Below are 125,741 nucleotides of genomic sequence, written 5' to 3'. Positions count from 1 at the left end.
TCCTGTACTCAATACTTTGATTTATAAAGGCCAATGTGCTAAAAGCTTCTTTACAACCCCATGTACCTGTGATACCACCTTCAATGAATTATGGACTTGTATTCCCATATTCCTTTGCTCTATTGTACTCCCTTGTGTTCTACCATCCACTGTCTAAGACCTACCCTAGCTAGTCCTACCGAAATGCAACACCTCACAATTGTCTGCATTAAATTCCCTCTGCCATTTTTGATCCTGTTTTTCCGTCTGGTCCAGATCCCACTGCAATCTCTGATCTTCCTATCTGTCCACTACACCCTCAATCTTGGTGTCATCCCAAATTTGTTGATCCAGTTAGCCACTTTATCATCCAAATCATCGATATAGATGACAAACAACAACAGAACCAACACCGATCCCTGCGGCACTTCACTAGTCACAGGCCTCCAGTCTCTGGTTTCTCCCACAAAGTCGGTGTTTAATTCAATTTACTTCCGCATCTTGAATGCCAAGTGGATAAACCTTCTTGACTAACCTCCCATGCGGGACCTTGTCAAATGCCTTGCCAAAGACCATGTAGACAACATTCACTGCCTTGCCTTCATCAACTTTCCTGGTAACTTCCTCGAAAAACTGTAAGATTGGTTAGACACAACTTACCATGCACAAAGCCATGCTGACTAACCCTAATCAGACCAGGTCTATCTTATATACCCTTAGAATACCTTCCAATAACATTCCCATTACTGATGTCAGGCTTACTGGTCTATAATTTTGTAGTTTATTTTTAGAGCCTTTCTTATACAGTGGAACAAAATTAGCTACCTCCAGTACCTCACCTGTCACAAAGGAACATTATGATATCTCTGCTAGGGCTTCCTGTAATTTCTTCAATTGCCTCCCACAGGGTCTGAAGGAACTCCTCATCAGGCCCTGAGGATTTATCCACCTTAATTTGCCTCAAGGCAGCAAATACCTCCTCCTCTGTAGTCTGTACAGGGCCCATGAAGTTGATGCTGCTTTGCCTCACTTCTGTATTCTGTGTCCATCTTTTGAGTAAATACAGATGCAAACAATTCATTTATGGTATCTCCCATCTCTTTCAGCTCCATGTATGGATTGCCATTCTGATCTTCCAGTGGACCAATTTTGTATTGCATTCCTTTTGCTTTTAACTTATCTGTAGCCTTGTCTGCTAGGGCAACCTCATGCCTTATCTTAGCCCTCCTGATTTCTCTCTTAAATGTTCTCCTGAATTTCTAATGCTCTATACCTGCTGTGCACCACCTTTTTGTTCTTAACCAGGACCTCAATATCTGTTGAAAACCAAGGTTCCCCAAACCTTTTATTCTGACAGGCACACAAAAGCTTTGTACTCTCAAAATTTCACTTTTGAAGGCCTCCCACTTACCAAGTTACCTTTGCCAGAGAACAGCCTGTCACGACTCACACTTGCCAAATCTCTTCAGGTACCATCAAAATTGGCCTTTCTCCTATTTAGGTCTAGTCTGCGGGTTCTGATTCTATATTCTTCCATCTTTATTTTGCAACTAATGGCTTTGTGGTCACTAGGTGCAAAGTGACACAAACTTCTGTCACCTGGCCTATCTCATTCCCTAGTAGCAGATCAACTATCACAAACTCTCTCATTAGGATTTCTACGTACTGATTAAGGAAACTTCTGAACTCATTTGACAAACACTGTCCCTTCTAGTCCTTTTACAGTGCGGTAGTCACAGTCAGTATATGTAAAGTTAAAATCACCTACTATAACAACTTTACATTTCTTGAAACAGACTGCGATTTCTCTACAGTTCCTCTAAATCCTACAGACTGTTGGGTGGTCTATATTATAGTCTCATTAACATGGTCATCCCTTTTATAATCCTCAATTCCACCCTTAACGGCTCATTGGACAAGTTCTCCAGTCTGTCTTGACAAGACTTCTCTGACTCGTAATGCCACCCCTCCTCCTTTAATCCCTCCCACTCTGTCATGCCTAAAACAATGGAACCCTGGAGTACTGAGCTGCCAGTCCTATCCTTCTTGCAACCAAGTCTGACTAATGGCTACAATGGCCCAATTCCACAGCTCATCTGCCTTCCCAACAATACTTCTTGCATTGCAATATATGGAGCTCAGGATATTAGTTGAAACTCGCTGAACCTTTTGATTCCTGACTCTTTCTAGGTCTCAACAACATCTGTCTCCACAACCTCTCCACTCTTAACAGTCCTTTCAAGATGCAAACATACCCCTTACCAGGGCAGCTGTTGCTCAACTTATGGAAAGAAAACATCCTGAAAAAAAATCATGAAGAAAAATTTCATAAATCAAAAATACATTTTGGGCATCAATGTGGAGTGTAGTGTGCTATGTGTTATAATGAAAAGTGAATCTGAATTTGCCTTAAGGATCCAATGGATTACAACAAAAAATTGCTAAAATGAACTTTGTAAATTGAGGAATTTCTGTATTTGATCTTGAGCCTGGAGTACAACAGAATTGAGTGACAATATGAAGCAACAAACAAGATGCTGGTAGAACTCAGCAGGTCAGGCAGCATCTGTAGAAAGAAAAGGAAAGTCAATGTTTCAGGTTGAGGCCTTTCATCTAGACACAAAGATAGAAGAGAGATGGTCAGTAGAGGGAAAGAGGTGGAGCAAGAGCTGGCAAGCCTGGTGAGGAAAGCTGATAGGAGAGTAGAGTGGAAATGGCAACATCAGCCAGATGGAAGCAACAAGGGGCAATGGATAATGGAATCTGACCGGAGAGGAAGGCAGATCATGGAACCAAGGAGGGAGGTGGGGTTGCCAGATGGGATCAGTATGGGAAGGGGCCCAGTGGAAGGAGTGTGTGTATGATGTGGGGGGGGGGGAATGGAAGGAGAATAGTTAGAAGGTGATAGGTGAAGCCAGGTGGATAGGGAAGCTAAAGGACTGATAGGAGAGTAAGAAGAAATTGAAGGAGGACATAAGCAGGTGAGGATAGATAAGAGGACAGGGTGGGGAATAGAAGAAGAAGGGGAGAGAATTATTTTTACCAGAAGGAGAAATCAATATTCATGCCAGCAGGTTGGAGGCTACCCAGGCAGCATTGAAGGTGTTGCTCCTCCACCCTGGGGTGTCCTCATTGTGGGACAAGAGGAGGCCATGGTCCACATGTCAGAATGAGAATGTGAATCAGACCTAAAGTGTTTGGCCGCTGGGAAGTTCCACTTCTGGCAGATGGAGTATAGGTGTTGAAAGAAATGGCTTCCCAATTTACGATGGGAATCACCGGGAGCACCAGACGTGATAGGTGACCCCAGCAGACCCAGAGGTGAACTGCTGCCTGACCTGGGGCCCTGAATGGACGTGAAGGAGGAGGTGAATGGGCAGGTGTAGCACTTTGACCGCTTGCAGGGGTAAGTGCCAGGAGGGAGAAATGGACAAAGGAATCATGAAGGCAGTTATCCTTATGGAAAGGGGAAAGGGGGGCAGAGGCAAAGTATGTTTGGTGGTAGGATCCCTTTACAGGTGGCAAAAGTTGCAGAGAATGATGTTTGGATGCGGAGACTCATGGATGGTAGGCAAGGACATGAGGAACTCTACCACTGTTAAGACAGTTGGTGAGGCAGTATCAATGGTGGAGGAAGGGAACCCCTTTTCTTTGAAGAAGGAGGACACCTTTAATGTCCTTGAAAGGAAATCTACATCCAGGGAAATAGATGTGGCAGAAATGAAAGAACTGAGTAAAGGGTGGGAAGAGGTTTAGTCAAGATAACCATGGGAACTGGTAGGTTTACAAAAGATGATGGGTGACAGTTTGTCTCCAGAGTTGGAGACAGAGAGATCAAGGAAGGTGTGGAAGGTGTCAGAAAGGGACCAAGCGCATTTAAGGGCATGGTGGAATTTGGAGGCAAGGTTGATGAAATTGACAAGCTCAGCAATGGTGCTTGAAGCAACAGCAACGCAGTCATCAATGTAGCGGAGGAAGAGTTGGAAAGTGTTGCAAGGAAGGATTGGAACGTGGACTGTTCTATGTAGCCAACAAAAAGACAAGTATAGCTAGGGCCCACACAGTTGCTCTTGACTTCTTCTCAAGACTGGAGAAAAGGGGGGGGGGGAAGCTGAAGGAGAAATTGAGGGTGATGCCCAGTCCTGCCACACAGAGGATGGTGGTGGGGGGGGGGGGGGGTCGCGAACCGGCTGGTTCTTTTATTGAGAAAAAAGCAGAGAGCTTTAAGGCCTTCTTGATGGGGGTAGAAATGTATAGGGAATTGACATCCATTGTGAAAACAAAGCAGTCAGGGTCAGGAATTGGAAGTTAGTGAGGAGATCGAGAGGATGTAAGTGGGAAGAGACTGATCAAAGAGTGATAGAATGGAGTTGAGAAATTAGGGCACTAGTTCAGTGGGGCAGGAGCAGGTAGAGACAATAGACCTACCTGAAGAGTCCGGTTCATGGTTCTTGGGTAGGAGATAGAAGCGAGCAGTGTGAGGTAAGGGAACTATGAGCTTGATGGCAGTGGAAGGGAGTTCTCCAGAGTTAATGGGGTCAGTGATGGTGCCACAGGCAGTTTTCTGATGTTCTGGATTAGTGTTCTTTTTAAGGGGTTGTTAAGAGATGCACACAATCGTGCCAGCTTCTAGGGTTTAGAGACTCTAACTCTCCGGAGTATGGAGAGCTGGCGCAGCCCCTTTCAGAGTTCAGGACCGTCCCGCTAATTGGCAAACATGTTTTGAGGGCCAAGAATTGAACATTTAAAGTGAACTGGAATGGAGCTTCAGCACTCAATCACAAGTCCAACCAAAGATATCATCTAGCACCTAGTTTTGTGTTCAGTTCTCGACCCAGTTTTATTCCATGTCACAATCCTAGCCTCAGATACTCCAGCATTTGCATCCAAACCGTCCTTGCCAAGGACTCTGGTCACAGTACGATTGAGCCAGTATGGGGTATCAGAGGCTTTCATCCGCCTTGGCCAGCCACAGCGAAAGGATTTCCAGACAGAGCCTGGAGATACATGACCTCCAGGTAGTCATTTGTCAACTTTCACAAGGAGGCAGCCAGAGTCGGTTGGGAGAGCCAATTAGTCACTCTGCAGAGCCATACATATTCCAACCCCAGAGAGATTCGCTGGTGACCCAGCTCTTGCCACTGCTTCCTCATTCAATGCTCATTGCTGTTCGAACTCGAGCCATCCCAGCTCCATTTGGAGTGTGGACAGGTGTCTCATTATCTCTGTTCTGACTAGAATTGCCCTGGCCCGGGCCAGCACGCATTGGGAATGAAGGTTGGTGGTTTGCTTGGATCGGGAAAATTCATGGCTGTCCTGAGGAAGGTGTTTTATCACCCTGCCAGAGCCAGCCAAGCCTTGGACTGTCTGATGCAGCTTCAATGGGGGTTGGGGCAGGGTGGTACGGTCAGCAGCCGACTATCCTATTGAGTTTTGGACCTTGGATCAAGAGAGTGGCTGCAATGGGGAGGCCTTAGCCACTCTATATTACCATGCACTCCAAGGTGAACTGAAGGATACCCTCATCTTGAGAGAACTAGCAGAGGACTAAGAGGTTCTGATTGGTTCTGGTCCTGATAATTACCTGGCAGAGCACAAGTGGGACTACATCAAGAGGTCAAAGAGGGCTAGCCTGAGCCTGGCCTCCATGTCCACACCACACCCCACCCCAATCTCAGACCATGACCTGCTCGTCCCCTGACCAGGACTCAGTTGAGCCATGCAGACCAGCTCCACTAGTTTTCCTGACATAGAGAGGTCCCAGTGTCGGAGTCAAGGTTGCTGCTATTACTATGGGCAAAGACATCACCTGTGGGTTGAATGCCCAAGGCTGCAGCCATTGGGAGAACAGCTGTGACTATCCAGGACTGTGATGGTAGCAGCCACTACTCCCAATCACATGGATTCTGGTTTCATGCTGAAGGTAGAATTCATCTGGGGTAAAAACTTGAGGCAGGTGAGGGCTTTTTTGGATTCTGGGGCAGCAGGTAATTTTTTGTTGGCTTGACATACCGCTGCGAGAATTGAGCCAGTCCATGCCCGCATCTGTCTTGGACGGCTGCCTGGTAGGTTCCGAGCAGATTCAGTAACAGACTGGTTTCACAGATGAGGATATGGGATCACGTGGAAGACATTAATTTCTACATTATTGACCAGCACTCATAACCATGATCCTCAGGTACCCCTGTCTGTCCCAGTATACCCAGTCATGGACTGGAGGGAGGGGAGAATCATTGCTCAATCCAATCTGAGTAAGAGGATAATGTTTGCAGCGTGATGTTCCAACTCCCAGACTCTCCCCAGCCCAACTATGAACGAGAAGGCAGCCTTCAGTGTGAGGTAACCTGAGGCCTTCTGGAGACCTAGTCCTGCCTTCAAGAACAGAGAAACTGGTTCGGGCCAATGTGACGGTGCAATCCCAACACTGTCCAGTCAAAGCCACACTGGACTAGAGAGAGAATATCTAGTTCAGGAGATGCCCAAGCAGTCTGGAACTCTTGCAGCTAAACCTAAGGAATCCAGTTGTCAGGTCTTGAGAAAAGGAAAGACTGCTATACGCCAATCCTTGAAGAAAGGTCTGGCAGAGATTGCAACACTCAAACTGGCTGAAATCCCTTCCATCTATAAGGACTTGGAAGAGTCCTTGTACAGGATTTGCCCTCTGTGGAGTCAATTGTAAGTGCTCTCAGGCCCAGAGAGAAGCACCAATGAGGAGTATATAAAGGAAGCTCTTGCTACGGGTTACATTCAGCCTTCCACCTCACTAACCGGCGCAGGCTGCTTCTTTGAACACATTGAAGGGTGGGAGCATGCGGCCATCTATAGGTTATAGTGGTAATCATTACCCCCTTCCACTCATGAATACCAGCCTTCAAGATGCTCCAAGGGGCAAGAGTGTTCACAAAGCTGGACCTGGGGAGTGCATACATTCTTGTCCGTATAATGGAGGGCGATGAGTGAAAGCCAGCATTCCGTACACCGATGAGTCACCATGAGTGCCTGATTATGCCCTTCGGCCTTGCAAATGCTCCAGCCATTTTTGAGGCCTTTATATAAGATGTGCTCTGGGATACTCTTCGTATGTATGCTTTCATCTATGTGGATGATATCCTAATCTTCACAAAGTCCATGGAGCAGCAAGTCAGGGACATTTTAAAGAGGCTTTGAGACCATGGATTTTTGTCAAGTTGGAGAAGGCTGACATGACTACGCCAATATCTCCAATGGCAATCTCTAGGTGGATCCTACCAAGACCCAAGCAGTCAGAGACTGGCCACCACCATCTAGTGTCAAACTAGTCCAACAATTCCTGGGGTTTGCAAACTTCTACTGGAAGTTCATCAGGAACTTCAGCTCAGTGGAAGCTCCACTGATTGTACTAACTGAGAAATCCATGGGCCCTTTTGTCAGAATTATTGAAACAGAGCTTGAACAATGGTTTGCAGCAGCTCCCATCCTGTTTTTTCCTAAACAGGACCTTCCCTTCATCATGGAGGTGGAAACCTCAGACATCAGAATGAGTGCAGTATTGTCTCAAAGGTTCTATTCAGATGGTAGTTTTGGGACCCATATCTCTGAAAGGATGTGTTGTTATTGGAGAGATTCTAGAGGAAATTCACGAGGATGATTCTGGGAATGAAGGGGTTTACATATGAGGAGCTTACATTTAGCAGTTTTAGGCCTGTACTCTGGAATTTATAAGAATGCGGGGGGGTGGGAATCGAATGTTGAATGGACTAGATAGGGTGGATGTGGAGTGGGTGTTGGGCTATCCAGAACTAGAGAGCAGAGACTCAAAATTGAAGGTCATCCTTTTAGAACAGAGGTAAGTAGGAAATTTTTTAGCCAGAGAGTAGTGAATCTGTGGAATGTTCCACCACAAACTGTAGTGGAGGCCAATTCTGTGGATATACTTAAAGCAGTAGTTGATTGTTTCCTGATCAGTCAGGGTATCAGAGCATATGGTGAGAAGTCAGGTGCATGAGATTGAGTGGGATCCAAGATCAGCCATGATAGAATGGCAGAGCAGACTTGATGGGCTGAATGGCCTAATTCTGCTCGTATATCTTATGGTAAATTGCACCCGTGGGTATTCTTCCTCAGGCAGTTATCCCCAGCAGAGAGAAACTATGACATCAGGAATTGGGGGCTTCTTGTGGTTAAGTTAGCTTTGGAGGAATGACATCACTGGCTAGAGGAGACATGGAACCCTTTTATCGTTTGGACAGACCACAAGGATCTGGTTTATGAGACCAGACCATAAGACATAGGAATAGAATAAGGCCATTTGGTCCATCGAGTTTGCTCCACCATTCAATTATGGCTGAGCCTTTCTCCCGCTCCTCAGCCCCACTCCCCAGCCTTCTCCCCTTAACCTTCAATGTTGTGTCCATTCAAGAAACTATCAATCACTGCCTTAAATACACTCAATAACCTGGACTCCACAGTTGCCTCAGGTAATAAATAGCACAATGCACCACTCAAGAAATTTCTCCACATCTGTTTTAAATGGACACCTCTCTTTCCTGAGGTTGTGCCCCCTTGTCCTGGACTCCCCCACCATGGGAAACATCCTTTCAACATCTACTTTGTCTTGGCCTTTCAACAGTCAGAAGATTTCAATGAGATCCCCCCTCATCCTTCTAAATTCCAGCAAGTACAGACCCAGAGCTATTAAACGTTTCCTCGTATGATAGCCCTTTCATTCCAGAATCATCCTTGTGAACCACCTCTAAACCCTTGCCAATGCCAACGCAGCTTTTCTTAGACGAGGAGCACAAAAATGTTCACAATACTCAAAGTGGGACCTCACCAGTTCCTTATAAAGCTTCAGCAAAACATCCCTGCTCTTGTATTCTAGACCTCTTGAAGTGAATGCAACATTGCATTTGCCTTCCTCACCACTGACTCAACCTGCAAGTTAACCTTTAGAGAATCCTGCACAAGGACTTCCCAGACCCTCTTCATCTCAGATTTTTGGATTTTCTCCCCATTTAGAAAATTGTCTGCTCATTTATTTCTAATACCAAAGTGCATGACCACGCATTTTCAAATATTCTATTTCACTTGCCACTTTCTTGCCCATACTCCTAAGTCCCTCTGCAGCCTATCTGTTCCTCAACACTACCTGCCCCTCCAACAATCTTAATTTCATCTTCAAACTTGGCAACAAAGCCATCTATTCAATCATCTAAATCATTGATATACAGCATAAAAAGAAGCGGTTCCAACACCGGTCTTTGCAGAACACCACTAGTCACTGGCAGCGAATCAGAAAAAGATCCTTTTATTCCCATGCACTGCCTCCTACTAATCAGCCAATGCTCTAACCACGTCAGTAACTTCCCTGTATTACCATGGGCTTTTAACTTGGATAAGGTGCCACACGTGAGGCTGCTTATCATGTCCTTCTGAAAGTCCAAACGTACAACATCCACTGCACCCCTTTATCTAACCTATGTGCAATCTCCTCAAAGGATTCCGGCAGGTTTGTCAGGCAAGATTTTCCCTTAAGGAAACCATGCCAATTTTGTCCTATTTTGTCCTGTGTCACAAAGTTCTCAGTAGCCTCATCCTTAACAACCAACTCAAAAATCTTCCCAACCACTGAGGTCAGGCTCACTCGTCTATAATTTCCTTTCTGCTGCCATCCTCCTTCTTTAAAGAGTGACATTTCCAATTTTCCAGTCCTATGGCACCATGCCAGAGTCCAATGATTTTTGGAAGATCATTACTAATGCCTCCACAATCCATTACTGCTACCTCTTTGAGAATCCAAGGGCGCAGTTAATCTGGTCTGGATGACTTATGTACCCTTAGGTCTTTCAGCTTTTTGAGCACCTTCTCCCTTGTAATAGTAACTGCACTCAGTTCTCCACCCTCACACCCTTCAACATCTGACATGCAGTTAGTGCCTTCCACAGTGAAGACTGCTGCAAAGTACTCATTTAGATCTTTTGCCATCTCCTTGTCCGCCATTATTATTTCTCCAGTATCATTTTCTAGCTGTCTTATATCCACTCATCTTTTATTTTTTACATACTTTGATATCCACTTTGATATCATTTACTAGCTTGCCTTCATATTTCTTCTTTACCCTCCTAATAATTCTTTCAGTTCGTCTCTGTAGGTTTTTTAAAGTTTCCCAGTCCTCTATCTTCTCGCTAATTTTTGCTTTGTAGTATACCCTCTCTTCTGCTCTTACATTAGCTTTGATTTCTTGTCAGCCACAGTTGTACTATTTTGCCATTTGAGTATTTCTTTGTTTTTGAAATACATCTGTCCGTACCTTCATTTTTTCCCCAGAAACTCAAGCCATTGCTGCTCTGCTGTCATTCCTGCCAGCATCTTCTTCCAATTTACTTTAGCCGACTCTTCTCTCATACCACTGAAATATTGCTGTATTTCACTTCACTTTCTCCCTATCAAATTGCAATCACTGCCTCTTCAGGGTTCTTTTACCTTAATCGGGTGTTCATTTCATAACACCTGATCCAGTATAGCTGTTTCTGCCTAGTAGGCTCAATACAAACTGCTCATAGGCATTCAACAAACTCACTCTCTTGAGATTTATTACCAACCTGATTTTCCAAATTGGCCTGTATGTTGAAATCTCCCATGACCATCATAACATTGCCCTTTTGACACACCTTTTCTATTCCTCTTTGTAATCTGTGGTCCACGTGCCAGCTACTGTTGGGAGGTCTTCCAGACAGTCTGACTGCATGCTATCTTTTCTTTTGTGCCATCTGTCCTTTCCAGAGTCCCTTCACTCTGGTTCCCACACCCCTGCCAAATTAGTTTAAACCCTTCCTAACAGCTATAACAAACCTGCCCACGAGAATATTGGTTTGGGTTCAAGCGCAACCTGTCACTTTTGTACAGACAAACATGAGGAAAGCTGCAGATGCTGGAAATTCTAGCAACACACACAAAATGCTGGTGGAACGCAGCAGGCCAGGCAGCATCTATAGGAAGAAGTGCTGTCGACGTTTCAGACCAAGACCCTTCGTCAGGACTAACTGAAAGGAAAGATAGTAAGAGATTTGAAAGTAGGAGGGAGAGGAGAAAATGCAAAATGATAGAAGACCAGAGGAGGTGGGGTGAAGCTGAGAGCCAGACAGGTGATTGGCAAAAGGGATACAGAGCTGGAGAAGGGAAAGGATCATGGGACGGGAGGCCTAGGGAGAAAGAAAGGGGGGGGGGGAGCACCAGAGGGAGATGGAGAACAGGCAGAGTGATGGGCAGAGAAAAAAAAAACTCAATATATCAGGGATGAGGTAAGAAGGGGAGGGGCATTAACAGAAGTTAGAGAAGTCAATGTTCATGCCATCAGGTTGGAGGCTACCCAGCTGGTATATAAGGTGTTGTTCCTCCAACCTTGACAGTACAGGAGGCCATGGATAGACATATCAGAATGGGAATGGGACGTGGAATTAAAATGTGTGGCCACTGGGAGATCCTGCTTTCTCTGGCAGACCGAGCGTATGTGTTCAGCGAAATGGTCTCCCAGTCTGCATCGGGTCTCACCAATATATAAAAGGCCACACCGGGAGCACTGGATGCAGTATACCACACCAGCCGACTCACAGGTGAAGTGTCGCCTCACCTGGAAGGACTGTCCTGGGCCCTAAATGGTGGTGAGGGAGGAAGTGTAAGGGCAGGTGTAGCACTTGTTCCATTTACAAGGATAAGTGCCAGGAGGGAGATCAGTGGGAAGGGATGGGGGGGCCAAGTGGACAAGGGAGTCGCGTAGGGAGCGATCCCTGCGGAAAGCAGAAAGGGGGGGGAGGGAAAGATGTGCTTGGTAGTGGGATCCCGTTAGAGGTGGCGGAAGTTATGGAGAATTATACGTTGGACCTGAAGGCTGGTGGGGTGGTAGGTCAGGACAAGGGGAACCCTATCCCGAATGAGGTGGCGGGCGGATGAGGTGAGGGCAGATGTGCAGGAAATAGGAGAGACGCGTTTGAGAGCAGAGTTAATGGTGGAAGAAGGGAAGCCCCTTTGTTTAAAAAAGGAAGACATCTCCTTCCTGGAATGAAAAGCCTCATCCTGAGAGCAGATGTGGCGGAGACGGAGGAATTGTGAGAAAGGGATAGCATTTTTGCAAGAGACAGGGTGGGAAGAGGAATAGTCCATGTAGCTGTGAGAGTCTGTAGGCTTATAGTAGATATCAGTAGATAAGCCGTCTCCAGAGATGGAGACAGAAAGATCAAGAAAGGGGAGGGTGGTGTCAGAAATGGACCAGGTAAATTTGAGGGCAGGGTGAAAGTTGGAGGCAAAGTTAATGAAGTCGACGAGCTCAGCATGCGTGCAGGAGGCAATCCCAATGAAGTTGTCGATGTAGCGAAGGAAAAGAGGGGGACGGATACCCGCATAGACTTGGAACATGGACTGTTCCACAAAGCCAACAAAAAGGCAGGCATAACTGGGACCCATACGGGTGCCCATGGCTACACCCTTGGTTTGGAGGAAGTGGGAGGAGCCAAAGGAGAAATTATTGAGAGTAAGAACTAATTTCGCTAGATGGAGGAGAGTGGTTGTGGAGGGAGATTGGTTAGGTCTGGAATCCAAAAAGAAGCAAAGAGCTTCGAGACCATCTCGGTGAGGGATGGAGGTATATAGGGACTGGACGTCCATGGTGAAAATAAGGTGGTGGGGGCCAAGGAACTTAAAATCATTGAGAAAATTCCAAGCATGAGAAGTGTCACGAACATAGGTGGGAAGAGATTGAACAAGGGGGGATAAGACAGTGTCAAGGTATGCAGAAATGAGTTCAGTGGGGCAGGAGCAAGCTGAGACAATCGGTCTACCTGGACAGGCAGGTTTGTGGATCTTGGGTAGGAGGTAGAAACGGGAAGTGTGGGGTGTGGGAACTATGAGGTTGGTGGAAGTGGATGGGAGATCCCCAGAGCTGATAAGGTTGGTGATGGTACAGGAGACAATGGCCTGGTGCTGGTCATGATCAAGGGGTAAATAAGAGGAGGTATCAGAGAGTTGTCGCTGTGCCTTGGCCAGGTAGAGGTCAGTACGCCAGACAACAACAGCTCCCCTCTTATCAGCAGGTTTTATAGTGAGGTTGGGATTGGTGCGGAGGGAGCGGGGAGCAGAGTGTTCGGAAGGAGTGAGGTTGGAATTGGAACAGGGTGTGGTGAAGTCAAGATGGTTGATGTCCCATTGGCAATTAGCAATAAAGAGATCCAGAGCAGACAGAAGACCAGAGCGGGGTGTCCATGAAGAGGAGGAGGGTTGAAGATGGGAGAAGGGGTCATCGGTGGGGGTAGGAGAGTCCTGGTCAAAGAAGTAAGCTCGGAGACGGAGCCGGTGGAAGAAGAGTTCAGCGTCATGGTGTACACGGAACTCGCTGAGATGTGGGCAAAGGGGGATAAAACTGAGGCCCTTACTGAGGACAGAGCGCTCTGCCTCAGAGAGTTGAAGGTCGGAGGGAATTGTAAAGACCCGGCACGGATGAGAGATGGGATCAGAGGGGGGGAGGGAGGGTGGTAGTGTCAATGGAGAGGGGAGGGTTGGGGTGAGAGGAAGATGGAGCCTCTGAGGGCCCAGGAGCTGACGATGGGATCTGAGGGAGACAGGGTTGCAGAGTGGTGGTGGGGGAAGGGGAGACGGGAATCACAATCGCAGCATGTGAAGACCCAGCCTGGAGTTCAAGGCTGGAGTCGCAGTCAGTGGCTGTGCAATTGCTTTGAAGCTGTCCATGGTGGTTGGAACCCGTGTTGATGATGCTGGAGTTCGAGTTTTCAATATGCCCTGGGTTGCTGGGGCAGCCAAGATTGACAGCCGAGGCCAATCCTTGTTTCAATATTTCCTGGGTTGCTGGGGCAGCCGAGATCGACGAGATCAACTATAGGCCAGTTATCTTAACAACTGTAGTCAGGAAAATGCTTGAAGCTGTCACTAAGGAAGAAATAGTGAAACATTTAGAAAGGAGGGATTCCATTGGACAGATGCAGCATGAATACAGAAAGGGCAGGTTTGACAAACGTACTGGAGTTCTTTGAGGACATAATGAGTGCAGTGGATAGAGGGGAACAGGTGGATGTCGTATACTTGGATTTCCAGAAGACGTTCGATAAGGTGCCGCACAAGAGACTTATAAATAAGACACAGCTGCATGGAGTTGGAGGAAGTGTATTGGCATGGGTAGTGAACTGGTTAACCAATAGAAGGCAGAGAGTTGGTATAAGTGGGTGTTTCTCCAGTTGGCAGTCAGTGGTGAGTGGGATGCTGCAGGGCCTGCATCTGTTTACATTGATGATTTGGAAGGGGGGGATTGAGTGTAGTATAGCAAAATTTGCTGTTGACACCAAACTGAGTGGAAAAGCAAATTGTACAGAGGATGTGGAGAGTCTGCAGAGGGATATAGATAGGTTAAGTGAGTGGGCCAAGGTCTGGCAGAGGGAATACAATGTTGGTAAATGCGAGATCATCCACTTCAGAAGGAATAATAAAAGAGCAGGTTATTATATAAATGGTGAAAGATTGTAGCATGCTGTTATGCAGAGGGACTTGCAGGAGTGCTTGTGCATGAATTGCAAAAAGTAAGTTGGCTTTGTCTGTGTGTGTAAGTAAAACTGTCAGGGCGCTGTCATGGCAAGCTTTTTGCACTGATCTTTTTTGGTGATTGCTCATCATATGGCTTGTCTTGGGCATCTGAAACCTGATGGAGCTCATCCCTCTCCAGGTTTTTTGGAACCAGCTGGATTCGAACTCAGGAACCTTCGCTCTGTAGTCTGGCACTGATGCCACTATGCCACCAGCCAGCCTGGCTTGCAGGTACAACAGGTTATTTAGTAGGCAAATGGAAAGTTGGCCTTCATTGCTAGTGGGATTGAATTCAAGAGCAGGGAGGTCATGCTGCAATTATACAGGGTACTGGTGAGGCTGCACCTGGAGTACTGTGTGCAGTTCTGGTCTCCATACTTGAGGAAGGATATATTGGCAGAGGCAGTGCAGAGGAGGTTTACCAGGTTGATTCCAGGTATGAAGGGGTTAACCTACGAGGACAGATTGAGTTGCCTGGGTCTATACTCTCTGGAATTCAGAAGAATGAGAGGGGATCTTATAGAAACATACAAAATTTTGAAAGGGATAGATAAGATAGAAGAAAGAAAGTTGTTTCCATTGGTTGGTGAGACTAGAACTAGGGGACATTGCCTCAAGATTCAGGGGAGAAGATTTAGGATGGAGATGAGGAGAAACTGTTTTTCCCAGAGAGTGGTGAATCTGGAATTCTCTGCGCAGGGAAGCAGTTGAGGCTTCTTCACTAAATATATTTAAGAAGCAGTTAGATAGGTTTTTACATAGTAAGGGAATTAAGGGTTATGGGGAAAAGGTAGGTAGGTAGAGCTGAATTTATGGACAGGTCAGCCATGATCTTATTGAATGGCGGGGCAGGCTCGATGGGACGGATGGCCCACTCCTGCTCCTATCTCTTATGTTCTAACTTAGGGGTGCCTACCCCCAAGTTGCTCTCACCTTTCTCCTGTATAAGCTGAAGATCATTCAGCTGCAGCTCCAGTTCCATAACATGATTTGTAAAGAACTGCAGCTGGATGTATTTCATGCCAGTGTAGTTATCAGGGAGACTGGAGGTCTGCCAGAGTTCCCACACCACTGATCCTGCACCCATTCTCACTGTCCTAGCTATGCACAACTGCCAAGAAAGAAACTTAACAGAAAATTACCTAGAGCCGTCACCTCTTTGAGCCTGTCTCTTGAGTTAAAACTTGAAACTAACCCCTCTAACACTGGCCCTGTTGTTTATTTAATATTTCAGTAAAGTTTGAGTAATCTATTAAATTTCCTGCTGATTAAGCATTCTTGTTTATTTAAATAATTCACTACAGGGTATATGTAAAAAATGCATGAATTGCATATGTCATGATGTTATCATGTGATATATGGCAGACCTCACTTAATGTAAACATGAAATCAGACTTGAATTTAGGACTCCTGTGTCTTCCTTTAAATGAGTTTAATGTTTTAAAGTTACAAAACATAGTAGTAGCAATTAAGTATTTTTAAAATTAACCCATGATGGCTACCGACCTGTTGAAGTGCAGCAAGAAATGGTGGGATATTAAATAAACACCGCAGCACGTACTTCAGAAGGAAGATAAGACTGAGTTTTAAAAAAAAGTCAGGGAATGGAAGAACTCACAGGTTCATAGGCAGAGAGTACCAGATGATAGTAAACATTTAAAAAATCTGGAATTGTTGGTTACATTGACAAGATGGATATGTTTGATTGCTCAACAGTTAACTGACTCATGTATACTGGGCTAATTGAACAGTATTTTGAAGCAAATGAAATAGCCAATGAGAAACAAGTACCAAATTTGCTGAGAGTATAAGGTTTAAAACTTTGCTTTGAAGTTCAATTGTTCCAACCAAATCAGCAGAAATAAGCTTTGCTGCTAATGTGAAATTAATACAGGAACATCTAGAACCATAATCATTGTTGCTTGCAGAATGGCTAAGTGGAATCAAAAGGAATGGGAGTCCATCTCAGCGTAAGTGGCTGAATTGAAAAGATTGATCATTGTTATTTCAACAATTGGCTTAATGGTGCACTAAAATATTGTTTAGTTTGTGGAATCTTATAAAAAAGCATTCAAAAATGGCATCAAACAGAAGCACAATTTTAAAAGAGCAGTTGAGATAGTTGTATCAATGGAAACAGCAGCCACAGATGTAATTTGAGTTGCAGTCAGGAGTAAAAGTGAGAGTGAACAAAATTGTAACATCTGAACAGAAACCGCCCTGGCTAAACAAACTGTTACCATTGTAGCAGGGGCTCATACACCAAACCAATGAAGGTTTGAAAGTGAAACTTACAGGAAATGCAACAAAGTAGGTCACATACAAAGAGCATGCCAGGCAAACAACATAAAAGTGGACTGCACATAGAAGATAAAAAGTCAAGTTGCTGTTTCAAAAAGAGCATTAATCTGCATGCTGTTATTGAAAAACCTGATAATAGAAACATAGAAAACCTACAGCACAATACAGGCTCTTTGGCCCATAAAGCTGTGTCGAGCATGTCCCTACCTTAGAACTACTTAGGCTTTACCCATAACCCTCTATATTTCTAAGCTCCATGTAGCCATCCAGGAGTCTCTTTAAAAGATCCCATTGTTTCCACCTCCACCTCTGCCGCCTGCAGCCCGGTCCATGCACTCACCACTCTGCGTCAACAGCAACAACTTACTCCTGACATCTCCTCTTCCTACTTCCAAGCACCTTAAAGCTAGGCACTCTTGAGCTAACCATTTCAGTCCTGGGGAAAACCCTCTGACCATCCACACGATCAGTGCCTCTCATTATCTTATAATGATGAGATTGAAGCAGAATTGTGTTGCCATCAGATTTTCAGATAACCCCTGTGGGTATGACATTTGTAACAGTGAAATACAACAACAAACGAGCCATATTGACTTTTATCTGGTTATAAACAGGAGGACCAGTATTGTTGGGGTGTGAGTGTCTAAGACAAATGCTTTTTGATTGGAGATCCATCCACAGTTTGTATGGTACATCCCCTGCAATAAAGTGAACTGAAAACAAATTAGGAAAGGTACTGGATGATTCCACAACTGTCTCCATATTATACATCATGAGCTGTTCCCAGAGGGCAGACAGATGTTGGTGCATCTGGTTAGAAAGCACATTAAACCAAGGAAGGACCACACTGCTCAGAGAAATCATGAAAGTGACAAAAGCACTGGTCCAACTACACCAGTTTTAGGAGACAATATATCTGAGAAATCTTCTGATATGTTAATCAGACAGTTACTTGTGAAATGTTGCTTGGCTTTAAGCTGGAAGAGAATTCAGGGAGCTTCACAGAAGTTGCAAGCATTTGACTTTTGTGAATATAAAGAACCAGAATCTACTCTGTGTGCGCTAAGATTATTGAATGAACTTCAAATCAGAAAAAAATCTGCTTGTAAAAGTGGATGCAAAGACCAAAGCCCATCTGTATGAATGGAAGGCCAAAAAACAGGAGTCAATGGAGATATGAAACAGGATTGATCAGATGACACACAAAATGCTGGAGGAACTCAGCAGGCCAGGCAACATCCATGGAAAAGAGTAAACAGTCAACATTTTGGGCCGAGATCCTTCTTTCTGAAATGTTGATTGTACTCTTTACCACAGGTGCTGCCTGGCTTGATAAGTTCCTCCAGCATTTTGTGTGTTGCTCAGATTTCCAGCATCTGTAGATTTTCTCTTGTTTCTGATTCCTCAGATGTGGATGCAGAAACCATAAGGAGAGATCAGATGATAAAGGGAGCAATAGAAAGATAAATGAGAATATTCCAGTGACTTGAATGCACCTTCCTAAGATCAATATGCACAAACCAGAAGAAGAAAAAGGAAGGAGAAGAAAGGTGTCAAGAGTTATCAGAGCCATGCTTTACTACAATCTCAGGGTCAACTCTTACAACTACCATAGAAGAGGCCCCAGAACCTGAGATTGTTTTCACAGCCACAAATATCACCTGTGATCCTCCGTGTCAGGAAGGACATCATCCTATAAAAGAGTAAGAAATCCTCCCCAGTGATTAAATCTTTAAGCCTGAATGGGACAATTTAAAATAGACAAAGCTGCGGATCTCTGAATACAGTAGCTGTGTTATATAGTAAACCGTGTAAATAGTTAAGATGAATTCTCAATTGAGTTGGAATTTATAGTTAAACAGGGAGGAGAGTTTTGTATTTAATATTTCAGCATTTTTTGAGTAATCTTGTAAATATGATTAATCAATCTTGTCCTCGGCTCTGTCCTGAAGAAGGGTTTCGGCCCGAAACATCACTGTTCATTCATTTCCATAGTTGCTGCCTGACTTTCTGAGTTTTTTAAGCATTTTGTGCATGTTCCTTTGGATTTCCAGCATCTGCAGGCTTCCTCTTCTCTACTGTCCACAGCCTCCTGTCTGCGTAGCCTCCATCCTGATGGCATGAACATCAATTTCTCGAACTTCCAGTAATGCACCTTCCCCTTCACCTTTCCCCATCCCCTTTCCCTTTCTCACCTTATCTCTTTCCCTCCCTATTGTCTCCATCTGGTGCTGCTCCCCCCTTTTTCTTTCTTCTCCAATTAGATTCCCCCCTCTCCAGCCCTGTATCTCTTTCATCAGTGAACTTCCCAGCTCTTTACTTCATCTCTCCCCTTCCGGTTTCACCAAACACCTTATGTTTCTCTCTCCCCTTCCACCACCTTTTAAATCTATTCATTATTTTTTCTCCAGTCCTGTCAAAGGGTCTCAAGCCAAAACATTGACTGTACTTCTTCCCATAGTTGCTGTCTGGCCTGCTGAGTTCTGCCAGCATTTTGTGTGTGTTATACAAAAAGAAAGAAATAATAAAAAATAAATAAACAATAAATATCGAACGGGAGATGAAGAGTCCTTGAAAGAGTATTTATGGAATGTATCTATCTTGTGCCTTTGAAATGACTCCCAGAAACTCCAGCCATCATCCCTGCTTATGTCCCTTTCCAACAAACTTAAGACAGCTCCTCTCCCATAGGTTTCTTATTCTCTTTACTCCACTGTATACTAATATATCTGATTTTAGCTACTCCCTCTCAAATGGCAGGGTGAATTCTATCATATTATGTTCACTGCCTCCTAAGGGTTCCTTTACCTTAAGCTCCCTAATCACAACACCCAATCCAGAATAGCTGATTCACTAGTGGGCTCAACCACAAACTGCTCTAAAAAGCCATCTCATAGGCATTCTACAAATTCTTTCTCTTGGGATCTAGCACCGACCTGATTTTCCCAATCAACCTGCATACTGAAATCTCATAAGTATTGTAACATTGCTCTTTTTACATGCCTTTTCTCTCACTTTGTAAATTATATCCTACATCTTGGCTACTCTTTGGAGGTCTGTGTATATTTCCCATCAGGGTCTTTTTTGCCTTGCAGTTTCTTAACTCCACCCACAAGGATTCTATGTCACTTTCTAAGGATTTGATTTCATTTTTAACCAATTGGGCCATGACACCATCTCTGCCTACCTGCTGGTCCTTTCAATACAATGTGTATCCCTGGATGTCAAGCTTCCAACTATGATACTCATTCAGTGATAACTCAGTAATATCCACAATGTCATACCTGCCAACCTCTAATTGTGTTGCAAGATTATCTATCTTATTCTGTATACTGTGTGAATTCCAATATAGCAAATTCTGACCTGTATTTGTCACCCCTTTCAATTCTGTCCCACTTTTACACTGCAATCATCCCACTGACTGCAATTTTGCCCTATCATAGTCATAGCATCATAGAAAAGTACAGCACAGAAACAGACCCTTTGGCCCATCTGGTCCATGCCAAGCCATTTAAGCTGACTACTTCCATCACCCAGCACTGGGGCCATAGCTCTCCATAACCCTACCATCCATGCACCTATGCAAACTTCGCTTAAATGTTGAAATTGATCTTGCGTTAGGGTTACACAAGATACGATAGTACAAAGTCAGCATGGTTTCCTTCAGGGAAAATCCTGCCTGACGAACCTGTTGGAATTCTTTGGGGAGATTACAAGTAGGCTAGATAAAGGGGATGCAGTGGAGGTTATATAGGCCTTTGACAAGGTGCCACACGTGAGGCTGCTTACCAGGGTAAGAGCCCATGGTATTACAGGAAAGTTACTAAGATGGTTAGAGCATTGGCTGATTGGTAGGAGGCAGTGAGTGGGAATAAAAGGATCCTTTCTTGGTTGGCTGCCAGTGAATAGTGGTGTTCCGCAGGGGTCGGTGTTGGGACCATTTTTTATGCTGTATATAAATGATTGAGATGGAATAGTAGACTTTGTTGCCAAATTTGCAGATGATATGAAGAGTGGTGGAGGGGCAGGTAGTGTTGAGGTAGGATACAGAAGGACTTAGATTAGGAGAATGGGCAAGAAAGTGCAAATGAAATACAACGTTGGAAAATCCATGGTCATGCACTTTGGTACTAGAAATAAATGTGCAGACTATTTTCTAAACAGGAAGAAAATCCAGCAATCTGAGATGCAGAGGGACTTGGGAGTTCTTGTGCAGAACACCTTGAAGGTTAGCTTGCAGGTTGAGTCAGTAGTGGGGAAGGCATTCATTTCAAGAGGTCTAGAAGACAAGAGCGAGGATGTGATGATGAGGCTTTATAAGGCACTCACTGGTGAGGCCTAATGTTGAGAATTGTGAACAGTTTTGGGGCCCCTCATCTTAGAAAAGATGTGCTGGTGTTGGAGAGGGTCCAGAGGTGGTTTACAAGGATGATTCCAGGAGTAAAGGGTTATCATTCGAGGAATGTTTGATGGCTCTGGGTCTGTACTTGCTGGAATTCAGAAGTTTGAAAGGGGGTCTCATTGAAACCTTTCAAATATTGAAAGGCCTAGACAGAGTAGATGTGGAAAGCATGTTTCCCGTGGTGGGAGAGTCTAGGACAAGAGGGCACAGCCTCAGGATAGAGGGGCGCCCTTTCAAAACAGATGCGGAGAAATTTCTTTAGCCAAAGGGTGGTGAATTTGTGGAATTTGTTGCCACATGCAGTTGTGGAGGCCAGGTCATTGGGTGTATTTAAGGCAAAGATTGATTGGTCATGGCATTAAAGATTACGGGGAGAAGGCTGGGAGCTGGGGTTGAGGAGGGGTTAGAAAAATAGGATGAGCTATAATTGAATGGCAGAGCAGACTCAATAGGCCAGATGGCTTAATTCTGCTCCTATGTCTTATAGTCCGCCGTCTTGCCATAACTATAGAGAAGGTTCTTTGGAAATTGAAAGGTCTGAAAGTAGATAAGTCACTTGGACCGGATGGTGTACATCCCAGAGTTTTGAAAGAGACGAAGAGATCATGGAGGCATTAGTAGTGATCTTTTAAGAGTCACAAGATTCTGGAATGATTCTGGCAGACCTGAAAATTGCAAATGTTAGTCCACTTTTCAAGAAGGGAGAGAGGCAGAAGAAAGGAAACTATAGGCTAGTTGGTTTGACCTCAGTGGTTGGGAAGATGTTGGAGTTGATTATTAAGGATGAGATCTCAGGCTGCTTGGAAGCACATAATAAAATAGGCCATAGTCAGCATGGTTTCCTCAAATGAAAATTTTGCCTGATAAATCGGTTGGAATTTTTTGAAGAAATAAAATCTATTACATGGTGAAAGATCTTGGTACAGTGAACGTGGAGAGAATGTTTCCTATGGTGGGAGAGTCTAAGACCAGAGGAGACAGCCTCAGAATGGAGTGTAATGTTTTTAGAATGGAGATGAGGAGAAATTTCTTTAGCCAAAGAGTGGTGAATCTGTGGAATTCCTTGCCACAGGCAGCTGTGGAGACCAAGTGTTTATGTATACTTAAGCAAAGGTTGACAGATTCTTAATGGTCAGGGGATGAAAGGACATGAGGAGAAAGCAAGAGATTGATGCTGCAAGGAAAATTGGATCAGCTGAAATGGTGGAGCAGATTCAATGGGCAAAATAGCCTAATTCTGCTCCTATATCTTGTGGTCTGTGGTCTATTCAGTCTTTCCATATATTGTAACCCAGTTCCTCCAGACGTGGTAACATCCCTGTAAATTTTCTCTGTATTCTTTCAACCTTATTTACATCTTTCCTGTAAGCTGGTGACCAAAACTGCAGAGAACTCTCAAATTAGGCACCAGTGTATTATAGAACTTCAATCTAACATCCCATCTCCTGTACTCAATACATTGATTTATGAATGCCAATGTGCCAAAAGCTTTCTTTTTGACCCCTTCTATCTATGAGGCCTCTTTCAGTGAATTATGGTCCTGTATCCCCAGATCCCTCTGTCCTACCACACTGTGTAGAGTAGTAAGACCTACTCCGGCTGTTCTTACCGAAGTGCAACACCTCACACTTATCTGCTTTAAATTCCATCTGCCATTTTTCCAGCTGGTCCAGATCCCACTGCAAGGCATTGATAGTCTTCCTTGCTTTCTAATACATTCCAATTTTGGTGTCATCTGTAAATTTGCTGATCCAATTAACCACATTACCACCCAGACCATTGATATAGATGACAGACAACAACAGACCCAGCATTGATCCACTAGTCACAAGCCTCCAGTCAGACAGGCAACTCCCTACTACTACTCCCTGGCTTCTCCTGTGAAGCCAATGACTGATCCAATTTACTACCTCTTGAATGCTGAACAACTGAATCATCGTGACCAACCTCCCACGTGGGACCTTGTCCAGTCCCTTGCTAAAGTCCATGTAGACAACATCCACTGTCTTTCCTTCATCAACTTTCCAGGTAACTTCCTAAAAAAAACTCCATTACATTGGTTGGACATGACTTACCAGCATGAAGCCTTGCTGATTATCCCTGATCTGTCCACGTCTGTTAAAATACTCATATCAGGTCCCTTAGAATATCTTACGATAACCTTCTCACTCATTTATGATTTCATAGTTTACTTTTAGAACCTTCCTTATACGGTGGGACAACATTGGCTACCCTCCAGTCCTCTGGAACCTCATCTGTCACTAAGCATAATTTAAATATTTTTGCTAGGGGCCTGGGAGCTTCTGCATTTGCCTCCTGCAGGGTCCAAGGGACACCTTGTCAGGCCCTGGGGATTTAAGATAAGATGGGAAAAGATAAGGTAAGATAAAACTTTATTTATACTGAAGGAAATTACTGTTGCAAGGCTGCCCAGTTGGAAATGTGTGCTTTAAAACACAAAACGTAAGCATTGAGATAAGAAAAAGAATACAAAATGTACATTAAAAAGTAATACAGCAAAATACAGATGTGCAATGCAACCATACACTTGTATACTTGAGGAGGAGTTGTAGAGTCCTATAGCCACAGGGAGAAAGGATCTCCTGTGACGTTCACTGGTACACTTCAGTGGAATCAGTCTGTTACTTAAGGTACTCCTCTTTGTCCAATATATCATGGAGGGGGTGAGAGGGATTGTCTACATTGCTCCGTAGCTTCTGCAGCATCCTTCTCAGACGCAATCACCAGGGAATCCAGTTCCACCCCCAGAACAGAACCAGCTTCCCTGACAGTTTATCGACCTTCTTGGTGTCAGCTGCTCTCACCCTGCTGCCCTGGCAGACTACAGCGTAGAGCAGAATGCTGGCCACCACTGAGTCATGGAACATTTGCAGTGGAGTACTGCAGATGTTGACTTACTGGAGTCTCCCCAGGAAGTACATTTGGCTCTGTCCCTTAGAGCCCATAATTTATCCACCCTAATTTGCCTCGAGGCAGCAAACACCTCCTCCTCTTATCGGTATAGAATTCATGAAGTTGATGCCACTTTGCCTCACTTCTATAGTCTCTGTGTCCATCTCCTGAGTGAATACAGATGCAAAAAATTCATTTAAGATCTGCCCCTTCCCCCATCTCCTTTGGCTCCACAAATTGTCATGGGGGATTTCAACATGCAGGTAGACTGGGAGAATCAGAATGGTACTGGACCCCAAGAAAGGGAGTTTGTGGAGTGCCTCCGAGATGGATTCTTCGAACAGCTTGTACTGGAGCCTACCAGTGAGAAGGCAATTCTAGATTTAGTGTTGTGCAATGAACCGGATTTGATCAGGGACCTCGAGGTAAAGGAGCCATTAGGAGGTAGTGACCGTAATATGATATGTTTTAACCTACAATTTGAGAAGGAGAAGGGAAAATCGGATGTGTCAGTATTACAGTTGAACAAAGGGAACTATGGAGTTAAGAGGGAGGAGCTGGCCAAAGTTCAATGGAACAATACCCTAGCAGGGAAGACAGTGGAACAACAATGGCAGGTATTTCTGGGAATCATGCAGAAGGTGCAGGATCGGTTCATTCCAAAGAGGAAGAAAGATCCTAAGGGGAGTAAGGGGCAGCCGCGGCTGATGAGGGAAGTAAAGGGCAGTATAAAAATAAAAGAGAAGAAGTATAACATAGCAAAGATGAGCGGGAAGCCGAAGGACTGGGAAGCTTTTAAAGAGCAACAAAAGATAACAAAAAAGGCAACACACAGAGAAAAAAATGAGGTACGAAGGTAAACTAGCCAAGAATATAAAGGAGGATAGTAAAAGCTTCTTTAGGTATGTGAAAAGCAAAAAAATAATTAAGACCAAAATTGGGCCATTGAAGACAGAAACGGGTGAATTTATTATGGGGAACAAGGAAATGGCAGATGAGTTGAACAGGTACTTTGGATCTGTCTTCACTAGGGAAGACACAAATAATCTCCCAGATGTAATAGTGGCCAAAGGAACTAGGGTAAAGGATGAACCAAAGGAAAGTTATATTAGGCAAGAAACAGTGTTGGATAGACTGTTGGGTCTGAAGGCTGATAAGTCCCCGGGACCTGATGGTTTGCATCCAGGGGTACTTAAGGAGGTGGCTCTAGAAATCGTGGATGCATTGGTAATCACTTTCCAATGTTCTATAGATTCAGGATCAGTTCCTGCGGATTGGAGGGTGGCTAGTGTTGTCCCACTTTTCAAGAAAAGAGGGAGAGAGAAAACAGGGAATTATAGACCGGTTAGCCTGAGGTCAGTAGTGGAAAAGATGCTGGAGTCAATTATAAAAGAGGAAATTACAACACATTTGGATAGCTGTAGAAGGATCAGTCCGAGTCAGCATGGATTTATGAAGGGAAAATCATGCTTGACTAATCTTCTGGAGTTTTTTGAGGATGTAACTATGAAAATGGACAAGGGAGAGCCAATGGATGTAGTGTACCTGGACTTTCAGAAAGCTTTTGATAAAGTCCCACATAGGAGATTAGTGGACAAAATTAGGGCACATGATATTGGGGGCAGAGTACTGACATGGATTGAAAATCGGCTGACTGACAGGAAACAAAGAGTAGCAATTAACGGGTCCCTTTTGGAATGGCAGGCTGTGACCAGTGGGGTACCACAAGGTTCGGTGCTGGGACCACAGCTATTTATAATATACATTAATGATTTAGATGAAGGGATTAAAAGTAACATTAGCAAATTCGCTGATGACACAAAGCTGGGTGGCAGTGTGAAATGTCAGGAGGATGTTATGAGAATGCATGGTGACTTGGACAGGCTAGGTGAGTAGGCAAATGTATGGCAGATGTAGTTTAATGTGGATAAATGTGAGGTTATCCACTTTGGTGGCAAGAACAGGAAGGCAGATTTCTATCTAAATGGAGTCAAGTTAGGAAAAGGGGAAGTACAATGAGACCTAGGTGTTCTTGTACATCAGTCAATGAAAGCAAGCATGCAGGTACAGCAGGCAGTGAAGAAAGCTAATGGCATGCTGGCCTTTATAACAAGAGGAATTGAGTATAGGAGTAAAGAGGTCCTTCTGCAGCTGTACAGGGCCCTGGTGAGACCACACCTGGAGTATTGTGTGCAGTTTTGGTCTCCAAATTTGAGAAAGGACATTCTTGCTATTGAGGGAGTGCAGCGTAGGTTCACAAGGTTAATTCCCGGAATGGCGGGACTGTCATATGTTGAAAGATTTAAGCGACTGGGCTTGTATACACTGGAATTTAGAAGGATGAGAGGGATCTGATTGAAACATATAAGATTATTAAGGGATTGGACACACTGGAGGCAGGAAGCATGTTCCCGCTGATGGGTGAGTCCAGAACTAGAGGCTACAGTTTAAGAATAAGGGGTAGGCCATTTAGAACAGAGATGCGGAAAAACTTTTTCACCCAGAGAGTGGTGGATATGTGGAATGCTCTGCCCCAGAAGGCAGTGGAGGCCAAGTCTCTGGATGCATTCAAGAAAGAGTTAGATAGAGCTCTTATAGATAGCAGGGTCAAGGGATATGGGGAGAGGGCAGGAACAGGGTACTGATTGTGTCTGATCAGCCATGATCACAGTGAATGGCGGTGCTGGCTAGAAGGGCCGATTGGCCTACTCCTGCACCTACTGTCTATTGTCTATTGATTGCCATTCTGATCTTCCAGAGGACCAATTTTGTCCCTTCTGATCCTTTTGCTCTTAACATATCTGTATAATACTTTGGAATTCTCCTTCACCTTGTCTGCTAAGGCAACCTGATGCCTTTTAGCCCTCCTGATTTCTTTCTTAAGAGTTTTCTTGCATTTCTTATACTCATAAAAACCTCATTTGTTCCTGCCTGCCTGTACCTGCAATGTGCCTCCTTTATTTTAATTAACCAGGCCCTCAACATATCTTGAAAACCAAGGTTCCTACAATTGTTTACTTTTTATTCTGACAGGCACATACAAGCTTTATACTCTCAGAATTTCACTGTTGACGGCCTCCCCCTTAACAAGTACACTTTTGCTGGAAAATAGCCTGTCCCAATCCACACTTGTCAGACCAGACCTATCTTTTTGTATATTTACTTTGAAACTAATGGTATTATGATCACGAGATGCAAAGTGTTGGCCTACATAAGCTTCTGTCACCTGTCCTGTCTCATTCCCTAATAGCAGATCAAGTATTGCACTCTTTCATTGGGACTTCTATGTACTGATTAAGAAAGCTTTCCTGAACACTTTGACAAATGCCATCCCATTGTGGTGAACTATGTGCCTGTCTGGACACGCCCCCTGCTGACTGCTCCTGTGGCTCCTCTCACAGGCCCCTGTATAAAGGCGATCTGAGGCCTGACGCTCGGCCTCAGTCTCCAGGACATAGTATGATGGACACTCACTCCTGGTTCCTTCTTCCAGTCAATAAAAGCCGATATCTCGCCTTACGTCTCAGTGTGAGTTATTGATGGTGCATCACCCATCTAGTCCTTTTACAGTATGGGAGTTCCAGTCAATATATGGAAAATTAAGATCACCTACTCTAATACCCCTATGTTTCTTACAATAGTATGCAATCTCTCTACAAATTTGTTCCTCTGTATCCCTTGGACTGTTGGGTGGTCTGTAAATTAGCTCCATTAACGTGGCCATGCCTTTCTTATTAATTGGTTCCACCCATAATGTTTCATTGGACGAGTTCTCCAGTCTGTCTGACTGACCACTGCTGTGACATTTTCCTTGAATAATAACACAACAGCTGCTCCTTTAATCCCTCCACTCTATTACGTCTAAAGCAACGGAACCCTGGAATTCTGAGCTGGGGGAGGGGAAGTGGGAGAGTCAGTGCATCAAGCAGCTGGTGATGTGGTTATCTGGGAGGGTGGAGGTCTCCTGGAATTGTCATATCTCACACAACAAAACAAAGCCCCTGGAGCCACCCACACTGCTCTAACTACCAGATGAAGGAGAAACTCATCAGATACTTACCTTGCCCTGTTCTCAAAGTCTTCCCACTCTAACTCTGATCTTCTCACACAAAGGCTGCTCCAAAAATATTGCCACGCTGCTTGTCCCTGCATTATTTTTATTTGCCTTTGCCAATGAATTATGACTGCGCTTCTGAAAAAAGCTGAAATCTTGCAAATGCTCCTTTTTTAAAATCTCTCATTCCCTGAACTGCTTGAGACCTCCCTCACCGATTCGAATGCGACCAATTAAAGCCGGGACCTGAATGAATCAAATTATCGTCAGATCCTTTCACCTTGTCTCTTGAGGAGGTCCCTATCAGATCTGAGTGTATCACTCCTATCCCTTGGTTATCGATGATCCAACAGCATTCCCATCATAGACAGTCGATTGATTATTTTCAACCTTATAAGTCTTGGCTGCTCAACCTATTTTCACATCTTTCATATGTATTTGTTGTCCACATCCATTACCCATACATGAATTAGATGGAGTCTCCTCCTCTTAGGACAAAGGATGATTTGCTTCCATGTGGATTCTGATGTGAATGATGAGGTCAGTGTAGGAATCACAGATTCTTCGACAGATGGAGACACAAAAGTTTTGGTAGATGCATCGGTGAGAGTCGACACCAATTGGGGGACCACTTTGTTGGACATCTTTGCTCTGCCTGGTGTAACAGACAATATCTCCCATCGGCAACCCATTTCAATTCCACTTCCCATTCCCACACCAGCCTGTCTGTCCATGGCCTCCTCTATCATAGTGAGGACAGATGCAGGCTCAAAGAGCAAAACCTCATTCCATCTTGGTAGTCTCAAACAGCATGGTATCAACATTGATTTCTCTAATGTCTGGTTTCCACTCTCCTTAGTTTCCCTCATTCATATGACTTTCTCACCCCCTCTCTCCCTTTCCCTTCCCCTGCTCTCATAACCTGCCCATCTCCTCCATCCAGTTCCCCACTTCCTTCCCATTATTCCATGGTTCACTACCCTCTCCTATCATATTCTTTCTTTTTCCACCAATGTATGCCCTCCCAGCTTCTCACCACCTCTTTCCCAACTCACCCACCTTCTCCCTCACCTGGTCTCACCTATCACCTGCCAGCTTGCACTCCTCCCCTTTCCCCAGCCTTCTTATTCTGGCTTTTGCCCCCTTTATTTCCAGTCCCGATGAAGGATTTCAGTTTGAAATATCTACTGTTTATTTGCCTGGCCCAGCATTTGTGTGTGCTGCTCTTCTACTGACAGGGGAGGAGGTGTCTAATGTGATGAATGGGGAGGGAGGAGGGAGGAATAAATTAGTTTGTGGGTTGGGGCACTCTTACTCCTGTTTACCCTGTTGTATTCCAATGTATGGACTCGTTGCTCACAAAACCAATGCTGAATGTTCTTTCTTCCCTTTGAATTGTCCCTAGAGATTGCCAGGATTCCGTGGGAATTGTGCACTTGTTCAAGAAGGTTTTGGGCTCATCCTTGAGCCTTTTTCTCTGTCTGCCTCAGCATCTCTTTCAGTGACAGAACTTGGACAAAAGTGTATGTTTTGAAGGTCTAGTGTCAGCATCCAAGTAAAGTGCCCAGTCCAATGAACGCAACTGAGTGTACAGAAGATATTGGCCTGAAAGAGGACATAGGTGTTGGTTTTCTTATCTTTCAAGTGAATTTGCCAAAGTGTATGCCACTAGCATTGGCATTTTCCCGATACTTTGAGATCCCTGTGGTAGGCAGTTGGGCTCCCAGGTATGCATAGGAAGGCAGGGATCATGCTGCTTGGTAAAGTTTGAGCTTTATGCCAAGTTTTTTAATAAAGCACCAAGAAGGTGCTTTATTTTTTCCTTAGTTCTTCAGAGGCTGTGTTGGTGCACTGAAACAAAACTAATCTCAGCCAGAGTTCATCCTCCCATCACAATCCAACAAACTTGGATCTGATATTCCCACTGTCACTCAGATCAGTCATGTACACAGCCAGAAGTGGTGAGGACCAAACACATAGACAGGCAGAAACAGACCAAGAGAAAGTAAAAGGCACAAAACTGCAGCAGGGACTTTAACAAGTCTCATCAAAAATTAATGAAACTCAGTTTTCAGAATGAATGACTTCAATATAAATACATAACCCTATCCTGTTCAAATGGAATTGTGAAACTCAGACTAAGAGCCACACAGCAGAGGCTTATCAATTTCATGGAATCCAATTAAAATACACAAAAGACCCAAAATAAATACTTGTATCTCATCATGTCACGCTTAATGTTATTTCTTAGTTTATCTGTAAAGCAGTGAAAGCAGCAGAAATGGTTGCCAGGGAACAGTAAATAATCGACAGTTTCCTCCTACAACCTCAAGACCAGCAGGTTATTTGGCCTCAGTAAGTGATTGTGAGTGTGTAGGTGAGCAGTCGAATCTGATGGGGGCATGGGGGTGATGAGAATAGGTTACTGGGAAAATTAGTGGAGACTGGAATTGCGCTGTGAGCTGGCATTGATGAAATGGTCTCCTATATTGTAAGGGAATATGGAAATGCTATCAGACACATAGTTGCTCGTCATATTTCAATTCATTTGGAGCAATCAGATATGTTGAACACAATTTTGTTTGTTAGCAAGTATTTAATATGCTTGCTTTTATTCTGTTGTTAATACAAGTATCCCAGGAAGATTTCGGAAGAATTTGTTCTGGATGGCTCAATGTACTCTCGGAGGTTTCTCTCTTATCTCACACTGAGCTACTCTTTCACTAGGGACATAGTAGGTTCATGTTAGTTGTCTTCCTCTGTCTACAGGGTAATCCTCCCCCATGCCCCATGCTTCCAAATCTTCCTGCACTGTTATATCTATATCCTTGAAGAACATTAGCTGAAATACTTGCCTTCTTTGGAATGTCTAGCAGAGTTCTTTTAATTGGGCAACAAACGATCGACTGGAGGAGGTCAGTGGTCGAGCAGATAGTTTGTTGATTCCGATTCCAACACCTTCGGTCCTTTGTGTCTATTTTGTAATTGGGCAGCTACTCTCCTGCTCATCGCTGGGTCAGGTCTGGCCTGTGAATCCCTGGCTGTCTGTCCCACACCTGAATAATTACTCCGCTATATTAAGTCCTTTTTCCACAGATTGCAGTCTGACCTAGTGAATATTTCCATCTTTCTGTCTTCTGTGCTTGTGTTGTTTTGAATATATGTTTTAGTCTTGTAAATAAATGTAATTATGATGCTGCAAATCTGGGAAATTGTGCCTAAGCAATATTTCTATGCACAACTAAAACAAAACATGTAACTATCTACAAAACAGTATCTGAGGAACTTAACATATCACTGTCCTCTTAATCATCGAAGTCATTCAAAAGCAAACAGATCACAACCTTTGCTGTCGCATTCAAAACACTGGAGGAACTCGGTGGGGAAATGGACAGTTGACTTCCTGGGTCACAAGACTTCATCTGGAGATGGGTAATTCCAGATGAAGGAACCTGACCTGAAACGTTCATTGTCCATTTCTCTCCATGAATGTTCCCTGACCTGCGCAGTCCTCCAGCATCTACAGTCTCCTGTGTCTCAAAAGTAGTTAATATTCCTGCTTTCATGTTGTTACTAAGTATCCCAAAAAAATGTGGTGAGAATTCATTCTCAATGTGTTGACTGACAGCAAGCCCCTGGAAGCTCTCTTTATGGCCTGCAGATTACAAGATATCCCCAGGGAGTTCACAATTTTCATGCTAGTTCAGAAATATGCAGATTGGCCTTGAACAGGTTAAGAAGACACCAGTCTGTAGGATTCAAGCAGTCACCTCTACCCTCTCTTACACATGCACACACACACACCCCTACACAAAAACACAAACACATATGTGTGTGAATTGTTTTCCTTTATCCAAATGGTTCCATGAATCAAGTACTGTACAGGTTATGAATTGTTTTGAATAAATATGCCATTGAAACAGTGATAGTCTGTGCCTAGGGTGAGCATAGTAATATATACAGTACAGTGTATGGGTGCCAATTATCTGTAGACAGTCAGTCTCTTTCCAGCCACCCATTGACTTTTATTCATTGAGGCAGTTGTCATTCGCCATTGAGTTGAAGCCCAAAGTGATAACCACCATTGAGCAATGAAAGAAGGACAGATGGCGGGTCGTAAGTAATGTTGGGGGAGCTGGGGTTGTCCATATGGGATGGCTTCAGATTGTGATGGAGGCCAGGGAATGCAAAGGGTGGGCAGGATGATCCCAGTAGGTTTGTTAGTAAATGGGTAAGTGTAATGGCTTGGGAGGAGGGTTTGTGTGTGGGTGACTGTATGTGGTGAGGGTGGAGGAGTGGGTGGGATGCTGGCAGAGGGGGATGTGGGGTTGAGACGGATGGCCCAGACTGAGGTGGAGGACTGGGGAGTCAGGGGAGAGGAGTAAGGCCCACATTAGGGGAAAGCAAGGTGGAAAGTAGGTCAGATGGGAGGAAGGAAGGGTATGGATGGGTAGGGCATGCAATGGCTGGCAGCTGGGGAGAGGAGATGGTGGGGAAAAGGAAAAGCTGAGACAGGATATGTTCATATTATCTGACTGATGCAGAAACTATTTGGCACATCTAATAACAGATAAGGCCTGTGTTTCCCACAACATGGGATACAGCCTCTACAGCTTGCAGTTGGATGAAATTGTCCCTTCATGTTCCAACAGTACTGGACGTATAGGACACGGCACTCAAACATATGGTGTTTGAGGCTGGCAGAGTTCTTCAACTCCTCTACACAGATGGATCTTCATCGTTTTCTGGAACTTGGGGTACATTTTGTGTTCTTCTGGATCAGCTGAGGGAACTGGGCACTCAACTAGTTAAATGAACAAATGACTGATGGGTTATGAGAATGGGAAAGAACCAGCTGTGGGAATGACTTACCTTGTGGATCAGCAGCACATTGTGACACTCCAATGAATAATTCAAGGAATGAAACTTTGCAAATCATTTTATGAGAAAGGGATGCTTTGATTAGTTCAGGGAATAAGTTCTTTACCGTCAAGTTGGACTGTGAAAATGGGACCTCTTAATAATCAGCTGTGGGAATAGGGAGTTTGCATTTTATGAATGTGACTCCCTGCTGGCCTGGTGTCTCGACACCTGAACACATCCAGACAGGTGTGTCACTGGGATACCATGCTGATGTGATCAAAGAGCACCTTCAAATTGATGTGAGAGTGGAATAACATCACTATTAAATGCAAACCACCCCCACTGTGGGAACATGCGCATAAATTGGCAGCTTGCTTTCCTGTTGTACATTGGAAACATCTTTAAAATAATGAGACATCATCATCTATAAAGTGATTTGGGATGTTGTACAAGGAATGTGCTGTTTAAATGTAAACTATACTTTTCACATTATTGATTGGTTGTGTGACTTGAAATACCCTAAATCCATTTTGGCGCTGGATCACGTCACTGCTTGGTTCTATGACAGATCATTTGACTGATAAGATTCAGAATTTGGACAAGTTACCATCAGGTTGCAGGAATTAGACATTTTACCAATTGGCAGTGAGAAATGAGCAACTTGTCCATTAATTACCGAATGTGACAATCCCTAAACTGAGAATGGTTAGTGATAGCTGTGGAATTGATCAACTTCTGATTGATTTCAGGAATGCCAAATGCTCCTTTGATTGCAGGAATGGGTGAGCAGGTTCTCTTTATCAGACAGGGAGCATCATCTATAAAATCTATACTGGTCAAGCAATGCCCTCAGTTCTGAGCTATTGTCTCTGCTAAACAATATCCTGTAAGGCTTTCTTCAGAGCTACATTCCTTGTTCTACATAGTTCCTGCCGCTTTCACAGAATTAATTATCAGATTGCTAATTTGCTCCCATTAGGTTCCCATGAATTAACAGCTGAAATTGGATGAAGAGTTCCTGGGTTTATAAATCTGGACCTTTGCAGAGAACATAGGTTCAGTCCCAGAGGGGGATAGTTAACATTGCATTGTTATGGAACCTTCCCAAGTCCAGTTATTCTGCTTTAACCCTTCCTGGTAACGGACTCACTGGAATGAGGTCAAACTTCAGTTCATGAATGCAAAAGTACTGTGTGCACAAGGGACTAGCCCTGAGTCCAATATTGCATGTGTTGAGTCCCAAGTAGAGCTACATTTTAATTCTTAATTTACTTTCTGACTGGGCAAGGTAGCTGGGCTGACTGCACCCTCCCCTGCATTCCCTCACCCCTGCACAAGAGCCCTAGTCTCTCCCAGTACACAGGATTCTCAACCTGCCATCTAAAGGAGGGGGAAAGAGCTGAATGTAGACCCAATGATTTCCATTCCTCCTTTATCGTTGTACATCATAACAAGGGTGTATTCATCTCCTTGTCCCTCAAGAGCAACCACCATTGTTTAGGTGGAAATCCAGAGGGGAGAAGATAATTGGGGTAGGAAGGCTAAAGTTCTTCACAATGATACATTACATGCACACAATAGCATGAGGGTCTGACACCAAAGTGAACTAGCCCTGCACAAGAGCAATGCAATCCAATGGAAGGGCATCACTATCAAACACAAGAGTAGCATTGTCTGATGTCACAAGGGCTTGACCCGACTGGACAGCAGTTTTGTCCGACACTGGAGTGAAATGGTTCTAAACAAGAGCAGTGTAGTTTGGAGAAGGGCCAAATGGTTCAACACAAGGGTGGGAACAATAGAGTTCAATGAAACAGGGCATCAGTCTGACAGGAAAACCAAAGTCTCTCTCCTTAGGACGGTCTGATAGTGCTTCAAGCAAACCATGAATATTGGCACTAGGTGGCATTTCACAGGGCTGATCAAAAGGCTGTTGGGCAGATTTAGTATGCTTGCACCAAGTCAGTTACACTTAGAGTGTGTGGGGACGAGAGGAATGGTTCCCAATATCATCTCCTTTCCTGCCTAACTCCAGTTCACTTGATCCTGTGCTGTTGTTGTCACCTCTATATTGGGCAGTTCTCCAGATTCATCCCTTCTCATTAGCTTGGCGGCCTCTGTAGATTCAGGAATGATATCCAAGTTATTTTTATCAATCAGCTGGATCCATTCGTCAGATTCCTTTGCCTCAGCTTTCAGTTCACCTTGTCTAGCCGCACCTTCCCCTCTTCCATTGCTGGCTCCTTTCTCCATGGCTGTGATACCATCCTCTCCTGGTTTGGTTATTGTGAGACTTTTCTTCCTTCCGCACAACCTGACAAAAGTTACAGACATGTTACTTTAAAATTACAGCATTGTTCCAGTAATGGAAATGCTGTTCAGTGTCAAAGATCACTGCTGGAATTGCAGCCAAGGTAATAACAAGGATGAACAACGCACACAAAATGCTGGTAGAACACGGCAGGCTAGGCAGCATCTATAGGGAGAAGTGCTGTCGACCCTTCGTCAGGACTCGGCCCGAAACGTCGACAACGCTTCTCCCTATAGATGCTGCCTGGCCTGCTGTGTTCTACCAGCATTTTGTGTGTGTTGTTGTTTGAATTTCCAGCATCTGCAGATTTCCTCGTGTTTGCTGAATAACAAGGATGAATTAGCTTTTCAGAGAGACTGGACAGAGTAACTGGTCACCAAAGGACACTGAAACATCAGAAAATAAAGAAGATAGGTAGAATGCAAGAATACAGAGAAGCTAGGTGACACAATGAATCCAAGGAACAGATAACTTAGGGAATGCAGAGAGTCCAGGGAATACAGTGGGATCAGAGAAAATGGGAAATAGAGAAGGACCTCAGAAAATACAGAGACCCTAGATAATACGAAGAGCCAGGTAGCACAGACAGCCCCGACAATACAAACTACACAGAAGGTTCAGACTAATCCAGCAAAAAGAGAAAACCCTGGAAAAGTGTCAAGCTCGCATATGCAGAGATCAAGCGCTGTAGTATAGAAAGTCTCTCCGCATGAAGAGTCTGCAAATACCAGGAAACCCCTGTAGCAGGAAGATACAGGGAACACAGGGATTAGAGAGAGTTCAAGGAACAGCACATAGGAAGGCTGTTCAACCTATTGTATCCATGCTGGCCACGAGCAAAGCAATCCAATCAGTGCCTTTCCCTCTCCCCTTATTATCTTGTAATTTATTTTTCACACAAGCCCATCAACTTTCCTGGGGTATGTTCAGGGAAGCGGCCACCTACGACCACCAAGTTAACATAATATGCGATATCTGTGACCAGCTACAGAGAAAAGTGTATTGAGAACATTATCGTCATTAAACACATCTATGTACGTGAGGGGAAGTCAGAAGCCGCGGCTGACAGCGTAGGTCCAGGCACAACTGAGAGATCAGGATCCTGCTGTCATATTAGGGGATGAGGCAGTTCCAGATCAGCTTGAGCTGTGCTTTCCCATGCCATCAACAAGACAGAACTAGATTATTCACAAAGATTACACAGCCATTTCTGTGCCACGAGAGGCACAAGGGGGCTTTCAGACCATAGTGCATCAATGTCAGTGACATTTCCCTTCCTGATAGGCTGAACGTTGTTTACACTCAGTTTGATGCACGAAATAATATGCCGGTGAGGAAGCCCCCCGCTCCTCATTTTCGCCCCAAGGAACAGGCACTCTGTCTGGCTGCAGCTGATGTGAGAAAGACCTTAGCCAGAGTCAACCCACGTAAAACTGCGGGGCCTGATAATGTCGGATGCTGAGGGACTGTACAGCCAAGTTAACAGAGGTTTTAACAAACATCTTCAACATCTCTCTGGAGCAGACCACTTCCCCCTCAGACTTCAAGGTGACCACATCATCCCAGTGGCCAAGAGGGTGACAGTAAGCTGCCCCAATGACTACTATCCAGTGGCTCTGACCTCAGCAATGATGAACTGCTTTGAGCAACTGGCTATGGATCACATTAAATTCCATCTTCCAGCTACATTGGACCCATTCCAGGTGCCTCATATGCTAGGATGCCGTTTATCGGCTTCATCTCGGCATTTAATAGGATAATCCCTCAGAAACTGGTGGGGTAAACTGTCCTCATTGGGTCACGACACCTCTCTTTGTAACTGGATACTGGGCTTTTTGACAGAAAGGCTGAAGGGTGTCTGTGTTAACAGAAACATCTGTAGCTCCATCACTCTCAGCACTGACGGCCCCCAGGGCTGCATGCTCAGCCAACTGCTGAGTTCAAAACGAATCATCAAGTGTGCTGATGACACAACAGTTGTTGGCTGGCCTTATGACTGATGACGAGGGGCATATAGAGAGGACATAGGCACTAGTAGAATGGTGCAGACACCACAACTTGAGTCTCAACATCAACAAGATCAAGGTGATGATTTTAGGCTTTGGGAAGGTGCAGGCTAATCCAGTCATCACTGCACGTACACCACTCCTCCATGGAGACAGAAGCACGGAGTTTCTGGAAGTTCACGTAACAGAAGATCTCACCTAGTCTCTCAATACCACTTCTTTGGTCAAGAAAGCACAGCAGCGACTCCTCTTCCTGAGGAGACTGAAGTGAGTGAGGCTTTCCCCACCTCAACTAGGAATGCCATCATGAGTGCCCTGACTAGCTGCATCATCGGCTGGTATGGGAAATGCAAGGCATCTGACTGCAAGTCCCTACAAACATTTGTGAGGACTGTTGGCTATTCTCTTCCACCCATTCAATATATTTATCAGGAGTGTTGGTATAGTGATGGAAACACAAGCAGTGTCTCCTGGCCTAACTCAGTATTGTGGACACTGCCTGGGGCTCTGGCTGCTTCAAGCCCCAGACTGAAGTGCCTGCTTGCATCCTCACTGGCCCTGTGTTGGCTGTTGGACTGACAGTTCCTGGATGTCCACCCAACATTCCTCCTGGTCCTCTTCCCTAGTTCCACTCGGCAGGAACTTGTTGACCCTAGAACACATTGTGGAGCCAGGCACAACCATCAGGAACACCATTCCCATCACTGTCTTCACTTCTGCTACATCTGGATTCAGCCTGAATCTAAAAGCAGCTGATCCGTGAAGAACTGTGGTGAACTACCTGTGCCTGTTTGGACATGCCCTTGCTGACTGCTCCTGTGGCTCCTCCCACAGACCCCTGTATAAAGGCTATCTGAAGCCTGTGCTCTCTCTCTGTCTCCAGGACGTAGTATGATGGTCACTCACTCCTGGTTCCTTCTTCCAGTCAATAAAAGCCGATATCTCGCCTTACGTCTCAGTGTGAGTTATTGATGGTGCATCAATTTTATTGACTGGAAGTTTTAAAACATGGAAACCGTTTTGCGTCCGGAAAGGTTGGATTTGGACCCTCAAGACCTTGAAGCAGCTCTTGCTTTTGAACACTGGCTTGCATGCTTCCAATCGTACTTGGAGGAGTTTCGTGCAACTGACCCCGCCGTTATGCACCGAATTCTCCTCTCGAGGGTCACCCCAAAAGTTTGCTCCATTGTCCGGGACCTGCCGACCTACGATGGGACACTGGATGCCCTCAAAAGACAGTACCTGCGGCCGGTAAACACCGTCTACACAAGACATCATTTAGCTACCCGGCGACAGCGGCCTGGCGAATCGTGCGCTAAGTTTCTCCGAGCACTACAGACACTAGTCCGAGCTTGTGACTGCAAGACGCTCATGGCAGAACAACATGTGGAGCTGCTGGTGCGAGACGCTTTTGTGACAGGACTGAGGTCAGTGTACATGCGCCAGCGGCTGCTGGAAAATGCCGACCTTACCTTACGCTCGGCGATCGAGACGGCCAACGCTCTGGAAGCTGCTCTGCATAATGCTGATGCTGTCCAGTCGCGCGATTCCCCGCCAGTTCCGTGGACACCTCAGACCCCACCGCCGGCTCCCGGGAGCGAATTCGCCAACGCCGCTGCCAGTCGCGATTCCACAAGCTCCCCGAACCTGACCATGGCTGCGGCCCGTCAGAAGCGCGTGCTTTGTTATTTTTGTGGCCACAAAAAGCACTCTCGACAACGCTGTCCAGCGCGAGAAGCGACCTGCTCCAGCTGCGGAAAGTGGGGCCATTTCGCCAAGGTCTGTAAGTCTCAACTACGAGCAGTGCAGCGCTACGGGTGAAACGTGGGGGCCGCCATCTTGCATGCCCGGATGTGGGCAGCCATCTTTGTCGGCGTCAGCATGCCCCGCCCCCGACCCTCCGATGCTTACCGGGCACCAAGACGGCGATTCAACTCTGGTGACCCTCGACCAAAGCGCCCCACACCCGCTCGCAAGGTCCATGATGGACGTCCTGGTGGAGGGGCACTGGACTAGATGCCTGTTTGACACGGGCAGCACTGAGAGTTTTATTCACCCGGACACAGTATAATGCCGCGGACTCGCAACGCGGCCGGTAAGTTGGAGGATCCATTTGGCTTCTGGGTCGCATTCCACAGACATCCGGGTGGGTTGTGTAGCGACATTGGTGGTGCAAGGCACAGAATATCAGAACTTTGCGCTACTGGTCATGCCTCAACTGTGCGCACCTGTGCTATTGGGGCTGGACTTCCAGAGCCATCTCGAAAGTGTGACTATGGCATATGATGGGCCCCTCCCACCACTCACTGTCAGGAATCCTCAGTTTTGTGGGACTTCTTCACATACCCTGCTACTGACCACACACACACACGGGCACACACATCCCATCCAGAACCAGGCCGACAGCTGCGCTACTGACACCACTTGCAACCTCTCCACCCTCAAGGTCCCTCCCCCACCGCTGTTCGCCAACCTGACCCCCGACTGTAAACCTGTGGCAACTAAAAGCAGGAGGTACAGCGCAGGGGACAGGGCCTTCATTCAGTCAGAGGTGCAGCGGCTGCTCAGGGAGGGGATCATTGAGCCAAGCACAAGCCCTTGGAGGGCCCAGGTGGTTGTTGTTCGGACCGGGCAGAAAAATAGGATGGTGGTGGATTATAGTCAAACCATCAATAGGTTCACGCAGCTTGACGCGTACCCCCTACCCCGCATCGCGGATATGGTCAACCAGATTGCTCAGTACAAGGTGTACTCGACAATAGATCTGAAATCCGCTTATCACCAGCTCCCCATCTGCCCAGAGGACCGCCCCTACACCGCCTTCGAGGCAGGCGGCAGGCTCTATCACTTCCTGCGCGTCCCTTTCGGTGTCATGAATGGTGTCTCTGTCTTCCAGAGGGAAATGGACCGGATGGTGGACCAGTGCCAACTGAAGGCCACATTTCCCTATCTGGATAATATCACCATCTGTGGTCACGACTGGCCGGATCACAACGCCAACCTCCAACGATTTCTCCAAGTGGCCACAGCTCTGAACCTTACTTATAACAGGGACAAGTGTGTGTTTGGAACCACCCGCCTTGCTATACTTGGGTATGTCGTGGAAAACGGGGTTATTGGCCCTGATCCCGACCGTATGCGCCCCCTGTTAGAACTCCCTCTTCCCACCACTCTCAAAGCCCTCAGACGGTGCCTGGATTTTTTTTCCTATTACGCCCAATGGGTCCCCCATTACGCAGACAAGGCCCGCCCCTGGTCAAGTCTACCACATTTCCCCTCTGCCGAGACCCACGCGGCCTTCAGCTGCATTAAAGGGGACATTGCCAAAGCTACGATGCATGCGGTGGACGAGACCATTCCCTTCCAAGTAGAGAGTGACACCTCTGATTTCACGCTGGCTGCTACCCTCAATCAGGCAGGCAGACCAGTAGCATTCTTTTCTCATACCCTTCAAGGCCCTGAAATTCAGCACTCCGCGGTGGAGAAAGAAGCCCAGGCCATAATGGAAGCTATTAGGCACTGGAGGCACTATCTCACCAGCAAAAGGTTCACCTTGCTGACTGACCAGCGCTCGGTTGTGTTCCTGTTCAGCAACCAACAGCAGGGCAAAATCAAAAATGATAAAATTTTGCGGTGGAGGATAGAACTCTCCACCTACACCTATGATATCCTGTACCGGCCTGGCAGACTCAATGAGCCCCCTGATGCCCTATCCCGGGGAACATGTGCTAGCACACAGCTTGACCAGCTGAATGCCCTTCATGCACAACTTTGCCATCCGGGGGTCACCCGATTTTACCATTTTGTGAAAGCTCGGAACCTGCCGTACTCCCTGGAGGACATCAGGACGATGACCAGGGACTGCCAAATTTGCGCTGAGTGTAAACCGCACTTCTACCGTCCTGACACGGCGCAACTTGTCAAGGCCACCCGCCCTTTTGAGCGACTGAGTGTTGACTTTAAGGGCCCCCTTCCCTCCACTGACCGCAATGTCTATTTTCTCAGTGTTATCGACGAGTACTCTCGGTTCCCCTTTTCCATCCCCTGCCCCGACACCACTGCCACGTCTGTCATAAAAGCCCTGCGCCAGCTCTTCACTCTGTTCGGGTATCCCTGCTATATCCACAGCGATAGAGGGTCCTCCTTTATGAGTGACGAGCTGCACCAGTACCTGCTAGCTAGGGGCATTGCTACTAGTCGGACCACGAGTTATAATCCCCGGGGAAATGGACAGGTGGAGCGGGAGAATGCCACAGTGTGGAAGGCCACACTTTTAGACCTTAAGTCAAAAGGGTTGCCGGTCTCTCGATGGCAGGAGGTCCTCCCTGAGGCACTGCACTCTATCCGCTCTCTGTTATGTACTTCCACCAATGCCACTCCTCACGAACGCTTATTCTCTTTTCCCAGGAAGTCTGTTACTGGGACCACCCTACCAGTTTGGCTAACGTCCCCGGGGCCAGTGCTGCTCCGGAAACATGTGAGGAGCAATAAATACTCCCCGCTGGTCGAGAGGGTTCACCTTCTACATGCGAACCCCCAGTATGCTTACGTGGTCTTACCTGATGGGCGGGAGGACACGGTCTCCATCCGTGACCTGGCACCCGCAGGTGCAGCAGACCACTACCCTGAAGGCTCTCCGGTAACTGTGAACCCTGCACCAGAGGTGACACCGTGCTCACCAGGCCCTACACAGACTCCTCACGACACTTGTATACCGGGCGTTTCGTACGCATTTATACCAGGCGCCTCGCACATGTGTGAGGGATCACCGGCGCCTAGAGGGCTGGAACAAGCGCAACCTCCGTCCCCTGTGCAATCACCAATGTCGCCGGCATCCATGCGATCACAGCCGGTGCTACGTAGATCGCAGCGACAGATTCGACCACCTGATAGACTTGACTTGTAAGAAAATTCGCCACATGGGGACTCTTTTAAACAAAGGGGGGTGAATGTGGTGAACTACGTGCCTGTCTGGACACGCCCCCTGCTGACTGCTCCTGTGGCTCCTCCCACAGGCCCCTGTATAAAGGCGATCTGAGGCCTATGCTCTCTCTCTGTCTCCAGGACGTAGTATGATGGTCACTCACTCCTGGTTCCTTCTTCCAGTCAATAAAAGCCAATATCTCGCCTTCCGTCTCAGTATGAGTTATTAATGGTGCATCAAGAACGCCATCTGTTTGAAGTTCAGTCTCTAGATGCTGCACTTTAACTGTTCTCTCTCCGCTCTATCCTAATGTCCACCATCTCTCCCATGGATAGTCTTTGCCTCTGAGGTACTCTGTCCTTCTCTAGAGACATAACCATTTCTCACCAGGACCCTTTTGACCTCTGATCCACTTTCACTGGAACTGCTCAGGAGAAGTACAGATCACTGAGTCATCTACTGACAATGAAATCTCCTAGAGAACCACTGAAGGTCATTAGAAACAAACTCTCAGCTCCGAGCACAATATATAAAGTCCACTCGTGGCATTGAGGCACCTCAAATCTGACAGGATATCTTCATTATTCCTCGTTGGGTGATGTTTCCTCTCAGGACCTTATTCGGAGGCTGTGGATCAAGACAGATGCTGAGCTTGTCTGGCTCAGCCCCTCCCCCCACACACACACCAAGCTTGATACCCAGTGGGTGAAGAACCATCATCTCTACCTCTGCCAAGATCTGCTTTCTGAATCTACATACCCCATCCAGCTGCCACCTGTTGTTGGGTATAGACTTCACATCTGTAGTTGGCCGCACACTCAGTAGGTCCTTGACTGTACTGTTTACATTTCTATATGCCCAGCGTGGACTGGCTGGCACAGAACCAACTTGGGTGTTCTACCAGTGTGCAAAAGACAACTAACTGTGAAAAAACAAAAATAAATAATTAATACTTAATAAATAAATAGGCAATAAATACCAAAGACCTGAGATGAAGAGTCCTTCAAATTGAGTTCATAGGATGTGGGACATTTCAATGATCCATTTTGGTTCAACAGTCTGGTGGTTGAGGGATAATAACTGAACCTGGTAGTGTGAGTCCTGAGTCGCCTGTATCTTCTTCCTAATGTAGGAGTAGGAAGAGAGCAGGTCCTGGGTGCGGGGGGCCCTCCATGCTGGATGCTGCTTTCCTGCGACTGCTCCCCCCACTGTTGAGCACATCCACATGAAAAACTTAAACCTAAATTACACACAACTTTTTACAAGAAAGAACGCAAGTAGAATAGAAAGAAAAGTCCTTTTTAGTGCAAGGTGATCAAAGTTGGTGCGGTCTTTCATTGATTTTATTATGGTTACTATTCTATCATGGATTTATTGAGTATGCATATAAGAAAATGAATCTTGGGGTTGTATATGGTGACGTATACATACTTTGATTATAAATTTACTTTGAACAGAGATAATATTCAAGTTCTCTCGCTGAATGTCTTTACTCTTGTTAAAAAAAAATACGTCTTACAACAGAGATGCTTACATACTGTGATCTTGCCCACAGTACAGTGATGGTGCAACACGTAATTTAATTCCCAAGAAATCGGCAAGGAATCTTGGAAAGGATGAGGCAATGGCAGAGCCATCTGAATGAATGGATTGTCTAAGGCTACTGCAGGATGTAGATCAGATGGAAAGATGGACCATTGACCGGTGGAATTTAATCCTGACAAGGGCAAGGTGATGCATTTTGGGAAGTAAGTTGGACTCTAAGTAAGGTTGATGAGCAGAAAAATCGAGGAGTTTAAGTCTATATTTCCCTTAAAGCAGCAACACAGACCAGGTAAAAAAGGCATATGGCAGCCTTGCCTTCGTAGGTTGGGGCACAAAATGTAAGAATTATGTTATGTTGCAACCATATTGCATCCCCTGTGTGGTTCTGCTTGCCATGCAAAAGGAAAGGTGTAACTGCACTGAAGTGAGTGCGAGGTGATTTACCAGGATGCCTCTTGGATTGGGGGACTCTGGTTAAGGGAAGCGATTAGAGCCTCATGGAGTTAGTGTAGATGGACATAAAGGCTGAAGGGCCTGTGTCTGTGCTGTTCAACTCTATTATTCTATGACTTTACAATCACTGGTCAAAAAGCAAGCTGACAAATGAAAAATCCGAACAATGGGAAGAAGTAGAATCATTGGACTTGAAGTTGGTTCTGTGCCAGCCAGTCCACGCTGGGCATATAGAAATGTAAACAGTACAGTCAGGGACCTACTGAGTGTGCGGCCAACTACAGATGTGAAGTCTATACCCAACAACAGGTGGCAGCTGGATGGGGTATGTAGATTCAGAAAGCAGATCTTGGCAGAGGTAGAGACTTTGATTCTTCACCCACTGGGTATCAAGCTTGGTGGGTGGGTGTGTTGGGGGGGGCGGTTCTGAGCCAAACATCCTGAGCATCTGTCTGGATACACAGCCTCTGAATAAGGTCCTGGCTCTGGGCTGCATTAGGGAGGTTGCCCTGACTCCATGCCCCAGGAGAGACTTTGTCCACCTTTCCTCCTGCCCACAAGAGTTGTGGAGCTCTGCAAACTGGGGACCACATCCCCAAGACAGGGCTACCCCTGACTTCTGCCTATTTTGCCCCAGCTCACCTTTTGCTGTAGATGATCATCACTCCCCCAAGCAGGATGATCAGTAGAGACACCACTATCGCCGCTACGATCAGCCAGTCTGGAAAAGACAGAAGAAGGTCAGCAGCTGCAGCCCAGAACACTACACTTGTCAGACAGCAATGCGAGCAGAACTTTGATCATCTGCCACCCTTGGGATTCTGGTGCTGCTGGATTACTGGATGTTATTCCCACACTGTTATTTTGCTTTCTTTACTCGATAATTGGTAAATTTGTTTATTCTTGTCACATCCTAAGGTACAGTGAAAAACTTTGTTTTGCATACTATCCATACAGATCATTTCAACACATTAGTACATTGTAGTAGTACGAGGGGACACAATAACAGAATGCAGAATAAAGTGTTACAGTTACACGGAAAGTGAGGTGTAGGCGGATAGTAATGTGCAAGGGTAAGGTGGTAGACTGTGAGGTCAGGAGGCCATCTCATTACATCAGGAGACTGTTCAATTGTCTTCTAACAGTGGGATCGAAGCAGGCTTGAGCCTGGTGTATGTGCTTCTGTATCTTTTGCCCGATGGGATGGGGAGGGTAAGTGGGAGAAGAGAGAATGTTTGTGGTGGGTTGGGATTTTGATTCTCTTGTTGCTTTACTGAGTCAGTGAGAAGTGAAGACAGGAAACATAGAAGGTGTTCCTAACGCATTGAATGTGTGTTGTAGGCACCTGTACTTCCTCCTTGATAGTAGTAATGAGAAGGGGGCATGTTCTGGGTGATGGGAGTCCTCAGCAATAGATGCCAACCTTTTGAGCATCACCTTTTGAAGATGCCCTCAATGCTGGGCAGTTATTGCCTATGATGGAGCTAGCTGAGTTTACATCTATCTGCAGCCTTTTCTCGATCCTGTGCAGTGGCCCCTCCATACCAGATGGTAATGCAGTCAGTTAGAATACTCCCCATGGTACATCTGCAGAAATTTGTGAGAGTCTTTGGAGACAGACCAAATCTCAAACTCCTAAAATAAAAAATAAGACCAATGTCTGCCTTTATATTTGCATCAGGATAGATCTTTAGAGATGGTGACACGCTGAAACTTGAAAGGCTCACCCTTTCCACTGCTGATCCCTCAATGTGGACTGCCATGTGTTCCTTTGATCTCCCCTTCCTGAAGTCCACCATCAATTCCCTGGTCTTACTGATGTTGAGTACAAAGTTATTGTTGTAACACCACTCAAACAGCTGATCTAACTCATTCCTGCACACCTACTTGTCACCATCTGAAATTCTGCCAACAATAGTTGTGTCATCGGCAAATTTGTAGATGGTGTTTGAGCTGTGCCTAGCCATGCAGTCCTGGGCATAGAGAGAGTAAAGCAGTGGACTAAACACACACCCCTGAGGTGCGCCAGGGTTGACTGTCAGCGAGGAAGAGATGTTATTCTGTAATTACAGAAGCTCATTCTGTAAAAGAGCTGGATGGTTTAGAGTTTGTGAAACGTGTGCAGGATAGTTTTTTGCAACAATACATAGAAGTACCGACTAGAGATGGGGCAGTGTTGGATCTCCTGTTAGGGAATGCGATAGGTCAGCTGACAGAGGTATGTGTTGGGGAGCACTTTGGGTCCAGTGATCACAATAGCATTAGCTTCAATATAATTATGGAGAAGGACAGGACTGGACCTAGAGTTGAGATTTTTGATTGGAGAAAGGCTAACTTTGAGGAGATGCGAAGGGATTTAGAGAGAGTGGATTGGGTCAAGTTGTTTTATGGGAAGGATGTAATAGAGAAATGGAGGTCATTTAAGGGTGAAATTATGAGGGTACAGAATCGTTATGTTCCTGTTAGGTTGAAAGGAAAGGTTAAAGGTTTGAAAGCACCATGGTTTTCAAGGGATATTAGAAACTTGGTTCGGAAAAAGAGGGATGTCTATAATAGATATAGGCAGCATGGAGTAAAGGAATTGCTCGAGGAGTATAAAGAATGTAAAAGGAATCTTAAGAAAGAGAATACAAGAAAATAAATACAATAAATAATTACAATAAATACAATAAAGAATACAATAAAAAAAGAAGATACAAGGTTGGTTTAGCAAATAAGGTGAAAGTAAATCTGAAAGGTTTCTACAGTTATATTAAAAGCAAGAGGATAGTGAGGGATAAAATTGGTCCCTTAGAGAATCAGGGTGGTCAGCTATGTGTGGAGCCCAGGGAGATGGAAGAGATTTTGAATGATTTCTTCTCTTCAGTATTCACTAAGGAGAAGGATATTAAATTGTGTAAGGTGTGGGAAACAAGTAAGGAAGTTATGGAACCTATGACAATTAAAGAGGTGGAAGTACTGGCGCTTTTAAGAAATTTAAAAGTGGATAAATCTCCAAGTCCTGACAGGATATTCTCCAGGACCTTGAGGGAAGTTTGTGTAGAAATAGTAGGAGCTCTGATGGAGATCTTTAAGATGTCATTAGAAACAGGGATTGTGCCGGAGGATTGGCGTATTGCTCATGTGGTTCCATTGTTTAAAAAGGGTTCTAGAAGGAAGCCTAGCAATTATAGACCTGTCAGTTTGGCATCAGTGGTGGGTAAATTAATGGAAAGTATTCTTAGAGATAGTATTTATAATTATCTGGATAGACAGGATCTGATTAGGAGTAGCCAGCATGGATTTGTGTGTGGAAGGTCATGTTTGACAAACCTTATTGAATTTTTTGAAGAAGTTACGAGGAATGTTGATGAGGGTAAGGCAGTGGATGTAGTCTATATGGACTTCAGTAAGGCCTTTGACAAAGTTCCACATGGAAGGTTAGTTAAGAAGGTTCAGTCATTAGGTATTAATGCTGGAGTAATAAAATGGATTCAACAGTGGCTGGATGGGAGATGCCAGAGAGTAGTGGTGGATAATTGTTTATCGGGATGGAGGCCGGTGACTAGCGGGGTGCCTCAGGGATCTGTTTTGGGCCCATTGTTGTTTGTAATATACATAAATGATCTGGATGATGGGGTGGTAAATTGGATTAGTAAGTATGCAGATGATACTAAGGTAGAAGGTGTTGTGGATAATGAGGTGGGTTTTCAAAGCTTGCAGGGAGATTTATGCCAGTTAGAAGAATGGGCTGAATGTTGGCAGATGGAGTTTAATGCTGAGAAGTGTGAGGTTCTACATTTTGGCAGGAATAATCCAAATAGAACATACAGGGTAAATGGTAGGGCATTGAGGAATGCAGAGGAACAGAGAGATCTAGGAATAACAGTGCATAGTTCCCTGAAGGTGGAGTCTCATGTAGATAGGGTGGTGAAGAAGACTTTTGGAATGCTGGCCTTTATAAATCAGAGCATTGAGTACAGAAGTTGGGATGTAATGTTAAAATTGTACAAGGCATTGGTAAGGCCAAATTTGGAATATTGTGTACAGTTCTGGTCACCGAATTATAGGAAAGATATCAATAAATTAGAGAGAGTGCAGAGACGATTTACTAGGATATTACCTGGGTTTCAGCACTTAAGTTACAGAGAAAGGTTGAACAAGTTAGGTCTCTATTCATTGGAGCGTAGAAGGTTGAGGGGGGATTTGATCGAGGTATTTAGAATTTTGAGAGGGATAGATAGAGTTGACATGAATAGGCTGTTTCCATTGAGAGTAGGGGAGATTCAAACAAGAGGACATGATTTGAGAGTTAAGGGGCAGAAGTTTAAGGGAAACACGAGGGGTATTTCTTTACTCAGAGAGTGATAGCTGTGTGGAATGAGCTTCCTGTAGAAGTAGTAGAGGCCAGTTCAGTTGTGTTATTTAAGGTAAAATTGGATAGGTATATGGACAGGAAAGGAGTGGAGGGTTATGGGCTGAGTGCGGGTAGGTGGGACTGGGTGAGATTAAAAGTTCGGCACGGACTAGGAGGGCCGAGATGGCCTGTTTCCATGCTGTGATTGTTATATGGTTATATGGTTATTTCTGATCTGCACTAACTGTGATTTCCCAGTGAGGAAGTCAAGGATCTAGTTGCAGAGGGAGGTACTGAGGATATGACTGTGATGTAGTCAATATCAACAGCCTGACACAGGTAACGTAGGTATTGCTGTTGTCCAGGTAATCCAAGGCTGAGTGGAGAGCCAGTGAGATTGCATCCACTCTAGACCTTTTGAGATGATAGGTAAATTGCTGCAGGTTCAGGTCCTTGTTTAGGCAGGAGTTGATTCTGACCATGGCCAAATGGCCATGACCAATCAAACAATCTCATCACAGTAGATGTGAGTTCAACTGGGTGATAGTCATTAAGACAGCTCACCCTGCTCTTCTTGGGTAATGATATGATTGTTGTCCTTTTGAAGCAGGCGGGAGCCTCTGACTACAGCAGTGAGAGACTGAAGATGTCTTTGAACACTCTTGTCAGTTGGTTGGCACAGGTTTTTAATGCCATTACAGGTGTATCATCAGGGCCTGACGCCTTGCGAGTGTTCACCCTCAGGATGTATATTCTGTCAGCAGCCTCTGAGACAGAGATTACAGGGTCACCAGATGCTGCAGGGATTCTTACAGGTGTAGTTTTGATATCTACAAACGATTTGTATGTTGTATTGTAGGTTCGTGACCAGAACAACACACAATACTCCAAATTTAATCTCTCAAACATTTTAGACAACTTTAATATAAAACTCCAACTTTTGTATTTAATACTTTGATCTATGAAGGCCAATATGCGTAGAGATCTCTTTATGACCCTATTTACTTATGAAGCCACTTTCAAAGAATAATGGATCTGTATTCCCAGATCCCGCTGTCCTACCACACTTCCCATTCACTGTTAGTCCTAACCTGGTTTGTTCCCTCAAAGTGCAACACCTCACACTCGTCTGCATTAAATTCCATCTGCCATTTTTCAGCCTACTTTTCAAGCTGGTCTAGACCCCATTGCAAGCTCTGATAGTCTTCCTTGCTGTCCACTATACCCCCAATCTTGGTGTCATCCACATATATTTCAGATCCTGTTAACCACATTATCATCCAGATCATTGATATAGATGACAAACAACAATGGACCCAGCATCAATCCCTGCAGAACTCCACTAGTCATAGGCCTCCAGTCAGAAAGGCAACCCTCTACTACCACTCTCTGGCTTCTCCCACAAAGCCAATGCAGAATCCAATTTACTACCACATCCTGAATGCCAAGCAACTGTACCTTCTTGATAAGGCTCTTGTGTGGAACCTTGTCAAGGATTTTCTTAAAGTCCATGTTGACAACATTCACTGCATTGCCTTCATCAACTTTTCTGTAGCAACATCCTCAATAAACTATTCGATTGGTTAGATGTGACCCACCATGCACAAAGCCACATAGTCTCTCCCTATCCAGGCTCTGGCTATCAAATACTTACATATTGTGTCCCTTAGGAAACCTTCCATTAATTTACCCACTACTGATATCAGGCTTATCTGCCTACAATGTCCTTACTTATTCATAGAGCCTATCTTGAACAATATTAGTTATCCTCCAGTCCTCTAGCAACTCACCTATGACGAATGACATTTTAAATACCTCTGCTAGGGCCCCTGCAATTGCTGGACTAGTCTCCCACATGGTCCGAAGGAACACTTTGTCAGACCTTGGGGATTTCCCCACACTAATTTGCCTCAAGATAGTATGTGTCTATTCCACTATAATCTGTACACAGTCTATAGCCTCATTGCTGTTTTGCCTTAGTTCTATGAACTCTATGTCCGTCTCCATCATCCACTGCTGCCGACACCTTACCTGAGCTTGGGTGTGAGGAAGAACGTGGATAACTGGTGATGGGCTTCACAGCAGGAACTGTTCAGTGGATTTCCCGACAGGAAATTAGTCAATGTCTGGTGGGGTTTCCCACTAGGAACTTGTATTCGGTCAATGAGGCTTTCAGCAGACACCAGTCAGTGAATGATAGGGCTTCCCAGCAGGAACCAGTCAGTGGGTCATCGGGTTTCCTGCAGGAATGGGGCAGTGGGCTATAGGGATTCCAAGCAAAAACTAGTCAGTGGGCAGTGGGCCTCTGTGAGAGATGGAGTTTCCCAAGAGGAGTGGCATGGACTCCACACAAGAGTATGGGGGAGGTTGGCTGGGGTCTTTGCACAGCAGAGTGGGAATTCAACAAATCAAAGTTATGCAAATTTCTTCAACTGGAAACATTAGCTCTGCTTCTCAGATGTGTCCGGTTCGTTTGAGCATTTCCAATGCTTTCACAAGATGACCCTGAGTGTAAAGGCATTGCAGAGGGGTAATGAGCTTCACAACGAACCTCAAGGACACAACCTGCTGGCTAGTGCTTTCAGCGCAGGGTTCAAGCTCTCTCCTGGCTAACTGAGTTATGTGTCCCCTCAGTTCAGTGAGGATGGACTTGTTGGAAAAGTTTGACCGGAAGGAGTGGGGAACTGTGGAGAGGTTTAATGTGAGTGGGTTTCTTACCCAGCTGTGCTTCAGCAGACTTCTTTCCCATAGCTGTTGGTTCTGGCTGCTTCTCTGGCAGTAGATTGTTATCTGAACCCTTAGTGATGTTAGGCTGAGCTTGAGACAAGAGGGATTTTAAAAAAACAATGAATTCCAGGTTAAAGGGGCAGGATTTTGCAAATAACTCATATCAACAGAAAAATACGAACCCAAATGCAAATTAAGTTGCATCTCCTGAGACTCCAGGACATGGATTTGTGAGATCCAGATTGCAATGCTCCCTCATAGTTCCAGTGATGTGAAAATCCTCATGCACATGCATTTCAACAGCACATGTTTCCTCAGATGTTACTGTTTTGTTTCCAAAATCCACTTGGCTTATTGCTCTCTCTAATTCTGCATCTCTCTGTCTCTCTCTGTTGTCTATCTTGATCTGTTTCTCTCCCTCTTTGTTCTCTCTCATCCACCAATTCTCTCACCCTCTCCTTCTTCACTCTGTTTCTCTTTCCCTGCCTCTCTGTTTCTCTCTCCTCTTCCCTCTCCATTTGTTTCCCCTCTTTTCCCCCCACCCCTCTCTCCCTCTCTCTTCTCTCTTTCGCTATCTCTCTCTATCTATCTATCTATCTCTGTCTCAGTAGTCCTTATGAAAGAACAAGGACATCCTATTTTTTTAAGCTAAAATGAGCTTGAGTCAGCTCACTCACTGGTGCCATCTGTGCAGAGATTGCACATTCACCCTGTGATAGCGTGGTTCCCCCCGTGAGCAGTTTCACCTTTCATCCCAAAGACGAGTGAGATGGGAGGTTAACTGGCCACTGTAAGTTGCTCCTGGTAAGGTAGGCGAGTGAATTCTGGTGGCAGGAGCAAGTCACAGTGACAAGGTTTCTCACAGGTTGGCAGCACTTGTTTAAAAGTACAGAAGGGACAAGCATGAAAATCCTCATGTTTCATTGTTGGGAGGAGGCCAGTGGTGAGAGTAGGACTGTCAGGCTTTGGCTCAAAAGAGGATTCAACTCGAAAGAGGCATTGGCTCTGGATAAGTTTCTGTTAAGTTTCCCTTTGTTTCTCTTGCCATACCTAGTGTTCTTCATGCCAGATGTTGGAGTCCTGGGAGACCCAGAGTTTCCTGGGGAATTACATCTGCATGAAGTGCATCTGGCTGCAGTTCCTTGAAGACCGTGTTAGGGATCTGGAGCAGCAGATGGATGACCTTCATCTTGTACCAGAGAGTGAGGAGAAAATTGATCAGAGTTACAGGGAAGTAGTCATCCCTAAATTGCAGGAGATGAGCAGCCAAGTGACTGTCAGGGGAAATGGAAATGTGAATAGCAGTTAGTGCAGAGCACCCCTGTGGCCATTCCCCTCAATAATAAGTATACCGTTGTGGATACTGTTGTGGGAGATGACCTCCTGGGAGATTGCCATGGAGACAGGGTTACAGGCACTGAGCATGGGTCCGTGGTGCAAAAGGGAAAGAGGGAGAAGAGAGGAGCAGTAGTGATGGGGGACTCAATAGTCAGGGGAACAGACTGGAGGCTCTGTAGACATGAACGGGACACTTGAATGGTATGTTGCCTCCCAGTTGTCAGGGTCAGGGATGTCTTAGTTCACGTCCTCAGCCTTTTGGAGGGGGAGAGAGGGCAGCCAGATGTCTTGGTATGTATTGGTACCAATGACCTAAGAAGGAAAAGCAAAGAGGTCCTGAAAAGAGAATTTAGAGAGCTAGGCAGAGAGCTGAGTAACAGGACCTCCAGAGTAGTAATTTCTGGTCTACTTGGCCTCTGCAACTATCTGCAGCAATGAATTCCACAGATTCATCAACCTCTGGCTAAAGAAATTCTTCCTCATCTCTGTTCTAAAGGGATGTTTTTCTGTTCTGAGGCTGTACTCTCTGGTCCAAGACTCTCCCACCATTGGAAGCATCCTCTCTAGATCCACTCTATTTGGTAAAATTTCAATGAGCTAGCCCTCATTCTTGTAGATTCCAGTGAGTACAGACCCAAAACATTCATAGGCTCCTTGTGCATTAACATTTTCCTTTCTGAAAATATTCTCGTAAACTTCCTCCAGTCCCTGTCCAATGCTAGCACATCCTTTCGTAGAGATGGAGCCCCAAACTGCTCACAATACTCCATACTCCAGTGTGAACAGGTCCAGAGCCATCAAATGGTTGGGTTTATCAAACAGAGAGGGGAAGCCGCATGAAAGTGTGTGAGCTCTCTGGACAGATTCATAAACTGTAACACTAGTTGTCATTGAGAAACTTTGCTCTTCACCACAGAGAGACAGGCTGTGTCACAGCTGGTTAGTTTATTATAAGACCATAAGACATAGGAGCAGAATTAGGCCACTCAGCTCATCTATTTTGCCATTTGATCATGGCTGATGCATTTCTCTCTCAACCCCATTCCCTTTCTTTCTCCCAGAACCTTTCACACATTGACTTACCAAGAATCTATTAGCCTCCCCATTAAATATAGTCAAAGTCCTGGCCTCCACAGCCATCTGTGGAAAAAATTTCTGCAGATCCACTACCATTTGGCGAAAGAACATCATCCTCATCTCTGTTCCAAATGGATGTCCCTCTTTTCTGAGGTTGTGCCCTCTGGTTCTAGATTCCCCCACTACAGGAAACATACTCTATCTTGGCCTTTCAAAATTCGATAGGTTTCAATGATATCCCACCCACGCCATTCTTTTAAATCACAGCAAAAACAGGCCTAGAGCCATAAAACGCTCCTTTGAACCCTCTCCAAAGTCAGCACATTTCTTCTTAGATAAGGAGTCCAAACCTGCTCACAATGCTCCGTGAGGCCTCACCAGTGCTTTAACAAGTCGTAACATTACATCCTTGTTTTTAAATTCTAGTCCCCTTGAAATGAATACTAACATTGCATTTGCCTCCCTCGCCACAGACTCAACCTGTAAGTTCACTTTTAGGAAACCCTGTATGTAAGCTCCCAAGTTCCACTGGACATCAATTTTTTTGATTTTCTCCTCATTTAAAAAATAATCTACACTTTTATTCCTTTTACCAAACTGTGTGACCATACACTTCCTGATACTGTATTTCATCTGCAACTTCTTTGCCCATTCTCCTAATCTGACTGGATCCTCTGCAGCCTTCCTGCCTGCCATCTATCTTCACATCATCCACAAAACCATTGGTTCCATCATCCAAATCATTGACATACAACATGAAAAGAAGTGGTCCCAACACTGTCCCCTGCAGAACACCACTAGTCACTGGCAGCCAATCAGAAAAGGCTCCCTTTATTCGTTCTGCCTCCTGTCAATCACCCAATGATCTATCCATGCTAGTATCCTTCCTGTAATACCTTGGGCTCTTAAGCACCTTGTCAAAGGCCTTCTGAAAATCCAAGTACACAACATCTACCAATTCTCATTTATTAATCCTACTTGTAATTTCTTCAAAGAATGCCCTCTAATTTGTCAGGCAAGGTTTTTCCTTAAAGAAACCATGCCGACTACAGCCTATTTTATCATGTGCCCCCAAGTATCCTGAGACCTCATCCTTAATAATCAACTCAACATCTTCCCGACCACTGAGGTCAGAATAAATCACCTATAATTTTCTTCCTTCTGCTTCTCCTCCTTCTTGAAGAGTGGAGTGACAATTACAATTTTCCAGTCCTCTGGAAGCATGTCTGGATTTGGTGATTATTGAAAGATCAGTAAAAATGCTTCCACAATCTCTTCAGCTTTCTCTTTCAGAATCGTGGGGTGTAGTCCATCTGGTCCAGGTGACTTACCTTTAGACCTTTCACCTTCCCAAGCACCAAGTAATAGCAACTGCACTAACTTCTGCCCTCTGACATTCTCAAACACCTGGCATACTGCTAGTGTCTTCCATAGTGAAGACAGATGCAAAATAGTTAATCAGTTTATCTGTCAATTCCTTATCCCCCATTACAACCTCTCCAGCATCATTTATCAGCGGCCCAATATCTTCTCTTGTCTCTCTTACTATTCATATTATCTGAAAAACTCTGGTATCTTCCTTTATATTATTGGTTAGCTTACCTTCATATTTTATCTTTTGCTTCCTTATGACTTTTTGTTGCCTTCTGTTAGTTTTTAAAGCTTCCCAATCCTCTAAGTTCCCACTAATTTTTGTTCTATTATGTGCCCTCTCTTTGGCTCATATGTTGGCTTTGATTTCCATTGTCAGCCACAGTTGTGACCTCCTGCCTTCAGAATACTTCTTCTTTGTGATATATCTATCTTGTGCCCACTGAATTTCTCCCAGAAAGTCCAGTTATTGCTGCTTTGCCATCATCCCTGCTAGTGTACCCTTCCAATCAACTTTGGCTAGTATGTCTCTCATGCCTCAGTAATTCCCTTTTACTCCACTGTAATAATAATATATTTGACTTTAGCTTCTCTTTCTTAAATTACAGTGTGAAGGTTCCGTTACCTTAAGCTCCCTAATCAATTATGGTTCATTACATAACACCCAATCCAGAGTAGCTGATCCCCTAGTGGGCTCAACCACAAACTGCTCTAAAAAGCCAGCTCACAAATTCTCTCTCTTGGGATCCAAAATCAGCACCAATCTGACTTTCTCAAACCACCTCCATATTGAATCCATATTGAAATCCCCCATGACTATTGTAACATTTCTCTTTTGTAATACATTTTCCAATTTGAGCTGTAATTTGTAGCTCACATCCTGGCTTATTGTTTGGGGGATCTGTATATAACTCCCATCAGGGTCTTTTTACCCTTGCAGTTTCTTAACTCTACCTACAATGATACTACATCTTCTGATCCTATGTCACCTCTTTCTAAAGATTCGATTTCATTTATTACCAACAGAGCCATGACTAGCTGGCAGTCCTTTTAATATAATGTGTATACTTGGATATTAAGCTCCCAACTATAACCTTTCAGCCGTGACTCAGTGACGCCCACACGTCATACCTGCCAATCTAACTATGCTACAAAATCCTCTACCTATTCTGTGTACTGTGTGCATTCAACTATAGAACCTTTAATCCTGTATTCATCACCCTTTTTGATTTTGTCTGTCCGTTGTACTGCAACTCATCTCAATGGCTGCAATTTTGCCCTCTCATCTGCCTGTCCTTCCTGATAGTCTCACTGTACATTGCCTTTGTTTGTATACTAACTGCCCCATCCTTAGCCCTATCACCCAGTTTCCCATCCCCCTGCCAAATTAGTTTAAACCCTTCTCAACAACTCTAGCAAACCTGCCTGCAAGGATATCGGTCCCCCTCGGGTTCAGCTATAACCTGTCCCTTTTGTACGGGTCATACCTTCTCTAGAAGTGATCCCAATGATACAGAAACCCACCGAACTAGTTCCTCAGACACGCAGTCATTTGCAAAATCACCCTATAATGACCTTCACTGCAGTGTGGCACAGGCAGCAACCAAGAGGTTACTACCTTGAGCTCCCACTTTTCAGCTTTCTACCTAGCTTCCTCAAATCTATTTTCAAGACCTCCTTTTTCTGACCTATGTCACTGGTGCCAATATGTACCAAGACTTCTAGCTGCTCACCCTCCCCCATGGACCCAATCCCAGATGTCCCTGACCCTGGCACCTGGGAAGGAACATGCCATCCATGTGCCTCTATCCCATCCACAGAATCTCATGTCTACTTCTCTGACTGTGGAATCTCTTATCACTACTGCAGTCCTTTTCTCCTCGCTTCCCTTTTGAGTCACTGTGACAGACTCAATGCCCATTCACTGAAGGTCTCACCCGGTAGGTCATTCCCCCTAACAGTACCCAAGTGAGCATACTTATTACTGAGGGGAATGGCCACAGGGGTACTCTGCACAATTCTTTCCCTCTCCTGACAATCACCCAGCTACTGGCCTCCTGCAGCTTAGGGCGACTTCCTCACTGGAGTTCCTATCTATCACCTCCTCATTTTCCTGCATGAGCCAAAGGTCACCGAACTACAGCTCCAGTTCAGTAACACGCCTTCACACATTCTCTGAGGAGCTGAAGCTTGGTACACCTGGTGCAGATGTGGTAATCCAGGAGGCTGTAGCTCTTCTAGAACTCTTCCATCTCACACAAAGTAATCTCCACCAGCCAGCCATGTATTTTAACCCCTCAAACATGCCCAGCTGTTGTGCACTGAAAATCAAAAGAAAACTGCAGATGCTGGAAATCTGAGTTAAAATCAGAGAATGCTGGAAACCAGCATCTGAGGAGAGAGAAACAGAGGAAGCGTTTCAGATTCCAGAGCCTTTGTTAGAATTAGAAACAGAATCAGGTTTATTATCAGTGGCACGTGACATGAAATTTGTTAACTTAGCAGCAGCAGTACAATTTACTACATAATTTAGCAGAGAAAAATAATGATAAAATAAAATAAATAATAAATAAACAAGTAAATCAATTACATATATTGAGTAGATTTTTTTTTTAATGTGCAAAAACAGAAATAATGTATATTTAAAAAAAGTGCTGTAGTGTCCAAGGATTCAATGTCCATTTAGGAATCAGATGACAGAGGAGAAGAAGCTGTTTCTGAATCGCTGAGTGTGTGCCTTCAGGCTTCTCTATCTCCTACCTGATGGTAACAGTGAGAAAAGGGCAGCCCTGGGTGCTGGATGTCCTTAATAATGGACGCTGCCTTTCTGAGACACCGCTCCCTGAAGATGTCCTGGGTACTGTATAGGCTAGTGCCCAAGATGGAGCTGATTGGATTTACAACCTTCTGCAGCTTCTTTCAGTCCTTTGCAGTAGCACCCCCCCCCCCATACCAGACAGTGATGCAGCCTGTCAGAATGTTCTCCACTATACAAGTATAGAAATTTTTTGAGTGTATTTGTTAACATGCCAAATTTCTTCAAACTCCTAATAAAGTATAGCCATTGTCTTGCCTTCTTTATAACTACATCGATATGTTGGGACCAGGTTAGATCCTCAAAGATCTTGACACCTAGGAACTTGAAGCTGTTCACTTTCTCCACTTCTGATTTCTCTATGTGGATTGGTATGTGTTCCTTCATCTTACCCTTTCTGAAGTCTACAATCACTTTTAGCAATGGATCTTCAACCCGAGACATTAAACATGTTTCTCTCACTTCAGATGCTGCCTGACCTGCTGAGTGTTTCTGGTTCAGAGAATGATAGAATCTGAGATTCCATCACTCACCCACACACCAGGGGTAATCTACAGTAGCTAAATTACCTGCCCACTTGCAAGTATTTGGAATGGGGGAGAAGGTATACAGCCAAGAGCCAAGGTCAGATTGAACCATAAGGTATAGGAGCAGAATTTGGACATTTGGTCCATTGAGTATGCTCCACCATTTTATTATGGCTGATCCAATTTTTCTCTCAGCCCCAATCTCCTGTCTTCTCTCCATATCACTTCATTCTCTTAAATATGATGACTTAGCATTCACAGCTGCCTTTGGCAACAAATTCAACAGATTTACCTCTCTGGCTGAAGAAATTCCTCCTCATCTGTGTTCTAAAAGGGTGCCCCTCTATTCTGAGTCTGTGTCCTCTGGTCATGGACTCTTCCACCATAGGAAACATTCTCTCCACATCCACTCCATCTAGGCCTTTCATCATTCAATAGTTATCAATGAGGTCGTCTCTCATTCTTCTGAATTCTAGTGAATACAGGTAGTCCCCGAGTTACGAACGTCCGACCTACACCGAGGAAGGAGAATGCCGTCCGCCATTTTAAGTCGTTGCCGTTGACACTCTGTTGAGTGTTTAACTTTGTAGTTGGCTTAAATTTTTCTTAGTAAGATTCAATCTGACCCCGCCCCACCCTACCCCTGTCCCGGTCGGCTGGTGGCGCAGTCAGATCAGCACTGGGCTAGAGAAAGGAGATTCCCGGGTTCAATTTAGTGACAGACCGCTCCTGTGCTAGTTTGACGTCGATCCAGTGACTCCCGTACTATCTGTAGCGGGTTGATGTTGAGGTCGCAACTCGACCTCGTACAAAACAACACTGCTACCTCCAGTTTAAATTCCCACGTGGAATATTGTAGAGGATCAAATACCCAAACCCAGCACAGCCCCCACTTGTCCCATTTAACCTGTCTCAGTGCAGTGGAGCTTAGGACCCGGGGAATTCAGTGCTGTGGTCCTTAGGACCCAGCGGACCTCGGAAGTTGGCGCAGGTCAGGACCCGCCGTCTGCAGTGTTTCTGTTCCATTGACAGGAAGCGATCATGATTGAAAATAAAGTGGAAATAATAAAGCGTTTGGAAAGAGGTGAAACGCCATCGGTCATTGGAAAAGCATTAGGCAACAGTCGGTCAACAATTGGAACAATTTTAAAGAATAACGGATAAAGTGAGAATAATGAAACATGTGAAAGGCTCTGCCCCGATGAAAGCTACAATTATTACTAAGCAACGCAGTGGTTTAATTATTGGAATACATACATTTCTTAAGTGTTTTATATTCATAGAAAGGTAAAATATATACTATATACTAAGACAAACGTTTGACTAACTAACATTAAATAATACCGGATGTACTTGTTCCAACTTACGTACAAATCCGACTTAAAGATGGACTCAGGAACGGAACTTATACGTAACCTGGGGACTGCCTGTACAGGCCCAGAGCCATCAAACGTTATCCATATGACAAGCCATTCAACCCTGGAATCATTTTCATGAGTCTGCTTTGAAACCTCTCCCAGTTTCAACACATTCTTTCTAAGATAAGGGGCCCAAATCTGCTCACAATACTCCAAGTGAGGCCTCACCAACGCTTTATAAAGTCTCAACATTACATCCTTGCTTTTATATTCAGAGGCAGTGACTCTACTTGTCACTTGATTCAATGACTCTATCTACCCCCGTGCAGCTTGTTTTGTAACTCCACTGTTTGCACACACCTGGCAGGTGTATCTGTGTGTGAACATTCGTGACTCCAAGCCAGCTAACACTCCCTAACAAAGGATGATCCTCAGCTGTGATGGAGGCCGTTACTGGAATAATACAGGAAAAGATTGGGAAGAGAGAGGCAATATTAACCAGAATGAAAGCGGGGGAATAAGCAGGTACTGTATTAAGGACAGGTAAAGGGAAAGAATTGCTGATACTCAAATGTAAAATGAAGTGAAGACTGTGCCTAATGGAACGTGAAAGTAAGGAAAAGGTACTAATATTAAATGCAGTTAGGCAATAATAAAGGTTAACAAAGAGTGAGGAGTGGGGGAGGAGGATTGGGGTTAACGAGGAGTGATGGGGAGGGTGAGGAGGATTGGGGTTAACGAGGAGTGATGGGGAGGGTGAGGAGGATTGGGGTTAACGAGGAGTGATGGGGAGGGTGAGGAGGATTGGGGTTAACGAGGAGTGATGGGGATTGTGAGGAGGATTGGGGTTAACGAGGAGTGATGGGGAGGGTGAGGAGGATTGGGGTTAACGAGGAGTGATGGGGAGGGTGAGGAGGATTGGGGTTAACGAGGAGTGATGGGGAGGGTGAGGAGGATTGGGGTTAACGAGGAGTGATGGGGAGGGTGAGGAGGATTGGGGTTAACGAGGAGTGATGGGGATTGTGAGGAGGATTGGGGTTAACGAGGAGTGATGGGGAGGGTGAGGAGGATTGGGGTTAACGAGGAGTGATGGGGAGGGTGAGGAGGACTGGGGTTAACGAGGAGTGATGGGGAGGGTAAGGAGGATTGGGGTTAACGAGGAGTGATGGGGAGGGTAAGGAGGATTGGGGTTAACGAGGAGTGATGGGGAGGGTGAGGAGGATTGGGGTTAACGAGGAGTGATGGGGAGGGTAAGGAGGATTGGGGTTAACGAGGAGTGATGGGGAGGGTAAGGAGGATTGGGGTTAACGAGGAGTGAGGAAATGGGAAGGATCAGGGTTAACGAGGAGTGAAGATGTGGGAGAGGAGGATCGGGGTTAACGAGGAGTGAAGATGTGGGAGAGGAGGATCGGGGTTAACGAGGAGTGAAGGAATGGGGAGGATTGGGTTAACGAGGAGTGAAGATGTGGGAGAGGAGGATCAGGTTAACGAGGAGTGAAGGGGTGGGGAGGATCGGGTTAACGAGGAGTGAAGGAATGGGGAGGATCGGGTTAACGAGGAGTGAAGGGGTGGGGAGGATCGGGTTAACAAGGAGTGAAGGGGTGGGGAGGAGGGTGAGGGTTAATCAGTGTAGGGATGGGGAGGAGGATCGGGGTTAACGAGGAGTGAAGGGGTGGGGACAGGTTGAGGGGCTGAGCCCAGTTTTGCTCCCATTTTCTTGTGTTCTTGTACGAGAAGTTGTATTTCCAAGGAGTGTAGGCATGGGGCATGTGAACAATATTAACGAACGACAGGAGGGAAAGCCAGTAGGGAAGGAGTAGAAACCGTAGCTCCTCAAGAAGGAGGTAGCCACCAATAAGGACCCTCACCAGCTTGGAAATGCCCCTTCTCATTACTTCCATTGGTGAGGGGACACTGGAGCTTGAAGAGCTTTGCTCAGCATTTCAGGAAAAAGCATTTTCCCTCTGCCATCAGATTTCTGAATGACCCATGAACACTACTTCGCTCTTCCTCATTTGCCCCTTTCGTTTATTTATTTATTGATTGATTAATTGTAACTGATAAAAGCTTTTATGTACTGCTACAAAACAACATGATTCTTGACATATGTGAGTAATAATAAACCTGATTCTGAAGGAGGGGGTCGCTAGTGACCAGGAGTGAAAGAAGAGGTTAGAGTGCCAGAGTTACGGCAGGGATGAGAAGCCTAATGTTCAGCAACATTTAATGAAACAAGGAAAGTATCAAATGCAGGCTCTCCAGTTAGATGCATTTGCTTTGAACTGAATTGAAATTAAATGAATTGAAATGAAATGTGTTGAATTGGTCCATGAGACAATAATAAACCAAGGTTCAGTGAAAAGCTTGTCTTGCATACTGTACACAGAGATCAATTCATTACACAGACCATTGAGGTAGAACAAAATAAATCAATAACAGAATGCAGAATAAAGTGTAACTGCCACAGAGAAAGTGAGGTGCAGGTAAATTAGAAGATACAAGATCATTATGAGGAAGATTGTGAGGACAAAGTCCATCTTATTGTATAGAGAACCATTCAATTGTCTCACAACAGCAGCATGAAGCTGTCCTGTGCTTGGTGGTACAAGCTCTCAGGGTTTTGTGTCTTCTGCCCAGCGGGAATGGAGAAAAGAGATGCCCATGCCTGGAGCGGCTGCCAGCTTTGATGATGCTGCTTTACTTGGGGTGGCAGGATCCATGGAGGAAAGGCTGGTTTCAGTGATGTGCAGAACAGTGGCTTCAACTTTTGGCTTTTGCTTGTGGTCATGTGCAGAACAGTTAGCACTCCAAGCCTTAATGCATTCGGATGGAATGCTCTTTATGGAATACAGCAAGAGTAAATTTTACAATAGGAGAAGGGGTTGAATTACTGATCATTATGAATTGTAAGTTATCATCATCAGGGCTGTGGCAATGAAGATGGAGCTTACAGATAGTTCTGCTCTAAAGAATGTTTCTGTAACACGATTGATGATCAGTAATACTATTATGATAACTGCATTGGTTAAAGTGTGATTGAGAAAGCCTGTATAAATCTGCAGTTTGAAGGCAACTACAGCCTATCCTGTTATGCACACAAGAGTATCTGCAGATGCTGGAAATCTTTAGACACACATAAAATACACTGGAGGAACTCGGCATCTAAGGAAGAAAATGGAAAGTTAATGTTTCAGACAAAGAACCCTCATCAGCAGTGGAAAGCAAGGGGGCAGAAGCCAGAACAAGAAAGTGGGGAGAGGGAAAGCCTATTGTTGAGTGATTCCATAAGGCAAGCTCACCTTTCTGCTCTTGTCCCACTGTAGACGATGACACTTGGTACACCTGGCTGGTTGCTATAGGTGATGAAGTGGTTGGTCCAAAGACAATGGTGGAGTAGACTTCTGTGGTGCCTGACAGCTCTGGGCTGGTGTGTGTTGGTTGAACTGTGGTGTGTGGAGAGGACTCAACTTGGTTTACCTTCTTCTTGGCAGTGGTTGATGGGACAATGGGGGGCACTTCCGGTGAAGGAGGCAGAGTGGAAGTCACTGGCTCCTGGGTAGTGACAAAGGGCATGGCAACAGCAGAGGAGTGGTCAGGGGGTCTCACAGACCGGGTCAGGTCAAAATCAACAGCCTGCAGAGTGGATCCCACTGGAGGATCGAACGTCCTCTTTGATGTGTTAATGTCAGGAGGTTGGCTGCTGGGTTCTGTTGCCAGTTCAATATTTATGGTGATCTCTTGGGAAAATCTCGTTGCAGTCTCCTGTGTCTCTAAGCTCAGTATATCAGATGTACTCCCACTTTCTCCAAATGGGACAGACGTCTCTGCAGAGGCTGAGGCAGCCAGTCTTAACTCGTTACTTAACCCCGTACTGTGATCCAAACGAATCTCTGTAGGGGAAAAGTCCAAGATTTCGGGAGTATTCCCACTGTCGGCAGGTTGGCCCCGAGACTCAGAGGAGGGTGAGCTGGAAGGTGCCCACGTTGTGTCTAGCACAGTGACAGCTGCTGGGTCAAAGGAGAGGTTAGTAAGCCTGTGCGATGTGAAAAGACCAGAAGCACTCTCAGGATCACCTTCAGTACTGAGCTGAAACTCTGAGAAATCCGTCGGGTCTGAATGGGAATTCAGACTGTTTGATTCACCCTTGGGGCTGTATACCTCCTTGTTGTACCTGAGGCTGTTGTCCACAGGTGCAGTGGGAGGGGAAGGGGGAGTGGTGCTACCTGTGGTCACTGAGACACTATCTGAATGAGGTTCAGCTTTAACGAGCTCCAACTCTGACGGTACTTCACTGATGAGCCTAGTGTGCTCTTTCCTTTCTTGGGTTGCAGCAAGTGTTGGGCTGCTGTCTGAGGCCAGAGGGGAAGGGAGCGCAGTTCTCCTGATAGTTGCAAAACCTACCTCTGGCTCGCTTTGCAACTCTGCAGAAAATGGGATTTCTGTTACGTGGTTGGCTCGCAGTTCGGCCTCAGTGCCTAAGTTAACTGCTTGGCGGTCGTCGAGAGGCAGAGATGGAGGAGAGGGTAGAGCAGTCGACCCAGTGGTGGGCAAGTCTGTCTCTGAGGTAGGTTTTGTCATGTGGTCATCCCAGGTCAATGGAGTCTGGCCTGTTGACTCACTGTATGGCTCTCTCCCAGCAGCAGATCCTGAGCCATCCACCACCCCTATGGTGTGTGTTCTTGTACTTGGAGATCCAGAGAGGCTGTTTAACAGATGTTCCGGCCTTGTGAGTGAGAGGATAGCTTTCCTTGTGAATCCTGGAGCTGTGGCAGATGTTAGTCTGGTCAGCCGCACACTGGGGGAAGCCGATTCTGTGAGTGTTTCCGATAGTGGGAGCACTGCGGTTGTCCAGGGATCAGTCTGCACTGGTGCAAAGGGTTCGGCTGCTCCCACTGTGGTGCCAGTAAAAACCCCACGGTCCTCTGCCAGTGGAACCGTTGTCGGTTCTAGATCTGTTTAAAATGAAAGAAGAGCACAAAAGTTAGCTTCTATTTCAATGGAACCCTCAAAGATGCCGCAAAAGCTGGTAGGGTTGTTAAGAAGTTGTGTGGTTTGTTGACAGGATTGAGTTCAAAAGCCACAAAGCAATGTTGCAGCTCTTCAAAACCCTAGTTAGACCACATTTAGAGTACTGCATTGTGTTCAGTGATGATCATCTCATTACTGGAAGTATGAGGAAACTTTAGGGAGGGTGCAGAGGAGATTTATTAGGACACTGCCTGATCTAAAGGCCATGTGTTTTGAAGACAGGTTGAGCAAACTGTGGCTTTTCTCTTCGAAGAGATGGAGGATGAGAGGTGAGCTGTTGGAGGCGTGCAAGATGATAGGAGTGGATAGCCAGAGACCTTTTTCTGAGGGCGTAAATAATTAATGCATGCAAAATGTTTGGATTTGAAGTGATTGGAGGGAAGTCATGAGGGAGATATAACCATATAACAACGGAAACAGGCCATCTTGGCCCTTCTAGTCCGTGTCGAGCGCTTACTCTCACCTAGTCCCACCTACCTGCACTCAGCCCATAACCCTCCATTCCTTTCCTGTCCATATACCTATCCAATTTTTTTTTATATGACAAAATCGAACCTGCCTCTACCACTTCTACCAGAAGCTCGATCCACACGGCTACCACTCTCTGAGTAAAGAAGTTCCCCTCATGTTAGCCCTAAACTTTTGCCCCTTAACTCTCAACTCATGTCCTCTTGTTTGAATCTCCCCTACTCTCAATGGAAAAAGCTTATCCATGTCAACTCTATCTATCCCCCTCATAATTTTAAATACCTTTATCAAGTCTCCCCTCAACCTTCTACACTCCAAAGAATAAAGACCTAACTTGTTCAACCTTTCTCTGTAACTTAGGTGCTGGAACCCAGATAACATTCTAGTAAATCTCCTCTGTACTCTCTCTATTTTGTTGACATCTTTCCTGTAATTCGGTGACCAGAACTGTACACAATTCTCCAAATTTGGCCTCACCAATGCCTTGTACAATTTTAACATTACATCCTAACTCCTATACTCAATGCTCTGATTTATAAAGGCCAGCATACCAAAAGCTTTCTTCACCACCCTATCCACATGAGATTCCACCTTCAGGGAACTATGCACCATTATTCCTAGATCACTCTGTTCTACTGCATTCCTCAATGCCCTACCATTTATCATGTATGTCCTATTTAGATTATTCCTACCAAAATTTAGCACCTCACACTTAACAGCATTAAACTCCATCTGCCATCTTTCAGCCCACTCTTCTAACTGGCTTAAATCTTTCTGCAAGCTTTGAAAACCTACTTAATTATCCACAATGCCACCTATCTTAGTATCATCTGCATACTTACCACCCCATCATCCAGATCATTAATGTATATGACAAATAACATTGGACCCAGTACAGATCCCTGAGGCACACCACTAGGTACCGGCCTCCAACCTGACAAACAATTATTCACCACTACTCTCTGGCATCTCCCATCCCGCCACTGTTGAATCCATTTTTCTACTTCAATATTAATACCTAACGATTGAACCTTCCTAACTAACCTTCTGTGTGGAACCTTGTCAAAGGCCTTACTGAAGTCCATATAGACAACATCCACTGCTTTACCCTCATCAACCTGCCTAGTAACCTTTTCAAAAAATTCAATAAGATTTGTCAAAATGACCTTCCACGCACATATCTTTCTTTCTTTTTCAATCTTTTTATTAATATCAGCATGGTAAGATTGATACATAATTATTGGGATTACAAAATTACAAAATTAAAATGAGCATAAAAGGATACATAAGCAATAAGTACAATATAGTTAAGTCTTCCCAAATCATATGTGATACAAATATAATATGGACAAGACAAAAAAACTAGGTATATCAATATAAAAAAACAGAAAAAGAAGAAAAGAGAAAAAAAATATTACCACAAAAAACAAGAACTAATCTAACAAACCACTAATTAATAATCCACACACAAATCCATGTTGACTGTTCCTAGTCAGACCCTGTCTATCCAGATAATTATATATATCATCTCTAAGAATACTTTCCATTAATTTACCCAGCACTGACGTCAAACTTACAGGCCAATAATTGCTAGGTTTACTCTTAGAACCCTTTTTAAACAATGGAACCACATGAACAATATGCCAATCCTCCGGCACCTTCCCCGTTTTTAATGACATTTGAAATATTTCTGTTAGAACCCCTGCTATTTCTACACTAACTTCCCTCAAGGTCCTAGGGCACATCTTGTCAGGATCTGGAGACTTATCCACTTTTATATTCTTTAAAAGCACCAATACTTCCTCTTCTTTAATCATCATAGTTTCCATATTTACCCTACTTGTTTCCCTTACCTTACACAATTCAATATCCTTCTCTTTAGTGAATGCTGAAGAAAAGAAATTGTTCAAAATCTCCCCCATCTCTTTTGGCTCCACACATAGCTGTCCACTCTGATTCTCTAAGGGACCAATTTTATTACTCACTATCCTTTTGCTATTAATATAACTGTAGAAACCCTTTGGATTTATTTTCACCTTACTTGCCAAAGCAACCTCGTATCTTAGCTTTTCTAATTTGTTTCTTAAGATTCTTTTTACATTCTTTATATTCCTCGAGCACCTCATTTACTCCATGCTGCCAATATGTATCGTATATCTCTCTCTCTTTTTCTGAACCAAGTTTCCAATATCCCTTGAAAACCATGGCTCTCTCAAACTTTTAACCTTTCCTTTCAACCTAACAGGAACATAAAGATTCTGCACCCTCAAAATTTCACCTTTAAATGACCTCCATTTCTCTATTACATCTTTCCCATAAAACAAATTGTCCCACTCCACTCCTTCTAAATCCTTTCACATCTCCTCAAAGTTAGCCTTTCTCCAATCAAAAATCTCAATCCTGGGCCCAGTCCTATCCTTCTCCATAATTATATTGAAACTAATGGCATTGTGATCACTGGACCTGAAGTGCTCCCCAACACATACCTCCGTCACCTGACCTATCTCATTCCCTAACAGAAGATCCAACTCTGCCCCTTCTCTAGTTGGTACCTTTATGTATTGCTGCAAAAAACTAACCTGCACACATTTTACAAACTCCAAACCATCCAGCCCTTTTACAGTATGGGCTTCCCAATCTAAGTGTGGAAAATTAAAATCTCCCACAATCACAACCTTGTACTTACTACAAATATCTGCTATCTCCTTACAAATTTGCTCCTCCAATTCTTGCTCCCCATTAGGTGGTCTATAATACACCCCTATAAGTGTTACTACACTTTCCCATTCCTGAATTCCACCCAAATAGTCTCCCTAGATGAGCCCTCTAATCTATCCTGCCAGAACACCACTGTAATATTTTCTCTGACAAGCAATGCAATACCTCCCCCCTCTTGCCCCTCTGATTCTATCACACCTGAAGCAACGAAATCCAGGAATATTTAGTTGCCAATCACACCCCTCCTGCAACCATGTTTCACTAATAGCTACAACATCATATTTCCAGGTATCAATCCATGCTCTAAGCTCATCCACCTTTCTTACAATGCTCCTAGCATTAAAATAGATGCATTTGAGAAATTCTCCACCTCTTGCTCTCTATTTATCCCTAACAATGCAAACAACTTTATTATTTTTTTTCTTCCTTCTCCCCTACATCTTCAGTCTGAGCGCTCCCCATCTCTATCACCTGCCTATCCTCCCTCACACACTGTCTACTAGCTTTCTCTATTTGTGAACTAACCTCCTCTCCCCTAGTCTCTTCAATTTGATTCCCACCCCCCAACCATTCTAGTTTAAAGTCTCCCCAGTAGCCTTAGCAAATTTCTCCTCAAATATCAGAGGTAAGTTCTTTACACAGAGGTTGGTGGGTGTGTGGAATGCCCTCCCAGGGTGGTGGTAGAGGCAGATTCTTAGGGGCATTATTTGCTCTTAGATATGCACATAACGTTAGTACAGTGGAGAGCTTTTAGGTGGGGAGGATTAAGTTGAACTGCAAGTAGGTTAAAATGTTGGCACAACATTGTGGGCCAAAGAGCATGTCCTGTGCTGTTATGTTCTATGTTCCAAGCCTGCTGTCACCAACACCTCACTGAAACAGGGTCAGGGCAGTTAGTTCCTTGAGCCTAGGAGGATCCTCAAGATCTCTGTTCCCTTTCAGACCCTCATCCCATCCCCTTCCCTTGCCCAGTAACATGGCCACTAAAACCAAGAAACTAGGGAGCTATGTCCTGACTCGCATGTCAGTTTTCAATGGAATTTGGCTGACTGTCTAACTGAACTTATAACTCCTCAGTAAGGGTGGTATGTTCCCATTACCCGTAAAGAACATACAGTGTAGGTCCATGGTGTCTATTCTACACAAAACACCACCATTTTAAATCTATAGACCCCCATGAACATCGTGTTCTCCATGTGCACAAAGTACGATTACTAAAGTCCGACCGGAAAAAAACAGAAAAAACACAATCACTGTGTGTCCATGATTCACAACCCACCAATGTCTGGAATGCTAATCACTCAGTAAACACAATGGTGAGGGCCTCAGCCTGAAACTATGGTACCCACTACACACAAACCACTATCACTGTGTGTCTGCAGTTTCCACTACACACAAACCACTATCACTGTGTGTCTGCAGTTTCCACTACACACAAACCACTATCACTGTGTGTCTGCAGTTTCCACTACACACAAACCACTATCACTGTGTGTCTGCAGTTTCCACTACACACAAACCACTATCACTGTGTGTCTGCAGTTTCCACTACACACAAACCACTATCACTGTGTGTCTGCAGTTTCCACTACACACAAACCACTATCACTGTGTGTCTGCAGTTTCCACTACACACAAACCACTATCACTGTATGTCTGCAGTTTCCACTACACACAAACCACTATCACTGTGTGTCTGCAGTTTCCACTACACACAAACCACTATCACTGTGTGTCTGCAGTTTCCACTACACACAAACCACTATCACTGTGTGTCTGCAGTTTCCACTACACACAAACCACTATCACTGTGTGTCTGCAGTTTCCACTACACACAAACCACTATCACTGTGTGTCTGCAGTTTCCACTACACACAAACCACTATCACTGTGTGTCTGCAGTTTCCACTACACACAAACCACTATCACTGTGTGTCTGCAGTTTCCACTACACACAAACCACTATCACTGTGTGTCTGCAGTTTCCACTACACACAAACCACTATCACTGTATGTCTGCAGTTTCCACTACACACAAACCACTATCACTGTGTGACTGCAGTTTCCACTACACACAAACCACTATCACTGTACTCTGCAGTTTCCACTACACACAAACCACTATCACTGTACTCTGCAGTTTCCACTACACACAAACCACTATCACTGTGTGTCTGCAGTTTCCACTACACACAAACCACTATCACTGTGTGACTGCAGTTTCCACTACACACAAACCACTATCACTGTACTCTGCAGTTTCCACTACACACAAGCCGCTATTACTGTACTCTGCAGATCCCACTACACACACAAACCACCATCATCATGTGTCTGTCTTACCCATGAAACACAAACCACTATCACTAGGAGACTATCGTGGGGGAGGAGAATCAGGTTTAATGAGGGGTGAAGGGGTGGGGGTGGAGGATCGGGGTTAATGAGGAGGGGAAGGAGGATCGGGGTTAATGAGCGAAGGGGAGGGGAGAAGGATTGGGGTTAAGGAGGAGTGATGGAGTGTGGGAGGAGGATCAGGTTAACGAGGAGTGAGGGGGTAGTGAGGAGGATCGGGGTTAATGAGGAGTGAAGGGGAGGGGAGGAGGATCAGGGTTAATGAGGAGTGAAGGGGAGGGGAGGAGGATCAGGGTTAATGAGGAGTGAATGGCTGAGGGAGGAGGATCGAGGTCAATGAGGAGTGAAGGGGAGGGGGAGGAGGATCGGGTTAATGGGGAGTGAAGGGGAGAGGGAGCAGAATCGAGGTTAACGAGGAATGAGGGAGTGGGGGGATCGGGTTAATGAGTGAAAGGGAGGGGGAGGAGGATTGGGGCTAATGAGGAGTGAAAGGGAGGGTGAGGAGGATTGGAGTTAAGGAGGAGTAAAGGAATAGAGAGGATGATCGGGGTTAATGAGGAGTGAAGGGGTAGTGAGGAGGATCAGGGTTAATGAGGAGTGAAGGGGGGAAGGAAGAGCACGCTTAACAAGGAGTGAAGTTGAGGGGAGGAGGATCAGGGTTAATGAGGAGTTAAGAGAAAAGGGAGAAGGATCGGGATTAATGAGGGAAGGGGAGGGGAGGAGGGGAGGGGTTAATGAGGAGTGAAGGGGAGGGTGAGGAGGATCAGCGTTAAGGAGGAGTGGGAGTGTAGGAGGAGGATCAGGTTAATGAGGAATGAAGGGGTAGGGAGGAGGATTGGGGCTAATGAGTTAAGAGGAAAGGGAGGAGGATCAGTGTTAACGAGGAGTGAAGGTGTGGAGGGGAGGATTGGGGTTAATGAGGAGTGAAGGGGAGGGGGAGAAGGATCAGGGTAAACGAGGAGTGAAAGAGTGGGGTTGGAGGATCGGAGTAAATGATGAGCGAAAGTTTGGGGGAGGAGGTTCGGAATTGATGAGGAGTGAAGGGGAGGAGGAAGAGGATCAAGGTTAATGAGGAGTGAATGGCTGAGGGAGGAGGATCAGGGTTAATGAGGAGTGATGGGGAGGGGAAGAGGATTGGGTTAATGAGTGAAGGGGAGGGTAAGGAGGATCGGGGTTAATGAGGAGTGGTGGAGGGGAAGGAGGATCGGGGTTAACGAGGAGTGAAGGGAAGGGAGAGGAGGATTGGGTTAATGAGTGAAGGGGTGGGAGAGGAGGAACAGGGTTAACGAGGAGTGAAGGAATGGGGAGGATCAGGTTAACGAGGAGTGAAGATGTGGGAGAGGAGGATCGGGGTTAACGAGGAGTGAAGATGTGGGAGAGGAGGATCGGGGTTAACGAGGAGTGAAGGAATGGGGAGGATCGGGTTAACGAGGAGTGAAGGAATGGGGAGGATCAGGTTAACGAGGAGTGAAGATGTGGGAGAGGAGGATCGGGGTTAACGAGGAGTGAAGATGTGGGAGAGGAGGATCGGGGTTAACGAGGAGTGAAGGAATGGGGAGGATCGGGTTAACGAGGAGTGAAGGGGTGGGGAGGAGGGTGAGGGTTAATCAGTGTAGGGATGGGGAGGAGGAACAGGGTTAACGAGGAGTGAAGGAATGGGGAGGATCGGGTTAACGAGGAGTGAAGGGGTGGGGAGGATCGGGTTAAGGAGGAGTGAAGGAATGGGGAGGATCGGGTTAACGAGGAGTGAAGGGGTGGGGAGGATCGGGTTAACGAGGAGTGAAGGGGTGGGGAGGAGGGTGAGGGTTAATCAGTGTAGGGATGGGGAGGAGGATCGAGGTTAACGAGGACTGAAGGGGTGGGGACAGGTTGAGGGGCTGAGCCCAGTTTTGCTCCCATTTTCTTGTGTTCTTGTACGAGAAGTTGTATTTCCAAGGAGTGTAGGCATGGGGCATGTGAACAATATTAACGAACGACAGGAGGGAAAGCCAGTAGGGAAGGAGTAGAAACCGCAGCTCCTCAAGAAGGAGGTAGCCACCAATAAGGACCCTCACCAGCTTGGAAATGCCCCTTCTCATTACTTCCATTGGTGAGGGGACACTGGAGCTTGAAGAGCTTTGCTCAGCATTTCAGGAAAAAGCATTTTCCCTCTGCCATCAGATTTCTGAATGACCCATGAACACTACCTCGCTCTTCCTCATTTGCCCCTTTCGTTTATTTATTTATTGATTGATTAATTGTAACTGATAAAAGCTTTTATGTACTGCTACAAAACAACATGATTCTTGACATATGTGAGTAATAATAAACCTGATTCTGAAGGAGGGGGTCGCTAGTGACCAGGAGTGAAAGAAGAGGTTAGAGTGCCAGAGTTACGGCAGGGATGAGAAGCCTAATGTTCAGCAACATTTAATGAAACAAGGAAAGTATCAAATGCAGGCTCTCCAGTTAGATGCATTTGCTTTGAACTGAATTGAAATTAAATGAATTGAAATGAAATGTGTTGAATTGGTCCATGAGACAATAATAAACCAAGGTTCAGTGAAAAGCTTGTCTTGCATACTGTACACAGAGATCAATTCATTACACAGACCATTGAGGTAGAACAAAATAAATCAATAACAGAATGCAGAATAAAGTGTAACTGCCACAGAGAAAGTGGGGTGCAGGTAAATTAGAAGATACAAGATCATTATGAGGAAGATTGTGAGGACAAAGTCCATCTTATTGTATAGAGAACCATTCAATTGTCTCACAACAGCAGCATGAAGCTGTCCTGTGCTTGGTGGTACAAGCTCTCAGGGTTTTGTGTCTTCTGCCCAGCGGGAATGGAGAAAAGAGATGCCCATGCCTGGAGCGGCTGCCAGCTTTGATGATGCTGCTCTACTTGGGGTGGCAGGATCCATGGAGGAAAGGCTGGTTTCAGTGATGTGCAGAACAGTGGCTTCAACTTTTGGCTTTTGCTTGGGGTCATGTGCAGAACAGTTAGCACTCCAAGCCTTAATGCATTCGGATGGAATGCTCTTTATGGAATACAGCAAGAGTAAATTTTACAATAGGAGAAGGGGTTGAATTACTGATCATTATGAATTGTAAGTTATCATCATCAGGGCTGTGGCAATGAAGATGGAGCTTACAGATAGTTCTGCTCTAAAGAATGTTTCTGTAACACGATTGATGATCAGTAATACCATTATGATAACTGCATTGGTTAAAGTGTGATTGAGGAAGCCTGTATAAATCTGCAGTTTGAAGGCAACTACAGCCTATCCTGTTATGCACACAAGAGTATCTGCAGATGCTGGAAATCTTTAGACACACATAAAATACACTGGAGGAACTCGGCATCTAAGGAAGAAAATGGAAAGTTAATGTTTCAGACAAAGAACCCTCATCAGCAGTGGAAAGCAAGGGGGCAGAAGCCAGAACAAGAAAGTGGGGAGAGGGAAAGCCTATTGTTGAGTGATTCCATAAGGCAAGCTCACCTTTCTGCTCTTGTCCCACTGTAGACGATGACACTTGGTACACCTGGCTGGTTGCTATAGGTGATGAAGTGGTTGGTCCAAAGACAATGGTGGAGTAGACTTCTGTGGTGCCTGACAGCTCTGGGCTGGTGTGTGTTGGTTGAACTGTGGTGTGTGGAGAGGACTCAACTTGGTTTACCTCCTTCTTGGCAATGGTTGATGGGACAATGGGGGGCACTTCCGGTGAAGGAGGCAGAGTGGAAGTCACTGGCTCCTGGGTAGTGACAAAGGGCATGGCAACAGCAGAGGAGTGGTCAGGGGGTCTCACAGACCGGGTCAGGTCAAAATCAACAGCCTGCAGAGTGGATCCCACTGGAGGATCGAACGTCCTCTTTGATGTATTAATGTCAGGAGGTTGGCTGCTGGGTTCTGTTGCCAATTCAATATTTATGGTGATCTCTTGGGAAAATCTCGTTGCAGTCTCCTGTGTCTCTAAGCTCAGTATATCAGATGTACTCCCACTTTCTCCAAATGGGACAGACGTCTCTGCAGAGGCTGAGGCAGCCAGTCTTAACTCGTTACTTAACCCCGTACTGTGATCCAAACGAATCTCTGTAGGGGAAAAGTCCAAGATTTCGGGAGTATTCCCACTGTCGGCAGGTTGGCCCCGAGACTCAGAGGAGGGTGAGCTGGAAGGTGCCCACGTTGTGTCTAGCACAGTGACAGCTGCTGGGTCAAAGGAGAGGTTAGTAAGCCTGTGCGATGTGAAAAGACCAGAAGCACTCTCAGGATCACCTTCAGTACTGAGCTGAAACTCTGAGAAATCCGTCGGGTCTGAATGGGAATTCAGACTGTTTGATTCACCCTTGGGGCTGTATACCTCCTTGTTGTACCTGAGGCTGTTGTCCACAGGTGCAGTGGGAGGGGAAGGGGGAGTGGTGCTACCTGTGGTCACTGAGACACTATCTGAATGAGGTTCAGCTTTAACGAGCTCCAACTCTGACGGTACTTCACTGATGAGCCTAGTGTGCTCTTTCCTTTCTTGGGTTGCAGCAAGTGTTGGGCTGCTGTCTGAGGCCAGAGGGGAAGGGAGCGCAGTTCTCCTGATAGTTGCAAAACCTACCTCTGGCTCGCTTTGCAACTCTGCAGAAAATGGGATTTCTGTTACGTGGTTGGCTCGCAGTTCGGCCTCAGTGCCTAAGTTAACTGCTTGGCGGTCGTCGAGAGGCAGAGATGGAGGAGAGGGTAGAGCAGTCGACCCAGTGGTGGGCAAGTCTGTCTCTGAGGTAGGTTTTGTCATGTGGTCATCCCAGGTCAATGGAGTCTGGCCTGTTGACTCACTGTATGGCTCTCTCCCAGCAGCAGATCCTGAGCCATCCACCACCCCTATGGTGTGTGTTCTTGTACTTGGAGATCCAGAGAGGCTGTTTAACAGATGTTCCGGCCTTGTGAGTGAGAGGATAGCTTTCCTTGTGAATCCTGGAGCTGTGGCAGATGTTAGTCTGGTCAGCCGCACACTGGGGGAAGCCGATTCTGTGAGTGTTTCCGATAGTGGGAGCACTGCGGTTGTCCAGGGATCAGTCTGCACTGGTGCAAAGGGTTCGGCTGCTCCCACTGTGGTGCCAGTAAAAACCCCACGGTCCTCTGCCAGTGGAACCGTTGTCGGTTCTAGATCTGTTTAAAATGAAAGAAGAGCACAAAAGTTAGCTTCTATTTCAATGGAACCCTCAAAGATGCCGCAAAAGCTGGTAGGGTTGTTAAGAAGTTGTGTGGTTTGTTGACAGGATTGAGTTCAAAAGCCACAAAGCAATGTTGCAGCTCTTCAAAACCCTAGTTAGACCACATTTAGAGTACTGCATTGTGTTCAGTGATGATCATCTCATTACTGGAAGTATGAGGAAACTTTAGGGAGGGTGCAGAGGAGATTTATTAGGACACTGCCTGATCTAAAGGCCATGTGTTTTGAAGACAGGTTGAGCAAACTGTGGCTTTTCTCTTCGAAGAGATGGAGGATGAGAGGTGAGCTGTTGGAGGCGTGCAAGATGATAGGAGTGGATAGCCAGAGACCTTTTTCTGAGGGCGTAAATAATTAATGCATGCAAAATGTTTGGATTTGAAGTGATTGGAGGGAAGTCATGGAGGAGATATCAGAGGTAAGTTCTTTACAAAGAGAGTGGCAGTTATGTGGAATGGCCTCCCAGGGATGGTGGCAGAAGCAGATTATTAGAGGCATTAGGAACTCTTAGATGGGCATATAATGTTAGTGAAGTGGGGAACTTTCAGGTGGGGAGGATTAAATTGATCTGAGAGTCGGTTAAAAAGTCGGCACAACATTGTGGGCCAAAGAACGTGCACTGTGCTGTTATGCGCTGTTTTCTCAGCCTGCTGTCACCAACACCTCGCTGAAACAGGGTCAGGGCAGTTAGTTCCTTGAGCCTGGGAGGATCCTCAAGACCTTTATTCCCTTTCAGACCCTCATCCCATCCCCTTCTCTTGCCCAATAATGTGGCCATGATCTATTAATCTGAAGATGACTGAGGCCGGTGTAATAGGTGCTGTTTGCAGTCCCCTTCAGTCACAAACAAAAACACCGTAATGCCCACTACAGACAGATACAATCGCATTATCCTTTATGCCCTAAACAAAAATCCCTATGAAAATGGGTTCCTGTTAATCAATGACACAATCACTGTGCTCCACAAAGCTGATGATTTACAAATGCAACTGCTGTGTGCTTATTGTATTAGTATAGGCAAAAATTGCAATCATTGGGAAACTGTCTAGGCCGTTATGGTATCACTTATTCACTGTTCTCCCTTTCAAGCAATGGATTTATGTTTTTCTATGTGATTAAGTACATTCAAGTTTTATTTTAAAATGAGCAGTTTCAGATGTGTATTATGTGCTGCCAAGAAACAGTAAATAGGAAAGCACATTGACGGGCAAAAGGCCAGAGGTTTAGATTAGGATCTAAAGCCATCCTGTTGTTTCCCTAGCAGAAGCATTGTTTGTAAGTTTATGTTATACTGTTTAGAAGTTAGTCTAAAGATATCAATAAGATTTTACTGAAATAGAATGCCGTTTTTGAGTTTATTGGACACTAGCCTAGATGCTAATGGTTTATACATACTATCGGAAGTATTTACTTATCAGAATCTTGTAAAATTTACCTGCAGGAAACTTAACTAAGTTCTTACTTAATTATCTATAATGACTTGTGTGAATGAAACAATGTGGGAATTGTCTGTATTTTGTTGTTTCTCAGTTTCACTCCTTATTCATGCTGTCATGCAATAAAACCAAGAACCTGGGGGACTAAATCCTGACTCGCATGTCAATTTTGAATGGCATTTGGCTGACTGTCTAATTGATCTTATAACACCTCAGTAAGGGTGGTATATTCCCATGAACTATAAAGAACATACAGTGTAGGTCTGTGGTGCCTATTCCACACAAAACACCATCATTTTAAATCTTAAACTCTGACTGAAAAAAAACCCCAGAAAAAACACAATCACTGTGTGTCCATGATTCACAACCCACCAATGTCTGGAATGCTAATCACTCAGTAAACACAATGGTGAGGGTCTCAGCCTGAAACTATGGTACCCACTACACACAAACCACTATCACTGTGTGTCTGCAGTTTCCACTACACACAAACCACTATCACTGTGTGTCTGCAGTTTCCACTACACACAAACCACTATCACTGTGTGTCTGCAGTTTCCACTACACACAAACCACTATCACTGTATGTCTGCAGTTTCCACTACACACAAACCACTATCACTGTATGTCTGCAGTTTCCACTACACACAAACCACTATCACTGTGTGTCTGCAGTTTCCACTACACACAAACCACTATCACTGTGTGTCTGCAGTTTCCACTACACACAAACCACTATCACTGTGTGTCTGCAGTTTCCACTACACACAAACCACTATCACTGTATGTCTGCAGTTTCCACTACACACAAACCACTATCACTGTGTGTCTGCAGATTCCACTACACACAAACCACTATCACTCTGTGACTGTTATTACACACAAATCACTATCACTGTGTGTATGTTGTACTCATTACACAGAAACCACTATCACTGTGTGTATGTTGTACTCATTACACAGAAACCACTATCACTGTGTCACACAAATGTGTGTTGGTAATATTCATTTCACTGAACTCAATCCCTTTGAACCTAGCATGCCATTAAACACAAACGTCAGTCACTGTGTTTGTATATAGACCCTTGCATTGCTGGAAATCCTTGCTGATCATTCCAAAGAAACCACACAGGCACAATTGCTGTGTCTCTCTCATTTTCTTTATTCACAACCATGATTCCTGCATTCTCTCTACCACTCAGACTCAATCACTGTGAGGCAACGTTGCCTTTGACACTAAATCACTAACGTGGTGTGTCTGTAACAACTGTTGTACACAACCTACAATCTTTGTAAATCTGCATGCCTACACTATGCGTACGTACCAACACAACAGATCAGTGTTGGACCATTGTGGCCAGTCGTGTCACAGGGGAGTTAGTTTTGATATTGACCAGTATTTATACATGAAAGGATCAGTGTGAGCAGGTCGATGTGTTTCTTTACTTTATAGATGAATGTGATCTGTTACATGGTTAATGGACATTATTAATCAATATAGATGATGGGATGGTACTGTTGAAAAGGGATAGATAGTCCTTACTGACAGACACACACACACACACACACACACACACACACACACACACACACACACACACACACAGTACATAATTTTCCCACTGTACAGATAGCAGATGAATCTGTCTCTAAAAGATTAACAACGTCCATTACACACAACAGATCATTTTGGGACCATTTTGTTTGTGGCTCCACCCTCATACTGTACATTTCAAATCTGCATCAGACTGGCAAGATGCAGTAAATGAAATGTTAGATGCGCTACATAATATTGGAAAGAATGACAGACTCCAGTAATCCACAATGCTCAGCAGTCACCAGCAATGGGAATCAGGAGTATCCGAAAGAAAAGTTCAAAATCCGGAGGTACCTGTGACAGTCGGTAAACTGGTGGACATCCTGTTCTGTGAGAGGGTTGTAAAGTTCTGTTTCTCAGTTTCCACTGGGTGGGGTGGAATAGTAGGTATGTCTGTTGGTGAATTCTCCAAGGTACAGCTTTTGTCATCTGAATGATATAAAATCACTGTTCAGTGTTGATGTCCATACCCCAGCCTGCCCATAAGCCCCATACGCCCCCTTCCAACCCTCCCCACACCGTCTACACCCCACACATACTCACACACCACACAGACACACACTCACACACACACGCATAGACACACGTGCACTCACACGCAAACACATACACATACACAAATTTACACACGCACTCTGTACACAAGTACAGATGCACACATGCATGGAGTTGCTTCATACCCCTGCCTCCCAGTACACACAGAATGAGCTGCTTACATTTCTGAAGGGGTGAACAATCATTATTCATCTGAGAACATATCTTCAATATCTTTACATTAATATGGAGAATGTTTCCCCAACACGACCCTCATCATGCTATTACACCCCCTCTCCCCATCACATCCTGTTATGCTGTCTCCTCCTCCCTTTCTATCCTGAAACAGTTACCTTGTTGTATCCCTCCATTGCGAGGGAGTCTCTGCATCAGATCCCTTTAAAGTGAGGGAATCACCCTATTAGACCCCAGTACACCAGCACTGTCTCCAATGGATCACTGGTAAAAAGGATTTTTCTTGACAGGTGCCTTTATAATGTGTGAGTGTCCACAATCAAAATCTTTAATAAACAGTGATCCTGTTCATTGGATCCCTTTAAAATGAATCTTCCCCCTCATTCCCTTTATATTGAGAACATCTCCCCATTAAATCCCTTTGTAAACGGAGCCCTCTCACCCCATTTCTTTGGAATCATTGAGTCATTCCACCAGGCTATTTCATAATGGAATCTCTCCATGTGAACGGTTTACACTGTGGGCCTCCCCATCAGATCCCTTTTGACATTGAGCTGAGCTTCCCTTTCAGATGCCTTTGCAGAAGAGTCATCACCCACCTTCATAGCAGAAGACATCATACTTTGAGCTCAGTGGTCTTGAAATGGTGTAGACCCCGGTGTGGTTTCTCCCACAAGAGGGGTGAGCATGCACCCGAGGGAGGGCGACCAACTGCTCCTGGATCCAGCCATACCTGAGTAACAAGGCAAAGCAGCACTTAATGCCGTGTCACTGTGGGGAACTCACCCACATCCCTCACCTGTCAACCTTCGTTCACTGAACCCTCAGTCCATGTGACGCCACTGAAACCTGAGTCACTGGGGCACATGGCAGTGCCAAATGGGAGGAAGGGCTTCTGTCTGCTGAGCACGTGAATGGAGTTAGGGTAACATTGTCACCTGCACAAGCAATGTACCAACATCACCAGGCAAATGCTAACATGGAATCCCCAGGGAAAGAGGAAGAGAGGTTGGCCAAAGAACACTAGCAATGTGACCTCGAAACTGACACCAAGTAGATGGATTATACCAATGGTTAACATGAAAGTCTGACCCAGAACAGAGGATTCTGATGAGGTGCTGACAGCACCCTATGTCCCAGTAGGGGAGATGGGCTTAATAAATTACTATTCTGACAACCATTTGAAATTTCTGTTTCTTTCTCCCTTCTCTCCCTTCCTCTTCTTTGTTCAATATTTTACTCCTTATTTCTTCCTCTCTCTCTCACACCCTCAACCTCCCTCTCTCTTCCTGCCCCTCTCTTCCACTCACTATCCTTCTTCTCCACGCTTTCTTTCCCTTTCTCCCTCTTTTGTTTATTTTCCCCTCTCCTCCTCAATCCAGCTCACATCCTTCTTTTTCCCCTCTTTGTTCTTTTCCCTCTTTCACTCTCACTTTTCCTTACACTATCTTTCATCTCTCCCCACCTCTTAATCCCTCCTTCCCTTTCTCCCCTCCCTCTCTCTCTCTCTCTGTTTCTCTCTCTCTTTCTCTTTTGCTTTCTTAGCAGTTATGATGACAAGGGATTTTAGGACTCCATTCAGATGCTGAAATTCCTCCTTCACTTTAAATACAGCTCCAAGAACTGAGCGTGTGAAATAGTTGCTATTCTAAGGGAAGGGACCTGAGATGATTCAAACCGAAGAGACTGATGAGGTGAGCCCAGACATCTGGAATGCAGGGGGACTATGAGTGATGGAGTTCCGTAAGCAGGCAGAGCAATTGAGGTGCTTTATGCGAGCTCAGATATATCTCTGGATTTGCACACCGTTGAGCCATGGTAGGACAAAAACCCTCTGCACTCTTTGAGAACAGTTTCCTTCCATCCGGTGTGACCATTACTTAGGAGTTGTCAGTTCAGCGTAAAACTGTTTATTAGGCTGGGACCAATGAGGAAGCCTAAGCCTAACCTTAATCCATTGGGTTGGTGTCTAACACTAAGAGCCATAGGTTTAATCAGAATCAGGTTTTTTATCACCAGTATATGCCCTGAAGTTTGTTGCTTTGTGGCAGCAGTTCAGTGTGAGACATAAAATTATTACCATAAAATACAATAAATAAATACATAATGTGACAGTGGAATAGTGCGGTAGTGTGCATGGGTTCATGGACCATTCAGATATGTGATGGCAAGAAGGAAGAAGCTGTTCTCCCTTGTCTGTGAGCTTCAGGTTCCTGTACCTCCCCCCCCCCCCATTGGAACGAATGAAAAGAGGGCATGTCCCAGACAATGAGGGTCCTTAGTGATGAGAGGGAGGAGGTTTAAAGCAGATCTGAATGGTAAGAGTTTCCATATAAAGAGTAGCTGTTACCTAGACTGAGCAATCAGATGGTGGGAGGTGAGGCAGGGGAAAGCAGGAACAGTAAGAAGTGTTTTGGCAGGTGCCTGGATGATGAGCAAAGCATAAAAGGAATGGAATTGGTGTAGGCAAGTTGGATTAGTATAGTTAGACACAATTGTCAGCATAGATGTGGTGGGACATGGGATCTGTTTCTATGGTGTACAACTCTCTGACTCCAGTAGGAACTGTGTGATGTTGGAGCTGGTAATCTTCTCTTGTATATCCTTGGCACAGTACAGTAATCCTGCTGCTTTTTACAAGCTGTCAGTGACAATCCCTTCATCCACCAGAAGGGGTCGGTGTGACTGCGCTATCCTGATACAAAGATGGTTTCCTTTTCCACCCTGAGCCCTGCTTACCTGCACTTTTCATAACCTGCTGCGTGCGCCCTCTTCAGCTGTTCCAGTGTGGCTAAGGTGGTCCCGAGGGAACGGCAGAGGTTCTCTGCAGCCTTGAAATCCAGTTGGTAGCGACCATTGAACTCCTTATGAAAAACATTGTTGCAGTCCCTTTTCACATCTGGAAGCACAGAATGAGGCTGCGTCAGGCTCACTGCTCCTGATCTTGCCCAACCACTTGACCCTATCATCTCTAAGTACAGGTATCCGAGCTAAACACGAACCCGGAAGTGGCCCAGGTTGAAAATTATGGATATACTGCACTGATGCTTCATTGTAGCTGGATTATCTCAGATACATATTGTCCATGGATAATTGATGCATACCCCAAATAGTAGATAACAAAAGATGAACACTCTGTGCCTTTTTCAAACCTTATCCCGCATATAATTGTCCAGCAACTCTATTTCTTAATTCATTTTTCTATCTTTTCATTTTCTCTTCAATTTGCAGTTGATTTCTGGGCAATGGCAATGACCTGTTCTTTGTCACTGTATTTTTCTATCTCTACTGTGTACCTCCAATTCCACATCATTTCAGCAGGTCAGTTGTGAATGTGTTCATTTCCAGCAAACGGGTCTGTGAGACCTCCTCACACTGAGTGATGGCAGTCAGTATATAAAGAAACCAAACCAAGACCTGGGCTTCTAAGCAACTGTGGATGACCACTGGTACGGGAATTGCAGTGCCAAAACATGAGCAACTATACTGGCTCCTGCAGTACTGGGACTGTACTGGGACACTGGGATCGTAATGGAACAGTGTGATCAATTATACTGCCTCCTGTAGTACTAAGACCATAATGGGAGAGTGTGAGGAACTATACTGGCTCCTGTAGTACTGGAACAGTAATGGAACAGTGTGAGCAACTATACTGTCACCTCTATCACGTCACCTCTCATCGTCTGTCTCTCCAAGGAGAAAAGGCCAACTCCACTCAACCTATTCTCATAAGGCATGCTCCCCAATCCAGGCAACAACCTTGTAAATCTCCTCTGCACCCTTTCTATGGCTTCCATATCCTTCCTGTAGTGAGGTGACCAGAACAGAGCATAGTACTCCAAGTGGGGTCTGACTAGGGTCCTATATAGCTGCAACATTATCTCTTGGCTCCTAAATTCAATTCCACGATGATGAAGGCCAATGCACCGTATGCCTTCTTAACCACAGAGTCAACCTGCGCAGCTGCTTTGAGTGTCCTGTGGACTCGGACCCCAAGATCCCTCTGATCCTCCACACTGCCAAGAGTCTTACCATTAATACTATATTCTGCCATCATATTTGACCTACCAAAATGAACCACTTCACACTTATCTGGGTTGAACTCCATCTGCCACTTCTCAGTCCAGTTTTACATTCTATCAATGCCTCACTGTGACCTCTGACAGCCCTCCACACTATCCACAACACCTCCAACCTTTGTGTCATCAGCAAACTTACTAACCCATCCCTCCACTTCCTCATCCAGGTCATTTATAAAAGTTATGAAGAGTAAGGGTCCCAGAACAGATCCCTGAGGCACACCACTGGTCACCGACCTCCATGCAGAATATGACCTGTCTACAATCACTCTTTGCCTTCTGTGGGCAAGCCAGTTCTGGATCCAAAAAGCAATGTCCCCTTGGATCCCATGCCTCCTTACTTTCTCAATAAGCCTTGCATGGGGTATCTTATCAAATGCCTTGCTGAAATCCATATACGCTATATCTACTGCTCTTCCTTCATCAATGTGTTTAGTCACATCCTCAAAAAATTCAATCAGGCCCGTAAGACAGGGCCTGCCCTTGACAAAGCCGTGCTGACTATTCCTAATCATATTATACTTCTCCAAATGTTCATAAATCCTGCCTCTCAGGATCTTCTCCATCAACTTACCAACCACTCAGGTAAGACTCACTGGTCTATAGTTTCCTGGGCTATCCCTACTCCCTTTCTTGAATAAGGGAACAACATCCGCAACCCTCCAATCCTCGGGAACCTCTCCCGTCCCCATTGATGATGCAAAGATCATTGCCAGAGGCTCAGCAATCTCCTCCCTCACCTTCCACAGTAGCATGGGGTACATCTCATCTGGTCCCAGTGACTTATTCAACTTGATGCTTTCCAAAAGCTCCAGCACATCCTCTTTCTTAATATCTACATGTTCAAACTTTTCAGTCTGCTGCAAGTCATCACTACAATCACCAAAATCCTTTTCTATAATCAATACTGAAGTAAAATATTCAATAAGTACCTCCGGTTCCATACACACTTTCCCACTGTAACACTTGATAGGTCCTATTCTTCCACATCTTGTCCTCTTGCTCTTCACATACATGTAGAATGCTTTGGGGATTTTTTTAATCCTGCCCACCAAGGCCTTCTCATGGCCCCTTCTGGCTCTCCTAATTTCCTTCTTAAGCTCCTTCCTAGTAGCCTTATAATCTTCCAGATCACTAACATTACCTAGCTCTCTGAACCTTTTGTAAGGATTTTTTTCTGCTTGACTGCCTTTGTGCACCACAGTTCCTGTACCCTACAATAACTTCCCTGTCTCATTGGAACGTACCTATGCAGAACTCCACACAAATATCCCCTGAACATTTGCCACATTTCTTCCGTACTTTTCCCTGAGAACATCTGTTTCCAATTTAGGCTTCCAATTTCCTGCCTGATTGCCTCGTAATTCCCCTTACTCCAATTAAATGCTTTTCTGACTTGTCTGTTCCTATCTCTCTCCAATGCTATTGTAAAGCAGATAGAATTATGATCACTATCTCCAGAATGCTCTCCCACTGAGAGATCTGACACCTGACCAGGTTCATTTCCCAATACAAATCAAGTACAGCCTCTCCTCTTGTAGGCTTATCTACATATTGTGTCAAGAAACCTTCCTCAACACACCTACCAAACTCCAGTCCATCTAAATCCCTTGCTCTAGGGAGATGCCAATCGATATTTGGGAAATTAAAATCTCTCATAATGACAACTCTTATTATTACACTTTCCCAGGATCTGTTTTCCTACCTGCTCCTCGATATTCCTGTTAAAGTTATTGACCTCTTCCTGTTCCTAACCTCCACCCACAGAGACTCTGTAGACAATCCCTCCATGACGTCCACCTTTTCTGCATTGCAGCTGTGACACTATCTCTGATCTCATGTGCCACTCCCCCACCTCCTTTGCCTCCCTCCTTGGGCTTTCTGAAACATCTAAAATCCGGCAGTTGAAGTAACCATTCCTCTCCCTGAGCCATCCAAGTCTCTGTAATGGCCACAACATCATTGCTCCAAGTGCTGATCCACACTCTAAGCTCATCCGCTTTGTTCACAACTCTCCTTGCATTAAAATAGACACATCTCAAGCCTTCGGTCTGAGTGTGTTCCTTCTCTATCACCTGCCTATCCTCCCTCTCACACTGTCTACAAGCGTTCTCTATTTGTGAGCCAACCTCCTCTTCCCCAGTCTCTTTAGTTCGGTTCCCACCCCCCAACAATTCTAGTTTAAACTCTCCCCAGTAGCCTTAGCAAACCACCCCATCAGGATATTGGTACCTCCGAGTACAAATGCAGCCCGTCCTTTTTGTACAGGTCACACTTGCCCCAAAAGTGGTCCCAGTGATCCAGAAATCTGAATCCCTGCCCCCCGCTCCAATCCCTCAGACATGCATTTAACCTCAAGCTCATTCTATTCCTATACTCGCTGTCGCATGGCACAGTCAGTAATCCCAAAATTACTAGCTTTGCGGTCCTGCTTTTCAACTTCCTTCCTAATTCCCTGTAGTCTCGCAAGATAATGGGACAGTGTGAGGAACTATACTGGCTTGCGTAGTACTGGGACCGCACTGGGACAGGCTCCTGCTGGGACTGTAATGTGACAGTGAGAGCAATTGTACTCTCCTGTAGTACTGGGACAGTAACAGGACAATGTGAGCAACCATAGAGGCTCCTGTAGTAATGGGACACTGTGAGCCCCTATCTGTCTCCTGTAGTACTGGGACAGTAGGGGACAGTGTGAGCAATTGTACTGGCTCCTGTAGTACTGGGTCTGTAATGGGACAGTGTGAGCAACTATCCTGGCTCCCGTTGTACTGGGACTGTAAAGGAAAAGTGTGAGCAACTATACAGGCTCCCGTACTACTGGGACCGTAATGGGACAGTGTGAGCAATTATACTCTCCTGTAGTGCTGGGACCGTAATGGTGCAGAGTGAGCAACCATACTGGCTCCTGTAGTACTCTGACCGTAATGGGTCCGAGTGAGCAACAATTTTGGTTCACTTAGTTCTGGGACTGTTATGGGACAGAGAGAGCAACTATACAGGCTCCTGCATTACTGGGACCATAATGGGAGAGTGTGAGCAACTATTCTGGCTCCCATAGTACTGGGAGTGTAATGGGACCATGTGAGCAATTATACTCGCTCCTGTATGACTAAGACTGTAATGGCACAGTGTGATGAATTATACTGGCACCTGTAATATTGGGGTTGTGATGGGACATTGTGAACAACTATTCTGGCTCCCATAGTACTGGGAAAGTAATGGAACAGTGTGGGCATCTATATTGGCTCCCCTAGTTAAGGGACTGCAATGGGATAGTGAGAGTAACTATACTGGCTTCCACAGTACTGGAACCGTAATGGGAGAGTGTGAGCAACTATTCTGGCTGCTGTAGTACTGGGACCATAATGGGATAGTGCGAGCAGCTATACTGGTTACCATAGTACTGGATCCGTCATGGGACAGTGTGAGCAACTATATTGGCTTCCGCTGTTCTGGGACCATAATGGAAAAGTGTGAGCATCAATACTGTCTCCTGCAGTACTGGGTCTGTAATGGGACAGTGAGAGCAACTATACAGGCTCCTGCAGTCCATGGACCATAATGTGAGAGTAGAGCAACTCTTCTGGCACATGTAGTACTGGAACCATAATGGGACAGTGTGAGCACCTATACTGGCTCCCGTAGTACTGGGAGTGAATGGGACAGTGTGAGCAATTATACTCACTCCTGTATGACTGAGACTGTAATGTCACAGTGTGAGGAATTATACTGGCTCCCGTACTACTGGGAGTGAATGGGACAGTGTGAGCAATTATACTCACTCCTGTATGACTGAGACTGTAATGTCACAGTGTGAGGAATTATACTGGCTCCCGTACTACTGGGAGTGAATGGGACGGTGTGAGCAATTATACTCACTCCTGTATGACTGAGACTGTAATGTCACAGTGTGAGGAATTATACTGGCTCCCGTACTACTGGGAGTGAATGGGACGGTGTGAGCAATTATAGTCCGTCGCATAGTACTGAGACTGTAATGGGACAGTGTGAAAACTACACTGGCTCATGCAGTTCTGGGACCATAATGGGACAGTGTGAGCAATTATACTGGCTCATGTAGTACTTGGTCTGTAATGGGACAATGTGAGCAACTATACTGGTTCCTGTAGTACTGCCACAATAATGGGACAGTGTGGTCAACTGTACTGGCATCTACAGTTCTGGGACTGTAATGGGACAGTGTGAGCAATTATACTAGCTCCCATGGTACTGGGACCATAAAGGGACCATGTGAGCAATTATACTGTACTGTAGTACTGTGACCATAATAGGAGACTGTGAGAAATACACTGGTTCCCATAGTACTAGGAACGTAATGGGGCAGTGTGAAAACTATACTGTGTCCTAAGGTAGTGGGACCATAATTGGACATTGTGAGCAACTATACTGGCTCCTGTAGTACTCTGTCCGTAATGGGTCAGTGTGAGCAATAATGTTGGCTCACTTAGTTCTGGGACTGTTATGGGAGAGTGAGAGCAACTATGCAGGCTCCTGCAGTACTGGGACCATAATGGGAGAGTATGAGCAACTGTTCTGGCTCCTGCAGTACTGGGACCATAATGGGAGAGTATGAGCAACTGTTCTGGCTCCTTTAGTACTGGGACCATAATGGGAGAGTGTGAGCAACTATTCTGGCTCCTGCAGTACTGGGACCATAATGGGACAGTGTGCAGGCTCCCGTAGTACTGGGAGTGTAATGGACAGTGTGAGCAATTAAACTGGCTCCTGTATGACTGAGACTGTAATGGCATAGTGTGAGGAATTATACTGGCACCTGTAGTACTGGGGCTGTGATGGAACAGTATGAGTATTTATACTAACTACTGTAGTACTGGGCCTGTATTGGGTCATTGTGAACAAATATGCTGCTCCTTTAGTACTGGAACCATAATAGGACAGTGTGAACAACTATACTACCTGCCGTTGTAATGGGACAGTGTGAGCAAATATACTGGCACCCATAGTACAAGGATGGTAATGGGACAGTGCGAAGACTATACTGTCTCCTGTAGTACTGGGACAGTAATGAAACAGTGTGAGCAACAATACTGGCTCCTGTAGTACGGGAACGTAATGGGACAGTGTGAATATTATACTGGCTCCTTTAGTGCTGGGTCTTTAATGGGACAATGTGAGCAATTATGATGTCTCCTTTAGTACTGGGTCTTTAATGGGACAGTGTGAGCAATTATATTGGCTTCTGCAGTACTGGCACCATAAAGGAAAAGTGAGAGCAACAATACAGGTTCCCATACTACAGGCACGGTAATGGGACAGTGTGAAAACTACACTGGCTCCTGTAGTACTGTGACCATAATGGAATACTGTGAGCAAATATATGGGCTCCTGTAATACTGGGATCATAATGCGACAATATGAGCAACTATACTGGCTACTGTAGTACTGGGACCATAATGAGACAGTGAGAGCAATTTTACTGGCACTTGTAGTACTGGGACTGTGATGGGACAGTATGAACAATTTTACTGGCTCCCGTGGTACCGGGACAGTAATGGGACAGTGTGGTCAACTATACTGGCTTCTATAGTACTGGGACTGTCATGGGACAGGGTGAGCAACTCTACAGTCTCCTGCAGTACTGGCACTGTAATGGGACATTGTGAGCAACTCTACAGTCTCCTGTAGTACTGGCACTGTAATGGGACAGGGTGAGCAATTCTACAGACTCCTGTAGTACTGGCACTGTCATGGGACAGGGTGAGCAACTCTACAGTCTCCTGTAGTACTGGCACTGTAATGGGACAGGGTGAGCAACTCTACAGTCTCCTGTAGTACTGGCACTGTCATGGGACAGGGTGAGCAACTCTACAGTCTCCTGTAGTACTGGCACTGTAATGGGACATTGTGAGCAACTCTACAGTCTCCTGTAGTACTGGCACTGTCATGGGACAGGGTGAGCAACTCTACAGTCTCCTGTAGTACTGGCACTGTCATGGGACAGGGTGAGCAACTCTACAGTCTCCTGTAGTACTGGCACTGTCATGGGACAGGGTGAGCAACTCTACAGTCTCCTGTAGTACTGGCACTGTCATGGGACAGGGTGAGCAACTCTACAGTCTCCTGTAGTACTGGCACTGTAATGGGACATTGTGAGCAACTCTACAGTCTCCTGTAGTACTGGCACTGTAATGGGACAGGGTGAGCAACTCTACAGTCTCCTGTAATACTGGCACTGTAATGGGACAGGGTGAGCAACTCTACAGTCTCCTGTAGTACTGGCACTGTAATGGGACATTGTGAGCAACTCTACAGTCTCCTGTAGTACTGGCACTGTCATGGGACAGGGTGAGCAACTCTACAGTCTCCTGTAGTACTGGCACTGTAATGGGACATTGTGAGCAACTCTACAGTCTCCTGTAGTACTGGCACTGTAATGGGACATGGTGAGCAACTCTACAGTCTCCTGTAGTACTGGCACTGTCATGGGACAGGGTGAGCAACTCTACAGTCTCCTGTAGTACTGGCACTGTAATGGGACATTGTGAGCAACTCTACAGTCTCCTGTAGTACTGGCACTGTAATGGGACATTGTGAGCAACTCGACAGTCTCCTGTAGTACTGGCACTGTCATGGGACAGGGTGAGCAACTCTACAGTCTCCTGTAGTACTGGCACTGTCATGGGACAGGGTGAGCAACTCTACAGTCTCCTGTAGTACTGGCACTGTCATGGGACAGGGTGAGCAACTCTACAGTCTCCTGTAGTACTGGCACTGTCATGGGACAGGGTGAGCAACTCTACAGTCTCCTGTAGTACTGGCACTGTAATGGGACAGGGTGAGCAACTCTACAGTCTCCTGTAGTACTGGCACTGTAATGGGACATTGTGAGCAACTCTATAGTCTCCTGTAGTACTGGCACTGTAATGGGACAGGGTGAGCAACTCTACAGTCTCCTGTAGTACTGGCACTGTAATGGGACAGGGTGAGCAACTCTACAGTCTCCTGTAGTACTGGCACTTTCATGGGACAGGGTGAGCAACTCTACAGTCTCCTGTAGTACTGGCACTTTCATGGGACAGGGTGAGCAACTCTACAGTCTCCTGTAGTACTGGCACTGTCATGGGACAGGGTGAGCAACTCTACAGTCTCCTGTAGTACTGGCACTGTAATGGGACTTTGTGAGCAACTCTACAGTCTCCTGTAGTACTGGCACTGTAATGGGACAGGGTGAGCAACTCTACAGTCTCCTGTAGTATTGGCACTGTCATGGGACAGGGTGAGCAACTCTACAGTCTCCTGTACTACTGGCACTGTAATGGGACAGGGTGAGCAACTCTACAGTCTCCTGTAGTACTGGCACTGTAATGGGACAGGGTGAGCAACTCTACAGTCTCCTGTAATACTGGCACTGTAATGGGACAGGGTGAGCAACTCTACAGTCTCCTGTAGTACTGGCACTGTAATGGGACAGGGTGAGCAACTCTACAGTCTCCTGTAGTACTGGCACTTTCATGGGACAGGGTGAGCAACTCTACAGTCTCCTGTAGTACTGGCACTGTAATGGGACATTGTGAGCAACTCTACAGTCTCCTGTAATACTGGTACTGCAATGGGACAGGGTGAGCAACTCTACAGTCTCCTGTAGTACTGGCACTGTAATGGGACATTGTGAGCAACTCTACAGTCTCCTGTAGTACTGGCACTGTAATGGGACATGGTGAGCAACTCTACAGTCTCCTGTAGTACTGGCACTGTCATGGGACAGGGTGAGCAACTCTACAGTCTCCTGTAGTACTGGCACTGTAATGGGACATTGTGAGCAACTCTACAGTCTCCTGTAGTACTGGCACTGTAATGGGACAGGGTGAGCAACTCTACAGTCTCCTGTAGTACTGGCACAGTAATGGGACAGGGTGAGCAACTCTACAGTCTCCTGTAGTACTGGCACTGTAATGGGACATTGTGAGCAACTCTACAGTCTCCTGTAGTACTGGCACTGTCATGGGACATTGTGAGCAACTCTACAGTCTCCTGCAGTACTGGCACTGTAATGGGACAGGGTGAGCAACTACACTGGCTTCTGCAGTTCTTGACCATAGTGGAAAAGGGTGAGCAACTATACTGGTCCCTGTCATACTGGGACCAGAATACGACAGTGTGAGCAACTATTTTGGATCACATAGTTCTGAGACTGTAATGGGACAGTGAGAGTAACTACAATAGCTCCCACAATACTGGGACAGTGTGAGCAACTATACAAGCTTCTGTAGTACTGGGGATGTGATGAGAAAGTATGAACAATTATACTGACTCCTGTAGTACTGGGACCGTAGTAGGTCAGTGTGAGCAACTATTTTGTCTCACATAGTTCTGGGACTGCTGGGACAGTGAGAGGAAATATATTGGCTCTCACAGTGCTGGGACCGCATGGGGACAGTGTGAAAACTGCACTGGCTCCTGTAGTACTGGGACCAGAATGGGACAATGTGAGCAATTATACTGACTCCTTTGGTACTTGGTCTGTAATTCAAAAACATGAGCAACAATACTGGCTCCCACAGTACTTCGACTGTAATGTGGCAATGTGAGCAACAGAACTGGGTCCCATAGCATTGGGACCGTAATGGGACAGTGTGAGTAATTATATTGGCATCTATAGTACTGGGTCTGTAATGGGACACTATGAACAATTATATTGACTCCAGTGGTACTGTGAAAATAAAGGGACAATGTAAGCATCTATACTGGCTCCTCTAGTACTGGGGTTGTAATGGGATTGTGAGAGCAACTATACTGGCTCTCACAGTACTGGGACTGTAATGAGGAAGTGTGAGCAACTATACTGTCTACTGTAGTACTGGGACCATAATGGGACGTTGTGAATACTATACTGGTTCCTGTAATACTGGGTCTGTAAAGGGACAAGGTGAGCAACTGTATTGGCTCCCCTTGCTCTGGGACTATAATGGGACTGTGAAAGCAACTTTATTAGCTCTCGCAGTACTGGGACCGTAATGGGAAAGAGTGAGCAACTATACTGTCTGGTGTAGTACTGGGACCATAATCGGACAGTGTGAATACTATACTGGGTCTTGTAGCACTTGGACAGTAATGGGACAGTGTGAACAACTATTCTGCCTCCCATAGTACTGGGACCAAAATGGGACAATGTGAAAAGTATACTGTCTCCTGTAGTACTTGGACCATAATGGAACAATGTCAGCAATGATTCTGGCTCCCATAGTACTGGGACCGTAACGGGACGGTGTCAACAACTATACTGTCTCCTGTTGTACTTGGACCATAATGGGACAGTGTGAACACTATACTGGCTACTGTAATACTGGGACTGTAACAGGACAGTGTAAGCAACTGTACTGGCTTCTAATCTACTGGGACCATAATGGTACAGTGTCAGCAACTATACTGGCTCCCATACTATTGGGACTGTAATGGTACAATGTGAGCAACTATTCTGGCTGCCATAGTACTGGGACTGTAATGGGATGGAGTGAGCAACTATACTGGCTCCTGCAGTACCGTGACAGTAATAGGACAGTGTGAGCAATTGTACTGGTTGCTGTAGTACTGGGATAATAATGAGACAGTGAGAGTAACTATATTGGCTTTCGCAGTACTGGGACTGCAATGGGATGGAATGAAAACTACACTGGCTGCTGTAGTAGTGGGACCATTGCTGTAGTAGTGGGAGCAAATTTACTGTCTCCTCTAGTACTGGGTCTGTAATGGGATAGTGTGAGCAACTATACTGGCTCCCAGCATACTGGGCCCGTAATGGGACAGTGTGTGCAACTATACTGGCCCCTGTAGTACTGGGACTGTAATTAGACAATGTGAGCAACTAAACTGGTTCCTGTAGTACTGGGTCTACAATGGGGCAGTGTGAGCAACTATACCGGCTCAAATAGTATTTGGTCTTTAATGGGACAGTGGGAGCAATTATACTGGTTCCCTTGGTACTGGCACCACAATGGGACTGTATGAGCAACTGTACTGTCTCCCATAGCACTGAGACCGTAACAGGACAGTGTGAGCAGCTATACTGGCTCCTGTAGTACTGGGACTGTATGGTTGGTGCAAGCAACCGTAGACAGCCTCTTTGATGTTGGAAATACCAGTAAAAGAACATTGCAACATAAGAAATAAAAGCTGCAGAAGGCCATTTAGCCTTTAACCTCTGCCCAGCCTCTTAACAAGACCTGGCTGACTCAGTCTCACTCTTCCTTAACATATAAAAATCTTCTAACACTCACAAATTGTGAGGTGAAGAGATCTCCTCTCATCTCCATCCTGAATGGCTGGCCCTTCATTCTGGGATTGTGACTTCATATCAGGACATCCCTGCCAGAAGAGACATTAACCAGATATCTATACATTGTTAAGACCCATAAAAAAGATGATTTCATCAGATCATTGATTGTTCTTCAACTGTTAAGAGAACTTAGCATTAATATTTCCTCCTGCAACAAACCAACACTCCCATGAATCAAACTGGTGAATGTTCATTGAACACTGTCTGTCACAAGTCCATTCTGCACTACGACAGGATGTACACCATCTATCACAAGCACAGTCTGCACTAAGGCGGGATGTCAGGCCAATGCACAATCAGGTTAGTTTACCATGTTCACTCTCACCAATTGGAGCAAAACACCTCTGTTCTTCCATTCAAGTTATTTTGAAATAAAGACCTATATAAAATATGTCTACCTTATTGTTGTACTTATACTCTAACTTTCAATGCTTCATATACAGGGATATGCGCATCCCTCTGAACACTAATAATAGTCAACTTTTCACCTCACCCACCAGATGTCAAAGTAATGTACAAAACTATAGGTGTGAGATCCTGTGTGTTTAAAAAAAAACACAAGCTAGATTGGCTGAGTCCTGATGAAGAGTCTCAGCCTGAAACGTCAACTGTTTACTCTTTTCCACAGATGCGACCTGGCCTGCTAAGTTCCTCCAGCATTTTGTGTGTGTTGCTCTGGATTTCATAGAAACATAGAAAACCTACAGCACAATACAGGTCCTTCAGCCCACAAAGCTGTGCCAAACATATCCCTACCTTAGAACTACCTAGGCTTACCCATAGCCCTCTATTTTTCTAAGCTCCACATACCTGTCCAGGAGTCTTTTAAAAGACCCTTTCATTTCCACTTCCACCACTATCACAGGCAGCCCATTCCACGCACTCACCACTCTCTGCGTAAAAATCTTACCCCTTACATCTCCTCTGTACCTACTTCCAAGCACCTTAAAACTATGCCCTCTCGTGCTAGCCATTTCAGCCCTGGGAAAAAGCCTCTGGCTACCCACACAATCAATGCCTCTCATTATCTTGAACACCTCTATCAGTACACTTCTCATCCTACATTGCTCCAAGGAGAAAAGGCCAAATTCACTCAGCCTATTCTCATAAGTCATGCTCCCCAATCCAGTTAACAACTTTGTGAATCTCCTCTGCACCCTTTCTGTGGTTTCCAGATCCTTCCTGTTCAGAGACAACCAGAACTAAGCACAGTACTCCAAGTGGGGTCTGACCAGGGTCCTACATAGCTGCAACATTATCTCAGCTCTTAAACTCAACCCCATGGTTGATGAAGGTCAATGCACCCTATGCCTTCTTAACCACAGAGTCAACTTGCACAGCAGCTTTGACTGTTTGATGGACTCTGTCCCCAAGAACCCTCTGATCCTCCACACCGCCAAGAGTCTTACCATTAATACTATATTCTGCCATCATATTTGACCTACCAAAATGAAACACCTCACATTTATCTGGCTTGAACTCCATCTGCCACTTCTGAGCCCAGTTTTGCATCCTATCAATGTCCCACTGTAGCTTTTGACAGCCCTCCACACTATCCACAACACTCCCACCCTTTGTGTCATCAGCAAATTTACTAATCCATCTCTCCACTTCCTCATTCAGGTCATTTATAAAAATCACAAAGAGTAGGGGTCCCAGAACAGATCCCTGAGGCACACCACTGGTCACCGACCTCCATACAGAATATGACCCATCTACAAACACTCTTTACCTTCTGTGAGCAAGCCAGTTCTGGATCCACAAAGCAATGTCCCCTTGGATCCCATGCCTCCTTTCTTTCCAGCATGTCTTGTTTGTGATTGGCAAGATTCATTCATTGATGAAACAACAAGTGATCTTGTCATTCAGTTCACAGTCGAGAAGAGCACTAGAGCACTGAACACAAGATGTATTCACAACTATTTATTGATTGATTGATGGAGATACAATGTGGAAAAGGCCCCTCTAACCCTTTGAGCCATGCCGCCCAGCAATCCTCCAATTTAATCCTAGCTTAATCACTGGACAATTTACGATGACCAATTATCATACCAACCAGTATGTCGTCGGACTGTGGGAGGAAACCGGAGCACGTAGAGGAAACCCACACAGTCATGGGGAGTGGCAGGAATTGAACCCAGTTGCTGGTACTGTGAAGTGTTGTGCTAACCACCATGCTGCCTGCAAAGGTCTCTAGTTTCACGTAAGTAGCCATCCACAATTTCATGACCGCAAGTAGAGAGTTATGGGCAGAGTTCAGAGCATCATGGAAAGCATGGACTCTGTCTACACTGCTTGCTCCCTCACTAAAGCACCCCACAAAATCAAAGAACTCACCCACCTGGACATGATCACTTCTGCCCTCTTCCATCAGGCAAAAGATACAAAAACCTGAAAACACATTCCATCAGGCTCACGGATAGTTTTTATCCTGATGTTATGATCATTAAATCAATCCCCAGTACGATAAGATGGAGTCTTGATATTACAGTCTACCTCATTATGATCTTGTACTTTATTGTTTACCTGCACTGCACTGTCTCTGCAGCTGATACACATCATTCTGCATTCTGTTACTGATTTAACTTGTTCTACCTCAGTGCACTAATAACCTTAATGTAGTGGCTTTGTGTTAGAGGGAGTCAGAGGGTTGGGTGGATTTGTTTAGGAGGCCCCACATCGGCTCAGAACACAAAGACCTACAATGGAAGCAAGTCACCTCAGCCTAAGGGAAGCTGGTGGTGCACTCGGTCACTTTGGCTTTTCTGAGCTCAAACAAAGGTGTAATTGTTCGTCCTTTGCATCTTTTGTGCGATTGCAAGACATTGTTGGATTTTAAGAATATCAAATGCTGCAGGTCTGCCACACTGGTGAGTTGCTTGATGACAGTGGAGCTGAACTTGTTACATACTGTGCTGCTGCCCGCCACTGCAACCCAAGGAGGAAGGCACCAGAGGCTCTGCGCGGTCCAACAAACGGTGACAATGGTTGACTTGGATGCTCTTCTTGTGATCACAGGACACAGCTGGATATTGGTAATGTAGAATACTGCAAGTCCGGTTCACTGGTTCATTGGTGAGACCGATGGTGGCCTTGGTTGTTGCACAGATCAGGCCCTCTTTGCGGAAGGAGACACTGGAGATGGTGTGGGAGCATGATGGAGTCCGTGCTGGGTTGGAGGCTGGCCTTTCCTGTTGGTGCTGCTTTCTAGTTTTTGCTTGCTGGAAGACAAGCTGGATTGCGTTCATCTGCGGCTGCTCTAGTGCATGATGAAGACTACTGCATGCTGGTTCTTGCAGAAACGTGGCTCCAGGACAAGATCTACGCACCATCAACTTATAGGCCGAGACACCCAGAGACTTGGGCTCAATTATTTTGTGACTGTATGTTTTTATGCCATCATAACAGTATGTGTTGTGTGTGACTGTTGGTACTGTGTGTTGCTCTTTGGCCCCAGAGGAACACTGCTTCGCTTGGCTGGACTCGTGTATGGTTGAATGACAAACTTGAAGTTGAACTTGAAAAGAAAAATATTAGGCTCCAACATTTCAGACTAACTGCTCTATAGATCCCTGATCTCTCTTCCTCTTTCCTTCCTTACATGCTGGGATTACATTTGCTACTTTCCAATGTGTGGGAACTGTTTGGTATCTCTGGAGTTTTGGAAGATGACAACCAGTGCATCCATCATCTCCATAGTCAAAACCCTGCTCATCTAGTTCAGGTCACTTACTCTCTTTCAGTCCTCATAATTTCCACAATATTTTCTCTCTAATTTAATTCCTTTCAGTTCCTAATTCAGTCTGACCTGCTCAGCCCCACTATTTCCAAGAAGGTTTCTAAGCCTTTTTCCTGAAGACCAACACAGAATACACGGATAGTTTCTCCGTCAATTCTTTATCCTTGAATATGATTTCTCCCGGCTCAGTCTGAGACCCACATCCAATTTTTCTCATCTTTATCATCTGATGACGTGCTTGACCTGTTGAGCTCTTTCACCATTTTGTATCTGTTTTCGTTTTTTGCATTTTACATACTGTGAAGTTTTTATAGAATGTTTCTATACTTCTCACTCATTTATTCTACTTTCCCTTTCCTTTTTAATGCATTGACTGATTTTTGCTTGGAGACTACTGTATTCTCTTATCACAATCTACAAATTAAAAAAGGTTGAAGCAACTAGACTAGGTGTGTGGAAAAGTTACCATATGAGAATTCAGACACATGGAGTCTACTTTTCCACACATTGCAATTAATAATATCAGAAGAAGACTTTCTATTCACAGTAACTATAGTAGCTAAGCAGACGCATAAGGAGACCAAACAAAAACAAATTAGTGAGAAAACCCTTTAATAGGTTGGACTCTTAACAGACAAGTAAAGTCATTAGAGTTTACTGTGATCAATGATAAGAGCACCTGGAAAGATACAATATGAGATCAGGCTGTTTGGCCCATTAAGTCAGTGCTGAAGATCCATCACCCATTTATTCCAATCCTATATTCATTCCATTTTTAAAAAAATAAAGCATTCTCTTTTTTATTTAATTTCATCTTTTATTCTGCATTTTGTTTCATTTCTGCATTACCTTCAACCCCTCCTCTAGAATCTGTCACTCATCTACAAGCTATGGGCAACTTTCAGTGGTCAATTAACTTCCCAACATGTATGACTTTAGGGTGTGGGAGGAAACTGAAGCACCCAGGGGTAACTCACGTGCTTATAGAGAGAACATACCACCTCCACACAGACAGGTCAGATTGAGTAGTGTGCTTAACACTGTAAGATTGCAGACTGAACACTGTAAGGCCACAACTCAGAGAAGAATAATAGGCTCAAACATGTTCCCTGCCATGAATATTGGGGTAACTTGCTTATAGATTTCTGCTGTATCAAGTGCGGGCACAGAGTTGTCATCCTAGTGGTGTTCAGAGAACAGAAGCTTCTCCCTGAATTTTCTGGGAATGTGAACGGAGGGTGTGGTTCAGTTAATTGAGCAGAATTAGATAAAGATGATAAATGGTTATTAGGTGAGAGAACTATTGGTCAAGACTGCAGTGAAGAAAGCCTTAGAAATGGAAACTGTTAGCAAGATCTTTCCAAAGAATGTGCATTGATTACTTTGAGAAGGGAGAGGGTCACTTAATACACTCAAATTAGGTTTAAGGTGAAATATGTTTTCAATGAATGTGCAATGATTAGTGAAAGAAGGGAAATGGTCCTTTAATATGTTCAAATTTGGTGATGGTGAAACATTAAGAAAGAGGATGTGCTGGAGCTTTTGGAAAGTATCGTTGAATAAGTCACTGGGACTGCATGAGATATACCCCAGGCTGCTGTGGGAAGTGATGGAGGAGATTGCTGAGCCTCTGGTGATGATCTTTGCATCATCAGTGAGGACGGGAGAGGTTCCAGAGGATTGGAGGGTTGCAGATGTTGTTCCCTTATTCAAGAAAGGGAGTAGAGATAGCCCAGGAAATTATAGACCAGTAAGTCTTACTCCAGTGATTGGTAAATTGATGGAAAAGATCCTGAGAGGCAGGATTTTTGAACATTTAGAGAGGCATACAGGTGGCCCTCGTTTTTCAAACGTTCGCTTTACAACAGCTCGCTGTTGCGAAAGACCTACATTAGTACCTGTTTTCGCTAACCAAAGAGGATTTTCGCTTTCACAAGAAAAAGACACCTACTTTATACGTGTGCTTACCCCGAGAAAGATTACCATGACGGTGAAGCCTTGTGTGGGCTGTGGTTTGCACATGTGTGTACGTGCATATGCGTGTACGTGCACATGCAGGTAAGTGCCGATTTTTTTTTTCTCCAAATCGATTTTGGCTCGCTGTCTTCCCGATTTTGATAAATGAAACTACACTGTACACATAGTATTTCTACTTTATATAGGCTGTATATTTATCATATCATTCCTGCTCTTACTATATGTTTGTGTTATTTTAGGTTTTATGTGTTATGTGGTATGATTTGGTATGTTATTTTTTGGGTCTGGGAACGCTCAAAAATTTTTCCCATATAAATTAATGGTAATTGCTCCCTCGCTTTACAACATTTCGGCTTACAAATGGTTTCATAGGAGCACTCTACCTTCAGGTAGTGGGGGAAACCTGTAATATGATTAGGAGTAGTCAGTATGGCTTTGTAAAGGGCAGATCATGATTGAATTTTTTGAGAATGTGACTAAACACATTGATGAAGGTAGAGTAGTAGATGTAGTGCATGTGGATTTCAGCAAGGCATTTGATAAGATACCCCATGCAAGGCTTATTGAGAAAGTAAGGAAGCGTGGGATCCAAAGGGACCTTGCTTTGTGGATCCAGAATTGATTTGTGTACAGAAGACAAAGAGCCAAGAGGTAAAGGACCCTGGTCAGACCCCGTGGAATACTGTGCCCAGCTCTGGTCACCTCACTACAGGAAGGATTTGGAAACTATAGAAGGGGTGCAGAGGAGATTTACAAGGATGTAGCCCGGACTGGGGAGCATAGGTTGAGTGAACTGGGCCTTTTCTCCTTGGAGCGATGGACGATGGGAGGTGACCTGATAGAGGTGTACAAGATGATGAGAGGCATTGATTGTGTGGATAGCCAGAGGCTTTTTTCCCAGGGCTGAAATGGCTAACATGAGGGGGCATAGTTTTAAGGTGCTTGGAAGTAGGTACAGAAGAGATGTCAGGGATAAGTTTTTTATGCAGAGTGTGATGAGTGCATGGAATGGGCTGCCAGTGATGGTGGTGGAGGCAGATACGATAGGGTCTTTTAAGAGAGTCCTGGATGGCTTAGAAAAATTGGGGGCTATGGGTAACCCTAGGTAATTGCTGAGGTAAGTACATGTTTGCTACAGTATTATGGGCCGAAGGGCCTGTATTGTGCTGTAGGTTTTCAGTGTTTCTGTGTGTGTGTGTATGTGTGTGATAGAAGATGATAGAATGTCGAGAGAATTGGATTAACTTTGAGCTAATATAAACGGGTGATTGATGGGGTGGACTCAGAGGACAATAGGCCTGTTTCCATGATGTGTCTCTCCATGATTCCATAGAAACTATTATAGCCCTGCTGAGTTACCAATAGGTAGGAAATTCTGAACAAAGTTGAGTTCATGATTTGAGCCATAGAAAGAAAGAATTTTTAAAAAATGGTGGAGTTGTGCATTAACAACATCTGGCAAATCCAGTGATTGGCAATGCCCTATTGGACTGGTGGGTGAAGAATGTATCAGCAGAAGTAGCTCTGGTGAAAATAGAAGATCAAGTTGGAAGCATGTATGTGAATCACATAACTCCAGGGAGAGACCAGGATGAGTACGTCAAAGAGTTCTGTGATTACTGGGACATTCCAGTAGATGGTCCAATGGAGGCTTTGGAAGTAAAGACACAAGGTTCTGCTGAGTCAATAAGCAACACTTTCCTTATCAACAAATTTCATTGAGATCACTGAAGTGATTTAGAAAATGTTTAAATAGGTAAAAATCTATAAATAAAACGTATGTCTAAATCACTCTTTGATGTGTAAAGGGGAAAAACAAAGCAGTCTACATAAGGGTATGGCATAGAGTATTGGTACAGGGTCATTGGACAGTTAGTAAACCAGTTAATTGCACCCAATCAGCCCTGTCTGCTCATGTTTCTCTGTATGTTTTACATTATCTGGGGTCAGAATAAAGCACAGGTGCCCTCCCAAAAATGGAAGCATATTTCAAAACCTTGAGAGCATCTGCCTCTCCCATGGGCTCCATTTATCAAGTTTCTTTGTCTGTCCTTTTGGCTCTGTTTTATAAGTAAATATTGAAAAATGATATGGAAACAGGAATGATTTCATTAAGTAGACTAACCCTTTGGAAGATTTAGATGATTTGAAGTGTTGATGTGGGAGGCAAATCTGCTTTCACTTCCAGCCTGTTGTGGGAGGGGAGGACTGACCACTGCTGAGGGAGAATCTAGCTTGAGGTATCATAATGTCATAGGAGTACATTCAGAAGCTTTCTTTGACTAGCAATGCTTCTCCTTCTCTCTCTACCCTGATGCAGGGATGTTGACTTAAATCTTTTACTTACAAAGATTCTACTTGACCTGCTGAGTACTTCCAGCATTTTTTTTTTGCACTTTGGATATGGTTTCCTGAATACTTCTCCCACGTTGTGAGGTCCTGTGAAACCTTCTTGGACTGAAGGATTGAAATGTTCACTAATCTTCCTGAGTAGCTGGAGAGCAATTAGTATAACATCCCACATGTTTACAGTCTTAGCTGGCTGTTTGTTTCAGGAAGGCCATGTATTTCCTTCATATTTGTGGGATCTGTTCTGGGTGGCTGCACTCACATACAGGAGAATTTGAAACATTCCATGGTTTCACAGATTCAGTGAACTTCTCTGAAACCCAAGGCTGGATTCCGTCTGCGTTGAGTCTGTCCTGGAATCCTTTGTGAAGTCCAGCCAGTTTTCTGAGCTCCAACACAGCTAGCGTTAAGTCAAGACTCCAGACAGACTGAAGTGCTTATGACAACAGTGAAGAACAGCGACAAAATTCTGATGGAGAGGGACATATTTGTGTTCTTTAGCTCCCTGGACTTTGCAGAGAGAGGGACAAAGGAGCAGTGTGTGAGAGCAGAGGCATTGAGAACAATTACAGGGTTCAGCTGGCAGTCACTGGTCAAGGGCAGAGCACACACAGTTGATGCCTGGGGAACACACAGCAGAGTTCCCCAGTTTCTAAGTCAGTTTGACCCTTGGTCTTAGTGGTGTAGTGCCTATGAGTTCTTCTATATTGCTTCCTAGTAAAGCAAGGAAAGAGACAGAAACTCCAGCTAAATAATTTTATGTCCAGCAATAATTGAGAAACAGCAGTGGTTCATGCAATGATGCGAGGAAAGTGAAATCACTTGGCAGTCTTTGCTTTTGAAGGTATGCTCCCCATCTTCATACCTCTTTTAATGGACCACGAACAACAATAACTGTCCGCCTCTTTTCAATCATTAACTAGTTGACTATTTTTGTTCCTGAGCACAATAATAACAATTTCCTAACAAAATTTTCTTTCTGAAGCAAGACCCAAAAGGCAGGCCAGGCAGCATCTATGGAAAGAAATGGACAGTTGAATATGTGCTATTGCACTTTGACAGGGCAAGCCAGGATAGGACTTACAGAGTGAATGGTACAGTACTGAACAAGAGGATCTGGGAATACAGATCCATAATTCCTTAAAAGTGGTATTACAGGTAGATAGGGTGGTAAGAAGAGCTTTTGGTACATTGGTTTCATAAATCAGAGGCTTGAGTACAGTGGTTGTGTTGATTTTTGTGTAAGATGTTGGTGAGACCAGATTTAGAGTGTTGATCATCTACCTACATGAAAACTTGAAAGAGTGCAGAGAAAATTTGCCAGGACTTGAGGATTGCTATAGGGAAAGGTTGAACGGGTGAGTACTTTATTCCCTGGAGCCTAGGAGAATGAGGAGAAGTCTTATAAAGATGTACAAAATTATATGGTGTATAGATAGGGTAAACACATGCTGCTTTTTCTGCTGAAGTTTGGAATGGGGTGCCAGCAGAGGTGGTAGACGTGAGTTTGATTGCACCATTTAAAGAGACATTTGGATAGTTACTTGAATGGGAGGAGTATGAAGGGCTATGATCTAGGTGCGGGTCGATGGGAGTAGGCAGAAAAAAAACAGGTTGGCATGGGCTAGATGGGTCAAAGGGCCTGTTTCTGTGCTGTAGTCTACTATGACTCTATTACAGTCGGTGATCCAGGTGAAAAGTCTTGACCTGAAATGCAGACTGTCATTTTCCTCCATAGATGCTGCCTAACCCTTTGAATATGTCCAGTATTTTGTGGGTTGCTCCAGATTCCAGCATCTGCAGTCTATCTTTCATCTTCAAAGTTTGCTTCCTGTCTGCCTTCTTGCCCTCATGCATGCTCCATTGTGCATCAGCTTCCAGCCGAGACTCCCTTCCTTCCTTTCTCTTTTGTCACTCTGACCTTGCCTCGTTCCAGTGTCCAGCAGGGCTCTCCCACCCTCTCCTGGCTGTTCCTCAGCTACGGTGTTCTGATCTAGAAGCAGGATCTCCAGTCTCCCACACAGCACAACATAATCTGCCTAGTAAGTATACCATAGAAACATAGAAAATAGGTGCAGGAGTAGGCCATTCGGCCCTTCGAGCCTGCACCGCCATTCAGTATGATCATGGCTGATCATCCAACTTAGAACCCTGTACCTGCTTTCTCTCCATACCCCTTGATCCCTTTAGCCACATATCTAACTTCCTCTTAAGTATAGCCAATGAACCAGCCTCAACTGTTTCTTGTGGCAGAGAATTCCACACATTCACCACTCTCTGTGTGAAGAAGTTTTTCCTCATCTCAGTCCTAAAAGGCTTCCCCTTTATCCTTAAACTGTGACCCCTCGTTCTGGACTTCCCCAACATCGGAAACAATCTTCTTGCATTTAGCCTGTCCAATCCCCTTAGAATTTTATATGTTTCAATAAGATCCCCCCTCAGTCTTCTAAATTCCAGTGAGTATAAGCCGAGTCGATCCAGTCTTTATACCATGTATATTCAGAGTGTGACAGGTTCCAGCCTCAATCAGACTGTGAAGAGGAAATACCCAAAGTTATGGCTGCACGCTCCTGATTTTTGGTCACCTAGTGCAGGGAGGGGGAGGTGGGGCAGGTGGGTCAGGAGATCTCCTGGCCAGTTTGTTCCTGGGCCTGGCAAAAGTGGCCATTCATGGATCTAGACAGCAGGCAATCAAGGGTTCTGTCCAAGCTGACTGTCTGCATATCTTGCTCTTTTGTTTGTTTTGAATGTGCTGTGTATGTTTTTCACCTTGGCCCCAGAGGAACACAGTTTCATTCAGCTGTATTTATGTACGGTTGAATGATTAAACTTGAATTTGATTTGATTTAATTTAACTTGCTCTCTGCCCTCACTTTGCTTAATGAGAGAGGAGCACCTGGTGCTCTACTTGATGGACTTCCAAAGGGTGAGGGGGATCTTATTGAAACCTACCACATGCTGAAACACTCAGACAGAATGGACATGGAGATGATGTTTCCAGCAGTAGGAGAGTCCAGGATCTGAGGCTGCAGCTTCAGAACGAAGGAATGAGATGTGATGAGGAAGTTTTTCAGCCAGAGGGTGGTGAGTCTGGATAATTTTTTTCCACAGAGGGTTATGGAACCCATCATTTAAGTAAGAGACTAATAGATTCTTGAATGATAAAGGGGTTAGAGATTACAGAGAGAAAGTGAGAGAATCGGATTGAGATAAGAAAATTAAAATCAGCAATGATTGAATGGGGGAGCAGACTCGATAGGCCAAATAGCCTAATTCTGCTCTTATATCTTATATTCTTATGGTCTTAATTATCCAGCCATTTCAATATCCAACCCAGCTCCGAGCCCTCTGCAAAGCATTCCATTTGAGAGGCCCGGTTCCTCTCTCCACTCAGTTTCCAGCATGGGTATAATTCCCCACTAATCCTTGCCCTTACTAACTTGCATGGGAGCTATGACCATTCTCAGCAGTGGCCTTCTTGAAGGACCAACATAGTGAACGTTTATCCTCACTGGCAGTAGTTAAGCCAGCTTGGAGGACATCCTGAGCTCAGGGATGGTTGTTGAACCCTAACTCTGGCTGTCAAGTGAGCTACCACTCTGTGCCAAAGCACTTGCAGTGTCAACAGGCTCCAGCCGCAGAGAGGAAACCTGTTTTGCTCCTGGGTCATGTCCCGAGTGAAGCTGTTTCCCATTCCACAATACCTTTTCCTAGCTTGCAGTATTCCACATCCCTCCTCATACCTCAGGTCCACTGTTTCCACTGGATTCTGTATCACTAACTCAAATCTGGTTGCACATATCAAGTACACAGCTCTCAGAAATCTCAGAGGGTGCAGGATTACAATGGCCCTTCAAAATTGTTCTTACATCCTCATAAGAAACCTCTCCTGTGGTCTGCACAGTTTCCATTTGTCATATTGGTTCTCAGAAGGAGGCCATTGAGCCTCTTAGTTCGAGGCCAGTGGCCAATTAACCTTTTCACACATGCTTGGGATGTGGGAGGAAATGGGAGGACTACTCAGCTACAGGGAGAACCTGCAAACTCCACACAGACAGAGCTGGAGGTCAGGATCAGAACTAACTGATGACCTGTTGTACAGGCTGCACGGGCAACGTTGCTCTGTTCTGTATCCTCCTTCAGGAAATCCATTCAGAGCACCTCCACTCACTCTCTGTACTAGTTGCCACTCATACCCCAAACAAGAGAAAACCTGCAGGTGCTGGAAATCCAAGCACCACACACAAAATGCTGGAGAAACTCAGCAGGCGAGGGGGCATCTGTGGACGTTTCTGGCCACTCGTTCCCTCCTGGCTCATTAATACCCTCCATGCCCACAACCTGTACATTGCTGTCCAGTCAAAGAAACACCATTTTCCTTTCACACCCTCTCGATTCCCAGTGGCTATACTTCGTTAGGAGTTTGAAGAGATTTGGTACGACAGCAATGGCTCAAGCAGTTTTTTACAGATATCCCGCGGAAAGCGTTCTGATTTGTTGTATCGCTGCCTGGTACGGATGCCTCAAATCACAGTATCGAAAGAGGGGTGTCGACAGTCAGCTCCATCGCGAGCACAAACCTTCACTCCATCATCTTCAAAACACGGTGTCTCGGGAAGGCAGCATCCTTCATTAAGGACCAACACCATCCAGGACCTGCCTTCCTCTCATTGCTACCATCAGAAAGCAGGTGCAGGAGCCTAAAGACATGCACTTAATGATTTAGGAGCAGCTTCTTTCCTTCTGCCATTAGATTTCTGAATGGTCTGTTAACCCATGAACACTATCTCACTAACCCTCTTTAGTACTGCTGCCACAAAACAACAAACATCATGTTGTATGTCCATGATAATCAACCTGACTGATTCTGATTGACTAGTTATTTCCTCAAAGCAGAGTTTAGTCCTCGTCACCAATGTAGCATCTTCCATTTTAGTAAGGCAGTGACAGTATGAGTTTCTCAACAGTATCCTTCACTGAAGGTGAAGAACAACCAACTCCCAGGCGTGGAGCAACAATGTATTAGACATCAGACCACATAGTACACATTGTCCTTAAATGCATCTACGTGTACACAAGTAGTGTACCTTCTGACATGTGGTCCATCACCACTCTGAGATAAGTGCAGTGGGATCGCTCCACACAGTTTTGCCAGACAAAGCTACCCTGGAAAACCTTGACAGAAGGGATTTTACAGATGCTGGAAACCTAGAGCAACAGACACAGATGGTGGTAAATCTCAGCAGGTCAGGCAGTATCTATGGAGGGAAATGGGCAGACAACCTTTTGGGATGTGACTTTCTTCAGGACTGGAAAGAAAGTGGCAACAGCTGGAATAAGGAGGTGGGGGTGGGGGAGACAGGATAGATGAGTCCAGCCAGGGGGGAAGGTGAGTGGGTAGAGAAGATTAATCATTGGAAAGAGTGGTGGAAGGAAAGACTCTCAGTGTATTGTGCTGCTGGACGAATGGCACAAGGCTGGCTGAACCCCACATTGATATCTACCCTAACAAATAGCACCAAGAGCCAGGCAGCTGAGCCTGTCCCAGATGCCCAGTGGCTGACGTCCTTTCAGAGCAGTGTCCAAGAATCCCAGTGGGACACACATCCCTCCCACTAGGACCCCAAAGTGCTGGATGATTTTGGAGATGATGCACTGGGCCAAGTGGACTTGTCTTGAACAGCTTTAAATATCACTGGTGTTCGTCTAACACCACACTCAGCAGTGCATTCCTGGAAGCTATCACTCTCGGTGTAAAAAAAACAGCCACCTCTGACATCTCCCCGACATTTTCATCCACTGAGCCAGAAAGGATGTCCTCTCGTATCAGCCATTGCCAGCCTGGGCAAGAAACATGGTTTCAACACTCTGTCTTTGCCTCTATTATCTTACACTCCTCAAAGTTGCTGATCTTGCCCTGCACCCCCAGAATGACTTACTGTTTTCCCTCCTCTGAAGAGGAGAGAGTGGGAAGAAATGAAGACAAGGGTCTGGGGACCACCAGCAAAGTCATGGCCACACAAACCAATCATTGTGTGAAACGGATTTAAACATTAAAACAATCAGAAGTTAAATGGCAGTAGCAACAGGTTAGCAATTCCATCAGTAAACTAGGGGGCAGTAATTCCTTACTCATCACCAGGAGTTCAGCCACAGGTTTAACTATTTACAGGAACTTGCTGACTATCCTGATGTTAAATCCTCGCCAGTCATGCCTGTGCTGGAGAACCAATGGCTGAGTGGACAGCCGCAAGATTGGCTTCAGAATCGCAGTCTGTTCATCTGAAAGGCTGAACACGCTAAGACTTTTCCTTTGGAGCAAAAGACTTGATAGAGGTGTATAAGATTATCAGAGGCAAAGACAGTGGGGAGACAGTGCTTTTTGCCCAGACTGGCAATGGCTAATAGCAGAGGACATCCTTTCTGGCTCAGTGGATGAAAATGTCGGGTGATGTAAAAGGTTTTTTTTACACAGTAAGTAGTAGTGGCCTGGAATGCACTGCTCAGAGTGGTGTTAGACAAACACCAGCGATATTTAAGAGATAGCCACCTGGGTAAAAGCGAAAAGGAACAATTATGAGCTGTGTGGGAGAGAAGGTTTAGATTAATTAAGGAGTTAGGGAATTGATCAAAACGGTGGCACAACTTTGAGGGCTAAGGGTCCCATATCGGTCTATGTTCTGAATTCTATTTAAGTGTGTCATTACCCCTGAGCCCAGCTTGGGCCATGACAGACTCCTTTCTTGTAGGTTGGGAAGCCTGGTCCTCCCTCTGCCTGATGGGGGACAGAGAACATTCCTTCATTCCCTGGGATAATCGGGCGATGTTGTTTAGATTTGGGGAAAAGGCCAGTTCGAATCCAACAGTTCATATTACAGGGGATTGCAGACAGAAATGGATGTGTTCAGAGACCCCATTCCTCAGTAAGTTGGAAAGGGGTGAAAAAGCAAACACCATTCTTTTTTCAGAAAAAGGCAGTGAGGGGCAGGGGTATTTACTTCATGCCTTGTGTGGAAGGTGATGGAGTTCTGAATCCCTAGAAATGAGAGTGTGAGGGAGTGGCGGACTATTTGTTATTTTTCCTTTCACTACCCTGATTTGTTTCCTGGGCGTTAGTCAAGAAGTTGCCAAATTTTCTGCAGATTCTATGGTAACATTTTCTCAAGCATTGATCATACCGTAATTAAAGAGCCTCTGAGGCAGACAACATCTTTTAGTTTGCCACAATTTCCTTTGGCACATCTTCCCTTCATTTTTACATTAGAATATTGATCAAATATTCACTGATTTGGTCCTGTTATCATTGCCAGGTTAATCACCTGCCATGCCCTGAACTGCTCATTGTTCGAAGGAGTTTGTAAATAGATCCATTGAAATCGATTTCCATAATTTCCAAAACATTTGCAAAATAAGTACAAGAAAGCAATGAAGTTTACTAACAACTGAGGCAATTAAAAGTAATGTGCTGCTGTCACTTCATCAGCCTCCCCCAACACTACAGCATTACCCTCCCCATTCAAAAAGAAGGGAAAGGTGTTTTCTCTAGTAAGTCAATAGTCAGGAGTCACCTACCTTGAATGCAGGAGGAATTTGCCACCAGTAATGATCCCAAAGCTCCCATAAACAGCCAGTTTAGCATGCTTGAAGCTGTCAGCAGATTCCCCTTGCTTCCAGGCTGAGAAACTGAAGTGTGAATGATTTCTCAGTCCCCAGCTCCTCTACACTGTCCTCTAGTGAGTTGAGTTTGTTCTAAACTTGCTTTTATTCTGATTGAAGGGAGCAGGGAGGGGTGGGAAGGAGGGTGTGACGTAAGGTTTACAGTCACCAAAATAAGAACTCCCCCTCTCTCTCTGTCTCTCTGTCTGTCTCTCTCACAAACGCACACACTTCTCTTTATACACAGCAGCCAAAACAAATTCTGACTATTTAACAAGAGCAGTATAAGGGGACTTGGACATCCAGCAGAGATCTGTCAAGCAATACACCACAGGTATACACACCTGTCTGAGTTAACACGTACTGACAATACAAACGGCGAGCATTCCTGAATATCTACTTTACATTAGGTTCATTTGTTGTTTCATTGTATTAGATTCCAAGATCCTATCAGTACTTTGGGGTCATGGACTTCCTTTCATGCTAGAGGAACTGCCTTCTGACTGCTCTTAGAAAGGTCAAGAGGAGGCACTCGCCTACATGCAGCAGTGGAGAGAGCTTCACTCAATCTTCCTTCAACGTCTCTGGGTGGGTGATCTGGACTCATGCATTAACATGGAGTCAGGTCTCACAGCTGATTGAGTTCATCTCAAAAATAATCGAAAGACTGGTGTTGAAAGAACTGTCCATGAAGCTGCTGGAATGTGTCGAGTGCTCCACTGTTTTTGTAGGAGTAGTGTCGTAGCTAGCTATCTAAGTCCAGTTGGGACGCCAATTCGATTCTTAGGTGTTCTCAACACAATTATTCGACAGTATTGAACTTGTTGCAGGAGATTTTGGGCATCAAGTCATTGATAGGCAACACCAGCCTTGCAGGTGACACCCACACACTGATCGTGAACGATATGAGTTCTCACCAAGCCTGTTCTTCCTCTTCCAAGCACTAGGTTGTCACTCTGCCTGCACTCAGGATTAGCCACAACTTTCCAGGTCTCTTCTGAGCTGAGGGTAGGCATCTGGGAATGGAAATGTACCCTCATGTTCAGAATCAGGGGGTAATAAGAGATGAAAGCTGGCCTCCACACCAGCGCAGCCTCACCAGGTGAGAAACATGGCGGGGATTGGCTTGAAAGTGGAAATGTTCAGCCTACCCATTGACGGAATTGAAACATATACTCTGATTCACTCTCCGCAATTGCAGCCTGAACCTTTTGAGGGATTCTAGCATTCCCAAAATCATCTGGACAGAGAAAGGATCCAATGCTTTCCCAGCATATATGACGAATAAACTTTTCTCGGGCTTCCAGCCGGGTATAGATGTCGATTATAGCCAACGTTTCAACGGCAAACTCCACCATCTGATGAAGATCATACCTGATGAAGATGCCAGAGTTTGTCATCGATATCTGTACCTGGATGGAAGAGTTTATTCATCATCTGTGCAGAGTAAATAATTTCAGAGATGATCAAAGATGGGCACTGAGCCAGAGAGGTAAAAATGGGGTATTAACCCAGTGTACTTTAATGAAACGGGCAGCAGAGTTACGTTGCAGGATTCAAAGCTCAGGGAGGGAGAGATTGGGAGAAGGTGATCTCTGCTCGAGTCTCCGGATGGCACTGACGTGAGTTACCCCAGGACCAGAACTGAAGAGCTCTTCAGAGGCTCTCTGATATTGGAGATAAAGTGAAGGACAGCCTGACGTGTAGTTTTCTCATCCAGAGATGCTATTTATATTGAATGAGCTGCCACTGATGTGGTTGAGGCAGGTATGTTAATGATATTTAAACGGTACTTGGACAGGTACATGATACACACCAGAAACTCTGCAGATGCTGCAATTTAAAGCAACACACCCAAAATGCCGGAGGAACTCAGCAGGTCAAGTGGCATCTATGGAAATGAATAAACAGTCGATATTCTGGGCCAAGACCCTTCTTCAGAACTGAAATGGAATGGAGAAGACACCAGAATAAAAGGGTTGGGAAGGGGAAGGAGGATAACTTGAAGGTGAAAGGTGAAGCCAGGTGAGCAGGAAAGGTAAAGGGCTGGAGAGGAAGGAATCTGATAGGAGAGGAGAGTAAACCATAGGAAAAAGAAAAGGATGAAGGGACCCAAGGGGAGGTGATTAGGCAGGTGAGAAGTGCTAAGAGACCATAGTGGGGAAAAGAAGAAGAGCGGAGGGGGGAAGGAAATTTTTAAACCAAAATTTGAAATTGATATTCATGCTGTCAGGTTGGAAGCTACCCAGACAGAATATAAGGTGTGCTCCTCCACCTTGAGGGCGGTTTCATCTTGGCTCATCATGGACTGATATGTTGGAACAGGAATGGGAATTAAAATGTTTGGCTACCAGGAAATTTCACTTTAGGCAGATGGAGCCGAGGTGATCATTGAAATGGTCCTCAAATTCACCAACGTAGAGGAGGCTGCTTCAGGAGCATTGGGTACCATAAATGACCCCAACAGACTTGCAGGTGAAGTGTTGCCTCACCTGGAAGGACTGACTGGGGTGAGGTGGGGTGTGCACGGATGTCCAGTAAATGGAGGAGATGTGTGTGAGGACTGCACCAATTGTGGACAATATGATTATCCAATCCACTGGCCAGAGTGCAGAGATAACAAAGGAGCTGAATCATTAGTGGGGGAGTGGGCACTGAGTCTAGAGAATGTTCACGGGGAAGCAGGGAGACAAGGGCTACAATGGGGTCTGGCAGTGTAGGCCCTGCATCTCACCATCTCCGGGAAGCAAAAAGGATGGATCCAGAGTGAGTGTCCTACAACAACCCCAGCAAAACACTCAGCAGAAGCCTCTGCATTGCTGATCCCAGAGAAAGCTTCTTCACAAATGGGGGACTCTCCGAACCCTGACAGTCACCATACAGGTCAATCACTCAAACTTCACTTGGTCAGCTCAGAGCTGGAATTCTTGTAACCGACAGACCATATGGGCAGTCATGTTGGGACAGAAGTCATCTGACCACCGGACCACAAGGAAAGTTTGAACCTGACAGGAGGGAGCACACAATGAAACAACAAGGCCAGCCTTTACAGAATAGACTAAACTTGGAACATGGCTCTGAATTAAGGGACATCCTTTTAGAATTGAGATGAGGAGAAATTTCTTCAGCCATAGGGTGTTGAATCTGTGGAATTTGTTGTCATGGAGACCTGGTCATTGAGGTATATTTAAGGCAGAGATTGATAGACTCCTGACGGTAAGGGTGAAGGCAGGAGAATGGCGTTGAGAAAAAGAAAATCATCTGTGGTTTAATGGCCTAAATCTGCTGCTAGATCTTACAGCCTTACATGCAGAGCAGGTGAGCAGTCTCTCAATGCCACCAACCACCACAGACAGAGGATGAGTCATATGGGTAAAGCTCCTTCCTTTAATGGATTATCTGTGAGCGGCTACAGTCAGACACTTCCAGACACCTCCTATCTTTAAATCAGTGAGGCTGTTCCACCTAAAGGTGTGGCTCTCACTTTCCAAGGTAACGGTGAAGTCAACATATTTCTTTGAAGTTTACTGTAAGTGTGTTAAGGTGAGTAAGCCCATTAATGATTAATATCAAGTTTACATTTGTTTGCATGGTATTGTAATAGCTTGTGCAGGACGTTGCTGAGTTAGGTATGACAAATACCTACTGGGCACTCACTTTCTACATGATGATCGCTCCATTCTGGCTGAGTCTCAGCAAAAACTGCCCTTGTCATATAGGCTCATAGAATCGTACAGCACAGAAAAAGTTCCTTTCGGCACACCTTGTGCATGTGGGCTGTGATGCCATTTCTACATTAATCCCACACAATGAAAGCTCACCATCTCCCGAAATCAACCTCATTGTAGCCTTTACACCCTATTTGTCTACCTGCGCCAGTACTTTTTTCTAAAACTGTAATACAAAATTCTGCATTCTGTTGCATTTTTGAGTGAAAATGCAGCGTCCATCATTAACGACCCCCCATTACCCCGGACGTACCTTTTTCTCATTGCCAGCATCAGGGAGGAGGGACAGGAGCTTGAAGGCACACACTGAAGGATTTATAAACAGATTCTTCCCTTCTGCCATTGGAATGGACAATAGATCCATAAACACTATCTCATGACTTTTTGCACTACTTATTTAAATAAACTATTTCATATATACAGTGCCTATAAAAAAGTATTCATCCCCCTTTTCACTTTTTATTGTTTTACAACATTGAATCACAGTGGATTTAATTTGGCTTTTTTGACACTGATCAACAGAAAAAGACTCTTTTGTGTCAAAGTAAAACAGATCTCTACAGTGGTCTAAATTAATTACAAGTATAACCCTTTAATATGACACACAAATATTGGTTTTAGAAGTTACATAATTAGTACAATGGATATCTGTTTTTGGGTGCAGTCAAGGTGTTTCATTCGATTGTAGGAAAAATATACTGTATCTGTAAAGTCCAACTGCTGGCGAGTCAGTATCCTGGCATAAACAACACCATGAAGACAAAAGAACATTCCAAGCACTCTGTGAAAAGGTAATTGAAAAGCACACGTCAGGAGATGGACACAAGAAAACTTCAAAGTATCCCTTAGAGTACAATCATCAAGAAATGGAGAGAAAATGGCACAGCTGTAAATCTGCCCAGAGCAGGCCATCCTCAAAAACTGAGTGACCGTGCAAGAAGGGACTGTGAGGGGGGTCACCAAGAGACCCATGACAACTCTGGAGGAGTTACAAGCTTCAGTGGCTGAGTTGGGAGAGACTGTGCTCGGGTACTTCACCAGTCACAGATTTATGGGAGAGTGTCAAAGAGAAAAGAACTTTAAAAAAAAAACTCTCATGAAATCTCAGCTAGCGTTTGCCAGAAGGCATTTGGGAGACTGAAGTCAGCTGAAAGAAGGTTTTATAGTCTGATGAAACCAACATTTAGCTTTTTGGCCATTAGACTAAATGAATGCAGAAAACTATAGGTAAATTCTAGAAGTAAACCTGATGCAGTCTGCAAGAGAACTGCGACTTGGGAGAAGATTTGTTTCCAGGCAAGACAATGAGCCCAAGCATAAAGCCAAAGCTACATAGAAATGGTTTAAAAATGATAATGTTAATGTCCTGGAGTGGCCAAGTCAGGGTCCAGACCTCAATCCAATTGAGAATTTGTGGTCGGACTTGGAAAGGGCTGTTCGTTCATGATCCCAATGCAATCTGACTGAGCTTGAGCAGTTGTAAAGAGTGGGGAAAAATTGTAGTGTCCTTATGTAGAAAGCTGATAGAGACCTATCCACACAGGCTCAAGGCTGTAATTGCTGCCAAATGTACATCTACTTGTACTGACTTGAAGGGGGTGAATACTTATGCAATCAATTATTTTGTGTTTTATATTTGTAATTAAATTAGATCACTTTGTAGAGATCTGTTTTCACTTTGATGCAAAAGAGTCTTTTTCTGTTGATCAGTGTCAAATTAAATCCACTGTGATTCAATGTTGTAAAACAATAAAACATGAAAACTTCCAAGGAGGGGGGTAAATACTTTTTATAGGCTCTATATGTATCTATACACTTACTGTCATGTGCAGTTTTTATTATTATGTTGTGGCGACCCACTTTCTGCGCAGGCGAACCGGCTCACAAATAGCCAGCGCGCGGGGATAGACTTTGGTAATGCACCTCTGACGTAATTTCCACCCGGAGAGGGCGGGCGCTAGGGATTAAATGTCAGTGCCGCGAAGTTTGAATAAACTGGTCTCAAAACGACTTACTGACTGCGTGTCGTTATTTCAGCATTGTGTGTAGCACATCGCTACATTGGTGACCCCAACGGTCCTAACGGGATTTGTCCAAAGGTGACCGACTCTTCATCTGTTCACGCAGTTTCGCTAAAACTGCCGACTTTCTGGACGCTGCGACCACGCGTGTGTTTTAGCCAAGCAGAAGCCCAGTTCCAGATTTGGCAGATATCCTCTGATTCCACGCGTTACTACCACGTGGTGAGCACCCTTGACCAGGAGACGGCTGCCCAGGTTACGGATTTCATACAGTCGCCTCCGGAAGAAGGCAAATATGAAGGATTCAAAGCACTGCTCATTGGGACCTTTGGCCTCTCACGGTGTGAGCGAGGTGCCCGCCTGCTTCACCTGGATGGTTTGGGAGACAGGCTGCCATCAGCATTGATGAGCGAGATGCTGTCCTTGGTTGACGGACACAAGCCCTGCCTCATGTTCGAGCAAGCGTTCCTGGAGCAACTGCCCGAGGACATACATCTGCTGCTGGTCGACGCAGATTTCAGTGACCCCCGGAAGGTGGTGGCCCGGGCAGACATGCTGTGGAAAGCCAAGAGAGAGAGTGTGGCATCTGTCGGTCAGATTACCAGGCCATGCGCCCAACAGTGGACCAGACCAGGCCCGGCAAGGGGGCGTACATAACACAGAGCCAGGAGTGAGGAGGACAGTGAACAGTGGTGTTTCTACCACCAGGGGTGGGGTTCAAAAGCCTGCCGTTGTTGCCCGCCCTGCAAGGGCCAGCTGCCGCTAATGACTATGGCGGCTGGCCACCAGGACAGCCTCTTGTATGTCTGGGACAAACAGTCCGGACACCACTTCTTGGTTGACACCGGAGCAGAAATCAGCGTCTTGCCCCGGACGGGGTACGACACCCACAACAGGAACCCAGGACCCACCCTGAAGGCTGCAAACAGCAGCACGATACGGATCTATAGCACCCGCACAGAGCAGCTGCAGTTCGGCGCCAGCCGGTTCACGTGGGACTTCACACTGGCCGCCGTGGCCCAACCACTCCTGGGGGCGGACTTCTTGCGAGCTCGCTGCCTGCTGGTTGACTTGCAAGGGAAAAGACTGGTACATGCCAAGACTTTCCAGACGTTCTCCCTGGGTGAAGCCAAGTTGCCGGCCCCACACCTGGACTCCATCACGCTGTCGGACAACGAATTCACCAGAATCCTGGCGGACTTTCCATCGATTCTGGCACGGCAGTTCACGGCAGCCATGCCCACACACGGGGTACAGCACCACATTCTGACCCAGGGACCACCCCTCCACGCCTGTGCATGAAGGCTCCCCCTGGAAAAGCTCCGCCTGGCGAAGGAGGAATTCGAGGAATTGGGGATCGTATGGAGGTCCGACAGCCTATGGGCCTCCCCCCTGCACATGGTGCCCAAAGCAGCTGGGGGTTGGAGACCATGCGGTGACTACTGCAGACTGAACGAGGCTACAACTCCAGACCGCTACCCCGCGCTGCACATACAGGACTTTGCAGCAAACCCACACGGGGCAAGAATATTTTCCAAAGTAGACCTCGTCCAGGAATACCATCAAATCCCGGTGCATCCTGAAAACATCCCCAAAACAGCACTAATCACCCCATTCTGATCACCCCGTTCGTGTTCCTCCGAATGCCATGCGACCTGAAGAATGCTGCACATATGTTCCAGCGGCTAATGGACGCGTTGGGACGCGACCTGGACTTTGCGTTCATCTATTTGGACGACATCCTTATAGCCAGCAGTAGTCGCCAGGAGCATCTGTCCCACCTCCGCCAGCTCTACTCCCGCATGAGTGATTTCGGCCTCACGATCAACCCGGCCAAATGCCAGTTCGGTCTCGATACCATTGACTTCCTGGACCACAGGATTACCAAAGACGGGGCAACACCTCTGCCCGCCAAGGTAGACACGATCTGCCACTTTGCCCGGCCCAACACAGTCAAAGGCCTACAGGAGTTCGTTGGTATGGTGAACTTCTACCACCGTTTCCTCCCCTCAGCAGCCCGTATCATGCGCCCTTTGTACACCCTGATGTCGGGTAAAGGGAAGGACTTTACTTGGGAAGGGGAGGCCGCAGCCGCTTTCATTAAAGCCAAGGAAGCCTTGGCAGATGCCGCAATGCTGGTGCACCCCAGAATGGACGTTCCAACCGCACTCACGGTGGACGCATCCGACACAGCAGTCGGTGGGGTGCTGGAGCAGCTCATCGAGGGGCGCTGGCAACCCCTGGTGTGCTTCAGCAAGCACCTACGACCACCCGAACTCAAGTACGGTGCTTTCGACCGGGAGCTGTTGGCACTGTATCTGGCAATCCGGCATCTCAGGTACTTCTTAGAAGGCAGGCCGTTCACTGCGTTCACAGATCACAAACTGTTGACCTTTGCGTTCACAAAGGTGTCGGCTCGCCAACAGCAACATCTGTCCTGCATCTCCGAATACACGACGGTCATCCAGCATGTCTTGGGAAAGGACAACGTCGTGGTGAATGCACTCTCCAGACCAGCTGTCCAGGCCCTGTCCCTGGGGGTGGACTATGCAGCGCTGACTGAGGTGCCCAGTTCACCTCCAGCTTGTGGTCGGCTGTGGCCAGCCTGTTGGGAACGCAGATGCAACACACTGCTGCCTACCACCCACAGTCGAACGGACTAGTGGAACGCTTCCACCGTCACCTGAAGTCGGCTCTCATGGCCCGCCTGAGAGGACCTAACTGGGTGGACGAGCTTCCGTGGGTCCTGCATGGAATTCGCCCAGTGCCCAAAGAGGATCTGCACGCCTCGTCGGCCGAGTTGGTGCACAGCACACCCCTGGCCGTCCCAGGAGGGTTCATACCAGCCCCAAGGGGGCAAGAGGAAGAACCTGCAGCTGTCCTGGACAGACTACGCGAAAGGCTCGGCAACCTGGCCCCTGTACCGACTTCACAGCATGGACGGACTCCGACCCATGTACCCAAAGACCTGCAGGACTGTAAGTTTGTGTTTGTACGAAGGGGCGGACACTGGGCACCGCTACAGTGGCCGTACAAGGGGCCATTCAAGGTGATCAGAAACAACGGGTCCACATTTGTGCTGGATATAGGGGGGAAAGAGAAGGTTTTCACGGTGGACCGACTCAAACCAGCCCATGCGGACTTGGCGCAGCCGGTCGAGGTTCAGGCACCGCGGCGCAGAGGCAGACCTCCCAAACAGAGGCTGATCCAGACTGTGGACATTGGGGGGTGTATCGCCGGTTCTGGGGGGGGGGAGTTATGTGGTGACCCACTTTCTGCACAGGCGAACCAGCTCACAAATAGCCAGCGCGCGGGGGGAGACTTTGGTAATACAACTCTGACGTCATTTCCGCCCGGAGAGGGTGGGCGCGAGGGATTAAATGCCAGCGCTGCTAAGTTTGAATAAACTAGTCTCGAAATGACTTACCGACTGCGTGTCGTTATTTCAGCGCTGTGTGTAGCACATCGCTATATTGTGTTGCAATGTACTGCTGCCGTAAAACAAGAAATTTCACGATGAGCTGCAGTGATATTAACCCTGATCCTGATGCTGATTTTTATGTAAATCTGAATCAGGTTTAATATTGCCGGCATATGTCGTGAAATTTGTTGTTTTGCGGCAGCAGTACATTGCAATACGTAATAAAGAAATTATAAATTACAATAAGAAATATAAAAATTAAATTAGATTTTTTAAAGTAATAGGAGAGCAAAAAAAGAGAAAAGGTCTTTCTTGATGGTGTATAAACAAAGTTTTTCACTGGTAATTGCAATGATAATAAACCAATAACCATATCCTTTAACTCCTTTCCTCTGCAATTACTTGTCCAAATGCCTTTTACACATTGTAATGATACCATAATGTTTGTTATTTAGCCTGAAATACAACTGAATCCACTAAAGCTCACAGCAGGTGTGAAGTGAAAGGACTGCAGACCTACATGGCTAAGGGAAGAAGACATTCTCCCTCTTTAACCCATGGACTCTGGGACAGGGGAGGCTAGTCAATTAACAGTGCATCAACTAATCCTTGCTGAGGAATTATAGATTACTATCAACAGCGGTATAGCAGCTAGAGCTGATGCCTAACAGCTGCTGTGACTCCGGTTCAATCCTGACCACATGCTCTCTGTGTGGAGTTTGCATGCTCTCCCTGTGACCCTATGTGTTCCCTCCAGATGTTTCAGCTTCCCCTCATATCCTGAAGATGTCTGGCTTGAGAGGTTAATTGGCCACAGCAAATTGTCCCTGGTGCATTAGTGAGTGGTAGAATCTGGAGAGGAAGGATGTTGAAAACGTGAGAGGAATAAGATAGGTTCAGGCATGATTAATTAAATGGGTGCTCCCTGGTCAGTGCAGATCTTAGGCCAAAAGGCCTTTTCCAATGTTGTATCTATCCAAGACTCTTTTAAAATGTTCCATGTGGTCTGCAAGTTATTTTCTTAATCCCCTCACACTATCACGTTTGAAGAGCAACAAGTACAGCCATCTCAAAGCTGGTCAGAAACACGAGGAATTACAAAATGTATGAAAATAAATTGCAATGGAGATAGAGTGAACATAAATATATTATAAATAAAGTAACCAGGTAATTAAGGGCAAGTGACCCCCTCAGAATATTGCATTGTTATAAATAAAGCTAAGAAAATCAGAATCAGGTTTGTTGTCACTGGCATGTGACGTGAAATTTGTTAACTTAGCAGCAGCAGTTCAATGCAATACATGACAATATAGTGAAAAAACAAATAAGTAAATCAATTACAGTAGGTATGTATATTTTTTTATACGTGGAGAGGTCACTAAACAAACTGTTATCCATTATGGACTATCTGGCCCATGCACTATGACCTAGTGAATAAGCAGTGAAGCACCCTTTCGAACAGACTCATTCAGCTGCACTGTCACAAGGATCATCTTTCTACCAAATGCAAGAAGCATATACAACAGTTCATCTCTGTGCAACAGGAGAATTCACATCATAGTGTAATAATCTCTGCTTTATTATTTTGTACATTATTATTCTGTACTTTATTATTAGTTAAGTCTGCACACTGCTAAGTGTGTTTTTAAATGTTGCTGCTGTTATGAAAGAATTTCCCTCTTGCGATCAATAAAGTATTTATTATTATTCATGTATTCAATGTCTATTTAGGAATTGTATGGCTGAGGGGAAGAAGCTGTTCCTGAATCATTTGTTTGTGCCTTCAGGTTTCTCCTTCCTGATGGTAGCAATGAGAAGAGGGCATGCCCTGGGTGGTGGGGGTCCTTAATGATGGACATCGTATTTTTGAGGTACTGCTCCTTGAAGATGTCTTGGACATCGGACTACGGAGGCTAGTTCCCATGATGGAGCTGACTAGTTTTACAACTTTCTGTAGCATCTTTTGATCTGGTGCAGAAGCCCCCTACTCCCGTACCAGACAGTGATGCAGCCTGTCAGAACGCTCTCCATGGTACATCTGTAGAGGTTTTTGAGTGCTTTAGGTGACAAAACTAAATCTCTTCAAACTCCTGATGAAGTATTGCCATTGTCTTGCCTTCTTTATGAACTGCATCGATATGTTGGGATCAGGTTAGATCCTCAGAGATCTTGACACCCACAAACTTGCTCACTGTCTCCATTTCTGATCCTTCGATGAAGATTGGCTTGTGTTTCTTTGTCGTATCCTTCCTGAAGTCCACAATCAGCTCTTTGGTCTTACTGATGTTGAGTGCAAAGTTGCTGTGACATCACTCAATTAGCTGGTAAATCTCACTCCTGTACGCCCTCTTGTCACCTCCGGAGGTTCTGCCAACAATGGTTGTACCATCAGTAAATTTATAGATAGCATTTGAGCTATGCCTGGCCACACAGTCATGGATATAGAGAGAGTAGAGCAATGCCAGAGGTAATGATTGTTTTGCATCAGTAGAGAGAAGAGCAGTCTGGACATCCTGAGAAATTAGTATTTGACCAGGGATAGGCATCAAGTACAAAATACAAAAAGTAGTCACAGAAAATAATGGTACAAAAAAATTAGGAACTGCTGAGGATCAGACAGAATCCATGTCAGAATATTAAGGGAAAGGGATGAGAATATTGCAGATGCATTAATTATATACTTACATGTATCTCCTTTGGGAGCAAAATGTTTTAGACTAGAAAGTTGTGCACTTTTCTCAGATGGTTAAGGAAGTGGAGAGAAGGAAAGCTGGGATAAGAGAAATATGATACAAGCACCTGGTGTTGGAAAACTCCTGAAGACTAAAAATACCATGAAAACTTTTCTGATCAGATGTAGGTTCATAAAAGAGAGGTCACATTTGACAAACTAGAAGTATTTGAAGAAGTGCAACATTATTGTTCCTTGTATCCTTTGAGCTCCCTGCCCCACTCTTCTGGTACTCTCTCTGCATTTTCATCTTCCTCTTGGTTCTTTCATTTCATCCTTGCTGTCTGTCCCAGTTCCTCACTGCTGCTCTGTTTTGCTCTTATCCTTCATTCACCTTTCATTCTTTTATCTTTTTCTTTCCTCCCTATCAATCTCACCCTTTCTCATTTACACGTGCATTCTGTCTCTCTCACACACACACACACTTTCCCTCTATTCCCCCTTCTCTCAATATTATCCCACTCAAATCTTTTGTCAATTTCTCTCCCTCTTTCTCTGAATTTTTTAATCTCCCTCTCTCTCTCTCTCACACACACACACACACACACACACACACATTTTCTTGCTCTCTCTCATTCTGTCTCTTTAACCTCCTATTTCTCAATCTCTCTTACTCTCTCCATCAGAGTAAAATTTATTTTGTGTACCTCCTTCAAATCAACAATTTTTGAAGAGTTGCAGACATTATTTCTTCTCCTATGAACATGGTGGCTTTCCCCAATAGCAAGATTCCCCGATAACTATAAACAAAAATAGTTAGGTAGAAGATAGATTGAATGTTTTTACAATAATCAGTGAGATAGTCAGTGTTAAGTATTAAACCAAAACAAGTCAGGCTTAAAAAAAATAGGTACAGCAATACTTGTGCCAATCTCTGATCTCCACACACCCTGAGTAGTTTCCAGGAATCAATGTAAGACTAATTCAGAGTAAAAATATTGTGAAACCATTACCTAAAGAAACAGGTGGATCTTCCTTTGAATAGTGCAACAACCTAACAATGAAGAAATGAAGAAAGATCATTGAATTAATTTTATTCTGCAATGGAATTGATATATGTAAGAAAGAAGATTCTTAAATGATTAAATAGTTTAAAATATATGGCCGCAAATAAGTAAAGGCAAATGTTTAAAAAGATATTTCCTGAACTTCAATGAACATATTTACTTGCAAAATAAATACTCGGAATGGTATTCTTTAAGGCTAGCTAAACAGGACAAGATGGCATCACATTAAAGCGGGAGACTTTTTATACTGTTGCTAAGTTTGCTTGTAAGGTAGCACACGTGTGCATGTTCATGGTGGAAAGTGGGTGTGGATTTATTAAGAGTACGTATGTACACATTTATATTTGAGTGTGTGCATGAGTGTTTCCATTTAGAGTCTGTGTGTGTTTATGTCTGAGCATCCAGCATCCATGATCAGAATCTTGAACTCCTTCTGGAAAGCTATTTCACCGATTGTCCCAGTGGCCTCTGGAACCTCATCCCATCCCTCCCCTTGCCCCATCTGCCTCCTGCCCCAGGTCTTCAGTTTCTGAATGAATCTGGGAGCTCTCTCCTTCTTCCTGGCAGTGCGTGTGGGCATTGTTGCCTGGCTGCCCTGGGGAGCGTGGCTTGACAGGTTGATTCCGCCTCAGTCTTCTCCCATTTGCTCACTGACATGTTGGAGATCAGCCGATAATGGAAATTAACAACATGCTTACAAGAAGATCAGTCATGTCCACCGTCACACAAACAGGCAGTCTTCCGTTGATCTCATGGGATACTGCTTGAAGGCACACCGATCCGTATTAAGCAACAAACTATCTGCTGGAGCAACTCGGCAGTTGACCCATAGCAGATCATGTGTAGCTCCAGATTCCAGCATCTGAAGTCTCATCGGTCATCTACCTATATTAGATGTGAAATGATATGTTCAAGCTCGTTCAAGTTCAAGTTTATTGTCATCTGCCGATTGAGGTGAGGCAAGGGCCTCCATCGGTCAGAGTTGACCATGGATGTTGCATCCTAACTGTCCAGATACACAAGCCTGGGCAGTACGATATGGAGAGCGAGCTGTTCTCCGTGTGGCAAGCTCCCCCTCCACACATCGGATGAACCCAAGGAACGGCAGAGACCGATACAGTTTGGTACCTGCGGTGTCGCAGGAGTTGCCAGTCAGCATTGAACTCAATGTAGGACTGCCTGAGGGAATTCAGCTCTGGATTTTCCCTCAGGGTTTACTCCTGAACCTTCACTGTGAGTAGGTATAGCCACAAGGCAGCGGAGTTTTGAGATCAGATTTTACCTTCTCCTAGATGAGCTGCCAACCATGGCTAATGAACCACATCTGCCTGAAGCAATTGGTTTTAAGGCACTAGAAACCGGCCTATGTCCTTTCTCCTGTCAGTAGAAGTGGTTCTGCCAGGCTAGGCCACACATGAAGGCCAGGAGCTGGACTTGGTTGTCAGAGGCAATTTGAGCATTTAATAGGTAGTGGGAGCTTGTCCCCATTACCACCCCTGGCTATAACAACTTTAAGGAACCTATACAAACTGTACATACCAGCAAATGAAAAGAAGTTCTTCCAGGACATGGCACACCCACAGTATATATATCACACGCAGCACATAGGCACAACACGTATTGTCACAACTATGTTAATAAAATATAATTCCAAATGAAGTATGCAGCACATGTAAACCGTAAACAGTACAGTAAGTAAGAAGTAGTTTTCTGTTCTAGTGAGACCTTGGTCGTGGTAGAGTATTCACCAGTCTCACAGCCTGGGGGGAAGAAGCTGTTACCCAGTCTGACAGGCCTAGTCCAGATACTCCTGTACCTCCTTCCTCACAATAGTGAGTCAAATAGATTCTGTGATGGTTGGTAGGGATCCTCAAAAATGCTTCAGGCTTTTTGAATATAATGCTCCGGGTACATGTCCTAAATAGGAGGAAGGGAGACTCTTAGTGTTTTATACTATCCTTTTTAGGGTCTTAAGGGCTGTTACTTTGCAGTTTCCATACCACACAATGATGCAGCCAGACAGGACACACCCTGTGGAAAATTGTTGGAATAGGGTGGGGTGCCTTGCATACCCCAATCTGCTTCGATTGGAGAGTGACCAGAGGGAATGAGGAGGGTATGGACAGATTATGGTAGGGACAGGTTTAAAGAGCCAAGTCACTGCTCTTGCTACTAATATTTCTGTTTGTATATACTTGGACCCAACATATTACGATGCCCTTCTCCAGCCACAGCACAAGAAGCTAATTTCAACTGTGTACTGAGAGCCCTGTTCCCTTGGGAACCCAGCTGGTTTAGTTCAGCTCTAGCATTGCTTGAGATGTCCTTTTGGCTGATTTCATGGTGCTTCACCATCAGCTCTCTTTATGAGCTCAACAACAGTTCATTGTAGGGTGGCATATTTTGCTTCTGTTATCACAGCAGGAGATAAAATAAATGAGAAATAACAACAAGGGACCCAACACTTACTATTATAAATCAAAAGTGCTGGAAGTTGAGGAAACCCTGTGTCTCGTGGACTACTGCCCAGGGTTCTAAACACAAATTTTGAATGCATTATTAGACAGTTTCCAAAATTTCTCACGTTCTGCGAGACTGGAAAGCAGCAAATGCAACACTATGACCAACAAAGAAAGAAAGAGAAATCATCCAGTAAGTCGATTGCTTGAGTTGTAACAGAAAAGGGTTTGGGGAGGAATGACATGACAAGGGAGGGCAAAATGGTTTCAGAGAGGGAGAAACACACTCATCGGGCCATGCAGCACCTATGGACAGAAATGAACAGCTGGTGTTTTGGGCCAAGACACTTTATCAGTTCAGAGATGGAGATTGTGTTTGATATTTTAATTTAATTGCTTTTGAGAATAGAAAATCTGAGTAAATAATTAAAGAATTAGTGGGCAGCCAATGTTTTTGAGGTAGTTGAAATTCAAGTTCTTTGTCAGGGTAAAAATGTAATGAAAAGAAAGACAAAATTGACAGGGAGGGGGTGAGGCGGAAGGTGGGTGGATGGGGGAGAGGGGATGAAGAGAGAAGCTGGGGGCAGGGGGTGATAGGTGGAAAAGGTAAACGGCTGAAGAAGAATTTGTTGCAAGAGGAAAGTGGACCATAGTAGAAAGGGAAGGAGGAGGGGCACCAGAGGGAGGTGATGGGCAGGTGAGGAAAAGAGGAGGGTAAAAGGGGAGCTAGAACGGGGAATGGAAAAGAAGAGAAGTAAAAGCGGGGTGGGAGAAATCATGTTGGAGGCTACCTAGAAGGAATATGAGGTGTCGCTGCTCCAACCTGAGATTGGCTTCATCTTGGCAGTAGAGGAGGCCATGTTAGAATGG

The 125,741-nt window shown here is 45.1% G+C and overlaps 1 protein-coding gene across 1 annotated transcript; it reads right to left on the bottom strand.

Moving 5' to 3' along the window:
• Positions 1-32,051: 32,051 nt before the first annotated feature.
• LOC132397114 (mucin-2-like) lies at positions 32,052-109,560 on the bottom strand. The gene is made up of 9 exons (XM_059975427.1): positions 109,421-109,560; positions 82,129-82,288; positions 79,989-80,122; positions 78,955-79,089; positions 73,914-75,566; positions 63,162-64,814; positions 51,368-51,466; positions 44,956-45,034; positions 32,052-35,388 (listed from the first exon to the last, which is right to left on the bottom strand). The coding sequence occupies exons 1-9, from the start codon at positions 109,485-109,487 to the stop codon at positions 35,100-35,102; spliced, it is 4,269 nt and encodes a 1,422-aa protein (XP_059831410.1). The 5' UTR covers positions 109,488-109,560; the 3' UTR covers positions 32,052-35,099.
• Positions 109,561-125,741: the final 16,181 nt, after the last annotated feature.

The sequence above is a fragment of the Hypanus sabinus genome, chromosome 7 (genome assembly GCF_030144855.1).
Source record: "Hypanus sabinus isolate sHypSab1 chromosome 7, sHypSab1.hap1, whole genome shotgun sequence".
NCBI classification, from domain to species: domain Eukaryota; kingdom Metazoa; phylum Chordata; class Chondrichthyes; order Myliobatiformes; family Dasyatidae; genus Hypanus; species Hypanus sabinus.
The sequence above is the reverse complement of the archived record's forward strand: the minus strand, read 5'-3'. Positions and strand labels throughout refer to the sequence as shown.

What these genes read in the sequence shown, in the direction of transcription:
- LOC132397114 (XM_059975427.1), bottom strand. Translation starts at nt 109,487, where the DNA reads ATGCTAAACTGGCTGTTTATGGGAGCTTTGGGATCATTACTGGTGGCA. An exon ending in TGATGTCTTCTGCTATGAAG is followed by an intron (nt 79,090 to 79,988) that starts GTGGGTGATGAC and finishes TATATCATTCAG; the next exon opens with ATGACAAAAGCTGTACCTTG. An exon ending in CAGTTTACCGACTGTCACAG is followed by an intron (nt 75,567 to 78,954) that starts GTACCTCCGGAT and finishes CATTTTAAACAG; the next exon opens with ATCTAGAACCGACAACGGTT.